Source organism: Elephas maximus, chromosome 8, assembly GCF_024166365.1.
Source record: "Elephas maximus indicus isolate mEleMax1 chromosome 8, mEleMax1 primary haplotype, whole genome shotgun sequence".
Classification (NCBI taxonomy): Eukaryota; Metazoa; Chordata; class Mammalia; order Proboscidea; family Elephantidae; genus Elephas; species Elephas maximus.
The window spans coordinates 69,384,616-69,528,794 of record NC_064826.1 but is presented as its reverse complement, the minus strand read 5'-3'; the positions used below and the strand labels follow the sequence as shown (position 1 = coordinate 69,528,794).

The window sequence follows — 144,179 nt, the reverse complement described above, 5'->3', positions numbered from 1 at the left end:
TTTAGATATTGGAAAGATTTAATTGTCAAGTAGGGGATTCTAAAGCATAGTTTTGCCTGCACTTAAAGTCCCTGTGTGATTTCTGACCCAAATTAGAATATCCTACAAAACAGAGCTTATACAAAATTTGTGGGTGGGATTTCTTTAGAAATTTCTCAGTTTTAAGTTAAAAACCCCTTTGTCTTAATTTCACCCTGAACTTAATGAAAGTTGTGTTGTGTTTCCAATTTTTGTTTATAACCTGCTTCCATAGTCCCATATATATGTTTTGTATAGCCCTTATCAAATTGTGCTATTAATGCTTGTTTACCTGCCATTTTTCCCTATAAAACTGCAAGCCCATCAGGAGAAAGGGTACTTCTATATATTCTATATCCTTGTGCTTAGTACAGCATGACCTCCATAAATACTGATTTCATTCAATGATGTTAAAACTTTAATGCAGTAATAATCTTTATCAAAATAAAATATTTTGCTAAATCAATAAATATTTCCAAATTATTTATTTATTCACAACTACTTACTGAGTATTAAAGAGTATGGGCAATTACCCTAAGAAGATGTGCTACGAAAGGTGGTTTATTTGTTGTTGCTTTTCCTTTGTCTTAAAAGTAGTGATTTTAGCACATTTAATTGTCACTGGAAAGAATCTAGTAGAGAGGGGAAAATTGGAAGCAGTAAAAAAAAGAAGAAGATAATCAATAGTATATAGTTTCTGAGAAGACAGATGAAATTACCAGCTACTTCACTGCAGGAAGAAAGAAGTCTGGGTAAAGGTACAGTTAAGTTTGGGAGTGAATTTTCTTCTGATTATTACTATCCCTTTTTTTCTCTATAACTAGAAAGTAAGATAGTATGCTGACAGCAAAGGAGTAAAATTGAAAGTGGGCAAGTAGATAGAGTCTTTAGAAGAGTGGAAAACTTTGAAATATCAATGTGGATACTGAGAAGGTTGGCCAAAGAAATGTAACACATTGTTGAACAAAACTAAGAGCCATTCTTAAGTTCAAAGTCATGGATTTATAGAAGAAGCAATCTGTTCTATTGTAATATTTTTTCCAGGACTTTTAGGACATCTGGGCATCAGCACAAATGAAGCAGATAGTTGAGTTCATCCAGGAATAGGATAATACCAGAAAAGTGTGAAAAAAAAAAAAGAAAAGAGGATAAATTATGAGACTTGTGAGAGTTTATTGGTATCACAGAACTTGGAATTTAAACCAAATATGAAGATGGTGAAGAAAGGCCAAATCAACTACAAAAGGCAAGGAAGAATATTATATAATGATTAAAAGGACAATCCACCAAGTAGACGCAACCTTAATAAATATCTATGTACCCAGTGACAGGCCTCCAAAATGCAAAAAGCAAACTCTCAAGTCAATGAAAAGAAAAAAAGACAGTTCCACAATAATAGTAGGAGACTTCAACACACCACTCTCAGTAAAGGACAGAACATCTAGAAAGAAACTCAATAAAGATATAGAAGATCTAAAGGCCAAAATCAACCAACCTGACCTCATAGACATATATAGAATACTCCACTCAACAGCAACAAAATATACATTCTTTTCCTACACACATGGAACTTTCTGCAGAATAGACCACATTTTAGGCCACAAAACAAAGCTCAATAGAGTCAAAAACATAGAAATAATACAAAGCATTTTTTCTAATCACGAAAGCTTAAAAGAAGAAATAATAGGAAGAGTAAGAAAAACTAAAACACATGGAAACTAAATAATATTGCTTAGAAACAATTGGATAATAGAAGAAATCAAAGAGGGAATAGAAATAATTCCTAGAAATAAATGCGAATGAAAAGACAACCTATGGGACACAACGAAGGCAGTGGTCAGAGGTTAATTTATGCAATAAATGCACACATCAATAAAGAACAAGCCAAAATCTAACCGTTAGCCTTACAACTAAAAGAGAAAAAGGAGGGAGGGAGGGAGGGGAGGGAGGGAGGGAGGGGAGGGAGGGAGGGAGGGGAGGGAGGGAGGGAGGGAAGGAGGGAAGGAGGGAAGGAGGGAAGGAGGGAAGGAAGGAAGGAAGGAAGGAAGGAAGGAAGGAAGGAAGGAAGGAAGGAAGGAAGGAAGGAAGGAAGGAAGGAAGGAAGGAAGGAAGGAAGGAAGGAAGGAAGGAAGGAAGGAAGGAAGGAAGGAAGGAAGGAAGGAAGGAAAACAATAAACAAAGCTGACAGACACCAAAGAAAGGAAATAATAAAGATCAGAGCAGAAATAAATGAAATAGAGAACAGAAAAACAATAGAAAGAATCAAGAAGACCAAATCTGGTTCTCTGAAAAGATCAACAAAATTGACAAACCATTGGTCAAAATGACAAAAGAAAAACAAGAAAGGAAGCAAATAACCCCAATAAGAAATGAGAAGTGGGATGCTACAATAGACCCAACTGAAATAAAAAGGATAATAACAGAATACTATGAAAAATTGTATTCTAACAAATATGAGAACCTAGAGGAAACGGACAAATTTCTAGAAACAACTGCCTACCTAAACTAACACAAGCTGAGACAGAAAATCTGGACGGACCCCCCCAAAAAACCTCCCAACAACAACTAAAAAAAAGAAAAAGACCCTAGCCCAGATGGCTTCACTGGAGAAATCTACCAAACTTTCAGAGAGTAAACCACAAAAAAAAACTACTCACTATTTCAAAGCATAGAAAAGGAAGGGACATTCCTGAATTAATTCTATGAAGCCAGCATAACACTGATACCAATACCAGGCAAAGACACCACAAAAAAAGAAAATTACATACCAATATCTCTCGTGAATATAGATGCAAAAATTTACAACAAAATTCTAGCCAGTAGAATTCAGTATCATATCAAAAAAATAATAATATGCCGCAACCAAGTGAGAGTCATACAAGGTATACAAGGATGGTTCAGCATTAGAAAACCAATCAATGTAATTCACCCCATAAATAGAACAAAAGAAAAGAATCACACGATCATCTCAATCACTGCAGAAAAGGCATTTGATAAAGTCCCACATACATTCCTGATAAAAACTCTCAATAAAATAGGAATAGAAGGGAAGTTCCTCAGCATAATAAAGGGCATCTGTATAAAACCAACAGCCAACATCACTCTCAACAAAGAGAGGCTGAAAGCATTCTCCCTGAGAAGGGGAAAAAGACAAGGATGCCCTTTATCACCATTCCTATTTAACATTGTGCTGAAAGTCCTAGCTAGAGCAATAAGGCAAGAAAAAGAAATAAAGGGCATCCACACTGGAAAGGAAGAAGTAAAACTCTCCCTATTCAGAGATGATATGATCCTATACACAGAGAGCCCTAAAGCTTCCAAAAGAAAACAAAGGAACTAACAGAAAAATTCAGCAGAGTAGCAGGATATGAGATCAACATTAAAAAAAAAAAAAAATAGTTGAATTCCTATACACCAACAAAGAGAACTCTGATAAGGAAATCAGGAAACAATATAGCAACCCATAAAAAGATAAAATACATCTAACTAGGGATGTAAGAGACTTATATAAAGAAAACTAGAAAATATTATTACAAGAAACCAAAAGAGACCTACATAAATGGAAAAACATATCATGTTCATACATAGGAAGACTCAGCATTGTGAAATGGCAATCCTACCCAAAGCTATCTACAGATATAATGCAATCCTGATCCAAATACCAACAGTATTCTTTAAACAAAAAAAAAAAAAAAAATTTTTTTTTTTTAAATGAGTTGGAAAAACTAAGCACCAAATCTATACGAAAAGGAAAGAAGCCCTAGATAAGCAAAGCAGTATTGAAGAAAAAGAACAAAGTAGGAGGACTACCTGATCTCAGAACCTGCTATACAGCCATGGTAGTCAAAACAGCCTGATACTGGTACAACAACAAACACATAGACCAATCAACAGAATCAAGAACCCAGATGTAAATCCATCCGCCTATGGTCAGCTGATCTTTGACAAAGGACCAGAGTTCATTAAATGTGGAAAAGACAGTCTTTTTAAAAAATCTTGCTGGCAAACAGGATGTCCATCCGTAAAAAATGAAACAGGACCCATACCTCACTCCCTACAGAGAAACTAACTCAAAATAGATCAAAGACCTAAATATAAAACCTAAAACAATAAAGATAATGGAAGAAAAATAGGGTCAACATTAGGGGCTCTAATATGTGGCATATAGAGAATACAAACCATAACTAACAATGCGCAAACATTAGAAGATAAACTAGATAACTGGGAGCTCCTAAAGATTAAACACTTATGCTCATCAGAAGACCTCATCAAAAGGGAAAAAGAGAACCTAAAGACTCAGAAAAAATTTTTGGCTGCAACATATCCAACAAGGTTCTAATCTTCGAAATCCATAGAATATTTCAACCACAACAAAAAACAAATAACCCAATTAAAAAATAGACAAAAGACATGAATAGACACTTCACCAAAGAAGACATTCAGGCAACTAAAAGACACATGAGACAATGCTCATGATCATTAGCCATTAAAAAACCCACTGTCATGGAGTCAATTCTGACTTATAGCAACCCTATAGGACAGAGTAGAACTGCCCCACAGCCCCACATTAGCCATTAGAGACATGCAAATCTTGCCCCAACATTACTGGCAAGAATCAAAAAAACAGAAAATGACAAATGTTGGAGAGGCTACAGGGAGATTGGAACTCTTACACACTGTTGGTGGGGATGTAAAATGTACAACCACTATGGAAAACAATATGGTGCCACATTAAAAAGCTAGAAATAAAAATACCATATGATTCAGCAATCCCACTCCTAGGAATATATCCTAAAGAAATAAGAGGCTTAGCACGAACAGACATGTGGACACCCATGTTCATTGCAGCATTATTCACAACAGCAAAAAGATGAAAACAATCTATGCAACAGATGAATGGATAAACAAATTATGGTACATACAATGAAATACTATGCAACAATAAATAACAACGATGAATCTGTGGAACACCTCACAACATGGATAAATCTGGAGGGCATAATGCTGAATGAAATAAGTAATCACAAAAGGACAAATACAGTGTTAGAACACTGTTATAAAAACCCAAGAAAAGGTTTAAACACAGAAAAGACAATCTTTGATAGTTATGAGGGAGGGGAGGAGTGAGGAGGAGAAATCACTAACTAGATAGTAGACAAGTCTTAGCTTTGGTGAAGGGAAAGATAACACACAATACAGGGGAAAGCAGCACAACTTGACCAAGGCAAAGTCATAGAAGCTTCCTAGACATATCCAAACACCTTGAGGGACAGAGTTACTGGGCTGAGGGCTGGAGACCATGGTCTTGGGGGACATCTAGGTCAATTGGCATAATAAACTCCATAAAGAAAATATTCTACACCCTACTTTGGTAAGTAGTGTCTAGGGTCTTAAAATCCTGTGAGTGATAAATCTATTGGTACCATCATATTCAGAGTAAAGGAAAATGAAGAAAACCAAAGACAGAAGGAAAATATTAGTCCAAAGGACTGATAGACCACATGAACCACAGCCTCCACCAGCCTGAGCCCAGGAGGACTAGATGGTGCCTGGCCTCCACTACCAACTACTCTGACTGGAATCACAATAGAGGGTTCCAGACAGAGTGGAAGAAAAATGTAGAACAAAATTCAAATTCACAAAGAAAGACCAAACTTACTGGTCTGACAGAGACTGGAGGAACCCCCGAGACCGTGGCCCATGGACACCCTGCTAACTCAGAACTGAAACCACTCCCAAAGTCCACCTTTCAGCCAAAGAGTAGACAGGCCTATATAAAAAAAAAAAAACAATAGTACATGTGAAGAATGTGCTTCTTAGTTCAGGCAAGTACATGAGACCAAATGGGCAACACCTGCCCAAAAGCAAAGACTAGAATGCAGGAAGGACAGGAAAACTGGAAGAATGGAAATGGAGAACTCAGGGTGGAAAGGCAAAGTGGAAGAGTGCTGACACATTGAGAGGATTGTAACTAACGTCACAAAACAATTTGTGTGTAAAATTTTTGAAAGAAAAGCTAGTTTGCGCTGTAAACTTTCACCTAAAATACGATGACATTTTTTAAAAATTAAATTATTTATGCTTATTTTTCTGCCCATGTTAAACCAGACAACTGTACAATGGAGGAAACAGTCAGGGATGGTACTTACTAAAATAAGGCCATATAAAAAAAAAGGCCATATAGCAAGCCATAAATACATAAATCCAGTGAAAACTAGTTTATATGACATCATTGTTGAGCCACTATTTCAGCATCAGAACATCAGTGCCTGCCCCAGCCCTACTGCTCCTTTACCCAAAGCTAGCAGTGCTGTAGGTAGGAAGACCATTATCCTTCACCCCCACAAGGGAAAGGATTATTTCAGTATCTATCAGTCCCTATCCTCACATATACACTAAAGGGAGGAAGGGAGTGAGAAACCCCAGAAGGCTTTTTTTCACAAAAAGGCATGGAGTTGAACTTCGCATAATTTATTTCTAAGGATTTTTATATTCTCGTTATTAAGAAAGCAGAGTAACATACTAAGGGTGCAGTTTGTGAAAAGAGAGGAATAAGACAGCACAAATGGAAACAAGACAAATATCTGCTTCTGAATTGCTGGCAGGAGGAGAGGGTGAGGAGAGGTTAACTACCAAGCAGTTTCCAGGAAAAGATTCATAGAACTAATTCAGCTTGTGCTACTTTGGGAGAGGAAAAATTCAGGTCCCTCTAACCATACCAATAGTTTGGGAAGAAGAGCCAGTTCTTTTGCCCTATAGACATCAGGTCAAGCATATGTGAGGTAAAGCTGGATTATTCGAGGGTTCATTATCTTCTTCATGAGTTTCCCCTTAGACCTTTGTTTTCTACTTTTCCTTATTCATGTCCAAGGTTTGGACATTTCACTGCTCATTAGCATCTAAATTAAAGAATCGGAACTTAGGTTGAGATTTGTAAGACACTCTGAGGAGAAAAAGTGGGAGAGCAGCAGCTGGTTCAGGTCTAAGGCTCAGATGGTGATTCAGAGGTGCCAATTATTTTATTCCTGCCCCCACATTGCTTCCTTGAAAGGCCTTTCCATTTTCTCTTCTGTGACGTCGTTCCTGTTGAGTAGGTTCTGGCCCACGTGACCTAGCCTGCTGGCCTTATCTGACTGGAAGGAGCTAATAGTTGACCCTAGAAAATCAATTAGGATTCCTTTCCTGTGATTGCTGAATTGTGTTGCAGATGTATAAGCTATTTTCTACGGGGGTATTGACTGGAGAGGACGCATACAGTTATGACTGGTACCTGGAGTTCACACCTAAATGGAGTCAGACTGTAGAGAGAGGCAAATGGAAATAAGTGTACGCAGAGGAGCAAGGCTAAGAGGTCATGCAGGCCTAGAGGAAGAAATAATGCAGCCCTTACTCCTGACTTTACAATTCCTGGTTCTTGTAGCTCCAGCTGCCTGGCCATGAATCCTGCCCCTGAGTCTGATGATTGACTCCTACATCCTTCCAAAACTCTCCCACCCCATTTTCCTTAATTTTAAGTTAATAGATTGAGTTCTATAACTGTGATCATGTGTCAGGATAATGACATTGTTGCAAATAGGAAATGAAGGGTCACTAAAGAGTTTATTCTTGTGTGTGGAAGTGCTTTCAGATAAAGGAATCTGCCAGCATTAAGAAGAATGAGTAGAAGTGAAGTGTCTGTACATTTGATGAATAAAGCCAATCTACTCTCAGCACAACACAGCTTTAGTTTCAATTTCATAATTGTCTGCAGCTTTGACTTGGGAAATATTTAAATTACATTATGGAAAGAAATAAAATTCTAAAGACATAAAAGAGATGAGACATTAAAGAAGTAAAGGTAAATCTATCAGGAAAAGCAGACTGACATGAGCAAGAAGGGAGGTATCCTTACCACCCAGACCAGGACATAGATCCTAGAGGCAAACAGGAAAACATTCACCTTTGACTCCATCCAAATGGTGAATTATTTCCAGTGACAGAAAGGAAATGTCATCTGCATCTACTGGTATTGTAGTGTCACACTCTAATTGTTGCTCTCCACAGCCACTGCTAAGCCCACAAATCCTCTACTCCTGTGTCCTATAATCTCTCAATACCCACCCCCCCCGCCCACGCACTTACCACCACCACTGCCACTACCACCACCCCATCCTTAACAGAAATCTTAGCAAATTTCTGGAGTCTTGGCTTCCACTCGCCCTAACTATATACTATGAGCCTGACAGGTCTTGACATATGAATAATATCTATCGATGACTCCCATTGCCTTTAGGATAAAATCTCAACTCGTCAGCATGGCAGAAGAGGCCCCCTGTGATCTGACTCTTGGCCTTCTCTCCAGCCTTATTCCACGTGAATCCTTTACACTCTGGCCTTGTTCTAACTAATCTCAGTTCTCATAACTCAACATATCCTCATTTTCCCCAGTGAACATGCTGTATATTCTACCTGCAGTATCCTATTCCTTTAGTTCATTTACCAGACCCGACTATTAAAACCAGTTGGTGTTGAATCATTCTGACAAGTGGAAACCTCACGTGTGTCAGAGTAGAACTGTGTTCATAGGATTTTCAAAGGCTGATTTTTCAGTAGATCACCAGGTCTTTCTTCCAAGGCAACCCTGGGGGGACTCGAGCCTCCTACTTTTCTGTTAGCAGCTAAGTGAGTTAATTTTTTTGCACTCTACAGCGATTCCACTTAACTGTTAGTCATCTTAAAAAACTCAGTTCAGATTCGCTTCCTCTGGAACGGTTCATGACTTCCCTCTTTTCTCTCTAACCCTAACCAAGGCATAATTGTCTTTTTACTGGGTTTTCTCCTCTACTTGTTTGTAATTTCTTTAGGAAAGGAACAATAACTTTGCTCCCCGTCTCTCCAGCAATGCCTGCCTTGTAATTTAAGGTTAATACAATTAGGTTTGATAGATAAATTTATTAATTTAATCAATATCTCTTTGGCTTTAATAGCTAATACTTCTAACTGGTTCATTTGGGGCCTTCTATTTTTTTTTTTATTTAATAGGATTAAAATTTGACTGAAAGCTGGTCTAGTCTTTAAATCTGACTTCTTTTATTGGATTATTTTTAAAGATAACAAAGCATATTATTAATATTAATTTCCTTCAAAATCTGCCCATTCATCTGAACTTTAGAACAAGTGGTCTCCCTGCACAAATGAAATATAAATAGTTTTCAAATGTGAATGATATTTTAATAAGGAAAGGTAGCATTTCTATACAAGACAAGAAATCTACTCATTAGCTTGATAATTATAACATTTTAATTAGCAGCAAAAGTAAAAAGCCATGGTATGATTTTATTTTGCCCATAGGATGCCGTTACTCTTTCAGAGAGGCAGTTTCGATTGTATTAGCATATCCTGTCAGGTGTCTAAAACTCAAGCCATTACAAAGTTTTGCTAACCTTAGGAAATGCTGCTGCTCATCTCTAATAGCAAATTCTCTCACAGGAAAAGACTCCCAGGTGGAGAAATCCAGCCTTAGATGCAAAGCAGTGTAATTCTGTTCAAGCTGGCCTTGAAATGGAGCCCATTCGTGGATTTTAGTATCCATGAAATTGGAGAAATAAGCATACCTTGAAAATGGTTTTATTTTCTTTTAGGAAGCAGGATAGTACTTTCTTGCTTTGCTGCTTCTTGAAAGTTTTTGGACCTTCAAACGGCATTAAAAGCTAGAGAATGGAAAACCAAAACTGCAAGCAATTGCCCAGCTAATGTGTGTCTCAGATGCAAACTTGGGAAAAAGTGCAACATCTTCAAAGAGTGTAATCAAGTTGAAATGAGTAATAAAAATTGGATTATCTAGCAGTGCAAATTTGTGCAACAAGTTGCCATCACCCATGTGTGGCCTAGGAACCTATTTGCTATTTTCCAATCATTTTGACTTCCAATAGAAAAAAATAATCACAAAGATCCCAAAAATATTTCTTCAAGTTTGACAATGTTTTCCAAATATGATTATATGCACCATTCATGAACTTCAAATAAATGCTCTTCTTAACATAATTATCCTATGAGTATAAAATTTAAATCATTTTAGAGTAACATTTCCAAAGGATATTTGTGTGATGACAATCGATGTTGTTCAAAAAAAAAAGGAAATACCAAAATAAATTTAAAAACAGACAAGATTTCAGGGTCAAAACCTTTAGAAAACCCTGAGTATGCAAAGATTTCTTCACCGTTGGATGTCTTAGAGACTTCATTAGACCAATATGCATTATGAATCTCAATGAAGGAAATGGCTTTCCAAACTCATTTGACCATTGAACCTTTTTTCCAGAAGTACCACAAGGGACTACTGTTCTACAACATATCCCTAATCAAAGCTGCATTTATGTGACCAAGAAGTAATAAAAAACACACAATCTTTATTGCTCATCGTTGGATTTTTCTCCTGTATTTCAGTGGTGTTTTGTTTCACTTCACTTGCAGTTGGATATACTGCAACAATTCAGGGACAGTCAACCTCAGCATTATGTCAAGAGACTTCTAACCATATGGTCCCACCACTTAACTTGGGAATAAATAAAATCAGTGAATGTTGGAGGAAAAGCCCAAATTTTCATGAGATTCATTCTAACCAGGACTTCCAATGCTTAGCTTCACAACTTGTCTTTTACTCACATCTACTTCCATTTTCTCAAGCCATAGAGTAAAGTAAGTTCTTTCTAGACAATTCTAAATAATTAACCCAGCCACTCTGCAGATTACCTGAGCTACAAAAATTGATCAGGATCCATTTTGACCTTTAAACTCTGGAACTCCCTATCTTAAGTCATTCAGTTTGTAGCAACAGCCCAACAGAATTCTAAGCTGAATGAAGATAATGTTTTGATCTTTCCAGAACTGGTAAACTCCTTATGATATCACTGCCAAGTGACTATCAGTCTTGTAGAATGTGGCTACAAGGGGTCTTACACCCGATGAGATTTGTTGTTTGTATTTGACCAGTTATTATTATTGATTTTTTTCCTGTGAAGTTTTAATTTTAGAATAAATGTAAGCTCCATGAAGGCAAGACTTTTTGTATGTTGTGGTAATTGTGTAATAATCTCCAGTGCCTAGAACAGTGCCCGATATTTATTAGACAGTGTCTTATGCTGGGTTCTCTAGGGAAGCGAATATATAGACAGAGAAAAATCTATATCAAGGAAATGGCTCACATGATTGTTGAGGCTGGAATGTCCCAAGTCCTTGGATCAGGATAGGGCTTCTCCTGATTCAAGTAGCCGCAGGGGCTGGCGTAGCCACAGGGGCTGGCGAATACAAGATGGGCAAGTCAGAGAGCAGGGCTCTTGTTCACAGGCTGTGAAGATTGACAAATCCCAAGACTGGCAGATAAACTGCTAGCACAAGTCCCGAGAACCGGAGTTCAGATGAACAGAATCAGTTCAGACGAACTGCTGCTGCAGGATCCAGAGCAGGCAATAGCCAGAAAGTCCACTTACATTTGAATGGAGGCCATTCGCCCAAGGAAACTTCCTTACAACTTTCTGGCTACTTAAAGCAGATCTCATCATGGGGTGATCACATATAAACACTGAGAATCATGGCCCAGCCAAGGTGACACACAGTCTTAGGCATCACAGACAGTATAAGATATTGGTTGATGAATACATTAATTTTAGAAAATAAGTTTCCTTATCTCTAAGATGTTAGAACCCTCTTCTGTCTATTAGAGGGAAAACAAAATTGGCAGAGGCAAAGGAGATTGGTCATTCTAATTTTACTCAGTATGAGTGGGGTCGCTATAGAATTGGCAGGTTACATAATAAATTCTGCCCCTTTTACAACTATAAATAATAAGCCAGATGGTATCACTTTGTCATTTGAAATACAAATAAAAATGGCATGTAAAAGGTATCCCTCTCAACTTTTCTTGGAATTCTTGGAGCCTTATATCCCTCTTTATATCTCTGGCTTCAATTCGTTCCACTAAATCAGTTCAGTTTGTCTCTTTGTCCCCCATTGTTCCTTTCTATCACTGCATCTGTCCATACTGGAAAGCATCCTGATTCCTTCATTCCCCAAAACAGCCTTGATGCAAGGCTATGTCTGCAATTGACTTTTATTAGTGATTGGAGTCAATAGATGAGCTTTATATCACAGAAAAGTAAACAAACAAAATTGTAATACTCTATCTCAGCTTTTAAAATCCTTTTTTGGCCACCCCACTATAAAAAAAAAATTAGGGAATGAAAATTGGCCATTCTCTTCACTAACTCCTGTGTTTCCATCGGGTCACTCTAATTATTTCCTCATAGGTGTCTGTGAGAATTTAAGTAAAAAATTCTCAGCCAAACTCATTTTCAAACAACTGTTTGTTATTGTTGAAGGGTTTCTGATTCCAAACCCACTTCACAGCACTTCCCATACCACCCACGACAAATAGTGATTCAGGGCTCTGAGGTAAGATTTGGCTGTGGACTCTTGGGGGTCTAAGCCTCATTTGGAGATGGGTTTTTATTTGCCTTGGGAGGGAGGGAGGTAGAGCCAATGGAAGTATTGGGTCAAAGTCAACATGGCATGGAACATTTAAAAGCATTATTTAAACTTTTCATTTCTTTGGGGAGTAATTCATTCTAAAACGATACAAACAAAACCTTTTTAAAAGCCATCTCTTTTTTGGTCATGTTTATATTTTCTTATAAAAAGATGCTCAGAAAAGAAAGTTTGAGATAGGCCAAAAAAAAAAAAAAAATCTCCCATTGACCTACTAACAAAGAGAACCAAATTTAATCAGGCAGTTCAAATCCACCAGGTGCTCCTTGGAAACTCTACGGGGCAGTTCTACTCTGTCCTATAGGGTCACTATGAGTTGAAATCAACTTGACAACAACGGGTTTGGTTTTTTTTGGGTTTTTCTAAACATATTTATACATAAAATTTGTTCAATACTTAAGGTTGTTTCCTAAAGGTTCATTCTCGAATTCAAAATTAGTAAGTCCAAAAATACAAACATTTTAAGACAATATCTATTCCCAATTTCTTCCCAAAAAAGTTATTTATTAAAGTATGGTGTTTAAAATTTACTCCATCTTTGTTTTTTAATTGTTTCATCTGAAACAAATATTTGCTGTTACCAAAGCTGTTGAACTTCAGAATGACAGCTGACACAAAACCTTTGAGTTTGACATGAAGTCACTGGAGACTTCTAAATATCTTTTGTCTTCTGTTTGAGATGATCTGTTCCCTTGTTTATGGAGCAAACACCTTGCAGGGTGTGTTTCCCCAGTTGGTAGCAAAAATTGCACTTTTAAATAATGATCTTCTGGGGTCTGTTGTTCAAGTATTCTTGCTGAGCTATACAATGGTTCCATTTTGTATTTTGTAACATTTTTCTGATAACAAAATTATACATATTTACTATAAAAAGAATGGAAAAAATATAGAGAAGTATAAAAAAGAAACTGTTAATGACTTGTAGTGTCATCAACCAGCAATAATCTCTTTTTACATTTTGGTATATTTGCTTCTATGTATTGAAACACACAACTCTACACTCAGTGCTATTACCAGCACATCACAACAACCAGGACCATGTTATGCAATCAGCCGGCAATCCTGAGTTTTCAGGTAACAATACAACAAGAGGCTTTTTTTCATGCCATTAAATACACTCTGAAAATAGGAATTTAAAAGCCATATGATATTCTACATTATGGATATACCATGATTTATTTAACAGTTCTGTTATTAGACATTAACCTTTTTTCTTTTTCACTTTACATGGTCTTGCTTATTAAAAGATATAATAAAGGTCCTCATAGATTAATTTTTGTACAGAATTTTGATTATCTCCTAAGGATAAATTCTTAGATGAAGAATTTCTAAGCCAAAATGTATGAGCATTTTTAAAAGCTTGCAGTACAGACTTTCAAAGTTTATACCAATTCACTGTCCCTGATCTGTTGATATAGGGCCAACCAATGGCAAAGATGTCAAGAGAGAGGAGAAGATTATAGCAATTTAACTAGTATTTATTAATACCCCGCCATGAGCATTTTGGGAAATAAATAATTTGGACTAAAGAAATAAGCAAAAATACTGAGATTGAATCTGCCAAATTTTCACTGACTGCTCATAAAGTAATTTGCAACACTGATTTTTTTTTTAAGCAATGAAAATTTTTTAATCTTTAAAAACAAAGCTAGACCAAGAGTTGCTCCCTTATACACATACTTTGTTTTGTTTTTATTTTGGATATAATGAATGACAGGAAAAAAGTTACAGCGTACACTACTTTTCTTCCATTTTAGAAAATATTTTTCAAAAAATTATTTTTTTAAAAGTCCGTATAATAATACTAAGCTGTCTTGATCTTCACGAACAAAATTGTACTGCTTAATACAATTCAACACAGTAGTGCATTGAGCATACTTTCAAAATGTATGAAATATTTTTAACATCACTAGGTTGAAATTATATATGAGAATATATAGCTCAACAAGAAAACAATTTTACTTTTTAAAGAAATTAGTAACAAGGAGACTACTATTTACCTAGAGCAACACTGAATGGCATAATTTGATTCAATTCCACTTTATTGGGCATGTAAAATCTAAATTCTCAATGTCCCAGTAGATTCTATTGGGTTACAGTAAGAAATCTGAGAAGTATGCAGGAGACAAGCTTGCACAAGCAATAAAAGGTCCAACTATATAAAACAACTTGCAAAAAGTTGTCCTGTCAAATACAAAGCAACAAGGGAGAAACTGAGTGACTTGCATATTTTTTAATTCAGGGTAGATTGTCAGTTCAAATAATTTAAGATGGAAGAGCTTTTAATTTTAATACTGTGTTTCATAGTTTTGAAAAATATTTTCATTTGCATGTTTACCACTCTTTGTACAGTATTCCATGTACCGACTATCTCAGATGATCCTACCTCTTTCCTTTGCACTAATACCTTCATTTCTCACTTGACCAAATATAATGGATTAAAACAGTTGTTGAACAGAGCCCAGCAAAGCAAATAGTTGCAGTTTCTTTAGTAAAGTCATAGATAATACTTCTTATTAATATTATGACCAATGTTTAGTATTTGGGGAGGGAATAGGAAGGTGCAAAGATATACAATAACTATATATTCATGCTTTTTAGAAATAAAAAGGTCCATACTATCTATATACGCCATATACATGTCTCTGTGTATACATTTACTATAATGCGTATGTATATACAAGCAGAAATCTGATCTTCTGGTCATCAAGGATATACCGCTTTTATACAAAATTATAGCTACTTAGACCATGTGGGAATAAAAAACCATTTATCAATATTGCAGTTAGTGTTGCAAGAGTCCTATGAATGTCTACATTTATAACCCCAACATGGACATAAAGATAGATGCCTTAAATGAACGCCACTACTGCCAACTGCCTTGGGAATATTAATATGATCTAGGATCACAAACAGTGATTAAACCCAGGGCTTCATAGTCAAAGTAAACTTTGACTGAATCATTCAAGTTAGGAAACTAGTCAATTCCAAAGTGATCTAATAATGGAACACACCTTATCCTCTTCCCACTCTATCTGATTAGACCAAACCTCAACCCAGTCACCAGAAAAGTTGCTTAGAAAAAAAAGCAACTACAAAAGACTCAGGATTTTTTCATTCTCACTTGTTAAGATTTTCTGAGTTCAGATCTAGTTAAGAAATGCTCATGATTTTTTTTTCTTTTTTAAATAATGGTAAAATGGAGGACTTCTCAGTAATCAATAGCCTACATTTTCCAGTGTTTCTCCAACTGAAAATGTCCTTGTCTTCTTACACCTCTTGTACTTGCTAATAGTCTCTTAAACAGATTCTCCTAAACTTGACTTCATGGCAAGTTTCTCATCTTGCTCATAACCCAGATAGTAAAAGGTTTAAAGAGCATGATCAGGCATTATAGCCTAAAAGGCCACTCCCATCCTTAACCTAAATGGATTGTGCCTCTTGTTGTAGACGATCTATGTAAATGATGTATCTAGCAGTCTAGGTGCTCAAATGATGCTAGGGCAAAGGTTCTCATTTAAGACTGCACCTCGCTTGACAAGCTTTTTAAAAAATGGTGATGTAAGGGCTCCACCCTAGAGATTCTGATTTAAGGGGTATGAGGTGGGCATCTGAGTACCCATAGTTTTTTAAAGCATTTTAACTTCCTTATTGATTCTAATGATTCAGGTGGCTGGGAACTACTGGTTTAAACTAAAGGTGCATTTATGTTCATAAAAACACAGGTGGTGAAAAGAATTCAGTAATTGATGAATAGTTTTATCTCATGGACCTTCAGAAACCTGTTTTGCTTCTTTCTGTGGTAATCTCAAAATAGACACTGATGATCTTTCTTTTTTTTAAGCATTCTCCTGTATTCCCAGGTTAAAAGATATCCAGTGCTAAAATCAATAACAGTACTAGTATTCATGAGTGTTCACTATGTGTAAAGCACTCTGTTAGGTTACTTTAAAAACTTTATCTTATTTAATCCTTATAACCCTTGGAGGTAAGTATTATTACATCTGTTTAGCAGTTTAGGAATCTGAGAATCAAGAGGGATGAAATGCTTTGTACTAGGCCAAAGCAAAACAGCTTAAAATAAATCCATACAGAGTGTCTCTCTCCCAATCCGCCATCTTATTTCCAGTTCTATCTCCAGTTTCTCAAATAAAAACTGATCTGTCTTTCTATCTACTTATACTGGAGCCAAGCCAACACATTAAAGAATGTGGGAGCTGTCCTCCTCATCTAGCTAATATAAATAACTAAATGTTGACACTATGTCTGTATTTTGGCTTTGAAAATATTTAAATAATGAGAAGAACTTTCAAAGAACATCTTCCTAACTCATATTAACTACTTTCTCTCCCTCCCTGGAGGACTTGAATCCAAAATGAGATGTTTCCTACCTCAAATAGACCAGTGGAAACAGAGAGATATTTGAAGACATAAATATGCTTTGGGGTGACAGTTTACAGGATTTACTGGCAAATAAATCATCCCAGAAACAGACTTAAATCCCATGCATTTCTACATGATTTTCAGCTGCTAGCAAAAGGTAACTCTGAGCAAACCATTCAAAAAAAAAAAAGTGAAAGGACCCAAAACTGTAGAATACCATTAGCTGATACAAAAAGATCTTTCAAAAAAAAAAAAAATTTCCTATAGGTTGAATGTTCCGCTAGCCTAGCTTTAGTTCAGGGGAATATTTGACCCATAAAATGTCATGCAAATGAGCAGAGATGAAGCTCTTATGAGTAAAGCCTTTAGCTTTAGAGAGGTTGAATTACCAAATTATCCCATTCCTGTTTTACAAGAAATAGCTTTCAGAAAGCAGAATCAATTTCATGTTTGTTTTCTTCATAATGTTTAACAATCTCTGATGTAGTAGTTTTAATCAAATGAGAAGTTGAAAAACAAATCAATGAACACTTCATCTCTAAATACCCAGTAAAACAGAAAATTTTCTAAGATTTATGAGAGAGGGAAATTCTGCTAGGCGTATACATTTCCAGAAAAATTTATGCCATCTGAGCATCTGATCTCAAAGTCAGAGAACTAAACTGGATTCAGGTTCAGGAAAACCATTGTTCAATCATTTTTACATGACTTCAAACTAATTCATCTATTTAGCAAGAGAAAATGTCTAAAACATTTATTTTAAATAACATAAATTTGTTCATTATTACCGTTGTTGTTGCTGCAGTCCCTGGGTGGTACGAATGAATAATACACTTGGCTGCTAACTAGAAATTGGAGATTCGAGTTTACTCAGACATGCCTTGGAAGAAAAGCTTGTCTATCTCAAAAAAACAGCCATGAAAAACCCTAAGGAACACAGTTCTGCTCTTCACACATGGGGTCACCATGAGTTGGCATCAACTCAAAACAACTGGTTGTTTTCATACTATTATTTAATTGCTTGAGTTAGTTTTGTCTTTTCACTTTTTAATTGACTGCATTGACCCATGTACATGGATTTCACATTGTACTTCATAAGCAATACTACTGCAGTGGAAAACCTGACAGAGTGAGAGTCAGAAGACTTTAGTCTATTGGGGTCTCTCTAGTCCTGTGTCCTTGAGCCAATGTTTGCTTCATCTCAATTACCTCATCGTTCGTATTCTGATTTTATGAACAACCTGACAAGACGGCTTTAAGAACAAAATAACATAACACTTAGGAAAGAATTTTTTCATTAAAGAACAGTATTTCTTAAAACCATGATCCCAAGAAAACTGAAGTAGTGTTTGAAAGAAAGGATCAGAGCCAAGTACGTTTTCTAAATACTAGGAGATTCACAATTTGTATTCAAATTTTTAAAGTTTTGAGAAACCCCATAGTTATATGTCATAGTGAGAAGACCAGTAAAACTTTAGTTCACGCACTATCTCCCAAACTAATTTGACCAGGCCATTTTTTGACTGCGAGCGTCTTGCTGCTTAGATATTCTGTAGAGCCCTGGTGGAGCAGGAGTTAAAAGCTCAGGGGCTAACCAAAAGGTCCGCAGTGTGAATCTACGAGTCGCTCCTTGGAAACTCAATGGGACGGTTCTACTCTGTCCTATAGGGTCACGGTGAGTTGGAATCCACTCGAAGGTAATGAGGTTTACTTATTTATTTATTTGGTATAATTTGAAAGATGTCATGAAGTACATTAAATTAAAAAGTATTGTGATACTATTAAATTAGGCTTAATTTGGAGCAAAGGTAAATTTCTGTTAAATCTATTATTAAATTATGTTTTAAATTTACTGATTACAACAAATGTGATCCCCCAAATGTAATGATCAAGTTTTAAACAAATAGAAAATTCCTAACTTAATGGATGCTTTGACACTGTAATTCTCCTTATATTCATTATTATCAATAGGTATAAACTGAAGAATTTTCTTAATTTTGTTCTAAATAAGAACAACTCCCGAATATTTCTTCCAACGGAAAAAAAATTACATATATTCTCCTCAAATCTTTCCAATCTCTTCTCTCATCTTTCTTACATAACCCCTATAAAAAAGAAGCCATTCCTTCTCTGCCATTTCTCCAATCCAAATCCTGATTTCTATAAAGGAAGGATCTGTCGTAAGGCACTCCTGGCCTCTCTCCATTCCTTTATGAACTCCGCCTCTGAAGGACCAGTGATAAATCTGACTGGTAAATGTGGGAAGAATAACAAGGCATGTTCAACGCAGTTCCTCCCTTCTTCCATTCGGGAGCAGCCAGCTGTCAAAGAGTATGAATTCTCCCTGTCTTGCTCAAAATCTTTCCTAGACAGTCTACCCACAGGGAGAGGGACACTGCCCCCCAGACACCTGGGGTAAGTCAGTCTGATTCTGGTGTGTAGGTAACACACCTATTTGGCTCTCACAATAAATCACATTGTTAAACAGAATCTCTATCAATAAAAGTGATATTTTGACCTCCACATTTATTCTTTATTTTATTTCTCTTATTGTAGAGAATCTGGGTAGGAAAGAATGTTGCCATTATTGGCAGCCCTTTTAGCAATTCCAACAATCTGCGTCACAAGTTCTTAACAAATTCTAAGCAAAATAAGCATAATTAAAGTTATCTACTTGTTTCACAGAACATGCCCACGGGTGAGATATCCTTAGGCGAGAACTTTAGCTTCACACTTGTTTGATATTTTCAAGCTGAGCATTCAAGTTGCTTTAGACTAATTAGAAAAATTCTGAAAAAAACATATATTGAGACAGAGCTCACTAAGATGACTTTTCTCTGTAGAAATGTCTTTAGAGTAACCCAAAAGAAATTGCTTGTTCTTTATCTTACAATCAATCTTAGATGCTTTATTTAGTGTTCCTATTTAGTATTGTTGTTTTGTTTTTAGTTAGTATTTTTTTAGTTAGTATTATGGCTTTCAGAGAGTGGTCAGCTTTATTTTTATCCTGTTTCCAATCCCATGTGTAAATCTCACTTCTGTTTATCTACAAACCACTTTATTGGCCGTCCTTCCTTCGCAGTCTCACCTCCCCACTTCCACAACCAATTACTTGCACTCAAATCATGTGATTCAGGGTCTGATCCTGGGGGAACCAGGTTTAGGCAGAATGTACTATTTCTTCATCTGATATGTTATCAGATGTTATCTGTTATTAAGAGTTTTACATATTATATCATGTAGTTATTATATACTAGATTGTATCATATCATATCATATCATATTATATTAACCATGTGATATAAGTTACTTTTAACCCACTGCACTATACTAAGTCTTATAAAACATTCACCTTGGTATTCTTAATGTATTGCTAGTATAGTACCTCTAATATTACAGGTGCTCACTAATTACATGTTAAATAAAATTTTATAAATACAACTGCAACAAAGAGCCCAGTATTTGAAATCAGATAGTTCTAATAAAAGGAGAGCTCAATAATATATATTAAGAGCCAAATCTATTCTGGGTAGGGCAAAGCCAAATAGTGGTTGAGAAACAGAACATTAAGCAGAAATCATAAGCATACGTTAACCTTGCCAGTTAAATCTGTGGTATATCACAAACTAAGGGTTTATATATAAAAACCTATATGCCTTTTAAATGTCTTTCCATGTGATTTATTCACTTGAAACAAAAAAATACTAAAAATAATAGACTATCTGGTTTTCTCAGCATTAAACACTACTGTGTTTAATTAAGGAAACACTGGTGGCATAGTGGTTAAGTGTTATGGCTACTAACCAAAGGGTCGGCAGTTCGAACCCACCAGGTGCTCCTTGGAAACTCAATGGGGCAGTTCTACTCTGTCCTATAGCGTCGCTATGAGTCAGAATCGACTCGATGGCACTGGGTTCTGGGTGGTGGTTAAATAAAAATTTAAATAAATTAAAGTTCGAACACTATGCCCTACTAACATCAAAATATGCTATATACAATCCTATCCTGATGTATACACAAAGACTAGCATAAATATTTGCCTGTAGGGAGAAAAAAACCTGCAGTCACAACTTCAGTTGTATTAACCCTTCGCTAGCACTATTGGATAATTTGTATAAATGTTATATCATGGTCTCTTAAATCAAAGTAATGGTACAGCTAAAACATGAGTGAATTTTTAAATGAAAGCAGTTCAAATACCACCATACAACATTAATGTATCTAGGTCATGAAAGTCAAATACTTCATATACATTGTAAAAAATAAGCAGTTTGTATCACCTTCTTCAGATATAAACTCAATGGTTCTCTATTTATAAATTTCTTTACCCAACAAAATATAAAATAAATTACATAGTCAGAGGTATTTTTGTTAGGTTCCTAGAAAATTAGTACCCAAAGTGTGTTTTTTATCCAACATGGATTTAATTATGTCCAAAAGTTAAAAACAAAATGGAAGAGTAAGAGAACCACCCTGTTTGAAGTCAGACTCAACCTCTACTGGCTTCCCTGAAGTTTAGTTTCAATATCAGTACAACATGAATGATTACATCTATAGATTCCAAGCAATTATTGTTAGAATTAAAAGAGATATCATAGGTAAAGCACCTAGCACAATGACTGGGGCCCAATATGCATTCAATAAATGTTTCTTTCCTTTTCCAGTCAGGTAACAAATTGGAAATTGACTACCTATGAAAATTAATAATTCATATTAGCTATATAAATACTCTTGTAGGACACTTCCAGAGGGTCAAGGAATAAATTCAATTTGAGTCTGTTGTTGAGGCCGCTGATGAGAATCTACCAACAGATTTTGCCTTACAGTCCTAAAAATTTATCTTTATTCTGTTTTATGCCAATCAATCTCTTAAAAAAGTTAGGTGTTACTCATCCATTAAGAGAAATGAAGTGCTGATGCATGCCACTACACCAATGAACTTTGAAACATTATGCTGAGTAAAATAAGGCAGTCGCAAAAGGATAAACATTATATGACCTCACTTATATGAAATAAGCCAATACACAGAAACTAAAGATTATTAGTGGTTACAGGAGTGAGAGGGAGGGGAAAAAGGGAAGTCTTTGCTTAGGGTACACTCAGTTTATGTTAATGGTGGCAGAAGGATTTGGAAAAGGATTGCTAGAATGGTTGCAGTACTTGGAGAATGTAGTCTATGTCATTAAAATGTACACGTAGAAATCGTTGAGGTGGCATATGTTTTGTTACGCATATTTTAAAAAATCCAAAAACCCAGCAGCCGTCGAGTCGATTCCGACTCATAGCGACCCCGTAGGACAGAGTAGAACTGCCTCGTAGAGTTTCGAATGAGCGCCTGGCGGATTCGAATTGCTGATCTTTTTGTTAGCAGCCGTAGCACTTCGCCACCACGCCACCAGGGTTTCCACGCATATTTGTCCCACAATAAAATAAAGAAGGTAGAATAGACGCATTTTGCAGACTAAGTGACCCTTCCTAGATAAACCCATATACGTACCCAGCTCCAAACAACATGGGACTCCTATAAAGGCTACATTTCACAGATAGTTTAGAAGGGAACATTTAGTATGAGGATGGCTCTTAAAATCCTTAAATATTTGACAAACAATTGTTTGTTTTCCCATGGAATTGTTAATTGAAGCACCATAGCAAAGGTGGAGTGTAAAGGTGATTGAGTAGAAAGGATATTCTACAAAAAATTTGAATACCCAAACTAACCCTATCTTCTTCTCACATGTCAAGGGGAGTCAGAAACGTAAAGTCTAAAAGATTGTTCTAAATATCACAAGAAGTGTCATGAATGAGAGTACTCTATAGACTGTAAAATTTCACAGACAAATTTCTACTTCCACCTATAAAAAAGAAACTCATATGCAACCTGTCTTCTTGAGATAAACAATGGGAAAATTAAGCGAAATATATAAAAATAACTCGTGTATTTGACAACAGGCAGCTCAGGGTTATGATCCCTGAAAGAAGGAAAATGAACAAGGTGAGTCATAAGATCTCCCTGACTTTTTGCCTGGAGGCTATTTCCAGACTGCAGCCCAGAGAGGGAGAACCCATCCAGAGAGGGAGAACCCATCCAGAGAGGGAGAACCCATCCAGAGAGGGAGAACCCATCCAGAGAGGGAGAACCCATCCAGAGAGGGAGAACCCATCCAGAGAGGGAGAACCCATCCAGAGAGGGAGAACCCATCCAGAGAGGGAGAACCCATCCAGAGAGGGAGAACCCATCCAGAGAGGGAGAACCCATCCAGAGAGGGAGAACCCATCCAGAGAGGGAGAACCCATCCAGAGAGGGAGAACCTATCCAGAGAGGGAGAACCCATCCAGAGAGGGAGAACCTATCCAGAGTTCAGCAGTTGCACTGAATTGAGGAGACTGAGAGAGGAGCTCAGGGAAGTTGAAGCAGTAAGTCAAATATTAAAGATAAAGTATTGAGTCAAACCTTATAGAGAAGGGTGCAACTCAGAAAAAAGAGCTACAGAAATTTTCATAGGTATCGCCTTGGGTCTTTGGATGAATTCAAAGCTTCTAATGCAAACAGTGATACTTCATGAGGTCAAGCAAAGAACAACAGCTGTAGGTCATAGGCTGAGCAGTCCTCAGAGCTCATGCGAGGCTGGGAAATGTTCAAATTCCTACAGCCAAATATTTACCAGAAACTCCAAAAAGTTCACATTCCAGTAGTAGAGCTAAATTAGTCTTGAAGTACAGGGTACTTCAGGCCCACCTTAACAAAGTCTAAAAATAACCCTTGAAAAGATATTTCTTGCCCTAAAATAATATCGATGTATTTTTCAATTTATAACATATGTAGAAATATGACTTAAAAAAAAAAAGAGAGAGGAGCAGAGAAACTAAACCGTTTCTAAAGAAACCACAGGTCAAAAAAAAAAAAAAAAGATGACAAGGAAAGTTACAAAATACACTGAACTGAAGAAATCACAACATACCAAAATGTATAGATAGATCAATGTAACAGAATAAGTGACCAAAAATAAACCCCATATAGATGTTCATCAATTTATTACAAAGTTGTCAAGATAACTCAAAGGGGAAAGGATAATCTTTTCAACACACACTGCGGAAAAACAATTTCCTCACACTGCACGAAAAAGCTAACTCTAAACATGTCATAGACCTAAATAAAAAAGTTAAAACTCTAAAAGCTCTGGAGCAAAACAAAGCATGGGCAAAGATTTCTTAGACAGGACTCACACACACACACACACACACGTACACGCACACAAAATAACTAACCACAAAAGGAAAAAGAAAAATTAATTGGACTCTGCTCTTTTAAAGACACAATTTAGAAAATGAAAAGGCAAGTTAAGATTGAGGGAAATTATTTGCAGTACATATATGTGACAAAGTTCTGGTATCCAGAATATATAAAGAATTCCTACCACTCAATAATTTTAAAATGGGCAAACATTTTAACAAACACTTCACAAAAGAAGATAGACAATAAGCATCTGAAAAGACACACAATCATGAGATAAATGCAAATTAAAATCACAGTGAGATACCATAACATATCCACTAGAACGGCCAAATTAAAAAGACTGACAATACCTGATGTTGGGGAAGACACAGGGCAGCTGCAACTCTCATTTAATGCTGATGGGAATTTAAAATGATTAAAGTCAATTTGTAAACCAGTTTGTCTATTTCTTAAAGGTAAACATACCCTTAACATACAGCTCAGAATTTCTACTCTTAGACACTTACCCTAAAGAAATGAAAACATCCCCTAAAGAAATGAAACACAAAGACTTGTTAACAAATGTTTACAGAAGCTTTATTTACATAGCCAAAAACTTGAAGCAAGCCAAATGTCCTCAACAAGTGAATGGGTAAACAAATTGTAGTATTTCCGTTCAATGGCATACTACTGAGCAATAAAAAGAAGAAGTTATTGATTCATACAACACACAGAATGTATCTCAAAAACATTAAGCTGAGCAAAAGAAGCCAGACAAAAAGAGTACATACTGTATGGTTCCTTTTATATGGAATTTTAGAATAAGAAAAACTAATTAGTAAGAGAGGGCAGATTGGGTGTGGTGGGGTATTGACTACAGGGAGACATGAGAGAACTTATTTAGGGTGATGGAGATGTTCTAAACCTCGATTGTGGTGCTGGTATTTAAACAGTTGTATTCAAAACTCATTAAACTGTACACTTAACATGATTGCACTTTATTCTATGCAAATTATACCTCAACAAAGGTGAATTAAAATATATATGTTTACATGAGATATTATTTTGCATTTATGATTGATGGCAAATATGAGCAATTAATTAAAGAGTTTTGCAATCTACATTTGTTTTAGCATGAATTCCCCGGAAGCTCTTCCTGAGATAAGGATTTGACTGAAAGTTATCTATACTGGAGATGATTATAGGAGACCCCAGGACTGGAGTGGAGAGATGACACAGGGAAGGAAAGGAAGTCTATAAAATGTGTGCCTTCAAGCAAGTTACAGCTGTGGGATTTAGTGAACCCATGTGAAACACACATCAAAGTTATCCTACTTGAGGATCATTCGTTGAGAGCTGCTCTGGTCATCATTGGTCCTGTTCCTCAGCTTCTGGGAAGCATTACTTATTGGGCACTTTGGCCTGCTGCACCGGTACCAAAGCAGGCTCCAGCGTCAGAGAAACCCTTGAGGGAAAGAAGTGCAGGGGCTGGAAGTTGGAAGTTGAGCTAACGTGGACTGAAGGGGTAAGGGGTGCTGGAACTTAGGTGGACCACTGTCAGTATCTGCAAAAACACGACTGGAGAAGAACACCCAACAATCCGGAGGGCACTGTGGTTCAGATATCAGAGGGAAAGGCAATTTGAATCCTTTATAGTTTTATTTCCACTTCGTTATCAAGAGTAACACGTCTTTAATAATTACAAAGATGTAAGCCCCAGAAACTGACCACAATTTTGAAAGTCAGGTTTATGCTATTGGAATATGCTGGGAAATATAAATATTCATCGAATTTAGCCATCATCAGATTAAATGCATCATCAAATAAAAACACAACTTAGAAATGTTCTAATCATTCTTCCTGCAATGGTCTTTATTTGGCGTAGAAATACATCCTTCCCAGGATCACACATCAGCAGTAATATGTTTAGAGATAAATACAGTGTTTAAAACACTTAACTGTTAGAACCATCCAACTATTATTCTGCAACAGAAGAACACTAAATGTTATCCCAGAGGCCTGGGAGAATTAATATAAATTCCCACCTGTGAAGGGAAACAATTAAACTTGTTATCATTTTGTTTGTTTTTTTAACAATGACGTGAGAAAAGTCAACATCAACCTGTAGCTATAACTGTTTATTCAACTACCACATATATTTAAATTTCTAAACGAACATAAATTCTATATATTTAATCTCTAGGCACAATACTTCTCAATCAATTGTCCCACTACACTATGGATTAAATGTATTATCCAGGGCACAAAGACATACCCAATTATGCAATGGATTCATTTCTTCTAGCTGTATGGTTATTATAGCCTTTCTATTTTGTGATTTGTAGGTTCTTTGCTGGTCTTCAGAGTTTTGATTGCACATTTCAGATGAACCTTAGTTCAGGTGTAATGTTAGCACTCAGGGATTTTGAAAGATTTTTTTTTTTTTTTTAATTAACAGATAATTCAGGTGCCAACCCCTGACTTTAAAGTCTACCCCCAAATATATTTCCAGATATTTTAGGACACAGTAATACTTTAAAGCTTAAATTATTTTTTTTGCTGTTGAACTTTTAATCAGAGCTTAAAAAATGATAACTTCCTTTTCTAGCTACATAATATATAATTTTTTTAATTTAAATGTTTAAGTATAGATTTCTAAAGTGTAGCATTTATACTTGAAAAAAAAAATTGATATGCATTTAAAGTAATACTCCCTAGCATCTTTCACAATTTCCCTTTGTTGGCATCTCTGGCCTTACCTAAAAAAATCAGTTCATAATTCTTTATCACTGAATTTCATGACTCTTAAGCTTTTTTTACTTTTAAAATCACTTTTGTAAATGTGATGGAAAATAAAACCTCTCTCCCAACAAAAAGGAATATACAAAAAATCTTGCACAAATTTGGGGAGTCTCTTGACTTCCATAAAACCAACCTTTAGAACCTCTGCTCTCTTTGCAGATTACATGCGGGTCTGCTTCAACAGGAAGTGAATATCGTGAGCTTAAAACTGAACATGGAGAGGTTTATGTTACATTTTTCTATTTATTCCTTCCAATTTATATGAAAGTTATTTTTCTCTCTAATTTTCAACTACAGATCAATACTAAGTAAGACCTACACTATATGGAAGAGTTTTATATATATACATATATATATATATGTATATATATGTGTGTGTGTGTTTATGTGTATGTGTGTATATACATATTTACATCTAAAAGAAGAAACCATGCAAATTTCATAATGCTTGTAAGAGCAATAAAGTGACTGTCCGAATGGATCCAAAGAAGACATAGGAACCCTTCAAAACATAAAATAAATTCCTTCTCCTCCATGGGTTCCTAAGATATGTACCAAGCTTGGTAATTAATAGAGATAAGAAAGTGTATATGTGTCTGTTACCTTCAGCTAATTTCTGAGCAGGTTTTAAAAACATCTAACTTTATATGCGGAGTCCCTGGGTGATGCAAATGGCTAAGCACTTGGTTACTAACCCAAAGGTTGGTGGTTAGAGTCCACCCAGACGCTCCTCCAAAGAAAGGCATAGTGATCTACTACTGAAAAACCAGCCATTGAAAACCCTGTGGAACACATTTCTACTCTGACACACATGGGGTCATCATGAGTTGGAATAGACTTAACAGCACCTGGTTTGGGTTTTTTTTTTAATCTTTATATGAAAGCTGAATATAGAAAATAGATAAGGCAGTCTTGATTCCTCCTTTTCTTATACACCACAGCCGGTCCGTCAGTAAATTCTAGATACCCAGTATCTAACCGTTTCTCGCTGCCAACACTGCTACAACTGTGGTCTAAATCTGAACCACCATTATCTCTCATGTGCATCATTACCGTAGCTTCATATCTGACCCCTCACTTCCACCCCTACTCCCTTACAATCCATTCTCCACAACGAACCCAGAGTGGTCCTTCTAAGACTTAAGTCACATCGCATCGTTCTTTTGCTCAAAACCCTCCAAAGGTTTTCTTTCTTACTCACAGGTGAAGTCAAAACCTGGCTTCCTTTCTAGCTCATCGAAGGTTCTCCCCAGTGCTTATACTGCTCTAGTCTCTTAGGCTTTCTTTGACTTTCCTCAAACCACAACAAGCAAGTTCCTACCTCAAGCATTTAAATTGATATTCCCTATGTGAGGAATACTCTTCCCCTTCTAATACCCGTATGAGTAGCTCCTTCATTTTCTTCAAATGTCACCATTAGAAGAGTCACTTTTCCTAACTACCGATTAAAAAAAAAAAAAAAATACAGCAACAACAACTAATAAACCTTCAGCCCCTCCCTCTTCATTTGTCTTCATATCGTCTATATCCACAACACATTCAATGCATTTATTTGGTTAGTGCTGTCTTTCCCAGCTAGATTTAAGCTCCATGAAGGCAGGGACTTTGCCTATATTGTTCACTACTATATTTTAAGACCTATACCAACGCATGACGCATAGTAAGCATCAGTAAATACATCCTGAATGATTAAACAAATACTCTGGAAGTAGGTTGTCCTGATGGTTCAATATCACCCCCTCTAGGTCTCCCCCTGAGTCGGAATTGACACAATGGCACTGGGGCTGGGTAGGTCTCCTCCATACACCTCTCCAGAGGTCCAGAAGGCCCTCTGTGAAAACAGGTGTTCTTGGAACACACAAATCATGACTCTTGTCTAGGCTTGTTATTTTACAAATAAACAAGTAGGGCCTCTCAGGGAGAGTGAGGCAGGTGTAATTAGCGTGTAATGGAAAGAGTGCTACACACTTGCAGCCTGATGAGTTAGGTTGAGTCCTGTTCCCACTGCAGTGCATTTCCCTTGGCAGGGGTCAAAAAGACTTTTTAAACATTCTGTTTCTTTCAGTGTGCCAGTCTTTGGCACTAAGTTTTGCATTTATCCACAAACTGTAAAAATATGACTGAAAAGGGGGGAAAAATACAAGAATGATTGAAGCCATGAGTTGAAAACATTATTTCCCCTCTATCCATTTCTTTCATACCTCTATAATTTTCCCTTTAATCCAAAACCATTGCTTATAAAGGTTGTTTAAGCCAATATAAAATTAAGACTTTATACTGAACAGAAGGTATCATAAAAGCGACAAAATACACTCTACATTTTAATAAGTGACTTTGTCCTTCAATATGTGTATCTCTAAATCAAAACATCTGTTTTAGAATGTACTAGCACTGTACCTTCCACAAATAGAAATCAACAAATTCTATGAAATGAATAAAATAATATCTTCCAGATGTTAATTTCAAGCCACATAATCAATTGTGGAAGAAATGTAATTTTACTTTTCTTAAAAAAAAAAAAAAAAAAATTTTTTTTTTTATAACTTAATGTTTATCTTAAACCCAAATTCTACTATATGGAGAACATTAAAATCTCAGCCAGTTGAGGCCAATTTCATTCCATTCAGGGTTTCTCCCAATCTATCCTAAGTTTGGAGCCCTGGCAGCACAGTGGTTAAGAGCTCTGCTGCTAATCAAAAAGTCAGCAGTTCGAATCCACCACCAGCTCCTTGGAAACTGCATGGGGCAGTTCTGCTCTGTCCTATAGGGGCACTATGAGTCGAAATCGACTCGATGTCATATATATATATATATATATATATTTTAATCCCTAAATTGCACAAAACATTTATAGGGCATATATAATGTGCTGATGTTAGAAGAAGTGGCACCTGATTCTCATTCATCATTGGTCCACACCTGTCTCACCAGAGATCCACATCCCATCTGGTTTTCAGCAGTCAGGTCTTGTGGATTGGTCCTGCATATACCTCGTGCCAGCGTCAAGGCGTTATGGATCTGCTGGGCTCTGTCAAGTTTGCGCCACTCATGGTCCAACAGTGCTCTCTTGGCACTTTTTACACCCCTGACCCAGTGTCCTGGATACTCCATACAGTCATCTTAACTCTACTGCAAAGCTTGCTGCTTCCTCAAATTTCAATTAGGAGCAAGAACCTTTTGTTCTCAGATGCTCAAAACCTGAGAGCACAAAGCTCTTTCCCAGGGACACACTAGCATTTGTAATCTTGTTTCCACTGGGAAATTCCTTTTCTTCCTAGCGTGAAGAGCAAGTTCCAGTTCTGAGTGCGTATAATGAGTGAGGAGTAACTAGATCCACCTGATCCTAACTTTTTCCAACAAACTGCGTTATATATTAGGTAAAATTTGCTTCCTAATGCTTCAGGACTACTGCTTTTAATATGCACAATTCAAGCTAAAAGGAAACAAAACAATAAAAAAAAAATTGAGGTTAAAACCATTAGCTCTGCAAATTTTTATGATTTTTTAAATTTATATCTGATCTGTCAACAGAACTGTCACCGTGCTTTTAACAATTTTGGTCTTGTTTTTCTGCTGCTCTTTTATTTTAAATATTGAGACAATGTTGATTGATGCATACTGGTGGAAATTTATAACTTTACTAATAATTTTTCTCTTTGTCATTATAAACTGATAATTATAAAATAAAGATTCCTTTTTAATATTTTCTTTGAATTCAGCTTTGTCTAGTTTTAATATGCCAATCCTAGCTTTCTGTTTATATGTGTTTGCTTAAAATATATTTTGCCAAAAATCCCTTCTCTGTTCTTTGGTTCTGTGGTCATAGATACCTGGTATGGAAGGCTGTAGTTACCTAAGCCAGGGGAGACCTACCTGGTACAAAGTGAATGTGGGTATAAAGCAGTGAGGGGTGGGAGAAATGTGCCTCAAACCAAAAAGGACTTCATAAGAAACACATGGCATAATAACTTGTGGGCTAGAGAAAATGAAGAGCAACATTTTAAACTCAACTAATCCCTTGGTGTTTTAGAATTCACGCAGAGTAGAATATTGTATATATTTTAGATTTAAACACAAATGTGATTTTAATGTTAAATTCAGTTTTCCCTAAAATTTGGAGGAAATAAAACTGTGGACATCAGGTAAAGTTAAGAATGAAAAGAGAGTTCATAAATTGTTTATAAAATGGTAGAACGTGAGCATCATTTTAGTTAAATCACTGGAGTATAGTTTGTCTTCACACAGGGTTTCTCTTCAAGAGTGTTTATTTTGAACATGAGCAAAACATGAGTAAGTCATGAGTATTAGTTTCTCTGTCATAATCAGAGGGCTAGGGTAAAAGTCAAAAGCAGTGAGGATACTGCCATGCCCGTTTGTGTATAAAACTGGGTCTCTAAGAAATTTGAGAAAATAAAGCAAGAAAACAGTTATTAATTTTTTAGTGATTTGTTTTAAGAATAAGATGTGGCAAGCAAGAAAAATGAAACATATCAGAAGATTCAGCAATTCTTCTAAATCTCCTCAACTTAAGCTTTATGGAAACACCTTCCTGTGTTTTTTGTTTGTTTGTTTATATTTTGTTTTTGCCTCAATGGGAAAACCCAACTCAAAGCTTATAGCAGAGGGAAGAAAGATATATTATGAAATGACACAAAAAGAGTTGACTGAAGACCACATTAAATTTACTTGAATCATTTTTGAGGGTAAACAAGGTCACATTGCCGAAAGTTTCCTAAACATACAGCAGTATTTCCTTGAAAAGATCCCTGTGCAAGGACTGGTGAATTCAGAATTATATTATAGCTCTATTCATCCTTGACTTACGACTTTCATACTTATCAAGCTCAAAGACACCTCTGGGCCAGGATTTTAAAAACTGATTTCCCAAAATGTGGCCTGGGGAAGAATACTGCCTTCTACAATACCAGACTGGCAGGGGCACGTACACTGCAGAGCTGGTTTTGGCCTGAGCAAGGGCCGGAACTGAAATTCGCCATAGGATTCTGAAGGGACCTGAACAAATTTTTAAAAAATGAGCTACAGAAAAATAATTGAATCAAATGACTAATTCATCTCTCTTGCACTTAATGAAACTATGCTATGGTCATATTGAATGTGTTAATTTTATGTACAATTTTTTTCACTGAAAATTAATTTAACGAGAGAAACTGAAGGAACAGTTAAACCATCAGGCTCTGAAGCCATAGACAGAGAATCTGAGTCCTAGCTCTATGACTACAGAGCTGTGCTATTTCAGGCAAGTTACTTAATGTCTCTGAGCATCGGTCTCCTCGTTACAATATGGGCATAATACTAGGACCTAACGCATAGACTTGTGATGCTGAAATATGGGAACACATGTAAAGTGTGCAGTAAATGGCATATCTTTAAATCTTTAAGAAATATTAGCCATCATTATGAACTTTTACCCCTTACTTTTTTGGGTGAGGGATAACAAGAGAGAAAAACATTTTGCTTAGCTCGCTTAAAACGTTTGTGAGATCTTTTCAACCTACTTAAGAGATGCCACTTGATCATGCTTTCAACTTTTATAAAATGCAAAAACAGAAATTCATTTTGATAAACCAAACCCGTTGCCATTGAGTCGACTCTGACTCATAGCGACCCTATAGGACAGAGTAAAACTAGCAAAACTAAATTTCAGAAAATTGACAAGATGAAGCTTGACGGTAACAGAAACAATAGTAGATGTTTTATTTTGGAAAAAAAAAAAAAACAACTTATTTGACAATAGCTGCATCCTAACTACTTTCTGGTGTTATTTCTCTAAATAATCATGATCACAGTAGCTAAGGTTACCTCTGTTGTTGATTCAAGGAATCTGGTGATCAGAGAGCAGCAACGTTTTAGTTGTCCCTTTGGAGTCTTCACATAAAATTAGGAAATAAAAAGCCAGTGCCTGTCAGGTGGGGATGCCAACAGAGCTGTATGTCTAATTCACTGGTTAGACACTGGAGGAAACAATGCCTGGCCTCCAGTGGCAACAGCAAGCCACGGCAGACATTCGTGGAGGGTCTCAGCCTTTTGCAGCTGTCACATCTTGGAACTTTAGAGTCATTTACTAATCCATCGGTGATAAAAGACATATTCCTACAAATGCAGAATAACAAACACTAAAGTGCTCTTGGAGGGCAGTGGTGGTTCAGTGTAGATGTCTCACCTTCCCTGTGAAACCCGGGGTTCAGTCCTGGCCAATGCACCCCAAGCACAGCAACTACCTGTATGTCAGTGGAGGCTTGCAGGTTTCTGTGATGCTGAACAGGTTTCAGCAGAGCTTCCTAAGACAGACTAGGAAGAAAGGCCTGGTGATTTACATCCCAAAATCAGCCAGTGAAAACCCTATGGGTCACAACAGTCTGATCCTGCTGTGTACGGGGTCACCATGCGTCAGCGAGGCCCACTCAAGGGCAGCTAGTGACACCAACATGGTGTTATTCGTCAGACATGGGACACTTGGCCAGCTGCATGGCACTAAGTAGTCTCCTAACTCTAGACTGTCTAGGCCTTGCTCACAGTACGAATGGAAACTCAAACTCTCTCCTTATGGGATTTCTGTTCTTTGCATTTTAGTAAAATAAAAACTAATAGTAAATTTACATAAAAATATTTCTAATATTATTGGATATAAAACATTGGTACACCTCAATTTTGAATTAAGAAAGATTGTTTTCCTTATATACCCAAATGAGCAATAACAGTTCTTTGATAATGTCTGGGAAAAAGCAGAAAAAAGATATGTCCTGAGAAAAGCAGAAATTTGAAATTCATTTTTCACAATTTGATTCAGGCTATTAATTTATTCAATTTTTGTCATCTATGAACCAGCTAACTAGCAATCACTTTTAGGCAAATTATTGTTTTTAGATATCTAATTTTTGAAGGCATCTACTGATTTACATTTTATTTAACTATAAAGATAAATAATAAATATAAAATAGATAAATAGGTTGATAGGTGGATAACTAGATAAATAAAGATAAATAAACGTCTGAAACTGGTATATCAGTTCAGTCTTTCATGGATTTATAAACACAGCTATCTGAATTTGCTTCAGGCTAAAACTTGGCCTTCAAAGTTGGTGGCGGAGACGCAAACTGCTTTTCCAAAGAGCTGTTTATACCGGTTAAGTTGCTCCTTAGATGTAAAGCAATGGGAAAAGGGAAAAAGAAAAACACTTTTTCAGGTTTCTCATGATTTTTTTTTTTAATCTCTTCTGTATAAAAATATGGCTTATAGTTTATTGCTGAAATGTAGGAATCTGAATAATCCTAGCGTCCACAGTTTCAAATCTAACAAGTTTATCTCAATTGCTTGCAGAATAACCACTTCCAGAACTTTCACACCTGTACCTTTAACAGTTCCTTTTCTTCCACTTATGAGAAAAATTTCTCACAAGGGCCATGGACCCAAAAATGCCCAACTGAAACAATAGATGACAATTCATTGTTTTTCTCATAAATATCATAAATGGGTAGCATTTTTCCTCCATCAGTCAAGAAGCTTAAATAATTTCTTCTTTATAAAATTTTCATTTTACTAAAACATTTCAGAAAAGAACAAAAGGTGACACCAAGCTCACGTTTTCGTCTGGTGCTATCTATTTCCACTTGGAAGGTTTTTTTCATATCTCAGCAAACGTGTGAAATATTTAAGATTCAGGAGAAGATTGTTTCCTTAGTGCTGTTTTAAGTTTATTTTTCCCAAATAACATAAGCATTTTCTAGCATAGTTAAAATTTAATTAACCTGTTTGCTGAAGTAACAGATTGGTCTAATAAAAATTTTAATTTGAACTTTTGAAACTTCCTATTAATAATCTTCTTTCATCTACTTCCTTGTCTAACACAGGAAGCATATATTGATTGCTTTTTTTTTTTTTTTGGTGGATCCAAGTTCTACATCATAATTTTTCTATATTACAAATGGAGGTGTTGATCATGGAGAAGTTTGGGATAAGTGTGTAAGATAAACAGTCCTGAAAGTTTGGATTTTTTAAAATTGAAATCATTGTTGGACATCTGTGACGTTTTCTTCTAAAGAAAAACTAGTGAAAAAACCAGTTCATTGAATGTTGGTTGTTTAGCTATGTCATATATTAAAAAAAAAAAACATAAAAGCAACATTTCCTGGAAGAGTAGAGAGCAGGGGACTGGGAGGTGGTGGAGATTGAAGGATATTTCCTTCTTATTCTAAAAGTTGGATTACAAACAGACAGATCAGATCACATAATGAAAATCACAGTCCACTAATCAAATGATCCTAAAGATATAATTGATTTTTCACTTCTCACTTACTCTCCTGTTTGCCAAGAACCAACTCTGAAGTGATCACTTTGATAAATAAACCCCAGATGGCACAATTTCCCTGTGGCAAGTATGTCCAGCAGCTGGAATTCATGAAGTTCTTATAGCCTGATGAGCCACAGAGAGTCTGTTCTAGCACTGGTTTCCAAAGTCCATGGAAAATTAATTAATATATTGATCTAAGTGGTGGTCTAGATATATTGGAGGATTTTGAAAGATGGACATTTAACAGAAAGATGTGTCTCTGATTTGCAGTTGAAGAAACTCTTTAGTCATATTAGTCACTGAGTTCTCACTCTGGAAGTTTGTGTTTTTGCTTTCCCTGTAGTACTTCCATTATTTTTATATGAAAACTTTATATATTATTTTCTCCATATCTTATCCCTAAGCAGCATGAGGGGAATATGAGAATAGGGTGGTGTTCTTAATTTGGCTTCTTTGGTTTATCATTGAGGGTCTTCATATTCCAGCACCAAATTTGTTACATATCTTTTATGTTTATTTTGCTGGGATTGTGTACAGCAATTAAAAAGAAACTTTAATGTCCACAAATAATGTTATATTGATAAGTTGACCCCATCTGGTAAAGGTAAAATTCGGTGTTGAAGCCCTCCACTGCTATCCCAATTTCCTCAGTTCGGTCATTACAGCAGAATCAGAGAAATCCAGCCACAATTTTCAGATATTTTAACTTTCTTTTAAAGAAAAAAAAAAAATTAGCTTCCTCTCAGCCCCCCTGCTAAATAAAAACTCTATACAGGAAAAATTAAATTAGTTATTAAGTTAGGCAATCTCAATTGCCATTCATTGATTTTTTTTAGGATTCTTGAGTAACTACTATGACAGTAAACCAAATATGTGTGCAATGTCGTATGTCACAACTGTTTTCCATGCTTGAGATTGAAACTCTTAAGTTGTTTTGACTGGGCCACTAATAGCAATTTAGGTAGCTCTGTAGAAACTTACAGACATGAGATGCTAAGCCATGATGGTATTCCAGCACATTCTTCTTGTTAGGACCATTTAAATCACCATCTTACACAAGTACATATCGAAACTCAACTTTAAGTGTTTTATTTTTATGTACATTTCATTTTTGTCCAGAAATAAAATATCTAAATACAGACAGACTGTAATGTATTATATGTATAGCCTTCAACAATACTTGAGCTGGATAAATGCTTTGTACATTAAGTTTGTCTTTTTAATGGAGTTCACATCTACATTGATAAAACGGATTCCTCATATCCTTTTTTTTTCTTTTTTAACCAATAACAAGCAGAGAGACAAGTACAAGTTAATATTAATAAGCAGCTCAAATAACACTTGGTTAAACTATGTACAATACAAACCATTCATACAAATGAAGACTAGGATATTGAATTTGTTACAATATGTGTAGTAAAGATAAGACAGACACTTATAACTTACATGGTGTCTGCCAGGCATTTCCCTTCTTATATAACGATCAGAACTTGTTTTAAGTGGCCTCAGCTGGTCTTGACTTCAGAAAAGTCCAATGATGGGTGATAAAAGCTGTAATCCCAATGTCTGCCCACATGTAAATTCCAAATGTTTGCTTATCTTTACTGAGAATGGGCTCCCTCTATAGAAAAAAAGAGCCATCTTGTATCACCTTGAATGTGACTACTGTATGCTGGAAAGAAGTTACTACACTTTGTTGTGTTCATAAAATGAAGAATACAGAGCTCTAAAGACACATTTTTCCATTTTAACAAGCATATACTCCTACAGTAGTATTTACCAGGACAGCTACTCCAAGCAGTAGGAATGCATGAGTGGGGATTATTGATTGGCATGTACTCAAGACTTTAAAAGAGATTTCCATAACAGTGAGTGTTAGAAAGCATTCTCTGTTAATCCTTTTGCTTGAGGATAGTTTATCCTGAACCATTATGAGTCAGACAATAAAAGCCCTCTCAACAGGAATCATGATAAGATGCAAGCTGAAATGTCTATGGATGTGTGTTTTTGTGTATCTGTGTGTAAGAGCATGTCTTCAAGTGTGGCTTTAAAATCTGTGGTGATTTACAACTATACTGGGAGATGAAGCTAACTGGGCAGAAACGACATCAGATTGTTTTCCACTAGCGTATTTGCAGCCAGTTGACGAGAGCAGCAGTGTAGACACATTCCAGGCAACAGTTGTGACCTTCTTCTGTGAGGTAACAGCCCTGTCATATGACCTTTGATTCCTCAGGCTTCAGTCTCACCCCCATGTCCATCCTCATCCCGAGGGAAAGTAAGGTGTGTCGCTGTGGTAGTTGTAGTCAGGGCACACTTTCTGTACTAGTTTATAATCGGTACTATAAAAGGAAATGTAAATACAGATCACCTTAAAGGGCTTGGAGCAAAGCCAGGACACATGACTTTGGGTCTGCTCCTGGTAACAGGTTTTTGAAGGGTCATAGTTGCAGAGTGTGTTCTTGGTAGCCTTGTCAACCTTTTCATATTCAATGCGACAGTTAAAGGATTTGGAATCTTTGGCATCAATCACGGTTTGTTGTGCCAAGTCGAATTCCACTATTTTCGTCGGGGGCACCAAGCTGACAGATACATTCCCCTGACCAGTGGAATTATGCCTGAAATAGACACTAAATGTCCCATTGCCATGATCTACAATCTTCCCAGTTATCAACAGATTTAGCTTCACTGTTTTGATGTTGGAATGAAAATCACCCCATCCAAACATTTTCTTAAACTTGCCCGTCTTAACGATGGGCCTTCTCTTGGCCCTGGGCCGAGGCTCTTGAATGTCTGTGGAGTTCCTCAGCCAGTCCCAGAGGTCTTGCTCAGAATAAGGTTCTGGGGTGTCATACCGCAGGTCCAAATCTGTATCATTTTCTTTGCCACGAAAAGTCTGTGACAGGAGTCGGCTGATAGACAAATCTTTGCTGCTTTCTGTCCATATGTGCTTTAGTGTGGATTTGCTGCTTCCCGATTTTAGAAGTTCTGACTTTCCTCCATTTGTTAAATTGGCACACGTGACCTGAAAACAGAACAGAAAAATGGCATTTACATCTCTGCATCTGAAAAGAGAAAAAAAATTGTCATAAGCCCTTTCTCAAAGGCTTGGAACTAAATAATGATAATTTTTTAAGTGTCTTCAGCACTCTGCAAGTAATTATGAAAAAATAATAAAATACCACTTCTATTTTTAAGTAACAATGAGGGAGGGGAGGTGTGGGTAGATAAAGCCCACTAAACATGACCCAAAGATCTATATAAAAACTGACTTTGGTGGGGGAAAGACCGTAATACACAAATAAAGAAAATTAAATTCCAAACAAAGGTAATTATTCCTTGGCACAAAATGCAAACACTTTGGAGGTCAAATTTTACAAATCATTATGTTCCTTTTCCCATCAAAATTACCATAAGTTTTAAAATTATATGATTCTCAGAAATATTGCAGGATCCAATAGACTTTTTGGTTGTCCATGTCACAGTCATAATTAGAAAAGTTAATTTTGCAAGGAGACTCTAATGTATTTTAACTGATCAAAAAAAATAACAACAAACACCAAGCAGTAACAGCAGTAACACCATGTTTATTATCCCCTATTATAAGCAAGGAACATTTTGTATAAGATGTAATTCTTGATCTTGGCTCCTGGTCTAGGAAACAGGTACATAAATTAAATCATCTGATACACAATGTCCAGACAACATGTGCTCAGTGACAAAGAGGTCGCTTCAACTTGGACTATGAGAGTTACATTTAGGAATTGTTCTCCTGGGACTGCAGTCTTGCCTCTTTGGATAGAAGTAGATCCTGGACTAGACCAGAGATTCAGAAGAACCAGTATCCATATAGCCTCAGTGGCCTATGGTTAAGGTGGTGACTTACAAGTCCTACATGAAGGGATCAAGGACAGGAGGGAATATAGCCAAGGACCCAAGAGAACCAAACCAGCCAATACAGATAAACCCCATAAGATGTGAACTGACAGTTCTAGGGTAAGGCTGCTGAATAGAGTCCCCAGCTGCCCCATTAAAAAGCCAAGAATCACAATAAGCCTCCATTCCCAGTCCCCCCGAGAACCAGTTCTGAGTACTGTCATCTCAGAAGCAGGCCTGGTTATCACTCAGCAGTCTCACTGGACTCTCCAGTCTCCATCCAAACTGTTCCCAGAATGAAAGGTCATTCCTGGAGGGCTTTTTAATTCAGGCCCAACAGAAAATACACCTGCATTCTAGGGGCTTCTCTGCAGACTGAAAGTGGCTCATTTATTTAACATCTTAGCTATACAGGCCTCTTGCTAGAATACAACTCTGGTCTGAGAAAAGGCTTTCACTCAGCCACTTGTGCTGTGAGGACTCTAGACTGGGCTCTAGGGAGTAAGAGCATGAACTTTAGATCCATCCTAATATAAGCTGTACTCTAAATGCTGTGTCATTGACTCCCACACCTGACTTCAGATTTCGCATCTACCTTGCTCAGCCCTTGCCTTCTCCCAATGAGTTAGAAGGACCAGTCTTCTCTCTCAAGTTTTGTATTCCCCTACTCTCATTTCCTACCTTTCTAACATTCCTCCAGGATTGAATCTAACTTCCCCATGCTATTTATTGACACTCACATTTGTTTCTGACTCTACTTAGTCTAACATGATGCCTGGAGTGATGGTAACAGTAATGTCAGCTTCCTTTCACCCAGTGGTTTGCAACTGGGGTAGGAGAGGGACTTTGCCTCCAGGGGATATTTAACAATGTTTGGAGATATTTTTGATTGTCGCAACTGGGCAGTACTACTGGCATCTAGTGGATAGAGGCCAGAGACTTTGCTAAGCATCCTACAATGCACATGAGTGTGCCCCCAACAAATAATTATTTGACCCAAAAGTCAATAATACCAAGTTTGAGAAACCCTGCAAGTTTAGCCCCAAATAAGTTCACTGCATAGCAGAGAAAGTGAGGTTTTATCATAGGTTTATGTTCCATAACTGCACCCTGAAGAATCAAGACTACAGCACTGGATGGGCTAACAGAAAAGATCTGTCAACTATTTCAGGCTGTTACCCTGGGTTCGGAAACCCTGGTGGTGTAGTGGTTAAGTGATACGGCTGCTAACCAAAGGGTCGGCAGTTCAAATCTGCCAGGCGCTCCTTGGAAACTCTATGGGCAGTTCTACTCTGTCCTATAGGGTCGCTATGAGTCGGAATTGACTCGACGGCACTGGGGTGGGTTACCGTGGGTTTGGCTAAATCCACTGTGATCCCCAATGCAACAATGGTGTCTTCATGTAAAGACTCAGAGGGTTATTGTGTGCAGAAGTTAATGAAAGAAAGGTAAACACTGACAAAGGTGGAAGCAGACTTGAGGGATGGGATAAGGCTCAGAGAAAATGGACATATTATGGTAGGGGCAGAGTTATCTGTAAGGAAAGCACAGACCAGCCCCATGCACACAATCACTCTTTGAAATCTTTAACATATCACCTCCCCAAAATGAACAAATGCCTGTGTGGAGTCAAAGATGACTATCAGATGGGTCATTGCTAATCTTGGAGAAAATACTGGGAATTGAGAGAAGGTTTTGAGAGAAATTTGCTGCCACATTTCTTTTAGCTCTTCTATGTGTTTCCCTTTCACTTCTGTTCAACCCTTGCATTGTTCTCTCTGTTCTCTTCTCCTGTCCCCAGACTGTTTCCTGTTTATACATTCTCTTTGAGCCAAAACATCTTTCCAGAAATGGATCTCCCTTATACAGTATAAATGACCAATAACTGCAAAACTGGTTGCTTTAACCAAAAAAAAATTTGTCTTTTTATGAGAACTAAACCATAAGTCTCTGAGGGATGAAATCTAGAGGAAAATATTCTTCGCAAAGGAAGATCGCACTTTGAAGTGTATGGGTTTTCTCAGGGGAGAATCATTAAATCTCCCATCTATCATTTCTGCCTGATAATAAAGCCAGTTCTCAATAGGGCAGTTCTTACTCCAATATCAAAAGTGTCACCCTTAGCAGTTCCATAGCCAATATTGCTTTCATTACAAAACTAATAGAAACAATTAAAATTCCCCTCCTAATTCACTGGAGGAAATGTATTTCAAAATATACGTTTTCCTTTTACACAGAGTAACTATAACATAAAATTTAAAACAAACACTAGCTCCTAAGAGGAATCCATATATTTTGGTTTTGGAGTTTGATTTTCTTTTATTTTACTTTTTCGAATGAAATTTAACCTGTCAGTCAAACATCCAAATTTGTACTTGCCTTTTTTTTTTTTACTTTTATAAAGCATTGTCCTTATCACAGCACCTATATTTATTCTTTAGTATAAAAGAAATGCATATCCTCTTCTCTGATTTTCTGAAAATGTATAAATGGTTCCCCGTTCTTGGAGTGGCAAGAAGGAAAAATACAGTCACGCAGTTAATCGTTTCTTTGTACTTGTGTTTCAGCAGCAACATAATGATCAAGGAAAGGAGCTATAATGAGATGCAGCCATGGTGCATGGGCTAATGAGGCAGCAGTGAAGTTGTTACAAAGAAGAAGGGGAAAAGAGACATAGAGTGTAATATAGCAGTGGCATATGGGAAGCGAAAGAAAACATTGTGGGAAGTGGGAAATATGATTTCAAAAAGGAAGACTCAATACATTCAAAAGGATGCTAAGACTCTGACAAGCAGACAAGCTTCTGACTTTCAGGCTGAACAGACTTTGTTTAGTTCCAAATTATATTCTCCATAGCTGTAGTGATCACACATGTGAGTTCCGGAGTGTGAATTGGGCCAGTTCCTTAACTTATTTAAGCTTCAGTTTTTCTCATTTGGCGAATATGAGAATCATACTCACCTCTCTCACAGGGCCGTTGTGAAGACTAAATGGGGCACTTTTTTTTTAAAGTACCCAGGATAGTACCTGGAACATGGTGAGTGCTCAAAATTACCATTACTAGCTATTATCACAATCAGATATTTTTACATCTGAATCCCATTGGACAAAATTTTACTTATAATAGGATTTGAGAGCAGAAAGCCTTTTTTGTAATAAAATCTTCCATCAACATAACCAAAAACTCAAGGCAAACAATTTAAAAAGAAATCATCTTTTTGAATGTGCTGTTGTAACAATTTAAAAGAATATATTAGGTAGAAGACGTAGTAAAACTGACGTTTACAAAGGATGAGCACAAGGTCACCTATCAAACAGCTCAGCTATCAAATGTATTTATGTGCCTTCAATGCCGTGATGCAAAAAGCTTCAAGTGATGCCACCAGCCATGAAACTTCTCTGGAACATTTCAGTTTGGGCACTGAATTAAAGCAAGTTTCAGCCATAATCATCACCAACACTGTCTTTAATATTCTCTCTCTCCCCTTCCTTTTCATTTATGTTAGGAGAGAAGCAGGGCAATGTCCAAAAGAGAACATCAATCATGAAAGGCCAGGAAGGGTCATTGAGAAAGTCTCCAGATCAGTATAAACCCCAATTTATTTATTTTATTAATTCAGTAGCTATACAGTGAGTCTCTGCTAATACTGAGCTAAGCGATAAAAACACGAAGGTAAATGAAATGAAATATGGCCCTTAACTTCAAGAAGTACACAGTCAAAGGAGGGATCATGTAAGCAAACAACAGTGAGATGACCAGCACCATGTATAATATTCTGGGAGCCATGGTCAGTTGAAAAGTAGGGACTATATGACTGATGCGATAACCCTTAGATCTGGGCGACCTAAGAGTCTCAGGATTTCAACAGACAGAGAGTGGGTCAGAGGAGTTCTTCCAAGCATAAGGAAGCTACTGTGCAAAGCACAGAACTGAGAAAGGACATGTCTAGTATAAGAATGGAAAATGGCTCCTTACTGCTGATCTTAGGGTAGACTGAAAGGGAGAAGGAGAACTTGCAGGAGGTAGGTAGAACTTAGAAGAGGTAGCTTAGAGCTAAGTTGTGAAGGTCCTACTAAGACATTTAAGCTTAATTTTATAGACTATGGGGCAGGGGGAGTTACTAAAGTTTTGCTTTAGTTTGTTTTGTCTTAAAATAGGTGACTATGGCTCTAGAATAATCATTGACTGGATGCTGAAAGACAGATAGGTAGGTGGGCACATTGAAGGAAGGGACACCAGTTAAGTAACAAATTGCAACAGTCCAGTTAAGAGAGAAAATGAGCCTGAACCAAGGCCATCGCAGAGAAAAAGGGGAAAAAAGAATAATTTTAGGAGCTATTTCAGAAGTCAGATTTATTCAATCTAATAATTTATTGGCTAAGGAAGAACAGCAAAGAGTTGGGAATTATTTTGCTTTATTGCATATCTGAAAAATACAGAAGTAACAAATTAGCTGGAAAATGAAATTTAATCTCATAGGGAAATTTTGAAATTCACTAATGACCTCGTTGAGGAGCCTTGGCGGCGCAGTGGTAAAAGCACTTGGCTACTAACTGAAAGGTTGAGGTTCAAACTCACCCACCGCTCCGCAGGACAAAGATGTGGTGGTCTGCTTCAGTAAAGATTTACAGCCTTGGAAACCCTATGGGGCAGTTCTACTCTGTCCTACAGTGTTGCTATGAGTCAGAATTGAGTCAACTGCAATGGGTTTTCAGTTAATAACCTTATTGACGCCAGATTTCTGTGGTGGTAAAGAGAAAACGCAAAGTGAGAAAGAAGAGCAAATAGCTTAACAAACCTACTCCCAGAGACAATCAGGAATTACTGGTTTTCTCATTCTTTGCTGCTCAATATCTTAAGAGCTTTTACTTTTGAAACACATAAAATAGAAATGGATTTTGAGCCTTACTGAATAAAAGACAGCATTGAAAATGAAAATCTTATACCCAGAATACCCCTCTACCACGGATTTTACAAACACATTAAAACAGTTTCTTTTTCAAGGCCACGTAAAAAACCTTTTGATGTCAGCATATATGAGTGATAACAGAAGTGACAGTGAGAATTATGACATAGAGGTAAGGTTACAAAAGAAAAACTTGACAACTTCTCATGAACCCAATTTCAAAATTGTAGAGCCATTTTCTACAAACAATAATAAACCATTTTCTATATTACAATGGAAATGCCAAATACACTTCTTAATAAATATAATTTACGATGTCAGAATTGACAATATCCATACAAAGGAGCTCGCTCACTAGTCCAATTGTACCATTTCCACAAATTATTGTTTACCTTGTGGTTATAGGAACACTGAGAATGACATAGAATCCTAACATAATAAAAGGTACACATTTTTAAGTATATGTTTGTTTTAAGAACACCTAAAAACATGAGCAAAGAGAAGGGTCATTTTCTTCAACTTTAACAAAGGCAGGGCTTGAGTTTAAGATAAGGAGAGCATGTCTGGGGCAGGACCCAAGTGTGTGAAGGTAGTGGGGGGGTGGGGAGGTGAGAAAGCCACCATCAAATGGTAAGAGTGTGAGCACATGAAGAGCTGCCATGCTTTGATCTAGCTCCTTCTTCACACGTCTCAGGGCCATACTTTCACACCGCTTTCTCTAGTATCTTTTCATTACAGGCTTGCGATCACAATGTCAAAGTATTATCTTTTAAAATAGTCTGAAAAGACATAACTTTGGTAAAATAAACCATTCCTCAACTTCACTCCTACCTCAGCTATGCTTCTGGCCTAATGAGATTTTGTATAAATGTTCACTCCTTTATATGTACTATCTCCAACTAGAGGTGTCTCCAGAGGTTTGTACACCTCTTTTCATAAAAGAACAGTGAGACATCTTTTAATTTCTTCCAACTTGTACACGTTACTGTTGATCTATTACTGTTCAGATCACTTTCAAGATTGCTTTGAAAATTATGTATGTACTGCATCGAATATAAGAATACCTGAAGTCAAACAAAAAGATTTAATAAGAAAAATAAACAACTGGACACAAACTTTGAAGACAAAACTATTATCTTCACCTTACAGACGGAGATATGGAAATTCAAAACCTTGTCAAAGTAGGTGGAAGGAGCTACTTCTTAGTTACTCCACAGGGCATACACTTAATTTATTTTTAAAAACTGTTTTAATTATTGCAGCTCTAGGTTAATGCACATTTATCAACACACTTGAACACTATAGAAATCTATAGAGTAAAAAGTAAAAGCCTGCCTTCATCATCAACCCCTGCTATCTTGAAATCTCTCACCTCTCTCCAGAGGTAAAAACTGAAAAGAAAAGAAAAAAAAATGCATTGGTGTCTATAGTTTCTAAATATTTTTTTCTAGAAAAATAGTTTGCATATAAAAACGTTTTATAGAAACAGGGTCATTTTATGAATTGCATTATGTATTTTTCCAGATAACAGAATATTTTGGAGATGAATTCCTCTTAGTACATTCAGGTAGAACATCTTTCTTTTGGAATGGAATATGGAATTATACGATAAGAAAGCACCATACTTTTACTTTTTGTGTACTTTTCTATAGACCTCTAATCATGTATTTCACAGCCAGAGTCCCTACACTTATTTTTTAGCCTCGATTCCATTGGTTTCTCTGTTTATTGTTGTTTCAGATGTCCCACTCTCATCCCTCTTGCATTGGATTTTCATTTTTCTAGGTGTCTAGATGTGTGGGATTCTTTTAGAAATAGTTCATAGGGGATAAACTATCTGAGTTCTTCCAGGCCTAAAACTGTCTTTATTTGGCAAATAGACGTGAAAGTTGGCTGCTCTGGGTATAATATTCATTCATCCTTTAATTTGTCCTGTTTTATTTTTTCTTTCCGAATAGATGTATCCACGCTTTCTCTAGCCCCTTCTTAACTAGTTCAGAGAAACGCATGCAGATATTTCTAGATGTGTTGGGTTCTTTTTCAGAAAGTTCTCCCAAGCGGGCAATAAATTCTTTGAGGGAAGTTGTTTCTATATGCCATTTTGTAACTTGGTAGGGAGGGGATACCTAGCATAGAGTAAGCACTCGATAAATTACCTATATAGTATACACTCTTACCTACAGCTATTTCAATAGTGCAGGTTCATTGATTCTTTAGTCAGAACCAAGATTTCAGGGAACATATGGCCTTCAGATATTTCTTTCTTGTGAGTTTAGAGCTTGCACTTCATTGACAATACCTAGAATGCCTGTATTATATATGATAAGCCAGAGGAAATAGGTTAGTGTTCTAATACATCAAAAATATATCATTTCCTTCTGCTACAAAGCAATACTTCAGGAGCAGCAGTGCTGCATTAACAATGGAAAAGGCAGAAACGGAACTCTATGCCTCTCTCTTACTTAACCCAGTATGTGCTGTGAAGCTTTATAGCATAGGAGCTAAGAAAACAGGCTTTGCCATCAAAGATCACAGGTCTGAAACTACATTCTGCTACTTCCTCACTAATGACCCCTTATAGCCACAGTTTCTCCAATTAAAAACAGAGATGATACCTAACTCATCAGGTTGTTGCAAGGATAAAATAGAAGATTTGATATGTAGCACATATCACAGGGTCTGGCACATAGCATGAATTCAACATATGAGAGCTATTGTCCTTAGTTAGGTTACATAACCATGAAAAAAGGAAAACAAGGTCTTTGGAATGCACACTACTATTCTATTCCTGTACTCTGATCCAAACACACAAACAAACACACATACACACAAAATCTGAGAAGAAAATTAGCATAAATTTAACAACTCTGCAGTTGTCTTCAGGGCAGACAGTGGTGGAAAAGCATTCTCTTCATGGTATGATTTAGTATTGGCAAAAGTGAACAATAATTTATCTTTGACACAACAACTTTATGAGATTACATTCTTATCAGCCTGGACATTCCATGCCATCCTCAAGAACTAGAAACATAGTATGACTTCTCAAATGGCTAAGAATTTTACTTACTTTCTTAGCTCTTGCGATCCCATGGAACATGGCTTACATAGGGTACAATATTCCACTAGAATACTGCATTAATGACCAGTTCTAATTCTTGGGTAATTTAGTTCCTCTCAAGTTTGTATAATCATAATAACTAGTTTTCCCTTTGATTCCTTCTCCAGAAGGTACTTTTATGAAAATACTTTGAAAATATTCTTGGTTCTTTAACCTTGGGGGAAAACATGCTTTGTTAAGAGTGTGGAGATAATGCTTCTGCCATTAAGAAATAGAATTTTTCATCCTATGAAAATATTATCCCCTTCCTCTTGCTCACCTTATAACAGATACACATACATTTTTACATATAGATACATTAATATTGATGAGAGATTAATATTATTCCACATGGTCCCTATCTAGTGCATTCTATTAAAATATAATTACAGGTTACTCAGGTTTGCATTGAAAAGTTTGCTCCTTTTGTTAACAAATGGATGATAGTCGATTAACAGAAAAAAGAACCCAGCAAAAAAACAGTTAATATTTTATATTACTTTCTTTTAAAAGTTACGAGGAATTTCATATGAGGTTCCAGGTACATGGTTATAATAATGAACAAAACACTTAGAATAACACTTTGAAAGACTATTTTTTGACTAAAACAAAGCCACTTCAGCATCGTTTTTTGCATTACCCATAAAGAGGTTTGAATTAGTAAATCCTGATAACATCGTCAAGGAAAAGAGAACGGCTACATATGTAGAAAAGGCTGTGTAGAATCTAGTGTCTTTCTATCTGAATTAGAGGTCAATATGAGTGATTTTTCCCTAACAAGGCTTGTTATGGGGATACTAATAGATTCCCTAACAAGGCTTGTTATGGGGATACTAATAGATGACTTTATAGCTTCTTAAAGTCAAACAAGGTCCATATATGTCTAGAATGGACCAAATGAGAAAGGAATTACTCTTTGCAAGTCAATATTCAGCAGCCTACATGTATCTGTGTTCTCATATACAACAGTGGTATATGAGAACATACTGAGCAGAAGTAATAGTGCAGCTTATCCAATAGGAGCACAGTTCCTTAGGAAATCAAGAGGTTTTTTTTTTTTTTTTTTGAGGCAATATGCCTTCTTAACAGTCTCTGGTTATCCAGAGCTTGACCTGGAAACATTCCAATAGGAAGAATAAGAAATAATTATTTAAATGACAGAAGAGTTGTAGGGGAACATCAGCCCTGTGTCATTCTGATCCTTGACTGGTTCAAAAATTCTGCTGGAGCCTCTTTCCTATCAGACTATAGGGTGTATGCACTGCTCAGAGATTCCCAGGTTAAGAGTGGTATGTCCCTAACTTCAGGCAACTGACTCAATAGTACAAACAACTGCAAAGGTGCTGGAAATACAGTCCCTCCACACTCTTGTAAAATCCCCATGGACTGGGCACCTCCACTCTTCTGATATGAAGCAAATCCAGTGTCAGAGAAGAGCTAAAGACTAGTAGAGAGACTAGACTGCTCATCCTCTCAGCAGAGGTTGGTGATACTAAACTGTGTCAAAACTGGTGATATTATAAATAAAGCTTTTGAGTAAATAAATTTTTGGACCATTCCTTGGCCAGAGCAACAAGTGGTAAAAGAATGTCCAGCCTAGAGTTCCAGGTCCCACAACAGGTTCATAAGCATAGCTCAGGGAAGACACAACTCACATGATGAGGGAACTTCATACACTGCTATGTCCGTGGGGAAGTAATTTACTTCAAAACTCTTAAACCAATCTGTTTTTTTTTTTAAGATCTCCCCATAGATAATTAGCATCCATTACTTGACCTTCTGCTTCTTCCTTGCTAGTTGGCTAGCACTGGGTAACCACGCTCTTTTTAGTCACTACCAGATTTGGAACCATGCCAGATACAACTATTTTCCGTGAATCTGGCTAGATTTCACTTTGGTTTTGTACTGTCCATCTCACCTATTCCCAGTTTCTTAAAGCACAACATGTGGAATCTCACTTTAAAGAGCCAGATGCTGGGGAAGAAGAATACTCTCATAAACAAGCAAAAAGATAGCCTCTGGGTTTGGGTGTGGTGGCTTTAAGGAAAATTCATCAGATATTAAACTGCCTGGAGTCCAAAAAATGACTTAGCTCTTTTTAGTTACCAAGGTAATTCAGTAAACAGATTCAAGTAGATCAAAGAAGGACACTTGCCCAAAGATAATGTTATAGAAGGAGACAGGTCATAGAGAGGATGGCCAAAAAAACTCCCAAAATGACTGAGGATGCTATTTATGAGAACTCGCAATAGACAAGTTGGATGAAAATGTGTGTACTCAAAGCCCTGAGGTGCTCTTGAATTTGTCATTTTTGTTAAGTGCCTTTGAGTTAGCTCTGACTTACAGAGACCTTATGTATAATAGAATGGAATGTTGCCCAGTCATGTGCCATCCTCGCAATAGTAGGTATGTTTGAGCTCATTGTTTCAGCCACTGTGTCAATGGATCTTGTTGAGGGTCTTTCTCTTCTTGGCTGATCCTCTGCTTTACCGAACATGCTGTCCTTCTCCAGGTATTGGTCCTTCCTGATAACATGTCCAAAGTAAAGCGAGAGGAATTCTCACAATCCTCACTTCTAAGGAGCATTCTGGCTACACTTCCTCCCAGACAGATTTGTCCATTCTTCTGGATGTCCAAGGTATATTCGATATAACTTTGACTTTAATATACCTTGAAATGGCTTACTCATGGCACTAGTGATTTATACTGCAGGTAACCCTGTGGACAGAAGGTGTCAGGGGATAACTAAAGAAGGCCAAGTTGTTGGGCGAGTGTGGTGGAGATCTCCTTCCTGTATGTCCTTAAGGAGCCCTGGTGGTGCTGTGGTTAATAGCTCAGCTGCTAATCAAAAGGCCAGCAGTTTGAATCCACCAGCTTCTCCTTGGAAATATTATGGGGCAATTCTACTCTATCCTATGGAGTCACTGGAGTCAGAATCAACTTGACAGCAAGTGTGGTTTGGTTTTGGTTTGTGTTCCTAAACTCACTTGTTCCAGAACTCTGAGAGGTAGTTTTCAAAAGAACTGGGTAATACCCCAGCTGCCACTAGAGGGCACAGCTAGGACATTTGACAGCTATCTCTCAATGTGGTGCTGAAAGTCAAATGAAATTGTGTCCTAAAGGTCCCAGAACTCTTTGAAGAAAGAAGAACCAGGAGTCTTTGTGGTAACTGCTGACTGAGGCAACCCCTGGGAGCCACCTCTTCTTTGAGCTGCAGAGACCAGTAGAAAGCTGGTGCTGCCAAAGGAGCTACTATTAAACATCAACTAAAGAAGCTTTTTTGAGCCCTGGATTCCTGCTAGAGGTGTATTCAGGGATAAGATATTTCTATTTATTTATTTGGCAAATAGTCTAGGTCAATGCAACATATGTCTACAACTTCAGCCTCATCTTTACCACACTACCCACTGGTCTCAGAGTTCCAGTCACATCATGTCTTTCTTCCAACTCAGGACTTTGGCACAGGCTGACTCACCTTTTCTAGAAACCTTTCTACCCCTTCCCATTTATTTAGCTAACTCCCACTCATCCTTCTAGCTCAGATTAAACTTCTTTCCATAGGCATCGTTGATTCTCTTGTAGCATCCTATACTGTTCCTTTACAAATGTAAGTTTGGAATATTTTATATATATATATATATAATATTCCAATTGTTTTATATATATATAAATATATAAATATAAATATATATATATATATATATATATATATATATATATATCCCCACGGACTGTCATCTCCGTGGGGAGATGTTATTAACTACACGTTATACAATGCCAGGATGAATGCATGTTTAGGTGAAGTGCCTAGTTACACATAATGATATTTCTTTGCAATAGAGCTCTCCCTATAAGCAGATAAAGAGCTCACTTTTGAGCATAGATAAACGTGTTCATATTGTAACCCTTCATGGAATCTTTGTGCAACCATGCACAGTGATGCAAGTAAAATATGAATGGCTGCTACAGAGCATTATAACCAGTCAGGAATGCTACACCAAAATTTTCAAACAAAGGTAAGTATTTTTATTTAAGTTGAGGAAAAAAACTGAATAAGGACAAAAATGTCTACATGAATATAAAACTGTATTTGGACGGGTTTAACGAGTGACAGAAATGCTTAATTAAACACTAAGTGTGGTCTCCTGGGTGGCAAGAAAGTTAGTGTCATTCTCTGGATTTTCTTCTTTGAATGTCCAGAAATTTAATCTTAAAACAGCTATGAAGGAAATACTGATGAGATTCTAAAAGCCGAACTTTCTGGGTGCATATTCTTTTCACTCTACAAGTAAACATTCATATTGACAAATAATAACTGCTTTAGAACAGGCAGTTAGACAAGTGTTAGGTTATTTCTTTCCATAAATGCCAATTTTCACAGGAAACGCAGTGGGATTTTATAAATGTGAAGCCATACCACCAGTTTTATGACCATGTTTGTAAAGGCTCAAAATTGAGCTATAAACGTGTCCATTAACGGCACAAACTAAAATGTTTTTTTTTAAATACGAGTCTTGGAGGCATTTCTGGCTTTACTCTAGTGTTGATAAAGTGTAAGTAAACACACTAAGACTGTCACATTTTTGCTTTGTGGCTGTGTCATAAAAATCCATGACTGCTGAGAGTTAGAATCACAAAACATCAGAAACTAGAAGGGGCCTTTGAAATCATTTTATAACTTGAAAAGCTGAGTCCCAGACCACTGAAGTAACTCACCTAGGCTTATATAAGATGGTTAAGGGCAGAACTGAAACTGCAGTGAAGGTTTTGTGGCATCTGTCCACTGCTCTTCTGTCCGAGGGTTTCCCTTTATTGACAATCTATGCTTAATGTTTCTGAGTTTACCAGAGCTCTGGAAATCAGGGTCACTTCAAATTAAAAAAGTGGTTTGTCTTTGCAAAATAGTCTCTTAATTTTGTGAGAGGAAGAGACACTATAAAAGTTGGCATCATTTGCTAGCCAAAAACAAAGAAGCACTAACCTCGTGTATCCCAATTACAGCTCGGGCCTCCTGGGTTGACTGTGTACACAAGCCTGTGCTCAGACCTTCCCAGACTTAAGCCTGCACTCAGGGAAGAGAGAATGAAAATGAGAGAACCTGAGTCCCAGGTGTTACAAAATACAAGGAGTTATTCTTCAGGCTCTGAAAGGGAAACATTTTATATTTGTTTCAAAAAAATCGCATTAGTCCCTATTTTCAGAGAATGTGTTTCTTTTCAAAAAGAAAGTTAAGGCAAAGTTTGTCAGATACTATCTTGTACCACAACCAAAAATTAATAAATAAGCCCATGAGCAAACATTTATTAAGGGGCTATGATAAAGTAAATATCCAAAAATCACCTCAGGGAAGCCATTGGTTACCCACTTCAAAATCATCTGTAAATCTGCTCACTCCAATAACATACATCAGTACTTTTTTGCACTCTAATGGATAAACATCCTAGCATGTTGGATCCTCCCTCCTGTTATGGGCCCTGAAGTCAGTAATTCTCAACAGAGAGTATTAAAGTAAACCCAGGACAACATGAGCTGTTCTATAGCCTGAGCATCACATCAGAACGTGCAGTGGAGGTGGCGGAATGGGTCCAGTTTTCAAAGGCATGTTCCACATGTACCACTGATCTGCTTTTAGTAAAATGGTTATTTCATACTTCCAAACAATATGAAAGGAAGGTTTGAGATTTATGTGCTTTTCTCACAGTGGAAATTGGTTGGAAACAGTCAAGAAATGCGTTTATAAGCGAAACCATCCTTTGCTAAGTAATCTTCATTCTTTAGAGAGGCTGCAAAGATGAGCCATCTTAGGTCAAATATCCACATAAAATAGTATTTAAGTTTACATTTTTATAAATTTTTATTTTGATATAATTTCCAACTTATAGGAAATTATAAAAATTCATATACCCTTTTCCTAGATTCATCAAACATTTACATTTGTTTACATGATGCTTATTGTTTTCTTTCTCTCTCAGATGTGACCCATTTTGTGAGTAAGTTGGATACATCATTCTCATTTGTCTTTAAATAAATCCTGGAGTAGTTCCTAAGAAAAATTACATTCTCTTATGTAATTATTATATAAACCCAAATCTATCTCTGTCAAGTCGATTCCAACTCATAACGACCCTATAGGACAGAGTTTAACTGCTCCATAGGGTTTCCAAGGAGCAACCGGTGGATTCGAACTGCCAACCTTTTGATTAGCAGCTGAGCTCTTAACCACTGTGCCACTAGGGCTCCAAAAGCACAAAGTGGAGATTCTGGGGATTGAACCCAGGGCTTCATACATACAAAGCGTACACTCTACCGCTCAGATACATCCCCTGACAATTATTATATAGCTATCAAAATCAGGAATTTTACCTTGATGGATTATTATAATTTGATCCATAGTCTGGAAGCCCTGGTGGCATAGCTGTTAAGTGCTATGGCTGCTAACCAAAGGGTCAGCAGTTCGAATCCACCAGGAGCTCCTTGGAAACCCTATGGGGCAGTTCTACTCTGTCCTATAGGGTTGCTATGAGTGGGAATCAACTCAATAGCACTGGGTTTCTGGGATTTAATCCATAGTCTATATTCAAATATCATCTGCTCTCCCAATAATATCTTTTGTCCTTTTTATTTTTCCTGATCCAGGATCTAATCAAGGATCATTCATTGCATTAGCTATCATAACTCTTTAGCTGCCTTTCTTTCAGTTTCTTGTCTTTTACATTTTTATAGGCTAGTTAGGAGCCCTGGTGGCACAGTGGTTAAGAGCTTGGCTGTTAACCAAGCTGCTCCTTGGAAACCCTATGGGGCATTTGTACTCTGCCCTATAGGGTCACTATGAGTCACAATGGACTCGATGGCAACAGTTTTTTTTTTTTTTTTTGGTTTTATAGACTAGTTATTTGTAAAATGTCCCTCAGTTTGGGTTTGTCTGATGTGAACCGTAAATTTTTACAATAAAGTTCTAGAGCTTTAGTTTGACAAAGAGTGCTCTTGATTTGAGAATGCAGGAAGCAATGCTGGTAGTAGTTGCAAAAAGAACAAATATTATTGCACTTTGCTAAATCATGGAGCCCTGGTGGTATAGTAGTTAGGAGCTCAGGCTGAAAACCAAAAGTTCGGCAGTTCAAATTCATCAAATTTGCCTTGGAAACCCTATGTGAGCAGTTCTACTTTGTCCTATAGGGTCACTATGAGTTGGTATTGACTGAATGGCAATGGGTTATGCTAAGCTATAGCCTTGTAAGTCATTTAGACTAAGATAATATTACAAGTAATCAATCTGCATTATATATAATTGTTTTACTATTATTGATAGTAGACTCATTAAATCTTGTCATTTTGTGGCCTCTTTCACATTTTATTTAAGTGAGGCTAATGTTTTAGAAAAGCTGAATTCACTAACTACAAGTTTGAGGCTGACATTCTCTTATCAGAAGGCTTTTTAAACCATTATTTGTACAGTGTTTATAATTTTTCATACATTAGCACATTCCATGAGTGGACTGACCCCCAACAACCTTCCTGGGATGTAGACACCATTAATGCAATGACAGACTAGAGGAAAACAATATCAATACCTAAGGGACTTCTGTAGAATCCAGGAAGCCACGGTCATGTTCTGGCTCTGCTCTCCTGGCTCAAAAGCCTAGGATTATTCTGTTTTTACCATAAGAAAGGTGGTTGGGCCATCTGTTGCTACCCTGATTCAGTTCCATAAATGGCATGAGTCAAAATGGACACTTGGCCAAGTAGAGGTGTTCTCAAGCTTCAACCTTGGATGTGGAACTTCAAGTTCACATGTAACAGGAATCATCATGCCCCTAAAGAAGCTGGCCAGCAGATCATACCATTGATAATACTCCAGGTAGTCAGATACAAGACATTTAATTATACACTAGGAAGTGCTTTATGGGTGAGTAATAACTATTTTCAAAGCCATAACTTCTTCAATTTTAATTCTCTTATTCTAAATTAGGGATACTACCCTCATCTCAGCATTATTTTGAGAATTAGAGACAATGCATGTGAAACATTTTTTTCCTCAATAAATGGTAGATGTTAATAATATTTAATTTGTATTAAAGTATTACTACAAGTATATAGTTTTCACTAATACAAAGAAACCTTTTCACTTATGCAAAGGAACCTTATTCAAACCATAGATTTTTGTTGTTGCTATTTTCTTTTCTCTTTTTTTACGGTGCAGGGGAGGAAAATACCACCCAGTGTCCCTGTCAGAGTTGTACTATCCAAGCCATGACATTTTTGATCTATGCTTTACAGAGCATCCCATTAAAGTTCCAGAGAAACCCTTGCTTTCTATTATGTCAACGACACCTTCGCTGGCCTGGAGCCATCACCAGCTCTCTGAGTGCTGAACCATGAAGCAATATCTCTGTAACCAGGCCAAATAGGCCATGACCTGACAGGCTGTAAAGCAGTCATTATCTCCTATTAAGTCTACAAACTGCAGTTTGCATATTTTAAAACTATCCAGTTGCGCTATAGAGGTATATCTGCCAAATGAATAATTAGATTTTTAGGAGACTATAAAGGGGAGCAAACTGCTTTCTACTGTGCCAAAAATAAAGTCAATTTAGATTTTATTTTCTCTCCTCCCATGTTTTTATCCTTACAGTCTGGCAGTAAGACCAAAAATATTTCTATATCAGATAAATAGACTTCTGCTGTACGATTTATCGTATAAAACTAAGTCTGGATCGATGTCATGTGGGTGCCAAAGCATTTCGTGTTGTGAAAGCTGTGGGCTCCTTTCTTGTACAGCTGGGTAGACCACTGTGGATGGCCAGGACCTAATATTTGCTTTGTTTGGTTTATGTGATTACAAAGAGAGTTTTATAAAATATAAAATGACTGAATGAGCCACTTAAATGTCAAGACTCAGAAAAGGTTTGCTTTCGTGTTTTAAAATTTAAGTTTTTTTTTCCCCCTCCCTACTCCGTGGAGATGTCTAAGTAATTTATTTCCTACAGCTTCAATGGGAGAGATGCAAGTGACTTTAGAAAGATTTGGATTAGGACTGAAATGCAACTGTATAGAATATCCTATTAACTCTTGCCACCTGTTTTACATTTTCAGGAAGATTTTTAACTAAACTCTTGAAGCTCAGTACCTATGATGTCATTAAATATTTTTTCACTTCAGTGGACTGTAACTCTGGAAAATTTGCAGCTCCTCTTTTCAGAAAGGGATTAAAATTTCAGGGAATAAATTAAATTGAGTTAAAATGTCTAACAGAGTTTTCAGACGAGTGCTTTATTCAAGTACCACAGAGCCATGTTAACTTTGAAATGAAACTCTAGTTAGGTAAATAACTTTTGTCAAGAACCTCCTGCTCAGGTGCTACACTGCTCTAAGCCTACTTTATTAATGTCAGTTTGCAGTCTTCAGTAGAGGTGCAGAAAGAATTTTAAATGCAATTAAAACTCAGCTGGAAGGCCACACAACTGCATTTTAATCAAAAGCTGAATTCGAGCCTGCTTTACATATAATATGTGCAAAGACTCCTTTTCACAGTAAGTATGACTTAATAAATACTCTATTTTAAAGTGGGTAAATGCATTTCAAGGAAAAATATAAATGAAGAACAGTGACACATCATAAGGAATGTTATGAGCACCTAGAGAAATGTTGTGCCAAGAACACATTATTATACTATATATTAAGAATTAATAGTTATGACTTTTTAAACCCTGAATTTTCCAGCCTAAATGCACATATGTGTGTACATACACATCTACATGTGGGTTTGTTGTATACACACACATACATACATATATATACAAATGCATACACACATAATATATACATATATACCACATACACAATCTTTTAATTTATGTGTTAATATTATTTAGGGAAATCTAGAACCCAATTACTCTCAAAGCCATTTTAAGCTAGCACGAATGTTGCAAAAAGCAAGATGTTTGCTATTATTAAACTATGTGACATATTACATATACATCACAAGGGAGCTAGGGTCCCTTGGATAGGAGCATAAGTACAACTGCTATTCCAACAGCATTCTTCCCAATGCCTTATGGCCCAGAAAGTGAAGACATCTTCAGTCTGGATATTTAAGTGACTGATCCAAAAGTTAGAAAAAGGACTGCAATAGCAGCCCCTAACTAGTGATTCCAATTCTGATTAATTCAACAATAAAGCTTCAGAAGTCTGATCAGATACCACTAAGGCATTAAAAAAATCTCATACACTATCCATTCCAGCTGAACTCAAGAAACTTGTTGCAGAGTTTGACTTACTGAAGATCACCAGTCACTCAATTTATTGAAGAGTTTCAGCAATGCCAGAACTATTCTGGAGTAGGAAAACAAACATAATAAATTCTCCTTTTTTTGCCTATAAGCATATATAGTGCCCAACTAACCATTTCTATTACCCCTTTTTTCCCCCAAAGCAGGACAAAAAAGAGAAAATTAATGCATCTGGAGCCATCCTTAATTCAAGAGAAGGGACAAAACATCCCCAAAGTCATGATTTTATGCTCCTTTGTGAGCCTACAAAAGGAAGAAAAGGAGACACAGAAAGATGGAGAAATAGGACAACTTGAGTAAGAGAAGAAATGGCTATATTTTTAATCACATTTTACCAATAATTTTTGCGTGTTATTTCCTGGGGTGCAATTCAAAATGCTTAACAACTGTACAACATGAGGATGGGCACTGGAGCCCCAGGGCAGCGTTCTGGGGCCTCCCTGACGTGCTAGTCAACCCTTTAGATACTGGACCTGGAAGAGGTAAAGAAACGACCCTGTAGAAGGGCAAGAGATCAGGGTGCTCAGCGCAGCAGGAATGTACTCCAGTGGCTCAGGGCAGTGGATACTTAGCACTGCTATGTAAGTATTTTAATCCTGGTACATAGTAGCTAAATATCTACCCTGTTTTATTATTTACTTGCTCTCATCATTCATCAGTTGTTGTTGTTAGTTGCTGTTGAGTCTATTGAAACGCAGAAACATTTCAGTAATATCCATTAACTCCAAAAGTCAAAGAATTCAAAATGGCATAGAAGCAATAGAAAGAAATTACAGAAACATAATTTTCATACTTTCAAAAATTCTTTAATCTTTGATATTTATACTTTTGTAATGTCTGGGTCGAAATTCTCTGAATTATTGCTATCTGATACAATTAATTGGATCAAAATCTAATCTACTTAAAAATTATAAATTTAATTATAAATTTTTAAGTAAGCAGTTTTAAGCTTACCTTTTGATGAGAGTGTGAACCACTATTGGTTTGTTTTGGGGGGGGGGCAGGGGGAGTCTTGATACATTAATCCAAATATAATCCAAATTCCAGTGTCCAGGGTTTGGGAAAATTGTATTAGCTAAAATCCCTTTCCTAGCACTTTTTACCCAAAGAATTATGAATTAAAGGTACACCAAGGGCCACCTTGAAAGGGAGATGTCATGGAAGGGCTTCCTGAAGTTTTGGGTGTGTGGTATGAAAAAAAGGAAGCTAAAATTCACCTGGCACACACATGGCTTTAAACTGTGTTGTTGTTGTTAGTGGCCATGGAGACAATTCCAACTCATGGTGACCCCATGTATGCAGAGTAGATGTGGCTCCATAAGGTCTTCAAGGCTGTGACCTTTCAGAAGCAGATTGCCAGGTCCGTCTTCCATTGTGTAGCTGGGTGGGTTCAAACCGTCAACCTTTCAGTTAGTAGTTGAGCGGAGAAAGCTTTAAAGGATAAATTGAGGTGTCTTGTTGTTGTTCTGCAGTGCCTACAGATGCTAGCTCCTTCTCCCTGTCTGCTTTTCCTCTCCTTTTTCTTAGCCACATGAATACCACATCGGTGCTCAGTACCCACAAGGCACCATCTCAATATGTATATATCAATCATGTTATATATGTCCAGCACTAAGCAGGATTTCAAGTCCTACTAATGTCTCTAATTTGGGGGCACATCTTCCTTCATCCTTCACCTCAACTGGCTACTCCTGTTTACAGTCCCATGCCTACAGACATTCTAAATCCAAGTCTGCCATTTTCCTAATCTAGAAAGTTCTCCTGAATGCTCTTACCTGATTTGTACTACTTTCTTTTTCACAACACTGGTGTCCCCAAGTCATGAGTCCACTCATCCCTTCCTTACCCAAATCACTTTGTTTGGAATTAAGGAATAATCACTTTGGTATTTTTAACTGCTCATGACTGGTTATAGCAACTGAAAAGGAGACTCATGGCTCCTATCTATACGTTAAAGATAGAGAGCTGTGAGTTCAAATTCTGGTTCTGACATTTACTAGTGGTGACTGAGCAAGACACCTGAGCTTCAGATTCATCATCTGCAAAATTAGGGATGCAAATAATACAACCCATATGGATGACAAAAGAATTAAATGAGATAATGTTTGGAAAGTGTCTGGTACAGAGTAATTATTTAATTCGGAGCTTGTATTATTTCAAGTTGTTTTCTTTAGGTTTTAGAATAAATTTTAATTTGTGCCTTTCCTCTTTTCTGCATTCTGTTGCCACTGCACCAAGGGCAGAGGCTTTTCATCTAATTCTTTTTTATCTTCCCCAACCACAACAGGGAAGAGCTCTGCATTCAGTGGACACTATACCAGTATTGACTGACTTCTCAAAGGAGTTTGAACTGCTCATTTCTCTGAGCAGTTGATTTACTTTGCTGTCTTAGTGTGTCATGAAAATGTAGAAAAATGAAATCTGGTGAAATTACAATAGTTGCTGACACAAAGATTTAGTATCTAGATGAAATAGTTAACATATACTGAATTCAGGAAAACATCCTTATAAAAATACTGGGTATTTTTCTGAAAAGAGAGAGAGAGAACTGATCCTCAGATTAAGCCTGCTGAGTTCAACATTTAGAAACACACACGTAATTGTGTTCCCTGTTAACCTAAACAGAGAGATGTTTGAATCCAGCACCTAATGGACAATAACAGTGCTATGGGCATAGTATCACACATCCAGTAAATAAGGCCCTGCCTCTTATCTTTATCCAGGCAAAGGATAACCTTGACCTTTCAAAGAAGAAAAAAAGAAAATGACCAAGGAGAATTTCTGATTGTGAATCATAAGTGAAAGGCAGAAACTGTAAGCATGAATAATCACATAATTAGAAGGTATTCTAACCAGTCTCCCTTACCCCAGTTCCTCACTCTCCTAGTCCAGCTTTCATACTGCAACCATATATTCCTCCCAAAACAAGTATTCAACATGTCAATCACTCACCCTAAAAAGTTATTGGTTTCCTAATCTATAGAATATCCCTTAGCATGGCATTCAAGTTCCTTTAGGATCAGGTTCCTCTACATTTTTCTAACACAGTTTCCTAGTATCCATTAATTCACATCTTCAGCCTGTCCCAGCCTATTCTTAGCTCCTTCTTGAATTTAAATCTTTGTTCATTCTGAAATCATCTCCATCCCCCACTATGTACAAGTCAATATATATGTGCACATACATACACAGCACATATCCAAACATACACACACATACTCCCTGCCCATACATGAAGCTTTTCTTCCCATATCCTCCCCACAAAACATGCATAGTCTTCAGGCCCAGTTTCAATGTGGCCTCCTAACACAAAGCACACGTGATCACGCCTATCTTTCTCTTTCTGAACAAACGGGCCTCACTGACACCATTTCTTCTGATACTTAACCTAACACTGCTTGCAATAAGTCTTAACTGTATTTTTGTCCTACTTTCCTAACCATATTATGAGCTTTTAAAGGTAAAGACAGTGATTTACATTGCTACTTTCATTTCAACTTCCATGCCTGCCTCAGTGCTAGGCCCACAGGAAGAATACAGTAAATCTTTCACGAAAAATCATACTATTTTGCACCATAAGTAAATCTGTCTAACCTATTGCAGTGATGTTGTCATTGTGTGCTGTCAGGTCAATTCCAACTCACAGCAACCCTATAGGCCAGAGCAGAACTGTCCATAGAATTTCCTAGGCTGTAATTTTTATGGGAGCAGATTACCACGTCTTTTACCCCATGGAGCAGCTGGTGGGTTAGAACTGTTGAAATTTTGTTAGCAGCTGAGTGCTTAACCATTGCACCATCAGGGTACTAACCACACAATTGCAGTACTAGCCACACGATAATATTTGACTGATTTCAAAGTGAAAATAAAGGCAAGCAAACCAAATATACTAATATCTGAAAGGGCACTGAGACCAAGAAATAGGCACGTCAGTAAATGTCTTTGTTTTCATCTCCAGAAGTATTTGATGCAGTCATTATTTAGAAATAATTCATTCTTTAATTTTCCTTTTACTAGAAACACTCCTGGGAATGTCTTCAAAGTGATTTTTTTTTCTTTATCCAAATTTAAAACTGCTGAATATGGAGGTATAGCAGAAGGACGTGTAGGAAATAAAATCTATTTCCCAGGGAATACAGTACCCTGGCATTATCACCAAACCACAGCGTCTGACATGCTCCATTCAATAGCCACATAGGCAAACCCGAAAAGATTTATGTGTGTGGAAGTTGACCACACTTGGTCATTAATGCTATTTGATCAACAGGCTTCCCCTTGAGCCTGTGCTACCAAAAAAAGGAACTCAAGTTTTAATCCCTCAATTCTAGGACAATATACCTCTATACCTTTTTTCAATGCAAAATGAGAATTGTAGAAGAGAGGGAATGAACCTCATACCTTAGTAACCACCTCTTCCCACCCCAAACCAAACCAAAAATCCACTGCCGTCAAGTCCACTCCAACTCATAGCGACCCTATAAGACAGACCAGAACTGCCCCATAGTTTCCAAGGAGCACCTGGTAGATTTGAACTGCCGACCTTTTGGTTAGCAGACGTAGCACTTAACCACTATGCCACCAGTACCAGGGTTCCCCCACCACCACCCCGCCACACACCTCTTTAAAGGAGACTTGATTAAAAGATGAAAACCTACCTCAAGATCTGCAGATAGGCAAAGAGGCCTATTTACCTCCGCTACCTGGAGACACTTTAAACAGGAGGCGTTTTGAGCTTTTAATGAAAATCAGGTTAAGCAGTGTGGTAGCAGGAAGCTGCCCGACCTGTCTGTATGCCAGAATAAACTGCTCAACTGGCAGCACCTGTCCTCTTCCAATCAAGAGCTCAAACACCCCCAGGAAGTCTCAGAATTTTTCTGAAAACCAATACTGATGTTCAAGAAAAAGGTTTAAAAAATATCAATACAGCCACTGCCTAATTATTCAGTTCTGTTCATAGGGCAAAGGAGATTCTTTTCTGACCCCTGCAGTGATTAATTTATGCCCTGAAGCATAAGATTTGATTACTTCTCTCTTAGCATGTATAACTTGTGAACCTTATTACTGGTCATAAAATTATTCAGCCACCAGAGTTGGTTCAACGGCCTCCTAAGGAAGTAAGTTCAACGATTTGGCTGCCTGCTGGTAAAGATATATGACCTGACATGAGCTCCAAATTTACCTGCTACTTGTTTTATCAGCAAATGTTTGATGTAAGTGATTTCTAAATTCCTAGAAAAGTATCGTACCCACTTTAAAAAAAAAAAAAAAATACCCGAACACCCATTGCCGTCAAGTCAATTCCAGCGCATAGTGGCCCTATAGGACAGAGTAGAACTGCCCCACAAGGTTTCCAAGGAGTGGCTGGCGGATTCAAACTGCCAGCATTTTAGTTGGCAGCCAAGCTCTTAACCACTGCGCCACCACAGCTTCAGTTTAAAAAAAAAAAAAAAGCCTGAGAAAATAATTTGTCTTTAAAAGATTGCTATTCACCAGTGATCTCATGAAATGGGATGTTTTAATTGAAGTGAATGTTCTGATTTAGTCTGAAATCTCTTGGGTTTTCCACTCTTGTTTAAAATCTTTATGAAACGCGTTAGTCCATGTTTCTGGCTCAGTAAGTACAGTATAGTGTGCTGAGTATAATTAATACTTCTCTGATAACTGTAACCCCCAGAGGACCTCAAGATCTCCGTACTGAACATTAATTATGACGCTACTACAGAAGGTAGGTGTTAAAGATAGTCTAAGTTAGCAATGCTCAAATTATGCAACAAATCCTAGAAATATTTAAGTTGCTTATTTTGGTTCTCTTTCTTTAAACTTCACCTCATTCCACAGAAGATTTGAGGTATCTAAATAATATACATTACAGAGCATAAAAAAAAAAAAAAACCTCAGCGTTTGGGGCAAAGGAAAAATGTAGATGACACACAATGAATGAACAAAAAGATAAGAAAAGTACTTTCAAAAAGGCCTGCCATATTGTACTCATATGTAAGTGGGCCACAAAATGCAACCAAAGCAGAGAGATAAACAAGATCAACTTCCAAATTCATGGTGTACAAAAAATTAAAAACAACTACAACAGAAATAAACAAAAAATATCTGAGGGCATCACTGGTTCAGTGGTAAAATTCTTGCCTTCCATGTGAGAGACCTGGGTTCCTTCCATTCCCAGCCAATGCACTTCAGGTGGGCCCACCACCTGTCTGTCGGTGGCGGCTTGCATGTTGCTACGATGATGAACAGGTTTCTGTGAAGCTTCCAGACTTAGACGGAATAGGAAGAAAGGCCTGGAAATCTCCTTCTGAAAATCAGCCAGTGAAAATCCTACGGATCACAACGGTCCAAACCACAATCACGGGGATGGCACAAGACCTGGCAGCATTTTGTTCTGTTGTGCATGGGGTCGCCATGACTCCATGGCACCTAATAGCAGCAACAATAAAAATTACTTGTTTAAGGGAAGCACAGTTTTCTCCCCCTTGTTTATGAGTATAGAGAGAAATCTAATTAAAAGGACATAATTGGGTGAAATTGACCAGTGTTTCACACACTTTAATGTACCTATGGATCACGTGGGAATCTGGGATAAACATAGATTCTGACTCAGTAGGGATGCAGGGGGCCTGTGATTCTTAATTTCTAATAAGCTCCTAGGTAATGTTGATACTGTTAGTCCATAGGCAACATGTTGAGTACAGAATATAGAGAATATCACGATGTTCTGGCTAACAGTCCATCAATAATAGAGTTAATGTTGTTTTCTATAGCATTTTTCATGACATGCTGATGGCATAACAAAATACAGTAAATGCAGTTCTGTAAAAGTTATTCTATGAGGTGGGAGTAGAAAAACATATATTCCAGGCACATAGATCTCTTAGTGTCTACCTGGCCCAAGGATAAAATTTAAAATATCTGGACAAGCAAAAGGTGAATAACGTATTTTTAAGCAATCTCCCTACATGTCTGTGGAATGAATGAGCTAATAGACTTCAAGTCCCTCGTTTCTGGTGATTTTTGTGAGTGAAGAAAGAAGCAAAGAATTCTTTATAGACTATGATTTGGTTCTTTGTCACTATGGTGATTCAAAATGTAGGCCAAATTGTAATAGCATGTTATAAATATTTTCAGTTACAAATTAATCTAATTTTAAATTTGCATATGATATATGCATGTGTATTAAATTATTTAAAGATTTATGCTTTTTATGCAAGCTAAGTTTCAAGCATTGATCATTTTCAAAAGAAAAAAAGCTTTCATCTACAATATTGAAGCAATTACTCTAAACCATGTGAAAACAAAGAATAAGAAAGGAAAATTTTAACAGCTAATTGTTTCTATAAGATTTTTTTTTTTTTTAAGTAAGTCGTGAAACAGTAAAATTGCAAGGTTGAAAGAGGTCTCTTTTCAGAAAAGAAGAAATTAAGGTTCAGGGAGGTTAAGTGACTTTCTCAATGTCACATACTTAACGCATTTCAGAGTTAAACTTTTGACTATAAGACCAATGCTCATCCCTCATGTGTCACACTGTTTTCCTCATTTTGCCTGTAATACTATCATTAGTCAAATTAATCAATAGAACTCAACATTACTGTTAATCAACCTAGTGATAAATATAAGAAAAATGGAGAGGGGAGCCTAGTCCATTCACTTACTGAACATATATTGAGAACCAACAACGTGATAGTCATTGACTTGAGAGCAAAAGGAGAGGATGCAATAATGGATAACAGTGCCATCCTTTCATGGCACACACAGTTTAGTAAGGTTAGACATGCATTTAAGCCTTATAACACAGCCTGAGGAGTATTATGCTATAGATGCTTATGAAGTGTAGTCAGAAATTAAAGGAGGCAATGTTCGAAATGAGTCTTAAATGTTGGACATACTTTAGCTAGCTAGACTACAGGAGCTAGGTCTGCCAGAAACACAAGAGTGTAGGAAAGCACGATGTGTTGAGGAATGACAGATAAGTCCCTTGTAAATATATGGAATATGGAGAAAGAAAGGTGTGAAATGCTAGAGAGAGAGTGAGAGAGAGATGAAAATCAAGGAACATGCAGGCTTCTAACCTAAATAGTAAGAGTCTACCTAATATAGTTATTAATCATTACAACTTATTAATACTTCTTTTTAGATAATTAAAGGGGTCTAATATAGTCAACCTGCCCCCAAATGAAGCTCCCCTCTCTCCAACTTGGAATGGGGCCATATGGATGATACAGTATTGGTCTTTGCTGTTGTCAGTTTACTTATTCCGGACTGACAGCAACCAGACCATTCCTTGTAAGGGTACATCCATGTGGACAAGCCCATATACCATATTCCTGCTGCTATTGAGCAAGCATGAGAGTGGCTTTATGGTAGATGCCCTTTGTTAAACATTCACATAGAACACAAACATCTTCATATTCCAAACATTCCAAGGTAATTTTGCACATATCAGAATCAAGTTATCCTCCTCAGCACTCAACTGGTCCTAAGGAATTTCCCATGTGGCCTTAATTATGTACTGAGGGAGTGGAGATGACATAGTAGGAATAAATATAATAGAAGTATGAAACAACTGCTGTGCTTTTTGGACTTAAGCCTGGTAATGTATATATTTTTCCATTAATAATAAGTGCTGCTGCATATGCCCAACTGAAGATGTAATTCGTGATGGCAGCTAAAGTTGAATAGTTACTTGATATCTCATGTTCAAGCATTCCACCTCTACTGAGGCCTAATAGCTTTCCAAAAGTTCTTTCTGAAAAAAGAGACTAGTTATTTGCAGAATTGGAAATAGCTGTGTTCCAAAAGGCTAGAAATCAAAGCATGATCCTTCTATGGGGGTTCAAAAGAAATTCCACCCACATATCTATTTTCCATACACATCAAATCATTAGGCTCAATTACCAGAGCAGCTTGGACTGCAATATTCCTATCTGCAGGGCCTTTTCTTGATCTGTGAAGCCTTATAAGTTACTCAGTGAATGGATTGAAGCAGAAAACCAAAACATGGCATATGCTGCTCCACAAATCCAAATAAAACCCAACCACGCTTTGTGCCACCAAGATCTCTGAAGACTAAATTAAAGCAGAGAACAGGAGTGTTGACATAGCCCAAAGGCAAGTCTATGAAGATGCACTGTTGATCTTATTAGGTGAAAGCACACTGCTTCAGGTAATCCTTGCAAATTCTCATAGAGACAAAAGCACTTTCCAGATCAATAGCTGTGCATCAGGTCCAAGGAGCTGTGTTGATTTGTTTCAATAAAGACACCACATCTGGAACTACAGCTGCAATTGGAATCACCATCTGAATATGTTTAAGATAATCCACAGTCATTCTCAAAAATAAATTATCTTTTCAAAGGCTAGATAAGTGAATTAAATGCGGAAGTAACAGAAATCACCATCCTTGTATATTTCAAGTCTTTGATGGTAGCGCTAATAAGCAATTTCTCTAGGGCTGCAGTATTGCTTTGGGTTAACCATCCCCTCAAGGAATGAAAGTCTGAGAAATTTACACATGGCCCTTTTTGCCGGAATACTCCTCACTTAAGGAGTTAGGATCCAATGTGTGGAATTTGACAGTTGCCATCTAAGTGTATTCCAACTATACATACAGATCTGGGGTATCCATCACAATGTGGGTTCATGGATCCACTCAGGAGATAATCTTTGTCCAAAACTCTGTTTGTCGTCTCAGGACTGAGACTTCAGAAGAGGTCAACACTTGCATAATCCTGAGAGTGAGTGCATCCTTAAATTTTGTGCCCTAAGTGCCTGGCTTGCCTCACCCTAATCCCAGCCCTGTGTCACCTGACCACTGAATCCCCCACTCTGGCTGGTGGTTTACAGTGTCATTTGGGGTCCCCATGAATTAGCATGAATTTTGACACAATATTTAACAATCCGTCAAAAATCTGGGTATTTCTCTCTCACTAGTGCATACAAACACAAAACAAACCCTGTGCCGTTGAGTCAATTCTGACTCATAGTGACCCTATAGGACAGAGTAGAACTGCCCTATAGAGTTTCCAAGGAGTGCCTGGCGGATTCGAGCTGCCAACCCTTTGGTTAGCAGCCGTAACACTTAACCACTATGCCACTAGGGTTTCCCCCACTAGTGCATGGTCACCCAGTAAGTAGCCACAGGTTCCTCTGGGGGGTGCATAGGGGAAGATAAACAACATACTTGTGGCAGTGTGGCAGGAGGAGGATTTGACCTCCCATTCAATGAAGGGGCTCTGTGAACTGGCTTACCCTGGAAACTTGGTGAAAGGCCATGACTCTCCATTGTGGTGACTCAAGTTTATGGCTACCACCATACTTAGTGTTTTGTCTTTTTACAAATTAAGTAATGTTTTATTACACTGACCATCTCCTTTGCTCCTATGAATACCATGGTAACTACCTACAAACAAAAAATCCACTCAGATCGGTAAAGCTCTTTACCAATTTATCCCTGCTGCTCTATAGGGTTGTTATGAGTTGGAATTAACTTGATGGCAAAGTGTTTATTTGGGTTTTTTTGTTTGTTTTTTTGCCCTCTTGAGGGACCCCTGGTGGAGCGGTGGTTAAGAGCGATGGCTAACCAAGAGGTCAGCAGTTTGAATTCTCCAGCTGCTCCTTGGAAACCCTATGGGACAGTTCTAATCTGTCCTGTAGGATCACTGTGAGTTGGACTCAACTCAACTAGCAACAGGTTTGGTTTTTGGTTTTGCTCCCTACAGGCTGCTAACAGAAAGGCCAGTGGTTCAAAACCACCAGCAGCTCTCTGGTAGAAAGATGTGGCAATCTGCTTCCACAGAGCTTTACAGCCTTGAAAACCCTATGGGGTCACTATGAGTCAGAATTGACTCAATGGCAATGGGGGTTTTTTGGCTTTCTACAGGAATTGCTCTCACCTTAACTCTAAAGTTAAGCACTCCTACTTGGATCTTGCTCCCCAGGATTACAACATCCTCAGTGAATCCAGACAGCGCACCTCAATGGCAGTATCTCCCACTATTATCACTGGCCTATAAAAGACAACCATGACAATGGTGTTCTACTTGTTAATATATTTCTCGGTGATTAAATTAATGTCCTTTGGACCCTCTCTGGGAATACAGTGTGTATGTGTGGTAGTAGTGATGGGGGGATTTATCCCACAGGGTAAATCTACTCTAAAACTCCTATCATCATATACCTTTGATTCTTTCCTCAGTATTATATCACATAAGTTCTGGAATGTCAACCTTGGTGTTTATAGGCCACCATTGAGTCAAAGCATTAATCAAATAACCAAGTAAATCTTTGGAATCACTTCCAAGTGCACAAATCAAAACATTAAATCAAGAATTTCTACGAACTTCACTGTTTCAAAAATTCACCCTTATCCAGTTGTACATTTCCCTTCTTAGTCTAAAATTCTGCAGAACCATTCAATATAAATTAGTAAAATCTTACAATCATTCTAGAATGTAAGCTATCTCATCCTGGGTCATACTTTGTACTTGTTCCTTTGGAGTATTCTGAGGTCTGACCCTAGTTGTGGATCTAGAGACAATAGAAGGTATTTAAGATGGATCTTGGAGAGAATGGGCATCGCTTTACATAGCATGTGCCCAGGTGAAGTAATTACAAGAACATCAAGCAAGGGAAGACTAGTGTAATTTTATGTTTATTTTTAATGAGACTATAATTGAAGCAATAAGAAATAAGAGAATGGTAGGGATGCCACAAAAGCTCTCTGGTTTTCTGACAGTGACTTGAAATAAGAGCTTAAGTTAAATTCATGAATTTTTTCTTCCTTTATGCTCCCCAGTGCAGTCATAAAAAGCCACCCTACCCCATGGTCCTTGTAGTCATTGTCTTTATCATAAAAGGCAATGGTAGCAGCCTTTTGATTCCCCAAGACCTTGCTTCAGTAAACACTTCACCTCAATCAACCACAGGTAATAATTTGATTAATTTTGATCCTACTGCGTATCAGTAGGCAAGGAAGAAACCACTACTTTTAAGGCAAATACACGAACTGACTCAATGGCACCTAAGAACAATAATAACAACAAGGCAAATACATAGCCAAACCAATCCCAGAATACAATCTTTGAGGATGTGTTTCCTGGGCCCACTCCTGGTACCAAGTTAGCTGTTAGATAGGGTCTTTTCAGGAAAACCAAAATCAAAGTATTTGAAGAGATAGCATATAACATGGGGAATTGGTTTCATGGGTATCAGAGGACCAAAAAAGCACAAAAGGAACAGTAAGATAACACAAAGATAATTATAGAGAGAAGCTATCACCTCTAAAGCTAAATAAATGAGCAACGGGGACAGGTTGGGGTATGAGAACCTAGAAGCTCATAGGTGGGACTGGACTCAGACCTCTGAGGAGAGGCACTACCTGCTGGTGCTGGTATCTCTGAGTAGGTACAATGAGGTTAGTTCTGGGAAAGCCAAAAAAAGCTGAAGGCTGAAGCCAACTTTTGTTACCAGGATGAAAGTCTGTTGAAAGTGATATACCAACAAAACCCAGCCCAGTGCCGTCGACCACCAAGCAGAAAGACTAGGGTAAAATTTCTTCTTCTTCCCTCCTAACATCCAGTCTCCCTCAAGTGCCCCCTATCGTTAGTGCCTTCTTAACAGGAAGCCAGCAAATAAAGGAGAATGGGAGTTTGCAGTGTCCCAGCCCAGCATCACTAATCAGAGTAAGGAAGGGCGGCTTTAAAGCCAACAGACAATAAACAGCTTGATAACCAGTACATAGATGTGAAGAAAACACAATCATAGAAAAAATTATACAGGGTCAGGAATAGGTTTTAGTCTCAGCCACATCTCTAACTAGCTGTAAGAATTCAGGAGGTAATTTCACTTTTCTGAGCATCAGTTTCACTTATAAAAAATTACTGTAATAATACCACCCATGCCTTCCTCACAGGAGGCCTAATGTAGGTGAAAGCACTTTGAATAAGTATAGAGTACTGTGCAATCATAAGCTTGTTCCACTATTATTATCCATACTAAATGGAGCAAGAAAAATAATAGATGAATGAAACTCATAAACTTAAGATCTTCTTTTAGATGATTTTATATTCTTTCCTATACAAGTAGTCTCTACCAGGCACACAGAAAATATCTTAATAAGCCCAATGTGTAGCCTCCTACGAAGATGCTGTTTTTGTTAGGTGCTGTCATGTCAGTTCCAACTCATAGCGACACTATGTACAACAGAACTAAATACTGCCTGGTCCTGCGCCATCCTCACAACTGTTGCTATGCTTGAGCCTATTGTTGCAGCCACCATGTCAATCCATCTCACTGAAGGTCTTCTCTTTCACTAACCCTCCGCTTTACCAAGCATGATGTTCTTCTCCAGGGACTGGTCCCTCCTGATAATACATCCGAAGTCCCTGAGACAAAGACTTGTCGTTCTCACTTCTAAGGAGCATTCTGGTTGTACTTCTTCCAAGACAGATTTGTTCATTCTTCTGGCAGTCCATGGTATATATAATATTCTTCACCAACACCATAATTCAAAGGCATCAATTCTTCTTCAGTCTTGAGTGTATCTCACCTGAATTTAGAGATCATCTCAAGAAGATCTGACTAATGACTGAAGACCAGATCAGTGGTGGGATGACATAAAGGACATCACACATGAAGAAAGCAAAAAGGAATTAAAAGGACAGGAAAGAAAGAAAAATCCAAAACGTATGTCAGAAGAGACTCTGAAACTTGTTCTTGAACATACAGCAGCTAAAGTGAATGAGAAATGATGAAGTTAAAGAGTTGAACGGAAGATTTCAAAGGGCGGCTCGAGAAGATAAAGTAAAATATTATAATGAAATGTGCAAAAACCTGGAGTTAGAAAACAAAAAGGGAAGAACATTCTCAGCATTTCTCAAGCTGAAAGAACTGGAAAAAAAAAAAAATTCAAGCCTCGAGTTGAGATACTGAAGGATTCTAGGCAAAATCTTGAATGACACAGGAAGCATCCAAAGAATTCAACCATTTTTCAGGAGGTAGCATATGAAGATGCTAACAAGCAGTAATGTGAATCCAAGGACAGTAGTCAGGGAAAGATGGGATATCAGGAGCTTAGCTAATTTCCCAAATGAATGCCAATTTGAATAACTGAAATAAAGCCACATACTATTTACTTATGACATGTTCCTCTTGCTAGTTTAATCTCTGAGGAACCAAAAGGCAGTAGAGAAAACTGATTTAAAATATATATAAAAAAAAATGGTCAAAACTAAAGAAAATTGGTACTAGAGAGGACTGGTTTGTTTTTTTAATCAACATTATGAATATTTGTTTGGGAAGGAGATAGTTAACACAAAAATAGAGATATTTGACTCAATATCTTTGTAAGTTAGGGAACCACAAAACTAAATACTGAAGACTATTGCTCCTAGAGATGCCTATCAGAGACTTTTGGGTAATCTACCACAAAGATTCAGAGGTTCACTGCAAAACATCTAGAATGAATGGACTTATTATTATTTAGAATTTTAGCTTTGCTGAATTAAACTACACAACCTCTCTAAAAGTACGTGAGCACTCATTCATTCTGCCAGCAAATGTTTATCATCTTCTTTATGACAAAACTTAGGTTCTAAAGATAGGAAAAGGGGGAAGAGCTCAGATAACTACATAGATGATTACAACATATACAAGTGCAAAAATGCAGTGGGAGAACAACTAACTTTACCTGAAAGCTGTAGGAAAGGATTCCCAAATGTGACATTTAAGCTGATTCTCAAAAACTTAAAATCAATTTTGCTATTTAGAAAGTGGTGAAAGGGCAGTTAGAAAAAGGCAGCTGCACTGAAAAGGCAGAAAGTCATGAAAGGCACCAACATATTAGGGAGACAATAAGAAGTTCTGTGTTGCTGGAATTTAGGATGCAGTGAGTGGGAATAGAGACGAAACTGGAGAAAAAGTCAGGGCCAATGAATGAAGGGATTTGTTTCAACACTAAGGCATTTGGACTTGATTCTATGAGAAGCAGTGTCCCAATGACATCTGTAGTAGGGAAGTGAAATGATCTGATTTATTAATTTTAGCATGATAGTTCTGATAGTAATACAGAATTCAAATCTTATTAGAGAGAAACCAGAGCCGAGGAGAACTATTTCCTTGGTCCAGATAAGACATAATTAGGACCTAAGTGCTAAAGTTATGGAAGTGAGAATAAAGAAGAATCTTATATTCAGTGAATAGGATATATATACAAATACAAGGGAAGGTTGAAAGATAATTTAGGGGTTTTGAGATGGGGAGATTAAGAATTGGCAGAGGTAGAATAAGAACAAGGAAAAAAAAAGGAATTAATATAGTAGTGAGCAGGGCTCAGGAAACTTTTTCCGTAAAGGCCCACATCATATAAGCTATTTTTAGGCTTTGTGGACCATAGGGTCAACATCACAATTACTCAGCTCTGTCATCGTAGCATCAAAAAAGCCATAGACAACATGTAAACAAATAAGTGTGATGGTGTTCCAATAAAATACTATTTACAGACACTGAAATTTGAATTTCATATAACTTTCACATGTCACAAAATATTCTTGTTCTCATTTTTGTTTTTTTTCAGCCACCTAAAAACCTCAAAAGTAGGTGATAGCCAGATCTGGCCCACAGGCAGTAATTCGCCGACCTGTGCAATAGAGAAAACATGAGAAGGAACAGGGTTCAGGTTTTCTAAGGTAAGTTTAAGGCACTGTGGGACATTCAGGTGAGAATGTCCAGAAGGCAGGTATACAGGTCAGGACCTCAGTAAAGACAGCTGTCCCAAATGCTTTCAAAACGCTATTCTTCATGGTCATAAAGAACCAAAACTATGAGACAAGACAAATACAATCCAGAAATGAAAGTTGATGTTGTACCTTAATGCTGATTTTAAACTACTTTTTAATTGAAGATAAAGCAATATTTGAGGTTTTTATATTATTAAATCCAGACACTTATCTCTATAATAAGCAGTTAGAAGCCAAGGCCAAAGAGGTAAAGCATTTATGACAGAACTTATATAAGTAATGAGAGATGACAGAGCACAGGAACTGTCCAAGAAGCAAATAATGTTTCATCTTTTATGGGTGAAAGACAGAAATAAAGCCTGATTTAATTTTAGGAAAGGAATTTCATTTGTTACCTGTCAAATGCTGATGTAAAAGGTAAATAGAAGTAATAGAAACCTTATTCTTAGGCAATATGTAACACTACTCCACAACGTTACACTTGTTAAATAACGTTCAAACTACTCACATACTCATAGACGATCCTAAGTAGGAATAGTTTACAATTCAATTTGGAAGAGAAAGGATGACACTTTCTCAGGTATCTCACTGGAGAGCTTTTTGACTATGTGCTGCCTTGCCTTCCAGAGGCAGAGTAATGAAAAGCAAATTTATCTTCAGGTTTCCCCATTTATCTGGTCTAGGAACACTATCTCTGGTCCACACTGGATTTTTAACAGATGAAATATTTCCTAAACCAAGTAATTTGATTCTGTGGAGATAGTAACCACAGGCAGTGTAATTAATTTCTTTTATATCTTCAATGCAGTAAGTGGATCTTTCTTTTCTATCCATATGACAAAGTCAGACACAAATCACCATGAAGAGCAAGGTGCAACATGAAGATTAAGAAATCTCTTATGATGTTGTGGGTCCAAGCTGTTCATTGCCTTATAATCAGAGTGAAAAGCTAAAATCAATCTTTCAAAACCATGCCAATATCCAGTGCAAAGTGGTCCAAACAGAAAGAGACAGGTTTGGTACTTTGACTTCTATTTCACCGATCATCTAAAATCCTATCAAATATTGTAATAAAATATCATTGGTATATTCCCTGACAACTACTTTTCTTAACTGTTGTAAATTCTTGCAATGTTAAAAATTAAAATGCTTTGGACATAGTCACTATAACTATGGCTCACAAAACTGTCATATCTGTCCAAAATTATTTTTTCATGAGAATTACTGCCAAGTTAATTCCTTCTCCACTGTTTTTCTACAGAATAATAATATCATTGGTACTTGATACGATAAAACATTGACACTAAACAGAACATTTCACTGGTTGAATGTCTACAAAGGAAAAATCAGAGACAAAAACTGAGCAGCTTTTCTAGTAAGCAATTACTAATTTTAAAGTAAAAAATCTATGTATTTTTTTCTATTTGTAACAGTCATAAAGCATTTACCAAACTAGATATGAGGGAAGCTTATGATGGGAGAAGGATAATTAGAAACCAACAACTGGAAACACGTTTTCAAGTTTAAATTAGAAACCATGATGAAGCCTAGCCTTTTCTACAAGACATCCCAACAACTCTATTTTTTAAAACTCATAATTAGAATTTATTCTTCATATAATATTATTATGTGCTGTTGAGTCAATTTCGACTCATAGCAACCCTATAGTACACAGCAGAACTGCCCCATAGGGTTTCCTAGGCTGAAATTCTTGCAATAGCAGATCGCCAAGTCTTTTCTCTTGCAGAGCCACTGGGAGGGTTGGAACTGCCAATCTTCCGATTAGCAGCCAAGCGCTTAACCACCGTGCCACCAGGGCTCCTTTTACATATAATGGACCAAACAATGATCTGTTCTCACCCTCTAAATTTGATTATTTTTATCATTAAGTTTGTCTGGATTGATAACAATCTTTTATTACCAGTAGAGCCGCCACTTTAAAAATACTTCCACTGGGCCAAGAATTCAAGCAAGATAAAACCAAAAAAAAAAAAAAAAACCCAGTGCTGTCGTGTCGATTCCAACTCATAGTCACCCCATAGGACAGAGTAGAACTGCCCCATAGAGTTTCCAAGGAGCGCCTTGTGGATTCAAACTGCCAACCCTTTGGTTAGCAGCTGTAGCGTTTAACCACTACGCCACCAGGGTTAAATACTCTGTTAAAATGCATAAATTTCTGAAAATACATCTTTACACTGATTGACATGATGTAATGAATATGGGCTTTGGAAACAATCTGAGTTGCATTCAAAACCAACCTCTTTAACTGATTAGCCCTGCGTCCTTGGGCAAATTACTTTAAGAAACTGCCAGGTCTAATACCTTCTTGCTTGACATCAGTCATCAACAGAAACTAAACATGCTTTATTCATCACTACTTAAATCAGTGGTTCTCAATTTACCAGACTCATGGCCACCTTCATATAATAATAGTTTACTACCATGAAATAAAATTCATAGATATTGTAACCTAAACACAAATCAATATAAAAATATTGCCTCAAAATACATAAATGATGAACACTACTACTCTAGAAAACATGCTGAAATCAGATGCTTGTATCTATCAGGGTTGGATCAAGGTATGTGAGGGCCGTAAGAGGTGATAATCTGTGGTGCCCCTCCTCTGCTTACTCACCCATTCAAACAGAATATGTGAGTAATCTATGCTGATGTGAATATATGGGTATGTGTGTGTGTGTGTGTCTTAACTTCTTTTTAAATGTGGCTATAATATTTGTGATTGAACACAAAAGTGGCATATACCATTTTAGCAGAATGAGGTTAACTGGATTATAAAATTTTTAGCAGATGTGGGATACTAAGATTTTTACTATATACCACATTTTCTACAAAAAGAATATTCCACATATTCTACCACAAAGAATATGAGTCAGTGAACTTAGTTGTTTTAAAAATCAATGTAAAATTCTGTCGATCTCCCACAACAAAAAATTGACTTCCACCAATTTTGCTTTAAACAGCTCACACTTCAATTTTGACGCTTGCTTTGTGATCATTAAAACTAGGAATACATATAAAGAAATTTCAACATTGAGAAATACGCATTGTATTTTATATTCTATGATGGAATCATACAAGTCTGCATGAGTAAAATTTATCTTTCCAGAATCCGTAAACTTAGTTCTCATGTAAGAATGAAATTGCTCCACTTCTCCGTAAAGTTTTGCATTTAAGTTATCGGGATAAGCCTAAACTAACTTCTTGAATGCCTTCATGACTTCTTCATCAGGTATAGCCACATTGTCTAAGACGGAAAATCTATTTGAAAGAACTTCAAACATTTTCACCCTTCTTTTTTTCGTGCAAGATTCAACTGTATCAATGATGGTGCAATATGTGATTATGCGAAATTGATCTCTGGCACTCGATACTTCTGGAGCACCTCCGTCATTTACTTGTTTCTTGCTAATACTTCTGCAACAGTGACTGGCTTGATAATCAGTATTTGGTAGTATTTGTTCTGTGTTTTCAAAATTTTCTCTTAGATTATGTAAATATTCTGTCGATGGCTCGTAGAGGTCTGTGCAATTCTTTAAATTTACTGCTGAATCTTGGAGAGCTTGACTCAGCTGATGAATATGCTATAATATATCATTCCACATAACCAACAAAAAAATACATACTCTGTGTTTGCATTTTGTTCGTGATGTTTTCAGCTTCTCTTTCGATATCTCCTTTTTTTTGTCTGGTCTTCAGCAGTATTTTCCAAAGCATCTAGAATCTGAAGTGTATGATTTCAGGATTGCTCTCGTTGCTACAGCATGCACTTCCCAACGTGTATTAGAAAGACAATTAACACTCGATCTTCACCTAAATATGTTTTAAGAACTGCCCCTCAGCGAGTAGAGGTGGCAAAAAATGTGTAGAGTAACTAAACAGGAAAAAAGAAATCAGCTGCTTCCGGACAGCATTCTACTGCACTACTTCCTACAAGATTGACCTAATGCACGTGCACGGTATCAAGATGACATATTCATTATATCCTAAAATTTTCTGTTACATGCCTTTATAATGCCCTGGCATATTGACAGCATTGTTGTAAGATTGGCCTCTGCAAACTTCACATGAACAGTGAAGTACTTAATCTGAGATTTAGTCACTGGTAAAAAAAAAAAAAAAAAAATTTATGACTTTTTAAGCTAGTAAAGGTGATAAACTTCTCCAAAGGTTTTCCATCTGTTAGAGACCAGTATCTTAAAACAATACTCAGTTGATCTGTACGAGAAAAAAAGATCAGGAGTGGAATCTATAGACCAACTGAAATGTTCGGCTCTACTTATTTCACTTAAAATACTTGATCAAACTGAATCACTAATTAGGTTTATTTATTTATTTAGACATATATGATGGGTTTCCCTTTCTTGTTACCATACTTTGAGATGTGACCTGCTAAAAATAATCAAACTGAGCAATAAGTTCAACTAAACTCCCAAAATTTCCATTTTGTGGGGACACAAACACTTCATTTCACCCTCGAAAAGATAGTTCATGTTCAGCGATTGTTACAATCAGAGCAACAATGTGTTGCAAAATGGCTTTCTAATACTGACATTTTTCATTAATTTGTGTTTCCAGTTCATGAATTAAGCCAAAACTAGGCCTTCAGTTTAAATATGACAATATACTATCTCTGTGAATTGAACCATTTCCATGTCTATCAATTATATTCAAGTTGGGCCATCACTGTATCCACCAGCACCACATCGAGAGTTAAACGATTTAGGACTGAAGTTTGCAAACAAAACAATATACAGAGCCAACGGATACAGGATACAGTAGCCAGTCCCTCTTATAATTTTCACCATTAGCTTTGCACCATAGAAATAATATTCTGGCTACAGAACCTAGTTTGTTTACCATTCAGAAATTTTCAACACAAATTTTCAAGTGGTCCACTGTGATGTTGATAATCACTTGGCCCTCTTTGGGTCAATAATTTACATCACTAGAAGAAAAATTATTCCACAAAGCAGAATCTGAATTTCTGCTATTTATGGGGCCTGTGGATTCTAAAACAGCTTCACTTTCTACACCATTATTAACTTTTTTTTTTTTTTTTTTTTTACTATAGCAAGGGATGGTGCAGAATTTGGAACAAATTCTGTTATATTGGTATTGCTATTGGTAATTTCGGCACTAGTGGTATTGGTACAACAATTTGCACTCTTTAAACTCCAGTGTTAAAAGGAAGAAGTCTCTTCTGATTCATTACGTTTTAAAAAGGAAGTTAATTTTGGAATTGTCTTTACAGATTCACAAATCTTTTTCTTTTTATCTTCTGTGAGCTTTCATTTTTGTGTTCCGATTAGTTATTGCTGTTTCATTTTACCTGAATATAACACCACATCACTTTTTAAATTTCGTTCTACTGTAGCAAATTCACTTGAGTAATTGAAAATAAAATTTGTAAAACACGTAAAATTTATAAAATAAAATTTACGTTTGAATTTGGATGTTAACACAAAAATTTATGTTTGAAAATTAGTAAGTAAAAAAAATGATTTGGAGCATGCAATTTTGCTCTTTAGGTCTGAGACAGGCGAAAGAAATAGTACTTACAAGACAGTCAGAAATAATTTTAATCGTTAGTTGCAGGGTGTTTATTGGTCGGCCCTTTGCAGATCTCCACAAGTGTCTTTCATCTTGAAGTAATAATAACTTGCACACTCACCTTCTGTCCTTTGATGCCGAGTCTTCACAGGTCATTGGACTACTGCCAATACTCAACATGGGCAAGAGCGATTGCAAAGAGCATGACACAAATACAAGGGTATGCTCAATCTGACGATGCATTTGGTTCACTTTGCACAGGACCAGATCCATCATGAGTCATATGATTGTAGTGCACATTCTTACGTGGTCGACGAGAACTGAATGTGAGGTTATATACCAAATCGGTCAGAAGTGAAAAGGAAAACATTGGTATCGTATACGAAATTTATAAAATGACGTCAATTTCATTTAGTGTCCTGTCAGTTCCCTTCCACTATGGTGCTCGTTTTTTCTTGTGTCCTGTCTGCCCTGTTTGGTTAATGCCCTAAGCACGTGCTTACCTTGCCTATTGGGTAATCCACCCCCAGTACCTATACACAGACTGATCAACAATATGGCAACTACAAATACAGATAGATACAGATGTAAAGTATTAGCTGCTTAAATACCATGGGAGGCACTGCCATCAGTGACTTGATTTCCCAAAATGATGAACAGCTATTGGTACAGCCCTGAACAGAACAAGTACAATATTTCCTTCAATATACACAATGACTGAATTCATAGAAAATTTAGTGCACATTAAAACTATTAAAAAACAGTTTGTTTATATATAATATAAAAATTCTCAACAATATCAGGCATAGTTTCTTCTTTAAACTTTGGTCACTTGGCTTTCGTGCATTCCCCTCTTCTGATGTTCCTACTACTTGGAGAACCAATTCTTCTCAATTTTCTTTCTTTTTTGCTTCTTCTCTGCTCAACTCCTAATTGTTGGAGGGCTTCAGAGCTCAGTCCCAGGCCCTCTTCTTTTCTCTAGATCTTCCCTCAAGAGATTTCATTCTGTCCCATATTTTTAAATATCATTTACTTGCTGCTTCTTTTCTGTGTCATAACCCTCCTGGGAGCACCAGACTCATATTCAGTTGCCTACTTGATGTTTCCACTTGGAAACCTCCTAGGTATCTGAAACTAGATATATACAACAGCAAACTTTTTATTTATAATCCCAAACTTCTTATCTCCTGCCCTTTAATCTTCAATTCATGTCACTATCCTTCATTGAGCTTCTTGGGCCAAAAAATTATGATTATTCATGATTCTTCTCTTTCCGTCACAAATCCCATTTAATTCAACAGTAACGTTTGCCAGCCTACCTCCAAAGCCTATTCCAATCTACCTAATTCTCTCTATTCCCACTCCTAACACTGAATCGAGGCCACTATTATCTGTCACCTAGACTTCTCCAATAGCCTCCTACTCTTGTTCCATGCACCACACCCTCCCCATCTATTGCAATCCCCACAATGTGTCAACACTGTCCCCTGTTACCTTTCTACCCTTATTTCTCCGTGTCCATTCGTCCAGTTGTCCTGTCTTTGTCTTTACTTTCAGGCAGGTGTTGCCCACTAGTCTTGCATACTTGATTGAGCTAAGAAGCACGTTCTCCATTGAGCTAAGAAGCACGTTCTCCACATGCATTATTGTTTGTTTCATAGGCCTGTCTAATTTTTGGCTAAAAGGTGGACTTCTCAGTAGTTTCATTTCTGAGTTAGCAAGGTATCTGAGGGCCATACACTCCAGGTTCCTCCAGTCTCTGTCAGTCTTAATTTTGTTTTACATTTTTCTCCCACTCTGTCTGAGAATCTCTATCGTGATCCCTGTCAGAGTGGTCCGTGGTAGTAGCAGGGCACCATCTAGTTCTGGGCTCAGGCTCGTGAAGTCTGTGTTTTATGTGGTCCATTAGTCTTCCAGACTAATATTTTCCTTGTGTCTTTGATTTTCTTCATTCTCTTTCGCTCCAGATGGGATACAAACAATAGATGTATCTTAGATGGCCACTCACAAGCTTTTAAGACCTCATATGCTACTCACCAAAGTAGGATGTAGAACATTTTCTTTATGAACTATGTTATACCAATTGACCGAGATATCCCCCAAGACCATGGTCCCCAGCCCTCAGTTCCAGTAATTCGGTCCTTCAAGGTGTTTGGATATGTCTAGGAAGCTTCTATGACTTTGCTTTGGTCAAGTTGTGCTGCCTTCCCCTATATTGTGTGTTACCTTTCCCTTGACCAAAGTTAACATTTGCCTACTATCTAGTTGGTGATTCCTCCCCCCCTTCAAGCCCCATTTTTAATGCTCTGATTAAATATCGCTAGAGAGAGAAGCAAGACTTTTTATTTGTTGGGTAATTATCAATGTTCTGAATCTTAACATCTGTGTGTGTGTTTTTTTCTTTACAAGAAAGCTTTGAGTGTTGCTAGTTCCTGTCAGTAGCAGTAAATGTTAACTATGGCACCATACTTAGTGCATCAGATACACAAAATTCCTTAACAAGGAAAACCAAAGTGGTCTCATATCTACCCAACCATAAGGAAACTAAGAGTTAAGGGTCATAAAAGTAGCATTGCAGTTAAGTCTGATGATGGAAATCTGATAAGTGAGGGATAAAGCAGTGTTGGACAAACATTTAGGTCAGCAGTAAACTGTGACTTCTATTATAGTAATGATGACATCTAGGAGGGAAAAAATAACAACTCTGGTAAACAAACCGCACTCTGTAACATACTGTGTAATAGCAGGGCCTGGCATTGAACTCTAGCTCAATCACTAACTAACTGTGCGACTTTGATCAAGTGATTGACCTCAGTTTCACCATGAGAGATATGGAGATAATAATACCTAATGATTAAGGAGGTTGGAAGAACTATATGAGCCAGCATAAACAAAGGGCCTAGTATCCAACAGGCTGGTAAATTGCAGCTATTATGGTAACAGTATAGTGCATGTAGCATTACAAAAATAAAAGGAACCCTATTCTAATTCCAGATTTAATATAGAAGAAAGTTCAGTTTAATATTAACAATGAATATTTCATGCTTTTTCTAAAAGAAATAGTTTAATAAAAATTGATAGTCTAGTTCTGCCAGCCATCCAAAATTATACCCAATGCTTTTAAAAGTCTAAACTATAGCATACTGGATGCAGAAAGCAGTTATATATTCAGAAATTTTCTGTTTTGAATAATCCTGCACTGAAGTATTCAATTTTAACTTAATTTAGCACTTATTTTATACCATCTTGTAATTTTCCACAACTTTTTCCCCGTGTACAACTCTAAGAAGTTAGCAAGCTACCTGAAAACACGGGCTACTTCATGTGACTGCTTTCTATGAATTTCTAGCTACATTGTGTGGAAGGGATAGTATAAGGAGGGGAATGAATTATATTTTAAAGGTGCTTGACACTTGTTAATTATAGCATTATGAATTCCTCAGCTCTTTCTTACTACAACTTAAAAAAAAACTGAAAGGTGAATCATATATGAAGAAAAAGGTAAGCGTAACCTGTTTAATCAGAAATGAAATATTCAGGATTCAAAGTTTTAAGAGTTCTCCAATCTAACATGGTGCTAGGCTACACTTAGACTATATTTTTAAAAAGTTTTTTCTCTACCATGGGATAAGTTGAAACAGAAATCACCAACCTTGTCATCCCAGTGCTTTTTCCAGCCCCACCACCTATACACTCTGTTGGGACGTAGAAAGCTCATTTTGCCCAAAGGAAGCATACATATGAAAGCCTAGGGTCAATTCCAACACTTATCCACATGCATTTATCAACACAGCAATCACTGTCATGGATTGAACTGTGTTCCCCAAAAATATCTGTCAACTTCGCTAGGTCATGATTCCCAGTATTGTATGATTGTGTGCCATTTCATCATCTGATGTGATTTCCCTATGTGTTGTAAACCCTATCAAAATGATGCAATGAGATGGATTAGTGGCAGTTATACTGGAGGTCTACAAGATTAGATAGTCTCTTAAGCCAATCTCTTTTGAGATATAAAAGAGAGAAGGAAGCAGAGATACATGGGGACCTCATACCACCAAGACAGCAATCCCAGGAGCAAAGCATGTCCTTTGGACCTAAGGTTCCTGTGCTGAGATGCTCCCAGACCAAAGCAAGACTGATGACAAGGACCTTCCTCCAGAGCCGACAGAGAGAGAAAGTCTTCCCCTGTACCGCCATCCTGGGTTCGGACTTCTGGCTTACTGGACTGTGAGAGAATAAACTTCTCTTTGTTAAAGCCATCCACTTGTGGTATTTCTGTTACAGCAGCACTAGATGACTAAGACAGTCACCTAGACAACCTTGCACCTGAATCTGGAAGAGAGAGGGGCCATGAATGTTTTCCAATGATATGAGAACTTTCATGATATGCAGCTTGAGGAAATGACCTACAGAACTGTGTCCAGTTTGACGCGGCATGTTCCGATAGTGATCAGGTCATCATGAGTGTCCCCATTAACTGGAGCTTGCCAGTGGACTCATTCAGAATTTGGTAAACCAGACACTGTTTTGTTTTCACAAAACAGTTTTTGCAAATGTAATCCTGGCTTGAATGATCCTCCACAAGGCATTAAATCTTCCTTAGATATATATGTCCAATTAACAATTACATAGTAAGTGATTACAGGACTAATAGGAACCATAAGTTGGGTGACCATATAATTTGTTGTCCAAACTAGGATGCTTGTGAGAGGGAAAGGGGAATCCGTTAATAATTATGCCAGGCTGAGAGGAGAAATCATGCAGTTATCTTGGCAGAAAAAAAAAAAGTTTAGAGCAAGCATGTATTCATTTAAGTAAACTTGAAGAATAAAACCTAAACATTGTAGAGGAAAAATTTTTTTTCTATAATGGCATTGGAATGGTAACGAGATACAAGAGTTGAAGAAAAGAAAATAGCAGAAAGAAAATTATATTTATTGATTGCATGGTTCTAGCCGAGCTTTTAAACAATAATAATAGTAGTGACAATATATTAGACAACAATCTTATGACATAGACTTTAGCTTAATTATACAGAGAAAGCAATCAAGGTCCAAAATTGTTAAGTCTCTTGCCAAAGCTACTTAGATAAGGAAATGGGGCTTGGATTCAAATCCTGTACCACCTCATTTAATTTTTTTCCAAGAACTCTAAGATTTAAGCATAATATCTCCATTTTGTAAATGAGAAAGCTGAAAATCAGAGACTGTGTCCTGTCAAGGATACACATAAAAGATGGAATTCTGATTCAAACTCACACCTGTCTGAGTCTAAAAGTCAGTGTTCTTACTACCAAAATACTCAGATATTGAATGTTTGTTTTGTTTTTTCTGGGAGAGTTGAAGGAAGAAACTCTTGAGGCCCTCTTTTCCTCCTGTCTTCTTGCTTTCATTCTGCTCAGGATCCGTTTCCACCTTAAACTTTGCCCTCGTTGCCCTCTTCCTTATCTCTTTTTCTCTTTAACTCAGAGCTCCTTCTAGCTATTTGATCAAGATGTCAGACCTGGGCCCGTCAGAAACCTCAGCTTACTAGTAAGGTGCTTCAGTAATTCATCTCTTACATCATTTGTAGGCTGTGTTTGGTCTAAGGATTATTTTTTTCAAATTGCCTTCTTTCTTGTCGAATTCATTCAGCATGGGTTTCATCCCCCAAATCAACTTATCCACAGCATCCTTTCCTGCCATGACTTGTCCTTCTTTCAACGTGGCTTCAGGTTGAAAAGTTAGCATTACTTTTTTCTAAACAGCATGAAAATCTCTAAACTACATTGTGTACACAAATGATGCAGGGAGTTAGGCTAACACAAAATACTCAGTCAATATGTGCAAATTGAGAAGCAGCTATGGGGAATTTTTTCACAGTATTATATGAGAAAACTAGCACCATTCTAGATAACAGGTGAGAAAAAACTAATAAAGGAAAAGGTAGTATAGCAAGAGGACATATAAATCCCTGTTATGTTCTTACCTAGGAAATCTTGTTCTATTAATAAGAAATAATCTTAGTCATTGACTTTATGATCAATTATATTCATACTATTGACTATTATATTAATATAGGCTGTATTCTAAAGTCAAACCATCCAACAAAGCAAGATTTAACACCATTCTACCCACTTCTCTCCATACCTGTCACAGACATGCTAGGGGGCCACCACCATCTCTTGTTAGTCTCCAGGCTACTACTCTTGCTTCCCTATGTGTAATTCTGCACCCAGCAGCCAGAGTGATCTCTTAAGTATGTTCATGAGATCATGTCACTGCCTTATATAAAACCCTTCAGTTACTCTCCATAGCATTTAGAATAAAATCTAAACTCCTTTCTTGGCTTACCAACAGGATTTTGTAGGCCTTTCCTGCAGTCTTATAGTACTCTCTCCCTTGCCCACTCCAGCCTCCCTAACCTTCCTATGCCTGAATGAACCGAGCTGGTTCTGGCCCCAGAGTCTCTACATTATCTACTCTTGCTGACTAGAACAGTATCTTCCCAGATTGTTGCTTTCTGGCCCTCTTTGTTGCTTAGATTTCAACTCAAAAGTCACCTCTTCTAAAAGCTCTTCCTTAACCTAGAACGAGACCACCCTGTTACTCTCTAGCATAATAATCTCCACATAGCACTTGATACTGTGTGGTAGTTTATTTTTTACTGATTTGTTTTGTAGTTGTTGCTTGTTGACTGTCTCCCCCACTTCAAGCACAAACTCCATTCGATTAGAGAATACACACATCTTTGTCACCACTGTATGCCCTATACCTAGAAGAACATCTGGTGCATAAAAGGACCCAGAAGGTATGTGGTGAACAAATTTAAAAATTAGCCAAGCAATTTATTTATGAGTTTTTACCTTGTATGTTTTACCTTTATATGATAAAGTCATTAACATTTTTCGAGTTCCACTTTCCAATTTAAAAAATTATAAATGACAGCAAAAATCTTCCCTTTTAAATTATATATGACTTTTAAGAAGCATGTATGCCAATGTCAAATTGTTGATTCTCACTTTTGTGGGGGGACCTCAAAAAGGTCCAGGTAGAACTCACCGGGAAGTTAGTGAGCATTTTTCCCCAAAGAATTACATGTTATCTTCCAGTAGGACTAAAAAAACACTACAGCTCAGTGAGCCATAAATCACCCCAACCAATTAGAGTCACAGTCAAGTGACTCTCCCAGTTGTTAAATAAAAGGAATTCTCTGGAGGACAGGAGTTAAGTCACTCTTTGAGGAAACCTTATGCAAATGAATGAACAGCAAAGAGCAGTGCAAGAGCCTACAAAGAGTGGCTCATCAAGCTGGGCAGAGGAAATGCCTTCAAGAAAATCAGTAGGCCTGGAGCAAGGGCGCCAGAGGTGGGTTCAAGCAGCAGGTCCCTGTTGGCGAGGCTACCACAAACAGCACAACATAACCATCAATATAAAGTTGGGATATTTATAAACAGAAGACCAAGTACCAGAATTATTTATTTCCCAACCATGTGATCAAAAATTCCATCAAAGACATGTGAAGGAAGGAAATCAACCACAATTTTCACAATTAGATTTTCCTTTGTTCCACATTCATTCCCGCGCATTTGATCATGTTGACATTTCTTGGCTTAAATAAAATTATTTTTGCCTTTGAATTTATATGTACCTAAAAAAAAAAAAAAATTTTTTTTTTTTTTTTTATCAGCATATACTGAAATGTTTGTTGATCTCTTTAATTCCCTGCATTCATTAGTATTCTTCCCTTTCTTCTTCTGGGTTATATACATAATGACATTGAAAACCACTCCCGTTCAATCACCAATATTTATACAGACTAAAAATACTAATCACAGGTGTCTTTCAAAACAAAGCAACCAAGTGAAGTAATTGGTCTTAAGATATAAATAAGGCAGAAAGGCCATGGCCAGGGAAGAATAAATAGCCCACCAAACTCCCCTGTGCGTAGTACGCATATCCCATTTATTGAGTAATAGACTCTGTTTTCCTCTGCTGCCCTCGGTGTTCAAATGAGGTTTCTAAGCAGGAGGAGACTCTGAAACAAGATAATCAGGCCTTAGGTCTAAAGAATAATCTAAATCCTCAGCCCTGTTCTGGCAGATTTTAGCAAGGGACTCAGTGATAATTACCAACTTTAGAAAGCCTGCCACAGGGGGATGAGTCTAGATTGCTATATTAAAATAATCTAATCTTCTTTCTCAAAATACCCACATTACTCTATTACAAGAGGAAGGAATCTGAGAAAAATGGTACAAGAAAGGGGGAGTAAATTCACATTCAGCCATGTTTATTATGCTCTGTTAGTAAAGTGACAATAAGCCCTGATTTGACTAGGACAGTTCTTTTCTGTGTCTGCTGTCCCAGTGTAGTTATGAATAATAATGTCCCCTTTCATTCTTAATACAGGTACAATTTGCATAATAAATTATATGGTCACCCTGAGTGTCAGGAAGCAAAAACTATGCTCATGACAGATCTATGGACTGACAGATAAGTATATTCTCCTCTGCTCTGTTCCTGGGAGGCTGACCTGCATGAGCTGTATCACTGGCTTCTCTTCTGAGTGAATTCGATCCATCAGAAGCACTAGCAGGAAGTGGGTGGGTGGGTACAAAGTCAAAGCAGGGAATTTATTCCCTGGGCTCACGCCCTGCTTGGCTCAGCTTCATTCCTCTACCAAACACCACAGCTCCAGATGGCCCTTTCTTACAAGCATGGCATTTCTTCCCTTACTCTTTCAGGCCCTAGGGAGAGTAAAGGTTTCCCACTGTTGCTAGCTCCAGGGGGGTTCTTAATACCTTGTAGGTTTCTTACAACCTTGCCCATACTTTTATAAAATATTTTCTACCCTTGAATTACCATTTGAGTGTGCTCTATGTTTCCTGTGAGAAAGCCGACTGATGGAGACTATGTGATTTCACTTCATCTGCACAGAAACCCCTATCTATGTAGTAGAAAACATACTCATTTTACTAAAGAGTTGAGGGTCAGAGAACTTGCTTTCTTTTTCCAGCTAATACATGTTAAAATGAGATTCAAATATGAGCAGCAGTGACTCTGCCATCTGTATGTTATCCCCCGATATCATGTTAGTCAACCTATAGACTTTTCCTATATTAGATAATGAAGGACACAATAAACTCTTTAAAATGCCAATGACATATGAACATAAATTTACTCAACAAATATTTTTTGTGCAAGTGACCACTATGAGTTAGGTAACGTGCTAATTAGGGAAAGAACTAGGAAAGATCAAAACAAAGGCTGTAGAAAACAAAGATACCTGGAAACATTAAAGAAAATCAGTTTTAAAATGTGACAATACAGCAACCATGAACATCTTTAGAACAATGTGACTGAAACCAATAATCCAATTCTGCAACATTCATTAGCCACATTCTGACAAATTGAGATTCTGATTGTGAGCTGTGCCTTAGCAAGGGAAACCTATCTGCCATCTCAAAATAAGTTTCCCAGTAACATTGTTAGATGACAAGCTGAATAAGAGCAGGACTCATGTTTTCCCTTCTGTCACACGAGCTCCCTCCATCGTAGAGATGACTATCTTCTGATGGGTACCAAAGCCTTAACTGTTAAAATATATCCATTTATCTAATTTAAATACAACACACTAAGCTCAAACACCACTTACTTTCTGCAACATCTTTTGCCTCTTGTGCCACTGATCAATGACCTGTGACCCTTTGATTCCTTAATTGTTACTTCCCTGTTCTATTGGGAGGAAACCCTGGTGGCGCAGTAGTTAAGTGCTACTGCTGCTAACCAAGAGGTTGGCAGTTCAAATTCGCCAGCCACTCCTTGGAAACTCCATGGGGCAGTTCTAGTCTGTCCTATAGAGTTCCTATGAGTCAGAACCAACTTGACGGCAGTGGGGGGGTTCTACTGGGAAACTTTGAATTTGAGAAATCTACAGAATCGTTTAGGCTATGGAGAGGTGAACGCGCAAAATAAGAGCAGAAGCAGCAATCTGAGATGTTGCGGTAATTGAAAAACAAAAATCGGTATTTCCAAAGATACCTACAAGAGTATGTTAAGTAGCATTGTTGCAATTAGCTGCCAAAGAGTCAGTCCTTGATACATGGAGGCCCCACGCACGGCAGACAGAAACGCTGCCCAGTCCTGCACCATTCCCATGATCAGTTGCAGATAGGACATTCTGATCTAGGGTTTTCATTGGCTGATTTTCAGAAGCAGATCACTAGACCTTTCTTTTTAGTCTTAGTCTGAAAGCTCTGCTGAATGTTGTTTAGCATCATAGCAACACGAAAGCCACCACTGACAGGTGGTAGCTGCACATTTGGTGCGTTGGCTCCGAGTGAAACCCAGATTTGCTATGCAGAGGATGAGAATTCTACCACTGAACTAACGATGCCCCAATGTTAAATATTAGGAAGGCACAGGTGTGTTAAAAAGGTCGAATTAACCATAGTTTTGCAAAGGAATTTACTGTATATAACAGGTCGGTTCCACGATTTTATTAGTGTTATCAAAAATTCATATTTCGGTATACCAAGTTTCTTAGTAATGAGTTTTACCCACGTTGAGACCATCAGATAACTCAGCCTCCTCTGCACTTCCGTGACACCCTTTTATACACCGAGCTTTGCCAAAGTAAGCAAACTCCTGTCTAAGATGTAAGAGAGAAGGAGGTCGTAATGTACATCTCCTAGTCAGTACATTTATACGAGGAGCCACGTCAGCTTTCAAACAAGGAATCTTTAAATTTCTTGACATAAAAAGGTTGACCTAAGACTCACTGAACTCACTTTCTTGACATCAAATTAACTATGCATACATTTGTACTATCTAGGGGAGTAAAACAACACAGCCCAGTGGTGCTGATTCCAGAGATGTAGATAAACTAAATAACGTTTGTGTTAAGTCTGATGAAAAGGTTTATTTCCAGAAAGAAAGAATTTTCAGAATTTGTCAGCAGAGAGCTAGCTGCATCAATAATAATGATACTAGCTAATATTTATCAAACATTTACCATGTACCACCACTGGGCCAGATGATATACATATATCATGTTTCTACTCAAAAATCTCATCAAGATTATTATCTGTATTTCACAAATGAGAAAACGGATGGGCAGCGTGGTTAATTAACTTGCCCAAGATCACTTGGCTCCTAAGTGGCAATGCCAATATTGAAACCCATTTCTCTCTGATTCTCTATCCATGCACTTTGAGGGAAAGAAGTACCCAGAGACAGAAATCTGACAGAAAGAGGAACTATTTTTCAACGGTTAGAAAAAAAGAGGATAAAATGATGTTTCGATATAACATTTTTCCCAACCAAATGCCTGCACGTTGACTTTTCACAAGTGAAATACCAAATGGGGCAAAAAATAATAACACAGATCTAAACCTAGTCTTATTCAATATTAAAATGATTTAATGAAGACAAATTTGCAATCCTTTTCTCCCAGTTTTGCACTCCTCTTCCTTGGCGTCCTTTTCCTTTTTGTTTTTCTCTTGTCTACACAAATAGCTCGCTCATCTTTATTAGCTCACTGAGAAGTGCCACATCCTCTAAAATCCAGACCTAGTCTTTATGATCCTAACAGCGCACCGCTTATGCCCACATCATCATCGTTTACCTGCTTGGTATTCCATGCCCTGAGAACCTAGGCAGTGATGAACCACATACCATGAAATCCACCTCAAGGATTAGTGGGGTGAGGAATAACCATTACAAGTAGCATAGCTTTAAGTCCAAGAAGGCGGCTTTTTTTTTTTTTTTTGAGACTGAAAGACCTTTATTCAGCACTTTCCCAACTACATCATATTGACAGTGATTTATTCTGTCTTCATGAAAAACTTACCTTGCCAAACAGTGCAACATCTTGTTTGATATTTTTTCTTTAAAACAACTTCCTATAGACAGCAAAATTAGTATAATCTATAAAAAAAAAAATTTATTTACAATAATGTGTGAGTCAGTAAAAGGCAGCATTCTCTGCCACAACTACAATGACGATGTATATGTAACTTGAATTGTGATTTATTCATATTAGTTTGATTTTATGGACAATTTGAACTGTTGTCTGATATCATCATTGTCAGTTTTTTGATGTTGCTATATCCTCTTCGTTGACTTAACACAATTAACACCAAAGACAGCTAAAATAATGCTACTTGTCTCTTCGTCCTTAGCGCATTCTGGGGTTAGCCTTCTTTAGTTTTCCCCCTGACTTCTCAGAGTAGGAATATAATTCTGATATGAGCAATTGCATAAAGAAACTATAAAGTTTTCTACATTCGGATGACCTCCTATCCAGCTAGACATCTCGCTCCATTGACCCTACAAAATAGCCACTTTCCAACATTATTTTCTAAAAAGCCATATCTAAGTGTAACAAATACAACTTTTGTTTCCTCAATTATTTGCATGTAATTTGCTTATGCCTAAACAGACTGATTTTAAAGAGTACAAATCTAATTTAAATTTTCGTCAACTACCACAGCGAAATGGTAACTCTGCTTTCCGATTTTTGACAGCAGTACAGGATTTTCATTAGAATTAAGGAGAAAACATCAAACACTTGAGGAATAGAACACATTCTAAATGCAAAGGAGAAGCAGCATGCTTGTAGGTATAAAATATCAGACACATTTGCTAACGCTAAGGTCAAATCTAACAAGGAGCTCTAGAAATATCCAGTCAAATACTAATAAAATCTGGCCCTTTTTAATTAGGATGGAAGAGGGTAAAGAGCATATTTTTATTCTAAGAAGCCAGGGCTGCCTCTCTACCTCAAACATACGCATTTAGATAATAACTCCTCTGGCTTTGAGTATTATAAACTCTTAAAAGCAAACAAACATGATAAAGGAAACCCATCAAGAGCTATCAGTTTATTAAACCCTTGTGTGAATGACTCTAAGGGAGAATTACCTAAGAGCAGATTTTTAAGGGGAAAGGCAGATAACCACTCCTGAGAGAGAATCCAGGGCCACTGGTAAGGGAGGGAGGGGAAAAGAAGAGAAGGCTGAGGATCCAGAGGATAGAGCTCTGAGACTTCCATTCCTTCCAGAGTCAGCCCCAACAACAACCTAATCCAGTTAGACAAAGTAACATAGTACATCTGTGTCTCACAAAACTCACATTCTTGATTTCCTGTACTCCAAATCAAATCCACACATTTTTGTCAAAAGAAATTTAAACAACAGACATAGCAAATACATCCCCTGGAAGATGTTAAATATTACCAAAGGCACAAAATTAATAGATTTAAAGGAATAGACAAAATGGTTGCCAGAGGAATATGTTAAAAAGCATAGGAGACATTGGACACTGAAGGAAATAATCTGCAATTTTCTTCTCACCATGACAAAAGTGAGTTTTAGAATATAATTAATGATCAGCTCTAGTTTGTTCATTAAAGCAAAGCCTCTTCAAACACATACAGTCTCTTCTCACAGTTATATAGACACTAAACATTTGCTGGATCGTTATTAAGATGATAACGAAGTTCTGAACATCTAAGATCTCTAGCGTTTAGTGCCATGAGGCTTGCTTTTTTTCTCTTTCATTTCAAGCAACACACTTATCTTCCAATATGTACACCATCTTAAAACATCTGAAGGGATAAGATTAAGAATTAATAAAACCAGCGTATGGCCTGAGAGAAAACAGTCAAGAAAGTAGAAAGAACCTACCCTTCAGCATCCCAGTATCGCATATCAAAGGCCAAGTTTCAAAGCCAGGATACCAGTCAAACATCTCCCGAAAATAAGCTCTCTCGTGAGGAAACATATACACACCACCCTGGTGATCATAGCTCATGACAGAGGTGCCTGGCAGGCAGAAATCAGAAATTAACACACCCAGAAATGGTACCATCTGTAGAGTGTTTCTTCTGGAAAAGTGAAACCTGTCAGCCATTCACCTTCACTCATCCAAACCAGCTATTCAGCTTGTTTCCCAGGGTTCCCCTTCACATGTCCAATACATCAAACTAAATTGTTCTTTGTTCTCCAAACATGAACAGACATGTTCTTTCAACTCTCTGTACCTGAAATGCTGTCTTCCACCAATTTTCTACTTCCAAATCCTACCCAATCCTTAGTTTGCCGCTCAGAAGCCATCTCTATAAATCTGAATCCCGAGGAATAAACTCTCCTAGTCCGAATTCTTATGGTAGTCATAATTTTCTAACCTGCTGTTTCTAGCTTATATTTCTAGCATTATGTATTTCTTAGCATCTCTATTAGTCTCTACATTCCTTGGACATAAGACTTTTTCATAGTAAATGGCACAGCATCTTGAACATAAATACTTGTTGAATAAATAAATAAATGGCAAGTTAGGATGCTCTATAAAAGGAGATAGTTCAAGGAGCCAAAAAAAACAGGTTTTTTTTTTTTTTTTCTGTTTCATTTTCTTTTTTCTTTTTCTTTTTAATGAAAGAGCTTTAAAGATTTGGGGCTATGAATGGCAGGAAATTCTGGTAAAGTGAAAGTGTTATCTTGTAAGCATTCCAGAGACTGTTAAATACTAAATACAATAATTTAATCATTGTGTTAGTACTATGAAGAATTTTCAGCAGAGTGTTCTCCAGTCCCAGTTGTACATCAGATTTCTTTAGGATTATTTTTAAAACCTTCATTACAGGTCCCAACCCAAGACCTATGAGTTCAGAATGTACCTTCTAACCACCACCTTGGGAATCTGATCCCTAGGAGCTTCTGACGCATAAATAGGTTTAGTAACCTCTACTCCAGAGGCCCAGAACTATTTTTAGAATTGGAATTCTCTTCCTACCTGTACCTGCCCACTCAGATTCTGCTCCTATCACACTGGCTACCCTCTCTGGGAGCTCTGCATTCTCACATCCCCACCCAATCTGAACCAGGGAACTTTTAATGGCCTTACTCTGTTATATGGTGTCTCTATGAGTTGGCATCAACTTGAAGGCATCCAACAACAACAATGTTTGGTTTAGACCTTGGACTCTGATTTCTGCCTTGCCCCAGGACCTTGAATAACTACACTCCATTTTCATTGCTTTCAATGAGACAGGCTCATGCAAGCATATTTCTGAAAGTGATCAACCGCCTCTACAAGCGGGACTTACCCAGACTGCCTTTCCACTGGCCTGCTCACCCATTACTTTCTGATTCTGTATTCTCCTGTCTCCCTCCTCTGTCTCTTGATATCTGCCACAGAATCTCTTCCTGGTTTTAGATTTTACCTGGCCTTTCAACTTCCAGATTTCTAGAAAAGAGGCACAGTCTCTACCTGTCTCACTACAATGAACAGGGTACACGTCAGCTGGACTAGCTCCTACAGCCTCCCAGTATTAGAGGAGACTGGGCAAAACGGCTGTACAGGCCAAACAGATCAATGCCTCCAAATCATCTAGGATCCACCAGACTCAATAATGATGTCTACCAAGGAGAACTACTACCCGGTAGTAACAATCACAAAATTTTTGTGTAGTGCCATAGTCAAGATTACATTTTTGCACATGTTTTATATAATAAAATCAAAATCCTTAGACAAAACTGTCAACACTGAAGAGTTGGGCCACCTAATGTAGTTGCCTTCCAGGTGCACAAATCACTCTCCGAAGTCCTGTGACCTAACTATCTGGTTATGGAGACACTTGGCCCACTGACACAGCACAGGTCAGAACAGCGGCACTATCCTACCTATTGGGTTTTCCCCCTGTCAGTAGTTTGATTGTATTAAAACATATATCATACATATATATCATAATAAGTATAAGGCCCTTTTGGTCTTTGGGAAGTTGAAGAAATCCACATTACTGACAAAACGTCAAGAAAATCAAAATATCACTTAACTTTTTAAAAAAGGAACATCTAAGTCAATTTTAAGTTGAAATTTGGTATTTCTGTATCATGTGTCACCTTGAGCAGAAAATGAGCACTTATTCACAGTAAGTGGTGTGATATGGTGGAAAGATCTCAGATCCAAAAGTAAAAGGGTGGGATTATTGTTATTATTATAGCTCTGGAACTAAGTGGCTTGGAAAATTAATTCTCTCATGAATACCTATGTATTTAACTATATAAAGAACAGAACTGGGTGGGGCAGAAAAATCTATGACAAACGCTGTACTGAACATTGGTACCAGCTCTACTATTGACCAGCTTTGTGACTTTTAAAAACATACTTTACCTCTCTGAACCTCAGTTTATCTGTAAAATAAGGGATTGAACTAGATATTACCTAAAGGCTGTTCCAGTTCAAGCATCTGGAAGGTTTCTGACTGCTTCAGATCACAATGATGCTTTCCAGCCCTAACATTCTGTTAATAGAAATCTCCGTCATGGATTATGCGGGAGCTGTTTTAGCACTTCTATGCTTATGAAAGATGCTGATAGCAGGTACTTTCTACTGAAGCTGCCTCATTACCAGTGACAGCTCCAGGTGTCATCAATAACTCTTACTGTGATCCCTTGTATTATGTGAACTCCCTCCTTTGATTATTTCATGATAATTTTACAATTTTCCTCAATCACTACTAAGTCTCTTGACAAGGTACTTCACTTTTTGAAACAGACCTACACCATCTTCCTACTTCCATCAGGAACAAATCTTTGTTTTTATTTTGTTTTAAAATGCTCTCCCATCATCAAACAAGTTTCAACCAAACATCTGTGATACTACACAGCATTTGCTCTTGAATCATTTGGGAAATAATCTATGATTTGTTTTGCTTAGTGCAATCTGAAGTCTTAGATTATATGGTTTTGGAGATCAGGCTCCATATCTGTTTAACTTTAGCTGTGTCCGACCTTTCATCTGACCTCTCATAGTCCATGTGTTTTCCACACTCTAAGGTTTTCTGCATATGCTATTCCCTCCATATGAAGCAAAGTATCCCTTTCCTCTTTTCACAGCCCAGCACACCCTTATCATGTTTACTGCATTTCCATATCCCAGTACCTGTCATAGTATCTGAGGCACCACTGGGCTCAATAAATGTTTAAAATGAATTTAACTTCTTTTGTACAGTTATAAAACCCTTTGCTGTCAAGTCGATTCCGACTCAGCGACCCTGTAGGATAGAGTAGAACTGCCCCGTAGGTTTCCAAGGCTGTGATCTTTATAGAGGCAAGCTGCCACATCTTTCTCCTATGGACCAGCTAGTGGATTAAGCAACAGAGCGCTTAACCACTGTGCCATCAGGGCTTCTTGTAGTTATAAACATAAGCAAACCCACAAATCACACTGAATAAAAGGTTTTTAATGCTGGTGGTAGTATCCATACTATAAATGAATACAATCCTATGTCTGAGAAATTATAGATCTGCTGTAATTCTAGTGTCCCCTAATTCTGATTTTTCTCTATTCAATTTAACATATTAAAATAATTAAGATAAAATTCTAGCCAATACTTAAGATACACAAATAAACAGGATGCTGTTTCTGTTTTCATAAGCATCGCCGTTATCCCAGTACTTTGAGAATATGCTTATCTAGTTCATAAAAGATGCAGCTTTTACTAAATTACATTGGAATGTGTTCTTTAAACAAATATTTCTTACAGTGTTAGAAGTCACAGGGATATGGGTAAACTGAGTAAAGCAAAGGTAACAATTCCAGAAAAGTGAACCTAAATGAATGGAGGAGAGGTCTGTGAGGGTAAAACAGATGTAATACTAGGGCCCCAAGCATCTGCTGTAGGACCACTCTAAATGAACACAATGCAACAACAAAAAGAGGAAAGTGTTTCTTTGTTCAGAGAAGAGAGGTGAACACTGGAAGCCTGCCACTACAGGTGACTATTGGTAAAATGAGTGGCTCAGGTGCAGACCACAAACCTGGAGCCAGTGATAACAGCCCAGAGTTTCAAACGGCAGGAGCAGCAATCAGTACATAGTGACCCATTCTTCAGCAGCAGGCTACGTGGGACCTGCAGGAGTCTGTGATTTGGCTAAGAGCAGTGACCTTGAGAGCAATAATAAACATTGGAGATCCAAGGAAGATCAGTGTCCCTGAACACTAACAGTGCCACTGATCGGAGCAAGCAGCTTAATGCAGACTGCAATGAGCAACAACCAGAAGAAGTTAGGATGCAACTGGAGAAAAAACACGGAAGGTATAAGACTATATGTGAGATATTCTGGAATTGGGGAGGGTACCTCAAAGAGGCTACCACCTGTCTGTTGGTTTGTCATATTCTGGTGGCTCGTGTGTTGCCTTGATGCTGTAAGCTATGCCACCAGTATTTCAAATGTCAGCAGAATCACCCGTGGTGGACAGGTCTCAGTGGAGCTTGCAGACTAAAACAGACTAGGAAGAAAGGCTGGTGATCTACTTCTGAAAGTTAGCCAATGAAAACCCTATGAATTACAACAGAACATTGTCTGATTTGCTTGCTTTGGACACATCATCAGGAGGGATCAATCGCTGGTGGAGGACACCATATTTGGTGAAGTAGAAGGCCAGAAAGGGCAAGGGAAACCCTGGGTGAGATGTATTGACACAATATTTGCAACGATGGACTTGAACGTGCTGGCAAGCATGGGATGAGGCAGGACTGGCCAATATTTCTGTCTGCTTAATATAAGATGGTTATGAGTTGAAGCAATGGCAGCTATCTACCTACTTCAGAGAGGCAAAAGGGCAAAGTCCAAGATCCAAGCAGAATATAGGAAAAGGAAGAATTTCTCTACTCAGAGGAGAGATGTGAACTAGTATATGGCAATTAGACCAAGCACCTCTTGATGAGATTTATTGAGCTTCTAGCTAACAGTCAACATAACCTTCACCTGTATCTTCTGAGTCCAACAGATTCTTGGGTTACTAAACAATGTTGCTGTTGTTAGGTGCCATCGAGTCAGTTCTGACTCATAGCTACCCTATGTACCACAGAACAAAACACTGCCCAGTCCTACACCATGCTCACAATCCTTGTTATGCTTGAGCCCTTTGTTGCAGCCACTGTGTCAATCCATCTCATTGAGGGTCTTCTTCTTTTTCACTGACCCTCTAGTTTACCAAGCATGATGTCCTTCTCTAGGGACTGATCCTTCCTGACAACATGTCCAAAGTATGTACTAAACAATAGTACAAGCTATCTAAGAAACTTAGGGAAGCACCATCTTTAGAGAGTGCCTGAAACAAGAATGAATCTCTTCTTCTTATTCAACAGATTATCTCAAAAGTTTCCTCCAGCTCCATCACTCTTTAATTCATTCTAATTCTTCTTTTTTCTTTAGCACCATATAAGTATGAAATGCTCATATTTTCTGAAGCTAAGGATTATTTTCTATAACCTAATATAATCTATGTCTATGTCTAAAATGCATTAATTCTTTGGGCAACCTTTCGGTAGTATAATCTAATCACCTTGAATTGAGTAGAATACTGAATACATTGAATCCGTTGAACTAAGAGAATATTTAAAAAATTCATTTGATAGATTTAAAATTAATATTTATTAATTTATAGCCTGGAAAGTATGCTTTTATTATCAATAAATATTATCTTGTTCCTAGCTAATTTATTTTTCATTTTCTTGCTCTATATTAAATAGAGTGTTTTTTCAGTACAGGATCCTGTTTCTTTGGAAACCAAGGGTAGGGAGATAGGTTTGTCTCTTCCTTTGCCATTTCATAATTATGGGATGGACTCCATATGGCCTGGAGATTTTGCCATGCTTCACATTTTAATACCTTGATCATCTGGTTTTGTACTATCATAGTTCCTCTTTTCCTCTCTGGGGAAATTCGTGTCTGTTGCTGGCATCTGTCTCCCACTTTTGCCTGTAAATGTCTTAGCAAATAATTCATTTAATTTCTACTGTTGCTATTAACAAACTAGCACTTTCTCTTTGGTCTGTCATTTTCTCAAATGTACTTCTAAATATCTTCCCATTAAAAATCTATGCAGTTTCTGCATTCACACTCTGATAGTCTTCTTCTTAAATGGAAGCCAACCAACACATTTGCTCTCTAAAGAGTCAAGGAGCCTGGTATAAATGTACTTGAGGAAATTCTTATTTTTAATTTTTTTTCTCCCAATTCTGGCCATTATCAACCTGGCTTAAATACAGGATGAGGAATTTCTATAAAAATCGTTCTTCACAATTGTTCTCCTAGTCTCTTTAAGTCTCAACACTAGATTAGGAAGAAATAAAATACCTCCATAAACTAACTTCCCTCTCTGTTGTCAAGACAAATCTGATATATCAGACAGGACACAAAGATGGATGCATTATGCCTTTACCACTCTTTCAGTGACTACAAGTTAAATGAGGCTCTTGAAATAAACAAAATATATAGACCAAATATTTGTTAAATAACATAGGTTTGCACCAGAGTTAGCTTTTCTGCATTGACTTTTGTACTTTCAAGTGCTAAGCGAATTTATATTGGTTCAGAAATCTTTTTTCCCCCCTTACTCACTTTGATCGGCTTTTTTCAGTTCTCGATAAATCACGAGACTTGAAACAACAGAGTGTAAAACTCCAATTCCTGATTAATATACTTTCTCTCTGGCCTTTAAGTCCCACATCATGAAGAATCACTTCTTTTCTAGGAATATAGATCTATATGTCCAGAATTTTCCCTACATCTCTATGAATTTCCTTGTACTTAAACTTTGCTAAGCAAAGAGGCATTTCAAAGAATTATATTCTGATGATAGACAAGCAAAAAGACCAGCTGTCCAAAAGGTCCTTTCTAACATTTTTTCCCTGAGCTAAAATAAAAATCACAAGTGGATAGGTGAAGAATCATTAAGAAAATGACTTTTAGCCTATTGCTACCTGCTTCAACTCAAGCAAGGTACAGAGTCCAGGATTGTACCCTTTGCTTTAACAGAATATTTTACACAAACCCAAAACAATGTTCTTAAACAAGTTCCATTGTCCCACATGATGGACACTTAGAATAATAAGTGTTTTGAGAATACCTGTTGCCACTGAATCAATTCCGGTTCATAGAAACGTTATAGGACAGAGTAGAGCTGCCCCACAGGGTTTCCAAGGAGCAGCTGGTGGATTTGAACTGTCAACCTTTTGGTTATGAGCTGAACGCTTAACCTCTGAGCTACCAGGGCTCCATTTTGAGAATAGGGAGTCTTAATCCTTTTTGGGTATTCAATTTATAATATTCCTTGTCAAGGCATGTATGTAAAGTATAGAAGCAACTGCTTCGAAATATTAATACCCAATAAAACTTTGCAGATTTTTAAACTAACAAATTTGTGGCACAGACCATAGTTAAATTGTTTAGAAAAATGCCTAAGACTGTGCCTGCAATTCTAGAGGCCAGCACTACAGCTCTGAGTTTACAGAGCCAAGCATCATAAAAACGTGAGATTAGTAGGATAATTAACTGGAGTCAAGCATGAGAAGTAATGAGTGGAGAAAGAGAAGACTAGATGGAAATATGTATCTTTCACTAGAGTTGAATTTACTAATTTATCAGAAGCCATTTAATTATTTTAAGTGGCCTTTTAATACTTGAAAGCCACCATGCTTATGTATGTGAGGCAGCCATATTTTTTATATGTTACCCTTTTGGAAGAATATGCCATTACCCTCACCATAAACCAAAAACCAAACCAGTTGTTGTCGAGTCAGTTCCAACTCAAGTGTCATGGTAGAATTGTGCTCCATAGGGTTTTCGCTGGCTGTGACCTTTCAGAAGTAGATCACCAGCTCTTTCTTCACGGGCACCACTGGGTAGATTTGAACCACCAACCTTTTAATTTGTAGCCCAGAGCTTAACCATTTGTGCCACCCAGCGACTCCTGGATAACCCATTCTCATTGTTTAAAATGCACCACAGATGTTAGTCACCCCACCTGTCCCAGGTGTTCCCCTAGCATCCTGTACTCATCATATTCTATTGAAGTTGCCATTAACTCTGCTGTGGTCAGTAAGCAACTTGGAAGCCGAGACTGTGTCCTCTATTTCTATAACACCCGTGCCTGACACAGTTCCTAGCACACCGTAGGTGCTCAATAATTGATTACTGAATGAATAAATGATCCACACACTTTAGAAAAAGGAGCAAGGTTGCAAGGAAATTATAATCAGAAAAAGATACAAAGTGCACTGTATATCAATTCTTTAAATAACAGGGGGTTAATAGAATCCATATTTACTAAATACATGTTGTATGCCCGGAATTTACATGTTATTTTAGGCTTTTTGAAGTAGGCATTCTTAGTCCCAAGGAGCCTTGGTGGCACAATGGCTAAGCAGTCAGCTGCTAACCAAAAGGTAGGCAGAATGAACCCTCCAGCTGGTCTGAGGGAGAAAGATTTGGTGATCTACTCCCTTAAAGATTATGACCTAGGAAACCCTACGATACAATTCTACTCTGTCCTGTAGGGTCATTGTGAGTGGGAATCAACAGCACACAGCAAAATTCTTAGTCCTATTTTAGAGATGAAGCAACTAAGGCACAAAGAAGCTCATTAACTCACCCAATTTTACAGGAAATAAGTGGAAGAGGTGGAATTTGAACTTATGCCCCTCTGACTCCAGAGTTCCTATTCTCTCTCCAATACACACAAGATCAGGAAGATTTAGTGTACCCTAACTGTTTTCTATTTACCCATGTACACCCAGTCCAAAACATCCTGTGAGCCCTGGTAGGAAAAAGTTATGGCTGCTCTGTCACTAATTTGGCTTAGAAAAATTCCATAGGCAATATTTCATCCTGAGCTGCCTACACTGGCAGCGGCTGGGCTATAAGACACCCTGTGAAATACTGGCCTCGGTTTCTAGGTCAGTTGTTCCTGATGAGCATCCATACCTCATGTGAGTGCGGCATGGAGTCTCATTACTTGCATCCCTTCTGTGATAGGCCTCCAGAGAGCATGATTTACTCTTTGGTGCGTGCTGTTCGCTGTCAGCATGGTTCACCCAAAACTGACGAGAAACTGCTTCATTAACGTAGTTACAATCCCACCCCTCTGTCGCCATCGTCACATTTTTCCAGTTCAGCTATTGATCAGTTCCTTCTGTTCTTATCTCTGGCCTTGGCTTTTGTGAATGACCAGAGCCTCAGATTCCTTTAGAGTGAGTTTACTTCCCTTTCTGCCCCAAGACATTTGCTTGCCATGCTTCAGACCTTCCGCAGCTCTCTGTCTGAAAGTACCCTTGTTTCTTAATAGAGACTATTTAAAAGAATGAACTTTCTTTTTAAATATGATACATTTTCTGAACCTAACAAAATATAACAAGAGTACAGAGTGGCATAGTAGTCATGCTCTCAGGAAATGAAATCACTTTGATAGAGACCAAGTGACACAATAAAGAGCCAAGAAGTCATCCACCTACTCAGTGTGTGACCTAAGCAAGCCAGAGAATCTTTTTGATCTCTAGTTTCCCATATATACAATAGAAATATTAATATCTGCCTTGCAGAACTGTGGCAAAAGAGATTGAATTGTGTGTGTGTGTGTCTATGTGTACACGGTAAGTACCAGGGATAGAGATTAGAGTTGCATCTTAAACGCGTGATTCATTTTTTCACAATGGATTTATATCTCTTTGAAAAAAAAATCAATTTTTTAAATTAGGCACAATCCAAACACTGTATCGTATTTGCAAATGCAAAGAGATGATAGATTCTTACTCTGTTATAAGGAACAGCTTTCAGAAGAGTAGCTTTCTTTAACTTCTTTATTTATCAATGAATAAATAAAATACTGATGATACTCATTTTAGGTTCAAAGAATGGCCCCTTTTCTAGTCTTTGAAGATATTCAATGTTTAGTCAACGTTGACTATTAAATAATCCTAAGAGGGTAACCAAATGTAATTGCTTCCAAGGAGCGCTGTCTCCTTGTATGAGCTACTACTAATGACAATAATAATATAACCAAAAAAAAAAAAAACCCACTGCCATTGAGTTGATTCTAACTCTTAGGGACCCCATAGGACAGAGTAGAACTGCCCCATATGTTTTCCAAGGCTGCAATCTTTACAGAAGCAGACTACCACATCTTTCTCCCTTGGAGCGGCTGATGGGTTCAAACCATCGACCTTTCGGTTAGAAGCCGAGCACTTAACCACTGTGCCAACCACAGCTCCTTGATAATAATAATAATAAACCAAAACTGGATGCCTTCAGATCTCTTCCGACTCATAGCAACCGTATAGGACAGAGTAGAGCTGCCCCATAGGGTTTCCAAGGAGTAGCTGGTGAATTCGAACTGCCAACTTTTTGGTTAGCAGACAACCTCTTAACAAATATGTCACCAGGGTTCTGATAACAATAATAAGTAAATAATAACAATAATAAAAATTGAATACTTAATATTTACCAAGCACTGTTATAATCCCTTTATATGTATTAACTCAGATAATTATCACACACGTGCACACACACACAACACATATGAACTATATTATATAAACCCATTATTATCCTAAATTTATACATGAAAGCATGAAGCACAAAGCAGTCAAGTAGCTTGCTTAAGGTAACACAGCTACTCTAACTGGTAGACCTGAAATACAGACCCAGGCAGTTAGGCTCCAGAACCCATGCTCTTAACCTTCACATTATCTGTACAACCTCTTCCACTTGGAAAACATTACATGCAAAACTGTATCTGAGACTGAGCTTTCACAAACAAACATACAACCTTGACCTACACTTGCATTTTTAAGAACCTGTCCAGAATATTTCTCCATTAAGGATGATTATCAGAGGTATCCATCATCAGGAAACCCTGGTGGCGTAGTGGTTAAGTGCTACAACTGCTAACCAAAAGGTCGGCAGTTTGAATCCGCCAGGCGCTACTTGGAAACCCTGTGGGGCAGTTCTACTCTGTCCTTCAGGGTCCCTATGGGTCAGAATTGACTCGACGGCAATAGGTTTATCCATCATCAAACTGTATTTTTAAACTTAATGCTATCCTTGGTATTTATTTGGCTTAAAAGCATTTATCTCAATTGAAACTGTTAATTTTTTTTTTACTTTTAAATATCTTTTGATTTTCTTTATTATCATGTATTTGTATGTTGATCCCACATACAAATATAGAACAATAATGCCTAAAATTTATTGAGAATTCATTATGCCTCAGCTATTGTGCTAAGGTGTTTTCCAGATATCATCTCAATTTATAACTTTGTTGTTGTTGGGTGCTGCCAAGTCAATTTTGACTCATAGCGACCCCATGTGCCCCGTAGAGTTTTCTAGGCTATAATCTTTACAAGATCAGATTGCCAGATCTTTCTCCCACAGAGCCACTGGGTAGGTCCCAACCGCAAACCTTTCAGTTAGCAGCCGGGCTCATAACCATCGTGTCACTAGGGCTCCCTTAACAACTTTAAGAGATAGGAATAATTTCAATATTTGCAGATGATAAAGTATGCTACTTGACAAAGGCAATCTCAATGCTGAGGGATAAAGCAAGATTCAAACTCAGTTCTGTGTAACACAAAACCAGAGCACGCTTCACTCTACCACCCTACATAACACCACATGGGAAGAAACAGACCCCACAGCTGGGGGAAGTTATATAGAAAGAGATGGTAATAGGGCCTCTGGGACAAAAAGGACTGTCTGAAAGGAGAAAAATCCTCACATTTGGAAAGGGGCAAAAAACCTCTCTTGTAACCGACAGTAGTTAGCATGTAATATCAGTGTGAATTGAGTCACTGAGGTCACCTAACTTTGGCCTTCATTTTTTATTTCTTCAAAATACAGAAATCTTTCATTAATTGACTCAACCATCACAGGTATTCAGCAGTAAAGAGATTAAAAAACCACAGAACAAGATGATTTTGAATTTCCCTTCCAAGCTTTTTTTCTAAAGAGGAATCAGAATGTTTACAGTTATTATTTTATCTATCCTTAAACATCCTCTTCAAAAATGTTGAAAGAATTAACAAGATTCATGAAATAACTTTATGATAGAGCCTGAACCAGAATCCAATTTTTTATTAACGGGTATTTTTCTGAGCCAAACTTTATCTAAGACGTTAAAACTATTCAAAATGAGACCTCGAATGGCCTCAAAAACCATCACAGAATCGCTCCTCCTCTGTAGAAAGCACTTCATTAAGACGGCTCCAGGAACATAAATAGCCATTCTGTTTTTAAAGACCTTAATGGGAGGTAATTATACGACCTTCCACAGTACCTCTTTCCAGGGCTCTAAAATGTTTCTTTGCTGAAACTGAGTGAAAGCATGGGTATTTTCGTTCTTTCTGGCAAATATATGAGAGAGAGTCCCTGAAGCCAAACTTTATGTTGGCAATCAAAAAAGTGCTTTCAGAATGCTCAGGCACATATCTGTCCAAGAAAGCTTCAATGAGCTAAGACAGCTGGGTACTTAATATGATAAAATCTTTAATCAAACATACAGTCTTCTCCACATGATAGTACTTTCCTATAAGCTTCTCTATATTTTCTTTCTCACACAGAAATTAGACTTTTATTTAAGTACCACCAACCCACATAAATCGCATATATAATTTTTTTTAATATATTTGTATAGAAACATTCTTGCCATAACAAGGGACCTGCAAAAGTACATCCTTTATTGGAGCTAGATGACACATATCTGTGGAATGCCTGACTTAACTTTGTATGCACAGCACAATAGGGCAATTTTTACAGAATTACTCATTAAAAAGCATGATTCAGGAAGATGAGCATATCCCAAGTAAATCAGACCATGACAGAGGGCCGTCATCTTGGGCACCACCTAACACACTGTGCATTCATCTTGAGGGTTAGAAAACAGCATCTCAGAGGGTTGCACATGGTGAAAGAGCTTGTGGGCCAGAAAACTTTTAGGAAGCAGGCCACAAAGATACTCTTAAAGACCTTCTGGGCCAGAAAGCCTTTAAGACGCAGGTCACAAAGATACCCTTCTCCCTGTTGCCCACACAGAAAAAGAAAACTCTTCTGTGATGCTGTTAGCTCAAGTATCAAAAAGTTGTTCAAATTGCTTTTGAACTGTGATATGTTGTGTATCACATGCTGTTTGCCACTAGTTCATTTTAAAGAGCAGCTTTTTTTCTTTCTTTTAATGGGGACATTTGGCAGCCTAAAACTGCAGTTCATAGAAGTTACCAGGTCTAGGGATTTCCTATGTGGTGCAGTTAACTCACTCAGCTCCTAACTAAAAGACTGGAGGTTCAAGTCCACCCAGAGGTGCCTTGGAAGAAAAATCTGGTGATTTACCCCCGAAAAATCAGTCACTAAAAACTGTATATTAAAGAGCACAGTCCTACTCTGACATTCATAGGGTCACTGTGAGTAGGAATTGACTAAACAGCAACTCTGCTCATTTGTTAGTTCATTTTTGGTTTTTTTTTTTTTTTTTACCAGTTCTATTGAAGCAGTGGAAGAGGAATTTCAGTAAGATGAAATGCAAAGAAGGGTGAAAAGAAAAGAAGAAATTGGATATGTTGGGGAAAAAGCTGAATGAGTTTACATGAGAACTTTGCATCTGGTTGATGCGGACAATGCTTGGTGCCATTAAAAGAAATCTGAAGGTTAAAAAAAGTCATGATTTTGAATTAGTTAAATTCACTTTTATAAACTTGTGTAAATCCAATTTGGTTTTAAACATTGGTTTTTGGTAGAAATGTTTAGTAAGAAAAGAAGGGTTAGTCTTGTGAGAGGTTTCAAGACTGAAAATGTATATTTGGGAGAAGTGAATTTTCCAGAGCAGGGTCTACTGAGATAAGAAAGCCAAGGAAATGGCCTTGAGGAACACCCATATTTAGGGAGAGGGAGAAAGATGAAGAGTAAATGAAAAAAGAAAGAGGATCAAAGGCAGAGGGACATTCATCTCAGAAGATACAGCAGCTACTCCAAATGGCAAAAGATCTGGAAGATGTCATTGGGTTGGATCACTAAGGATTAGATCACTAAGCTGACCCTCAAGAGGGCAATTCTAGAATTTGTTTATAAAGAAAAACAGTAAGAAACCTCCTAAATACCTAACAACTGAAAATCAGTTACTGAAATTATTTTATGTGACATAACACTAAACAATCATTAAAAATCTTGTCAAATAATAAACGTGTCAAGAAATTTCCTGTGCTACAAAGATATGTGAAAAGATCATGACACCTATTTATATTAAGAGTCAATTTCACACCAAAATAGTGCACACAGGCACAGACGACTGCAGTCATACCTCTCAATAAACATTCTTTAGGATTTATTATGTTATAGGTGCTGAGCTTCTTGATAAAGATAACATGGATTGTTTTACTTATGAATGCCTTCACTCAACCTTTTTTGTTTTATCTTCAAAGCATTTAATAATCACATTTAGGTAACAGCACTGGCGCAGTGCAAGCATTACAAATTATGGCTTATAGACGTGAAACCTGAAAAGAAAAAAAACCTATTGCCCTTGAGTCAATTCCGACTCATAGGGACCCTATAGGACAGGGTAGAACTGCCCGCATAGTTTCCAAGGAGCGCCTGATGGATTCAAACTGCCGACCTTTTGGTTAGCAGCCATAGCTCTTAACCACTATACCACTAGGGTTTCCAGCTTATAGAAAGTACTGCAATATTAAATAGATTTAAAACATTCCTTGTGGTTTAGTGGGAAAAAAAAAAACAACAATCCCATTGCTGTCAAGTTGATTCCAACTCATGGCGACCCTATAGTGACCCTACAGGACAGAGGAGAACTGCCCCATACAGTTTCCAAGGAGCATCTGGTGGATTTGAACTGCCGACCTTTTGGTTGGCAGCCATATCTCTTAACCATTATGCCACAAATAGTCATGGTTTAAGCCCTGACTCTGATTCGCACTTACTGTTTGATTTTAGGCAAGTAGATTTACTCTCCAATTTTCTCGTTTATAAAGAGAAGTGCAGTAACGCCCACCTATCACCCAGAGTTGATGAAGAATTAAAAGCCCTTCCTTCAAAAATTTTGCAAATATATGTATATAAAGGTAAAAAATTAAATTCTGCACAATCTGTATTTAAGAAATGAGACCATAATTACATTGGAAGTTGCATAGTACATTTCTCATTCTTGTTAAATAAACTTGTGAATAAATTCAAGAAAATTAAGCCAAGCTTATCTCCAAAGTTAGAATCTGTTCTGATAGTTATGAATTGAATTAAATGACAGGCAACTGTCTGCCTTTGTTATTTATGGGAATCACATCAACATCATTTAATAGCAGTTACAAGTTTTTGCAACAGTGTTCAGTCTAAACACAAAAACAAATGCAAAGACTATGCATCTCCTCTTAAGTCATGTTCAAGTTCTTGAGCAAGTTTTTGGTTGAAAGATACCTGAAAAGTCTTAATGTTATAATTTACTTACTAATTTACAACTTCAAGTTGTTTATTTTTTGTGCTAGGTGTACATAAAAAACCTGTACATTTTCCTCAGATTTTAGGATGCATAATTCTTTGACCCAGTCACACTTGGTGGTTCATTACTTGAAAACATATGCAATGGATCATTTTAATTTAATAGAGGAACCAGAGCTCTTCTCATCATTTTGGAAATTAAAAACTTTGCAATATATATTTGAAGAATTATAAAATCGACTTGGTTATTTCTTGTGGTTACTACACATTTTAGCTATGATTGAACCAAAGTTATTAAGTCAATTTACAGGGTTTTTTGTTCGATTTAGAGTGTTTTTTTTTTTAATGCGCTCCCCTTCTTATCAATTAATTATTTCTCTAGGCAGTTGTTACATCCAATTAGACTGAGTTCTTTTGATAAGTATGGATTTGGTTAACCAAATTCTTATTTAAGAATCAGTGGATGGAGGAGATGATCACTTCGATACAGTATTACTCAGGATGAAAAAAGATGTCTTTTTATAATCCATCTTCAGTCCCAGATGTTCTCCATCAATTTTGTTTTAGTTCCCTCTAAGGGAACTAATTTTGCTGAAGATCATTCAAAAACGGCTGCAGCAGTATATCGACAGGGAACTGCCAGAAATTCAGGCCGGTTTCAGAAGAGGACGTGGAACCAGGAATATCATTGCTGATGTCAGATGGATCCTGGCTGAAAGCAGAGAATACCAGAAGGATGTTTACCTGTGTTTTATTGACTATGCAAAGGCATTCAACTGTATGGATCATAACAAGTCATGGATAACATTGCAAAGAATGGGGATTCCAGAACACTTAATTGTGCTCATGAGGAACCTTTACATAGATCAAGAGGCAGTTGTTCAGACAGATCAAGGGGATACTGATTGGTTTAAAGTCAGGAAAGGTGTGTGTCAGGGTTGTATCCTTTCAACACACCTATTCAATCTGTATGCTGAGCAAATAAATAATATGAGAAGCTGGATTAATGAAGAAGAACAGGGCATCAGGACTGGAGGAAGACTCATTAACAACCTGTGTTATGCAGATGACACAACCTTGCTTGCTGAAAGTGAAGACGACTTGAAGCACTTACTAATGAAGATCAAAGACGACAGCTTTCAGTATGGATTGCCCTCAACATAAAGAAAACAAAAATCCTCACAACTGGACCAATGAGCAACATCATGATAAATGGAGAAAAAACTGAAGTTGTCATGGATTTCATTTTACTTGGATCCACAATCAACAGCCATGGAAGCAGCAGTCAAGAAATCAAAAGACGCATTGCATTGGGTAAATCTGCTGCAAAGGGCCTCTTTAAAAGTGTTGCAGAGCAAAGATGTCACCTTGAAGACTAAAGTGCTCCTGACCCAAGCCATGGTATTTTCAATCGCATCGTATGCATGTGAAAGCTGGACAGGGAATAAGGAAGAATGAAGAAGACTTGCCACCTTTGAATTGTGGTATTGGTGAAGAATATTGAATATACCATGGACTGCCAAAAGAACGAACAAATCTGTCTTAGAGGAAGTACAACCAGAATGCTCCTTAGAAGCAAGAATGGTGAGACTGCAGCTTACATACTCTGGACATGTTGTCAGAAGGGATCAGTCCCTGGAGAAGGACATCGTGCTTGGCAAAGTACAGGGTCAGGGAAAAGAGAAAGACCCTCAACAAGGTGGACTGACACAGTGGCTGCAACAATGAGCTCAAGCATAACAAGGGTGGTAAGGATGGTGTAGGACTGGGCGGTGTTTCATTCTGTGGTCGCTATGAGTCAGAACCGATTCAACGACACCTAACAACAACAACAACAAGGGAACTAAAAGTTTCAAATCTTTATTTTCAGTATAAAACAATTACTAAATATTCTGAAGTTAAAAAATTAAGGCACCGCAATATTTCAAGTTATCCTTGCTTTGACTACTTATTATTCAGACAGGATTTGGAAAGGAAGTAATCAGTCTGCTCTCCCTTTCCATGCCACTGAGAGGCTTCTTAATCAAAAGAGATTACCTGAGGAAAGAGCATTCCATCTGAGGCTATATATAATGGGGTTAGCTTTTTTTTTTTTAATAGGGAATGATATAGAAATTATGTCCTCTGATTTTTGTGTATTTGGTGGGTTTTTTTTTTTCCAATTTGTAAAATTAACCATTTTCAAGCTGAATGTTTTTGAAATACAGAGGACAAATAGGGAAGCTAAAAATTAAATGTTTGACCTTCAAGACTAACCTTAAACTAGTTCTTCTATCACATTAAAAAATGTTTGCCTGCTTCCAAACCTGCTATTGGAAGGGTTGTGAATCTTTTCCTATCTGATACGGCTGCTTCGATCAAACCCAAATATTTTACAATTATTCTTGCACCAAAGAAGCCTTCAATTGTCATTATTGAAAAGGATTTCTGTTCCAGTGAGTGCTTGCGCTGCTGTCCAATTCATTTCAAATTTACATTTCCTGTACTCAGGTGCCAAAAAATGAGTTTTACATTTGAGTCTCATTGATCTAAAGAGTTCAACAAGTTTAGTGTTTAAATCTTTAAAATTCATAGCTACTTAAATGTGGGAGGGGCTGCCCTTAATTTTGAGCAATAGTTGTATTAATTACTACCGTTATATGCTTCTCCTTTCAGAAGTTTCACAAGTTTGTTGATGTGGCTAAAAAGCAGAGGTTTCATTTGAGCCCCCGTTTCTACCCCTTCCTAGTTTCGTGACCCTGGGACAGTTACTCAACCTTTTTAATTCTCACTTTCCTTATCTGTAAAACAGTAACAACAACAAAACGAATTAATGCCTAGCTGATAAAGTGGTTTTGAAGATTAAAATAAGATAATGCATACAAAACACTTTCACAGGGCTGCCACATAATAAGATGCTCAAGATATGTTCTGCCATTATCATTAGCACTACCATGAGGAATATAAATTAATTTAAAACAATACTGCAAGATAAAGAAAATTATGTAATATTTTTGAAACCAGGATTATGCCACTCCTATTTTTTTTTATGTGGAAACCTCAGCAGTTCGAATTTACCAGCACACCTTGGAAACTCTATGGGGCTGTTCTACTGTGTCCTATACGGTCACTATGAGTCGGAATCGACTCTACAGCAGTGGGTGGGTGGATGTGGAAACCTTGGTGATGTAGCGGTTAAGAGCTACGGCTGCTAACCAGAAGGTCGGCAGTTCAAATCCACCAAGTGCTTCTTCGGAAACCCTCTGGGGCAGTTCTACCTTATCCTTTAGGGTTGCTACGAGTCACAATTGACTTGATGGCAATGGGTTTGGTCGGTTTTTTATGTGTTCCCCAAAGATCCAATCCCACCCCCTTCCCTCTCAATACTTTGTGGAATGTCCCCAACTTGCATGTCTGTGCAATCACTTGCATTCCCCTAGCACTGGAAGATGAGTGCATCAGAGCTGAGACTACCTGACGTGCTGCATCCTTAGGCAACTGAACAGTAGACCGTAATTTTGGATTGGATAAGTAAATGAATCAATTTCTGATTAAATTATATTAATCTATGCAAAAGATTAAAGGACATTTCCTTTGATCACAATTAACAGAGGGTCTAAGAAATAATAACCCTAAATGCTGGGAGCATCCAAGCATTTCTAAATATTAATATTTCCTGGACTAATAAATCCTGTTTAAGGTCCTTTTTGAACTAAACTCAGTTCTTGTCAGCAGCATCTTGGTAATCTTCCTATCTAAACTTTCAGCGTTCTCCTAAAGCCCCACAAGTGGGGTTCCAACTTATAGCCACACAGGGCCACCTGTCATTTGACTCCAAGTCCATGAACCAAACACACCTGCCAGTATATCCAATTGATACTTTCCCATTTCAGCCAAAATATGTATTATTCTTGAACCAGGTTTCCCTTCAGCATTCTTCTATACATCAGTATTCAAATATTAAGGAACCAATAGAAATCTTGCCCATATAATCCACCATTTCTTGTAGACCATTAAAAACTAATCTACTCTCTCCCAAAATATTCTTACACAATTCAAACTATTCTATTTCACAAAGATTTGAAATATATATATATTAATCCATACTACTTTATTTTCTCATATGTAAGCTAAATTGTGAAAAGCCCTGGTGGTGCAGTGGTTAAGCGCTTGGCTGCTAACTGTAAGGTCAGCAGTTCAAACTCACCAGCTGTTCCGTGGGAGAAAGATGTGGAAGTCTGCTTCCAGAAAGATTTACTGCTTCGGAAACCCTATGGGGCAGTTCTACCTTGTCCTATAGGGTTACTATGAGTCATAATCAACTTGATGGCAACGGGTTTGGTTTTTGGGGTTTTTAGTTAAATTGGTTGACTTTTTTCTTAATCTACTGGACAGCAGAGGTGAGTATTGTTGTTATAAATGAGCAGAGATGTAAGACCAGAACGGATTTCAAATGACTGTTTAAATCCTACTTTTTTGCATAATGTACAAATCAACAACAAGTATAAATAAGGGGCTTATTTTTTAAATGTCTGAACGTAGCTACATTTAATCTAGATGTTTTTAAAACTCTCAGAATCAATTCATAACCAGCAATTGGCAAAAAGTAAAGTTTCCTTGGTGCCTTGTGTTGCATATCACATTAGATTTATTGTCACTGGGGTTACAACGTGTTCTGATGTGATAAACAAATTGAAACTCAAGAAAAAATTTCTTGTGGAGTACTTAACACTGCCACACATTAAATGGAAATTTGTTCATTAATCAAACACTCACTGAGCACTTACTATAGCTTAGACACTATGGTAAGCACTGAGGATAAAAACATGAAGAAAACAGCATTTTTTGTTGTTGCCATCAAGTTGGCCCAACTCTTGGCAACTTTATATATAACGGAACAAAATATTGCTCAGTCCTGTGCAATCTCCATGATCTTTGATATGTCTGAATCCATTGTTGAGGCTGTTGTTTCAATTCATGAAACACAACATTAGAAACTCAAATTTTAGGCACTTAGATAATGGACAGATATATAAGCATTAAGGCTAATTTGAAAATTTACATGGAAAGTATTCATGACATACCCATTCTAAACAATGTAGTATATCTAAAATCATCAAATACATCCAAAGTGAATGTGTAAAGTGAAATTAATTTTCCATTGTAGCATTTTACTTAATTTGTCTTCTCCTTCAAAAACACTACAGCTTTCCCAACATTCCCATTATTATTAAGCCAAGAAACTTCTGCTTTCTGAAGCTTATGATACTGAAGTTCTATTTGACTTTTCCCACTGCATTCTGCATACGCGATACCTGTTATATATACTCCAGCCTGACGTCTGCTTCTTTTTTGGCTGTCATGATCTGATCTGCTGCTGTCTTCCCCACCCCACACTCCTCCATCCTGCCCCTCTGACTGTGTGAAGAATAGGATGGCTCTCCTCACTTCTCCCTTTCTTCTGGTTCCCAAGAAAAGTGCACAGACCCTTTTTGTGTAAGGAAATGTCCTGCAAATCACTGCTGAAATGTAGACGGGGCTACCAAAAATAACCTAAGTGGGGAAGTTTCCAAGTATCTTACAAAGCTATTAAATCCAATTGTGTCTTCAAGGCACTTCAAGTCTGCCCTCCACCATGGAAGGAAGGAAGCCTTTGCTGACCATCCCCTCCCACAATGATTTTTCTCACATCTGGATTCATAGCTCATTTTATCTGACCATTTCTTTGGCACTTACACAACCTTATAGCATTCATACTTCTGTTTTTCACTCTTTAAATTTGGGATTCTATCTAAATGTTTGTGTTCTTTTATTAAAAAACACTGTTAGGTAGACACAGAAATGAATGAAACACAGTTCCTGCCCTCAAGGAGCTAAGACCCTATATATCCTACAGCAGCTAGGACCGCATCAAGTACGTAAAAGTTCGGTAGACATTTATTGAAACAAAAAGGCATGAGCTGTGAAAATTCAAGTCTTACATTGCCTAACATAATTGAAATGAAGACAAAAATAAATAATAATAATAATAAAATATTCATGAAAAACTACAGGTTCGTGGGCAAATGTACAGTGGTTTAGAGCACAGTGAGAGAGGAAGACTTCAGTTCAAATATTGACTTTACTGTTTAGAAGCTATCTGATCTTAATAAAGTTACTTAATTTTTTAAAATCTATTTCCTCATCTCTATAATGAGGACATTAATACCTCACTCACAGACTAATAAAAATAAAATGAGATCATGTAAATAGAGTGGTTTACTCAGTGACTGGCACACATTCAGGGTTTAATAAATAGTAGAGTTTATTGTTTACTTATTTATTCTACAAGTAATAAGAGCCTACTCTGTGTTTGGTGGAGCCCTGGTGGCATAGTGGTTAAGAGCTCAGCTGCCAACCAAAAGGCTGACAGTTTGAAGCCACCTGAAAGATTTATCACCTTGGAAATTCTACAGGGCAGTTATACTCTGTCCTATAGGGTTGCTATGAGTCAGAATTGATTCAATGGCAACAGGTATGTGTTTTGTCATGTAAAAGAAAACGTTACTTAGTTCTTGATCTCATTATCAATCACCCTTACTCTTTGTATTATCAAGAGTAAACCAAGCTTCTCTTCCTTTGCTATGTTTCCTACTTATATATAAACATCTGCCTTTATAAGCATCCAAAATGTAAACCTAAACTGAAACCCATGACATGATATATATCATTTAGCTGAAGCTCGTTCATTCAATAAAATTTTTCTTACATCCAATTTGTGCCAGCAAATTGCTATGCACTAAAAAAAAAAAACAAATTTTTTTTTTTTTTTTGGGGGGATACTAAATTAAATGTTTTTCCAGCCCTATATGGTTTAATGTGGCTTGGGAGAAAGGAACATGAATAACAAAATATAACATTGTAAAACACAATTTTTCACAAAGTATGCAAAAAATGCCAAGAGAGCACATCGGAGTGAAAAATTAATTCTGCTGGAGATCAAGTAACGCTTTTAGCAGAAATAATCTCAGAAAAGGGCCTTGGAGCCTGAGTTACTTTTTCCACGTACAAAAGGTGAGGAGAGAATTCTAGGCTAAGCAGAGAGTCTGAACAAAGACTTATTTTACATGGCTGCCCTGTAAACCTACTCTTTTCTCGACTGGTGTATTGTTCTCTTCTCTGGACAGTTGGCTATTTCAATATAAAGGGCAGCATTCCTTGAAGAAAAATCTTTTAATAACAACATCAGATACTAGCCTCTCCTAAATTATTTTCATATACTCAGAAATTCGTCAATTTCCAGGGGAAAAAAAACAGGTGGGGGGGGCAGGTGGAGGCAATGCAAAGTCTTGCCTTCATGGTGAAAAGCTGAATTTTTCTGAATATGCAATAATCGACCTGGATAATTATAGTTTCTTTCCTTTTGACCTTCCATACACTTACTCTAATATTCAATTCTGCCTTGGACTATTACACCCAAACCTCAAGAAGAATCTGTTAAAATCATTCAACTGATTTTGCCCCAAGCCTCTTCCTTCCATTCCTCCCACTTTGAATACCCAAATCCCCCAACTCAAAAAGACAGAAGGAACCTGCCGTGGATGTGAGTAGGAGTTGCTTGGAACAGACAGAGGCATCCCACCTGGAGCATCTTTCCCTAGACACAAAGTCTGTGGCTTTGCAAAGAGATGACTTGAATGGGAATGAAAAAGTGAGGAGATGGCTGTACTATTGCCATGGCTACTGCCACAAGCTTCCAGGAATATTTTATGGCCACATAAAGAGGGGGTCAGACAAATGCTTCCATTAACAACTGGGGATGGGTTGAATATCATGGGAGCAGAGTCTTCCCTTTCACCTGAATCCTTCAGTGTGACACTATGTACGTTAATGAATTTGTATTTGTACATTCCTTAAATACGATATGTTTTTAATGGTGTAAATTCAATAGTGTATCTAAGTTCCTTAAATAAAATATTTTTAATGGTGTTAATGAATATGAAAATAAGATAATTATTTGTGGCCTTTTTAAAAGTATATCATTTCAGAATAGTTTAGCTTGGCCTTCATCACTGTCATTAACTCCAGCTAAAAACCATTCCTGAACATCAATTAAAAATGCAAATACTTGTTGGAATCTGACCTTATGAAATCTGTAGTAAGTGGCTCACTTGAAAGGATATAATTGAGTTTGTTTTTATAAAAAGAAAAAAAAATTCTTGAACAACAATTCATTTCCCCCAGGAGAAATGGCAGAAGAAATCAAGAATGTCCAAAAGCTCCTTGAAGCATTTTCCAAGAGTTTAAAGGCTTGGGAGGTTTTTGATTGCTGCTGTCCTACTCGCAAGGAGCCCTGGTGACACAGTGGTTAAAACACTCAGCTTCTAACTGAAAGATCAGTGGTTCGAACCCACCAGCACTCCACAGGATAAAGATGTGGCAGTCTTTTTCTGTAATGATTACAACTTTGGAAACCATATGGGTCAGTTCTACTCTACCCTGTATCATTGCTGTCGAGTCAATTACAACTCCTACCAACCTTATAGGACAGAGTAGAACCGCCCTATAGAGTTTCCAAGGAGCACCTGGTAGATTCAAACTGCTGACCTTTTAGTTAGCAGCTGTAATGCTTAAACACTACGCCACCAGGGTTTCGTCTCTGTCCAGCTGAGTCTTGCTATGAATCGGAATCAACTCAATAGCAACGGGTTTGGCTTTGGGTTTGGGGTCCTACTGGCAGTCAATCCTCTACAAATAGATTTATACAGCAAAACATAAAAAAAGTGAAACTGCACACAAACCCAATTAATATTGAACTTCACTATATTGAATCCAAACAAAATTATTTAACTGTTATGTTGAAGTACCACTTCTAATCTACATTCTTTTTCTGATGATAATAGTCAAACCTTGCCGTGTAAAACTGTATATATAGGGAAATATCCAGCATCTTCTTTTATTATAAGAATTAAAAACAAGAAAATGAATGAGGTCCAATGGTACATCATCTTCTTTCTGATACAATGAAAAAGCTTCGGGTAAGTTCTATCAGCTCATGGGTTGGCTATTGACAGTTACGAGATGGGCTGCCTTTCTGCATTTGAGAGGGCAAACGTTCCCCAGGATTGACAGGAGAGAAATAAAAGTTATGTGCATAATATAGTCTGTCGGTATTTGGAAAACTCTTCAATTTTTATGATTGAGCAAGAAGGTATAACATCTTTAAGGGAAATGAGAACCTGAATCTGGGAGAATGCATGGATATATGTATGCCAAAAGCATTTCAAGTCCTTTGTGCCAGAGTCTTAAGAACTATTTTACGATAGTGCAGTGACTCTCTGTCCGGAGCTGGCAAGAACTGTAGAAATCATCTAGTTATAGTCTGTTTTATGGTTGAGGATATAGAGCAATGCCACACAAAGCCAAGATTATCTTCTCAGTGCAACACTAGAGTACAGGGTGGCTTTTAAAATTCTACCACCAAAACAACTACTAAAATATACATTGCTTACAATGGTCAGATAAAATTATACTGTAACTCATATATACTAAAATGTGTTCAGTTAGAGGTATTTATTTTTAATGAATGATATTAGAAGGTGACTCTGAAATAATAAATACTAATAATTCCAGCTATGTTTTTAGAGTTCTACAAGAGTACTAGTTATCCTGTACCATCAATGCCTCTAAACAAAGACAAAAACACAAGGGCTACTTTTATGGTTAGGAGGTAGAGGGATGGGGCGATACAATTAAATCATTTTGCCCCTCAATTGGGTAGAAAGGATCATCTATGGACAACAAACTAAGGTAACAGTGTGATAATGAGGGAGAGTTCACTGAAATAAAGAGAGACGAAAAGAGACTGCTTTCTAGAAAATAAGCTCCATATGGACAGAAACTTTCATATCTTGTTCACTGCTATCTCCCAGTGCCTGGAACTGGGCCTGGCATACAGTGGATGCTCAAAATGTTTTTAATGACTTGGATGCTCTTAGAAATCTCCTGAATTTCTAATAACTGAGGGTTAGTTGAGTAAATCTTGGCACATCCGTGTAATGGATTTTGGGCAGATATAAAATATAAGTTTTAGGAGCATACTTATTGATAGGAAAAGATGCTCATGATGTAGGTTACTCTCCTTGTTTAATATATAAAAAAAGGTCACAAAAGCAGAGGTGGAGTATGATCCCATTAATTTCTGTATATAAAATATTGGCTATGATCACATATTAATATAAATACCTTGAGGAATATACAACAAAATATAGCATTGGTTATTTCTGGATAGTGGTGTTATAGGTGATTTTTTACAGCTTTTTCTCATTTTCTATTTTCTACAACAATCATTTATTACTTGTGAATTTTTAAATTGTTTTTAAAAGGAAACATTCTTACAGAAAGGCTAATTTGATTAAGTAAAGGTTGAGACTGAAGCTGGAAGTTCAAGAAAGTGAAAAAACCCTATACATACAAGTAAAACCTAAAGAGGGTTTTGTTCCTTTCTTTAGCATAAGAGAATATTGAAGTCTAAGATAACCGACAGGTACACACAACACCTCTGGAGAGAAGTTACTTTCTAAAGACCAAAGAAATCTTGGGGGTTTCCATTCCCTTGTTCTGTCCTCTACCACTGAAGGCTGGTCTTAACATAGTTGCCCTGAACAAAAGAAGAGGGAAAAACGACAAGAACTACAAAATACTGATGTTGTTGTTGTTCTTATTAGGTGCTGTCAAGTCAGTTTCAACTCATAGCGACCCTATGTACAACAGAATGAAACACTGCCCAGTTCTGTGCCATCCTCATAATGGTTGCTATGTTTGAGCCCATTGTTGTAGCCACTATTTCAATACATCTCTTTGAAGGTCTTCCTCTTTTTCACTGACCCTCTACTTTACCAAGCATGATGTCCTTCTCCAGGGACTGGTCCCTCCTGATAACATGTCCAAAGCACTTGAGATGAAGTCTCACCATCCTCCTTCTAAGGGGCTTTCTTAGTTATCTAGCACTGCTATAACAGAAATTCCACAAGCGGATGGCTTCAACAAACAGAAGTTTATTCTCTCACAATCTAGTAGGCTACAAGTCCAAATTCAGGTGTCGGTTCCAGGGGAAGCCTTTCTCTCTCTGTCTGCTCTGGAGGAAAGTCCTTGTCATCCATCTTCCCTGGTTCTTGGAGCTTCTCCTCACAGGAACCCTGGGTCCAAAGGACGTGATCTTCTCCTGGCACTGCTTTCTTGGTGGTATGAGGTCCCCATGTCTCTCTGCTTGCTTCTGTCTTTTATATCCCAACGGAGACTGGTTTATGATACAACCTAATCTTGTAGATTGAATCCTGCCTCATTAATGTAACTGCCACTAATCCCATCTCATTAACATCATAGAGGTAGGATTTACAAAACATAAGCAAATCACATCAGATGACAAAATGATAGACAATACTCACACGATACTGGGAATCATGGACTAGCCAAGTTGACACACATATTTTTGAAGGACACAATTCAATCCATAACAGGAGCATTCTGGCTATACTTCTCCCAAGACAGATTTGTTCCTTCTTCTGGAAGTTCATGGTATATTCAAGATGCTTCATCAAAATCATAATTCAAATGCATCAATTTTTGTTTGGTCTTCCTTATTCATTTTCCATCTCTCATATACATATAAGGCAACTGAAAATATCATGGCTTGGGTCAGGAGCACCTTAGTCCTCAAAATAACATCTTTGCTTTTCAGCACTTTAAAGAGGTCTTTTGAAGCAGATTTGATCAATGTAATTTCTGACCTGTTGCTTCTATGGGTGTTGATTGTGGATCTATGTAAAATGAAATCCTTAAAAACTTCAATATTTTCTCTGTTTATCGTGATGTTGCTTATTGGTCCAGTTGTGAGGATTTTTGTTTTTTATGTTGAAGTATAATCCATACTGAAGACTGTGGTCTTTGATCTTTATCAGTAAATGCTTCAAGTTCTCTTTACTTCCAGCAAACAAGGTTGTATCATCTGCATATCGTGGGTTGTTAATCAGCTTCCTCCAATCCTGATGCCAGGTTCTTCTTCATGTAGTCCAGCTTCTCAGATTATTTGCTTAGCATACAGAATGAATAAGTATGGTGAAAGGATACAACCCTGACACATGCCTTTCCTGATTTTAAACCACGCAGTATCTTGTTGTTCTGCTGGAACAAAATCTTCTTGGTCTATGTACAGGTTCTGCACGAGCACAATTAAGTGCTCTAGAATTTGCATTCTTTGCAATGTTATCCATAATTTGTTATGATCCATACAGTCGAATGCCTTTGCATAGCCAATTAAACACAGGTAAATATCTTTCTGGTATTCTCTGCTTTCAGGCAAGATCCATCTGACATCAGCAATGATATCCCTTGTTCTATGTCCTCTTCTGAATCTGGCTTTAATTTCTGTTGGTTTCCTGTCAATGTACTGCTGCAACCATTTTTCAATTATCGTCATCAAAATTTTACTTGCATGTGATATGAATGATATTGTTTGATAATTTCTACAGTCTGTTGGATCACCTTTCTTTGGAATAAATTTAAACATGGATCTCTTCCAGTTAGTTGCCTAGGTAGCTATCTTCTAAATTTCTTGGCATAAACGAGTTAGAGCTTCCAGCATTGCATCCATTCATTGAAACATCTCAACTGGTATTCTGTCAGCCCCTGGAGCCTAGTTTTTATTAATATAATTGTTAATATATTGTATTAATATATGTAATATTAATAACATTACATATATATATATAAATATAAGTTGGCAGTTCAAATTCACCAGCCACTCCTTGGAAACCCTATGGGGCAGTTCTACTTTGTCCTATAGGGTCGCAATGCGTCAGAATGGACTTGACAGTAATGGGTTTGGGTTTGGTTTTTTGGTTTTATATATAAATAACCTGGTCTTGGCTCTGAAAGTTTTTTGCCAATTCCTTCAGTGCAGCCTAGACTTCTTCCTTCAGTACTATACAAAGGAGAGGGCTACATGAATATATTCTCACACCTCCTCTTAGACAGGTTAGGCAGGCATTGGTAGAAGGTGAAACAGACATAGACAGTAACTGACTTTCATCAGTGACCAAGGTAATATTAAAACTCAGACTGCCTACCTTCCTCATTAGTGTTCATTCAAAGAGATTGTGTCTTTAGATCACAAGACATCCTTTTAAAATTTATAAAAATCATGTATGTTAGAGGTTTATTTAATGGAACTAGAAGGTCTCTTTCTATACAGGTGAAAAATCACCTAGTAAGTCTTAATACTTCATTAAGCAATCTTGAAATATTTTAGTTTTTCATATTTTCAGCAAATAACATCAGAAAAAGAAGAATTACGGAAGTTTCTAATCCCAGAACTTACAGATCCAAAGCCCATTGCTGTCGAGTCAATTCTGACTCATAGCGACCCTATAGGACAGAGTAGAACTGCCCCATCCCATCAGGTTTCCAAGGAGTGCCTAGTGGATTTGAACTGCTGACCTTTTGGTTAGCAGCCATAGCATTTAACCACTACAGCACCAGGGTTTCCAAACTTACAGATAAAGCATTAATATTAAGAACAAAAGACACTGAATAAAAGTTCTCCTACATCGCTCAAAGATCATATTGTTCTCTTAAAAAAAAAAAAAAAAAGGTTCACAGCAGCCGCTTTGTATAGCTGGCCTAGAATATCAGAAACAGAACTCCTGCGTAATAAAGACAGCACCCCCCCCACACACACACACAAAAGATGGATGGGTTTCACCAAGCATTACTGCCCAATGTCCGGTTCACTCACAATACATCAAAACTTCTCTATCCCTTCTTAATTTAAAATAGAAAAAGGGTGGAGAGTAAAAGACATTTGAGGCTTCTGTTTCTAGCAAAATGATGGACAGATTAGATATCCCATGAACATCCCTACTAGCAAACACCAAATAATGCTGGATTTTTGAAAAATAAATATTTTTAAATATAGAGCTTATGCTGCAAAGATCCAATAAGGAAAATAATCGTAGGAGAATATCTACATAGGAATAAAATACAAAATTGTAATCAGAAATTTAGGCCTGTGGCTGTTGCAAGGGTATCTGCTGGCCCACGTAATCTACTTCTCTTGTAATAGATAATGAGGACAAGAAAGAAGGCCTTGGCCCACTTTCAAGGAGAGACTTGAAATCTAGACACCTGTATAAAGCTAGAAAGCTTCCTCCCCCAAACAGCTACAAACTCAGTGAAAAAGTAAAGTTAAAAAAATATCCATTCTCCAAAAGGAAATGGCAAGAAAACACTTTCCCCTGGTCTTGACTATGAAAGTGTGTGTGTGAGTGCACGCACATGTGTGCACACGTGTGTACAGTGGATTTCATGTACATAAAGGAAATGGATTGAGTGTAAATTCTAAAATAAAGGGGAAAAATGAAATAAGAAAACCAGTGAATACTAAAAATGGCAAGAAATATATATGTTTTAGATGTGAAAGCCAAATGACAAATAGAAAACAAAAAATATGATAGCAGAAATAAATTCAAATATATTGGTCATCCCAATGAATGTAAGTGGACTCAATTCCCCAGTTAAGGGACAAAGATTTGCAGGCAGAATTTTTTTTTTTTTTTTTTCCAAATCCAGTTTTAAGCTGTTTTAAAGAGATGTATACAAAGGTTGAAAGTAAAAGGGATTCTTGGTGGCAATGGTTAAGAGCTCGGCTGCTAACCAAAATGTTGGCAGTTTGAATCCACTAACTGCTCCTTGGAAATTCTATGAGGCAGTTCTACTCTGTCTTGTAGGGTCACTACGAGTCAGAATCAACTCCAAGGCAATGTTTGTTTATTTGTTTGTTTTTAATTCCTCACTTACTATCTTGTTATCCGACATTTTGCATTTACAATAGCAAAAAATCTACTATCCGATTATCTTGTGCATTAATGATGTAATTCTGGCAGCAACAAATACTGAGACACTAAGCAGGATCTGTAGCATCTCAGGTCACTTGCTTGGCAACCACACTCAGCAGGAGCATCTCCCAGGTGGAGACAGGTTGGCGTGGACCTTCCTGGCAGAGATGGCCATGCTGGAGAGGGAGGAGGGAGGCAGGTTTCCACTATTTCCATGTGGCCAACTGGGGGATAGAGCATGATGGGATCATGTCCAGAAGGTACTCACACTCTGTCAACGGCTAAGGATGCTTCGTGCACCACTCGGTCCGAGCTGATGAAGGTGAGGAACCCACCTGCGCTCAGCACCACTTTCCTCCAGCTGGGGGTGGCACTGCCCTTGCTGACACCCACAGCCCTCTTGGAATACTTGCCAGTCATGGTTGTGAGGGCTGCAGCTGTAATGTGCAGTTTGGGCAACTGACTGAAAGTGTGCAGGACTCTGCAAAGTGTTGCGATGCGGCCCTGGGACAGCTGGCTGGAGGCCCATAGTTCAGCCCTGTTAGTCCACTTGCAGGCCTCTCCTGAGTAGAACGATGCCTTATAAGGGTGTTTAATGACTTGCTTGAGCACTGGCTGCAGCTCGGTGGTGGGCTCTGTCTTTTAACTCTACTTTCGCTTAATGGAGATTTTCACATAACCTGGTCTTTGGAACCTAACCATGATGAAAAGTGAGGAGTAAGTGTACCAACAAAAGGAAAAAATACCATCAAAATGAAAAAAACAGAAGGCACCTATTAAAATCAGTGGAGAAATGCTGGTGCTGAGACATCCGTATGGAAAAAAAAACCCATAAAAGTACATTACCCTCTTAATTCCAAGCCGATTAAACATTCAAATATGAGAAACAAAGTTTTTAAATTTTTAAAAGAAAACATGAGAATAACTTTAAAACCTCAAAATAAAGACATCTTTAAAAAGACACAAAAAGTGCAAGTCATAGAGAAAAAGATTGATGAAGTCAAAAAACAGAAAATATATTTGCATTACATGTGATGCTCACTATGTATCGTCAAAAAAGGACTGATACCTAAAACATGTTTAGATTGATGTCTAAAACACAGATAAAGCAAATCAGTTAAAAAGACAAAAAAAATCCAATGAAAATGTGCAAACGATATAAAGAAGGCTTTCGTGGAAGAAGAAATTTAAATGCCCGTTAACATATGAAAAGATGTTCAACCTGCAAATTGAGCTTAACCAGAGAACTGCAAATTAAAATTAAAAAAAAAAAAAAATCAATGAAATACAACCTTACATAAAATTTATTTGTATAAATTTAAAAGAGTTGCTGAAGGTATACAGCCTTGGGAACTTTTACAGACTTGTGAGAATGTAATTAGTACAAACCCTTTGGAAAAAACAATTTAATAATATTAAAGATATGTGCATCCCATGATCCGCCCATTCTACTCCTAGATCAAACAACATAGTGATCAAAGTCTAAACTCTTGAGGACATAATGAAATATGGTCAAAAAGTAGAACTACAATTAAAAAAAAAACCAAACCTGTTGCCATCAAGTCGATTCCGACTCATAGCAACCATATAGGACAGAGTAGAACTGCCCTTTAGTGTTTCCAAGGAGAGGCTGGTGAATTTGAACTGCCAGCCTTTCAGTTAGCAGCACAACACTTAACCACTGTACCACCAGGGCACCACATAACTACAATGGAATACATTAATATATTTGTAAGCAAAAATAATAAAGTAATGCAGTACCCAAAACATAAATTTAGCTCATTTAAATAACAATTAATTAATAGGCTTAAAATAAGTAGATACACAGAGAAAAATTTTATAAAACAGAAACTACACATTCTTTCAAATGTCTTTTGCAAAAATTATAAAATAGGACCATGTATTAGCCTAACAAGGAAATCTCAAGTGAAATTAAAACAGACCAGCCAAATTCTCAGATTAGTACAGAAGGCTAGCCAGAAAAATTGATGCCAAAATAATTTAGCTAAACTTAACATCAATTTCTGATAACAAATCATACTAAGTTAGGAATGGAAGAAAACTTTCTTAGCTTGAAAAGGTTTATAGCCCAACACACCCATGGTAAAATTAGGAATATTCTTGTTAAATTCAGGAAGAAGAAAAGGATTTGTGCTATTAGGTGCTATTTCCATTGATCTCAACAGCCTAGCCAATGAAGTAAGACAAGAAAAAATGAGATATAAGTACAGGAATACAGAAAGCTAAGAAAAATGTCATTATTTGTAAACAGTATTGCTTATATAAAATACACCAAAAAAAATCAACAGAAAGCTTTTGAATAAAAAAAAAAAAAAAGTTCAGGCAGGTGGCCAGATAACTGGCAACATTAAAAAAAAAAAAAGGCCTTTCTACATAATTTCAGTAATGGACTAAAAATATGAATTGATCCCAGAGGGAACCGGTCATGCACTTACACACTCAAAAGCCCTACTAATGTCTAGTGCAACAAAGGAAAAAATGCCCACCTAAGGCACATCATTTTAATTTAAGAATATCAGGGATAAAAAAGAAGCTCTTACCAGCTTCCAGAGAGAGCAAAAAGACCATCTACAAAAGATTTGCCATCAGATTTTTTAATAGCAACATTGGAAGTTGAGAAATACCTTTAAATTTCTTAGAGAATTATGATTTAAGTGCTATCCATATAGCTCAGTTATCAACCAAGTATGAGATGAGAATAAAGATCTTTCAGTTCCTGCAAAGTCTCATAAACATGTACCTCCCACCCACTCTTTTTTAAGGAAACTAATGGAGAGTGGTTCAAAATAAAGGCATACCCAGGAAAAAGAAACCCCATTAACAAAAGAGACAAAAAAAAAAAACTTCCCAAATGATGATGAAGAAAACCCCAAGGAAAAGAGTTGCATTGTGGGCCTAGAGAGCTGAATGGAACAGGAAGATGGAAGACTCTAGGAGGAATGTCTCCAAGACGAAAGAAATGAAAAGGATAAAAAGAAACCAATATGTTTGTCTTTACTGAAAGAAGTTTGACATCTTTGGTTTTAAGAGAATAATTAATGATAAAAAAAATAGATGTGTAGAAAACAAAGCAGATAAAAATAAGGCAGTTATTAACTCAAGTAAAAACTAAAGGGTTGTATGAAAATGAATACAAGGTTATAGTGTATACTATGAATTGTGTGAAAAATATTTACATAGTCATAATAATGTACCTGAATAATGAATTAACTTAAAATATGATATAATTATACTGGGGGGGGTATAGAGGAATGGTATAAGGCAGCTGAATTCTCATCACCCAGGGTAGAAAGTAAATGCCACAAATAATGTCTTAAAAAAAAAAAAAAAAAAAAAAAACAGTAAAAGCATGTCATGCGTTTTGAATTGTGTTCCCCCCTAAAATATGTATCAATATGACTAGGCTATAATTCTATTTTGTGATGTGTTGTAAATCCTATCCTCTGTAATGAGACAGGATCAGTGTGGGCCTTGCAAGAGGGTATGACTCAAATCACACCTTTACTTAAGGCACGCCCTTACTTAAGTCACACGCTTACTCCAGTCACACCCTTGCTTGAATCACATCATTTATCTTACAATAGATAAAAGGAGAGAGAAACAATCAAAGAGGGAAGTGACCTCACTGCCAAGAAAGAAGAGCCAGGAGCAGAGTTCATCCTTTGGACCCAAGATCCCTGTGCTGAGAACTTCCTAGACCCAGGGGAAGACTGATGCCAAGACACCTGGAGATCTCCAAGGAATGTCAGGCCCAAAGATGTTGAAAGGAGATAGGACCTTCCTCCAGAGCCGACAGAGAAAGAAAGCCTTCCCCTAGAGCTGGCCCCCTGATTTCAGACATCTAGTCTCTTAAACTGTGAGAGAATAAACTTACATTTGTTAAAGCCATCCACTTGTATTTCTGTTACAGCAACACTAAATATCTAAGACAGAATTTGGTACCAGAATAGTGGTGTGGTGCTCTAACAGATACCTAAAATGTAGAAGCGTTTTTGGAATTGGTTAATGAGTAGGGGCTGGAACAGTTTTAAGGTAAAAGCTTAGATTGCTTTGAAGAGATTTTTGGTAGAACTTCAAAGGCAATTCTGGTGAGAGCTCAGAAGAAAGTAAGGAGAGCTATAAAGAAAGTCTCTGTTGTCTTAGAAAATACATATGGCGCCATGGACAGAATGTTGCTAGAAATGGGGATGTTAAATGTGTTTCTGGTGAGACTTTAAAAGAAAATGATGAACATGTGATTGGACAATGGAGGGAGGGCAATGCTTTTTAGGAAGTGGCAAAGAACTTGTCTGAATTACGTTCAAATCTTTGGTTTAAGGTAGAACTTGTACGTGGGGAACTTGGATATCTGCTGATGAAATTTCTAAGCAAGATCTTAAGGGCATCACATGGTTTCTCCTCGCCTTTTATAATAAAATGCAAGAGGAAAGAGATGGACTTAAAAATGACGCAAAATGAAAATAGAACTTAATGATTTGGAAAATTCTGTTGTATAAACTAAGGACACATGAGCTAGAACATTCACCAAGGACATGGCTACACAATCTTTGGTTAAAGAGGTTAATCCTGTGACTGATGGATCTAACCAACTACCACAGCAGAAAACCTATCAGTTTAGACTGAAGGGCACAGAGAAAGAAGAAAAGTAAAGAATGATGTCTGCCTATTGGTATTCTACAGGCAGGAAACAAGCCAAAGGAGCTTGTTGTCCTCCAAGAAAAGAAAAGGGCCATCCCTGGAGCAGCTCAGAGGTCAGCGTAACTGTTTGGAAGGAGCACAGGAAGCAGGGCCTTCTTGGTTTCAATGCATAGGGCCATGGTCTCATGGATCTCAAAGGATGGGGCCACAGACTCCTAGGTTTCAAAGAGTTGGATCTTTGCCAACTTGGTTCCAGAGTGTGGGGTATGCCGGAGGGATGGAGCTGCCACCCAAAGTGGAGGGGGCAGGAATGCTTTGCCCAAAGAGCAGAAGAATGGGGCCAGCCAGGGCCAAGTGGGTGGGGTCACCACTCAGATGGGCTAGGAGAATGGGGCTGCCCTAAGCTGAGGGAGCAGAATTGCCATACCAGTGGGCCTGTAAGGTGGAGCTGAAGCCCAGGGTCGAGGAGTCTCCACCCAGAATCCAGAGATCATGACTGACATCCAGAGTCTGGAGGGCAGGGCCATTGCCTAGATGGTCTCAGAGAACAGATGATTATTTTCAAGTCTTGAGAGCTAATAGAAATTGTTCTGCTGGGTTTTGAATTTGCTTGGTGCCCATCATCCCTTCTTTCTCTCCAATTTCTCAGGTTTGTAATAGAAATGTCTACCTTCTGTCTGTTCCACCATTGTGGAACTTATAGTCTCGATTTCACAGATTCACAGAGGAAAAGAAGTTTTTTTTGCCCCAGGATGGAATATACCTAAAGTCTCACCCTTATTTAATTTAGATGATTCAGAAGATTTTGGACTTGGAGTTAAGACTTTGGGGATGATATGATGAGGTGAATGTGTTTTACATGCAAGAACATGAATTTTGAGGGCCCAAAGGGTAGAATGTCATGGATTGAAATGTGTCCCCCAAAAATATGTGTCAACATGAATAGGCCATGATTCTATTTTGTGAACTGTTATAAAGCCTACCCTCTATATGTTAATGAGGCAGGATCAGCATGGGGTGTGCCTTGAATCACAGCCTTACAAGAGGGTGTGACTCAAGTCATACTCTTACTTAAGACACACCCTTACTCAAGTCACACCCTTGTTTGAGTCACGCCTTTTATCATACAAGAGATAAAAGGAGAGAGAAGTGAGCAGAGAGGGGAGCGACCTCACCACCATCAAGAAAGAAGAGCTGGGAGCAGAGTGCATTCTTTGGATCCAGTACCCCTGCACTGAGAACCTCCTAAACCCAGGGGAAAATTGATGCCAAGACACATGGAGGTCTCCAAGGAGCAGCAAGCACATAGATGTTGAAAGGGTTCAACGATCTTCCCCTAGAGCTGACAGAGAGAGAAAACTTTCCCCTAGAGCTGGCACCCTGAATTCAGACTTCTAGCCTCCTAAACTGTGAGAGAATAAATTTCTGTTTGTTAATACCATTCACTCATGGTATTTGTGTTATAGCCCCAGTAGATAACTATGACAACACAATATTTATTTGAAAATGGTTGTCTCTGAGGAGTGGACATTAGAGCGGAGTAGTGTTGATCCAGGGGTAGGGTGGTAAATGCTTAAAAAATTGGCCCTTTGAGAGAAAAAGGCCCCAAATTTTAAAATACTTTGATTTCTAGGGACCCACTGTGGTCAATTTATGGCCACCAATGTGTCTTTGTGAACACAGAGTTGGGAAAAGACTCGTATAAACTGACTGTATCACACCACTGGTATAGATCCAAGGATGGCTATTTTTTATTAGTTCATGTTAAAACTATGTACAGGTACACATTACTTTTAAAAATAATAAGTAAATAGTTAAATAAGTGTTAATGAGAACAATGATGAAATACAATGTTTTAGCACCAAACTGGCAAAACAAAAAAAGTATGTGGAGAAACAGCCATTTTCTTGAACTGCTGGTAGCAATGTAAATTGGTACAATCCCTTTGGAGAACAATACAGCAATATCTATATAAAGCAAACACTCATGCCTTTTCACTAAGCAATTTCACTTTAGGAATCTATCTAATAAAGATACATTTATTTATTCACAAAGTTGTATTAAAGATGTATTACTTTTTACATGTTTTTAAGCGTCCAACTTATTTTAAATATGGTGGGTTAGAGAATTACCAGTGGTTCAAAGTGTCTGCAGTTGAGGTGTGAAAATCTGACTATACAGAGGTCTAATTCACTAGCTAATTTCTCATATCTCCATTAGCCCACGTAGATGCAGCTATCAGACTATTACTTTTCCAAATTAAATCAATTCTGGATGGGTCTGAAGAGGTTTGTTTAATATTTTATTGTTACTTAGGAGAAAGTTTACATAGAAACTAGGTTCTTGTTTAACAATTTCTATGCATATTACACCCACTCCTCACTTATCAACATGGTTAGGTTTCAAAGGCTAGGTTGTTATACGAAAATCGGTGTTTTCCCAAAATGGAAGCTAAGCACATCAGGCTACAAAATGGAGGATGAACACATCATTATGTAACTGTGAAATTACATTATTACATAACTGCCAAACCACTGAGAATCATGGCCCAGCCAAGTTGACACATAACCTTAACCATCACAGCCAGAGTTACTTTCACTTCCCATCTCAGTGTTCATTACTGTCAGGTGTGCAATTTTAATGCACAAACCAGTCCAATAATAGACTTTTTATTATTGTTGCAAATACAAAATGTCAGATAACAAGACAGTCAATAAGTGAGAAGTGGGTATATTCAGTGACATTTGTTACACTTTTCCCCATGTGTCAGCATTCTCATTATTTCCATTCCAGTTGATCTGTTTCCATTAATCTAGCTTCCTTGTCCCCCCCTTACCCTCTCAATTTTGGTCTAGGGTAAATGTTGACCACTGTGTCTCATTTAGAGGAGCACAGTACTCACAGGTGATATTATTTACTTTATGAGCCACTCTGATTTTGGCTGATCACTGGGAGTGGTTTGTGTTTCAATTAAAGGGTATCCCAGAACAATAGTCTCACAGTTCCTCTAGTCTCTACTAGTCCAGTAAACCTGGCCTTTTTTGGAATTTGAGTTTTGTTCTACATTTTTCTCTCATTCTATCCAGGACCATCTATTGTATCCCAGGTTGGAGAGGTTGGTAGTGGTAGCCAGGCACCATCTAGTTCTTCTGGCCTCAAGGTAGGTGAGACTATGGTTCATGTAGACTATTAGTCTACTACACTAGTTTCTTCTCTGAGTGTTTGGTTTCTTTCTTTGTCTTTTGCTCCAGTCATGTAGAGATGAATAGTTGTACCTTAGATGGCCACTTGCAAGCTTTTAAGACTCCAGACATTACTTATCAAACTAGAATGCAGAACATTATTTTTATGAGCCATGTTATGCCAATTGACCAAATTGCCCCCCGAGCTATGGCCTTCAACCCTCAAACCCAGTAACCCAGTCCCATGAGGTGTTTGGTCATGTCTAGGAAGTATACATAACTGTGCCCCTATGTGTTTCATTTTATATATGAATATATATTCAGCACACACAACCATGTATATACATTTGCCTACAGAAATACCTATACATGTGCACCCATATATTCGTATGTGCTTACCTATACATATATAAGCATACCTCTTTCATGAACAGTGGGACATACAATTGCCCACCAACATTTTCTGCTTCTCACATTTCTTGGGAAGCTGCTTTCCCTTTTTGAGTTCCTGTTTCTGCAAGGTGCATCCTGCTTAAAAGCGTGAAATTGAAGAAACAGGAGTTGGTGCTTCATTACCGTGCTGATGGGGTATTATATTAGATGTTGCATCCTGGAGGTATGATTTTGCAAAACTTTTGTCTCTTTTGCCTTTTTACTTGGAGATAAGCCTTGTAAGTATATTTTCTGGTTCCTGTGTGCTCGTGAGAATATAATTCTCATGAGAATAAATTATCTTAGGCCTCGTTCATTCTAAGTTGCCATTCGTTCTCAGGGGCCATTCATTGCATGCAGGTGTTGTGGCATTCCTGCTCAGCTGTGAGTTGTTGTCCTGCAGTCCCCTAGGACTGCTATTCTTGTTTCTTAGCTGTAAGTACCACTTTTGCAATAAAGAAGAATGCATTGTAGCGGTAATTTTCCTGAGACAAAAATTCCTTTGGTTTTATTTATTTAAGGAGGAGGCTTGAATTAGGCAATTTGCTCCACTTGTGTATTCTTCTGTTTGGGAGGTGTGGACTGTTTTGAATAGAGCTGTGAAAGGTATGTAAGTGGAAGGCACTCTTTCAAATGGTGGCATTGATTGCCATATTTTATTGACCTTGCCATTGTAAACATTTTTACAATGTGGAGCTGTAACCACAGGGGCAGAAATGACAAATTATCCTTCAGGCTTCAGGCTTGCTCTCAGTAGGCAGCATTCTGTGACCTGGGAAAGGAAGACAAGAGGGAGACCCTCATTTCTGGTGATGTTCAAGCCAGGAGTAAGGGTGGTGCCAGATGAGGTACAGCTCCAAAAGAATGGAAAGACTTTTCCTGTCAATGAATCTAGAAGGCAATGCAGAGAATGCAGCACTAAGAAGAAGACTAGAACAAAATTTACTTGCAGGCATTGCCAGGTGACTTTGTATATTACCCCAAGTTTTGAAAATTTTCACAAAATAAAATAAAAAAGCTAAAATGATTTTATCCTTGTCTCATATAGTCATTATTTCCTACCTCCAGTGTCCACGGGGGCATATGTGTCCCACATATGTATCAAAATCCATAACTCATAATAACAATTCAGAAAGGGTCCTTGAATAAATATACCTTCCATTAGTGAAAACACATAGTATCAACCAAAAATTAAAATGAAAAAATAATCCAGTCTTGAGAAGGGTAAATATCTACCTATGTAACTACATACTTTTTTAGTTGTTATTACTGTTGTTGCAAAATTGTGTATGTTGTTGTTTTTACCAAAATCATCCCTTATTCATATGTACTTCTTAGTGTCACCTTTTAAAGTCAAGTTGTGTTGACTTCACCCTCATTCGGTATTGCCTTAGCCATCATCAAAACTATCCTTTCCTTCTTCTTCTCATCTCTGGTAAGCACAAAAGAGTGTTGCTTTCTGTATGTATACCTATTCTTATCTTTTTATAATGGTGAGATGGTACAGTATTTGCCCTTTTGTGATTGACTTATTTCACTCAGCATAATGTCCTCCAAATTTGCCCACTTTGTAGTATATTTTCAGAACCCATAGTTATTCTTTATCGCTGCATAGTATTCCATTGTGTATATGTACCACAGTTTGTTTATTCATTCATTTGTTAATGGAAAGTTAGGTTGCTTCCATCTTTTTACTATTGTGAATAATGCTGCAGTGAACACAGGTGTGCATATATCTGTTCACGTCAGTAGTTTTAGTTCTCTAGGTTTTTTTAGGGTATATTCCTAGGAATGGGATTGCTGGATCACAGCATATTTCTACTTCTAGCTTTTTGAGGAAGCGCCATACCGTTCTCCACAGTGGTTGAAACAATTTACAATCCCACCAGCAGTGGAGAAGGGTGCCAATCTCCCAGCAAGGTCACCAGTTGTTCTCTGCTTTTTTGATCAGTGCCATTTTTGCAGGGGTGAGATGGTATCTCATTGTAGTTTGATTTACATCTCTCTGATGGCTAATGATCATGAGCATCTTTTCATGTTTTTGTCAGCTGCTTGAATGTCCTCTTTTGTAAAATGTTTGTTCATGTCCTTTGCCCATTTTTTAATTGGGTTGTTTGTTGAGTTGCTGAAGTTTTCTATATATTTTAGACATTAGACTCTTATCAGACATATCGTTCCCAAGGGTATAAAGATTTTAATACGATATTAGGAAGATTAGAATCCCAAGATGTTAATTCCATTACTAATTGGTTACTAAGATTATGTCATTAATTTTATGTATATGTAACACTGACAAAAGAAAATGCTAATAACTATCAGTTATTGACTGCTTGCTCTATGCCAGAAACTATACTAAGCATTTTATATACAGTTTGTTTCATAGCTTAATATATTTGTAAGGTATGAAATATATTGAGGCATTAAATATATATACTCAGTTTAGCTGTGAGGAAACTGAGGCTTAAAGAGGTTATGTAACTTGTCCAAGGTCACAAAACAAGTTTTCAGGTAATTCCAAGCCAGATCTGCCTGTCTCCAAAGATTTCAACCACTATGCTATGATTATAAAATATGAGCAGTAAATACAAATTGAAAAGAGTAAAGAATTAGTCAAGAATTATTATATTATGAAATTTTATTAAATAGAATTAACTATAGGAATCATTGTTAAACTCATACTATTGAAGCATTAAATGCATCAATCATTCACTGAATTAATACAATTAGCACTGTACAGGCACAGAAAAATATTTTTTTAATGTGCTCTAGCTTTCTTAAGAACCCCTCAAATGTTTATTATCTAGCCAAAAAACATAACTATTTATGTTATTGTTTCATATAGATAGGAAACAACAACCAATCCCTAAATAAGGTATTCATTCTCTCCTTCTTCAAAGCCTTCCATTGTAGATTACAACTTCTTAATATAATATCTTACAGAAGTCCTTGGTTCACTGACACATTTAAATAAGAATACCAACAGCAGTAGCTAATATGCAAACCTCAAGAGCTTTCCTGGCACCAGGAGGGTTCCAATTCTCTCCAATGATTACTGGTCCATAGTGAACAGGAGCATCTACAGACTGGTGGTCCCTCTGCTTTTTCTGATATGCCCAAGACAATGAGCTGGGCAGTGCCAATTCAGGTTTCTAACTGTCAGACACGGTTGCCAAGGTGTTTGTTGGCTTTTATTAGTCCATTGTAGATGTTGGCTCTCCTCCCAGATTTTCTGCTTTGTTTTCCTAGCTCGTGTTTGTTTGTACCATCTGCTTCACTAGATCAGCACTCTCCTCTCCAGGTTCTTCATCTCTGTCGCTACAAGTTGGAGTTTTGCTTTTTTTTCTCTTTATTGAAGTAATGGACGCCTGCACCTTATTCATTTTTATATTCAATCCTCCAATTTTCTGCAGCAGACTTTTCACTTTTGTGGGGAGTTTGTCCTAATTAATGTGATAGTCTGGATGGGGACTTCTTTTCTAGGTATGGGCTAAGTTTGTTCAATGCATTTTTAAACCCAATATCGCATTTAAAATAAATTCTTTTGATTTGTCTTATGTCACTGGAATCCCTTCTAATAATATATTTTCCCAGTTGGATAACTTGTTTATTTTCTGTCTTAAACCACATATCTAATAGAAATACCAGCTTCTATGTAAGCAACAAATTCAATGAAGCTGAAGAACACGTGTAGTATTGTGAGGTCACTCCATAATTTAATAAACGCCAAAGTAGCTCAAAGCCTGAAAGATAACGGACACCATACCTAAAGCAAAAGTAATGGTTAGAGCCACGAATCAGTCTATAGTGAAGACAGACTAGCCAGGGACCATCCACCCTCAGTGGACCAGACAAGAAAACAAAGTCAGCTCTAGTAGTAAGTAAGATGAGGGAGCTTAAAAAGGTATGAAGGAATGGTTTCAAGAGAATGTAGCTGCACAAAAGGCAAAAAACAAACAAAAAGCAGTTTGCCATCAAGTCGATTCTAACTCATGGTCACCCCAAGTGTTTCAGAGTAGAATTTCCCTCCATAGGGTTTTACGACTGTGACCTTTGGGAAGGAGATTGTCAAACCTTTCTTCTAAGGCACCTCTGGTTGGGTTTGAACCGCCAACTTTTCAGTTAATAGTGAGCACTTAGTCATTTGTGGCGCACCCAGGAAGTCCAGGAACAAAAGACAAAGGTCCTGGAAATTCCTTGGTTTATGTGTAAGATCTGACCTCAGAAATCCAGATACAATAACTATATTCAATGCTAAGGCTCCACTCCCCAGAAGAAGAGGGTAGGTCAAAGCAGTACACCAAATTAGGATTGTGGTACCCAAGCAGGATTCCAAGTGAGAGAAGGCAGGGAGTTTAACTGCAACTGCAGCACAAAGTGAGGTATGGCCATAAAAATCAAAGTAATAGCCTCAGTTCCGGAGCTTGAGGACCAAGTTAGCAAAGTGACCTTCAATTATTGCTCACATCCTAACATTTCACTTACTGAAAGGGTCTAACAGCCTTGAAGCCCCGGTGACACAGTGGTTAAGAGCTATGGCTGCTAACCAAAAGGTTAGCAGCTTGAATGCACCAGCCACTCCTTGGAACCCTATGTGGCAGTTCCACTCTGTTCTAAAGGGTCGCTATGAGTCACAATGGACTCTACAGCAATAGGTTTTTAATGGCCTTGGATTCTAAGTGAATCGAGTCTTCAGTCCAAACTAAGAGAAGATGAATGATGTAGGTCACAAAACCAGGCAGGTCACTGTAACTGTAGACTTATACAAACCTGATGTTCAATGTTTAAGCTATTGGTGGAATATATGTAGAACATAAGTCATCGCTTGCTAGCCCACGCCCGTGGAAGACATCAAGGCTCATTCAGAGAATGCTTTCCCACCGAGAGCAGATAGATTCTCTTCAAGCCTCTTAAGCCTGCACTTGAAGCAATGATTACTAATTGACTGAAATGGACATTCCATTAGAATTCAAATCAATTTGCTCTCCTTGATTTACCCTTTCCTTTTTAATCCTTTGCTGTTAGATTTTCATGGAAAATTTTAAAGGAATGGCATTATCTGCTGTAGGCAGATGCTTATAGTTCCTTCACCTATTAATATGGGGAGAAGGTGGCTTGAAAACACAGAGGTGCTTTTGGAAATTCTGCTGACCGATGAACACTTTTGCAGGCCAAAAAGTAATTTTCGGATCTTATCTGGAAGGCAGTTCTGCAGATAAATTTCTTTAAATATTCCTATAGTGTCCTGAGTTAAACTTTTGTTTAAAGGGAACACAGAGACAAACACAAGGAGCTTTTCACTTACATTTACTCAAATGTCCCAGGGGGCTGTTGCTGCAGCTTGGCTATTGAGTAAGTTTCCTGTGTCTGTTAGCTCAAACACAATCCTTTTCAGGGTGTAAATGAAGCTGAGCACAATTAGGCAGAAAATGATATCTTTAAAGGAAAAAGAAAGTCTATGCAGGCTGCAGTCCAACTTCAATAAAAAATAAAAGAAACAAAGAAAAGCCTTATCCTTGGATAAGAGTGACCTTCAGTTGGGGTAGTAGGAAGAAGCATCACTTTTAAGCATTATATTCCCTGGATTCTCTCTCTCAAAGAATACCACCTCTCTTCCATAAAGAGAAGGTAAAACTAATCTAATACATATTTAAAAACTATCAGCATATATATTCTAAATTCTGTTGGACCAAGGTTTTTTTAATTGTTAAAAGAAAAAAAAATTCATTCTATCTTTCCATTGATGAAAGACTTAAGACAAATGCTTCTACAAATAATCCAGTAGAATAAAACATGATTTCCATAGGATGTTAATTTTTATAATCTTTTATTTATTTAAATACTACAAATATGATTAGATCCAATGTTGTGCCGTCTCTCTCCAACATGCCGGTAGATAATTGAGGGATGGTGTCTTCATCCACGCTACCTATCTTAACATGTCCTTACTTTATTTTTTCTATGACCACGGCATTGCCTGTAAATAACAGTGGTCTTGATAATGAAGGAAATCCCAAAAATCAATTACTAACACTTTGTAGAATTTAATAGAATAATTCAAATGGTGCCCCCAAGAGATTAAAGATATTTATAACATCAAAAAGAGAAAGGTAGAAAAAGAAACTTGAAAGAATTTCTGAAGTTCTTTTGAGTTCAATAGCTGTCTAACCAAATAAAATGTGATGTGAGATTTTAGGGCAAAAGGCAGCAAAGACTATTGTGTATTAGTTCTTAAAGAATTGTACCTTCAGGCTGAAACGCCTGCCAATGGCTGTCCTTCCTATAACCTTTGAAGAAGTACACAGAGCACTTGGGCTCCAAGTCACCTCTACCTCAGTGGCATAGTATTTCTTCTATTTGCAAGTCTTATTCAGCTCTTCAGGTAGCCTCTTGAAAAACTGCTTACTAGTTGACTGCTTCAGGTAGATAAGACCTCTAGACTGCTCTTGACAAAAATAATTACAGATTGCTATTTTAACAAATTCCAAAAAATTTGTAGCTTCATCTTCAAAATATTGTTTGTGCTTGCAGTAATATGTTGATGGTGGGAAGCGGAACAGTCATTTCTACATACAGTGGAAAGTTATATAGAAATCATTTAGGTATTCAAGTACTTGAAAACTGCTGAAGGAATGGAACTTTTTCAGAGATTGGGACCAGAGATGAACCCTTTGTGTCTGCATGAATTCCTATTAGGAAAGCAGACAGATATAATAATCCCTATCGTTTTCTGGGCTATTTCCATCTCAAAGCAAATCACATAGTGAAGTGAAGCTGCTCTCTTTGGAAAGAAATCTTCTGGACAATCTCTATAATGCAGATAACCACAGAAGAAAGATTTCACTCCAAAGAATTTCATTCCTATTACTTTGTAAATTAATGCAGCTGCGGCCATATCATGGGCATGAAGCACTCAGACATGTGTGATAACAAAACAAAACAAACTTTACTATCATCCGGGAAATGGAAAAATAAACACAAGTTACCGTGAGATAGATTTCAGCCTAAAGTCACACTCAACTTTCAAATAATCAGAATTGTCCTATCACTGAAGAGATGGCCCCGTGATAGGGAGTGCTTCCTATTCACAGATGCTCTTAACCGAAGGCTTTTTAGTAAATAAAGAAACTCAGCCTAGGAGTCCAGACTCTTAAGCTAATACTTTGCAAACAAAACAAAAAACAAAGCCAAAAAAAAAGGCTTTAGTACAAGCTGGCAAGTGTCTTCCTTGTTTAGAACTCAGTGTTTCCATCTGATAAGAGAATAACTGAAACAGTGACTGTGAAGTATGTGCATTGTTGGCAGCTTCCACAAAGTTCAGCTTGATGAGCCAGGGACTGTATAAAATTCCTCAATTCTTATGGGCAATTGGCTGGCAATTTATTTTGACAAATGACTGAAAGCTACTGAATATCCTATTGAATGGCTTATTAAGTGTTACTAAAGTTTGGGATTCATAAATTAATGTTAGCACATTACTAGAGTTTACTGAGACTAAAATTCAGTACTCTACTGAGAAGTTTGACTGACACACAACAGTAGCATATAATATGTGTGTGCTTACACATTCCCATCATTTTAGGGAAGGAATCTTTGCTGTCAGATCATCAACAGGAATATACTGAGTTGACTGAAACTTTCACTTGCTGTCATTCTTAATTTTAATAATACATGATGGTTAGATTATCTTCACGATTGTGAATTGAGTCCATGTGAGTTGTTTGGTTCCATGTGCCTTTATTTTTTCTATGACCACGGCATTGTCCTTAAGATTTAATAGTGGTAGAAGTGCATGAATGCATCATTGATAACTTTGGCCTGTACAATTCCAGGAAGTCGACTTTCACATACTAGACACATGAATGCATGGCAAGTGAAAAAGAATAATCCATACTTCTCTGGCCAAAGTGGTACAGTACTTTCACAGAGCAATAAAGAATGCACATAATCGTCCCAAAAATATGCCTGCTATGTGACATTTTCTCATCATCACTAGGTACTTGATCTATTAAAAATGATCATTTAAGTAGATTGTCTCAAAAAATTCCAGAAAAGTACATTTAAAATCCTTTAATGAACTGGAAGAGTTCTAAGAGCCTTCATAGCCCGAATTTATGATTCCAACGGCTTACCATGGAAATCCTTCCCATGTTGGGAGGGGAGATTAGAAAGTAAGTTGAGATGATGGTGTATTAATTTACAAGAAGAAAGTTAGTCACACAGCTGCCATCTTTAGGGAGAGTGTGTGTTGGTTCAGAACAGTCATGAAGAGTCAAGATCAGAGAGCTTCCATGTTCCAATAGCTATTCCAGCATTTACATTTGAGACACAGAGAATCTGGCCACCAAGCTTATTGGTGAGAATAATTAAAGTCTAGCACGTAAAGTGACTACTTTTCCACTCACCTCTTACAAGTAAGCCTAAAAGGAGCTAGAAATTAGGCCACTGGAGAAAAAGACCCAGAGATAGAGAATTTCACAAAGACTTGTGTATAAACAAGTGAACAAGTATACCAACACAGAAATAAATAGCAACCTTAACAGACAATGAGAGAAGGCTACTAGAAAAGATGTGACATGTTTTATATTTTAAATCTGGCTTCAAACTAAGATTGTTGTTGTTGTTAGGTGACAACTCATAGTGACCCTATGCACAACAGAACGAAACATTGCCCCGTCCTGAGCCATCCTTACAATCGTTGTTATGCTTGAGCTCATTGTTGCAGCCACTGGGTCAATCCACCTCGTTGAGGGTCTTCCCCTTTTCTGCTGACCCTATACTCTGCCAAGCATGATGTCCTTCTCCAGGGACTGATCCCTCCTGACAACATGTCCAAAGTATGTAAGACACAGTCTTGCCGGCCTTGCCTCTAAGGAGCATTCTGGCTGTACTTCTAAGACAGATTTGTTTGTTCTTTTGGCAGTCTATGGTATATTCAATATTCTTCACCAACACCACAATTCAAAGGCGTCAATTCTTCTTTGGTCTTCCTTATTCATTGTCCAGCTTTCACATGCATATGATGTAATTGAAAATACCATGGCTTGGGTCAGGCACACCTTAGTCTCCAAGGTGACATCTTTGCTCTTCAACACTTTAAAGAGGTCCTTTGCAGCAGATTTACCCAATGCAATGCATCTTTTGATTTCTTGACTGCTGCTTCCACGGCTGTTGATTGTGGATCCAAGTAAAATGAAATCCTTGACAGCTTCAATCTTTTCTCCGTTTATCATGATGTTGCTCATTGGCCCAGTTGTGAGGATTTTTGTTTTCTTTATGTTGAGGTGCAGTCCATGCTGAAGGCTGTGGTCTTTGATCTTCATTAGTAAGTGCTTCAAGTCCTCTTCACTTTCAGCAAGCAAGGTTGTCTCATCTGCATAACACAGGTTGTTAATGAGTCTTCCTCCAATCCTGATGCCCTGTTCTTCTTCATATAGTCCAGCTTCTCATATTATTTGCTCAGCATACAGATTGAATAGGTATGGTGAAATAATACAACTCTGACTCACACCTTTCCTGACTTTAAACCAATCAGTATGCCCTTGTTCTGTCCAAACAACTGCTTCTTTTTCTATGTAAAGGCTCCTCATGAGCACAATTAAGTGTTCTGGAATTCCCATTCTTCTCAGTGTTATCCATAGTTTGCTATGATCCATACAGTCGAATGCCTTTGCATAGTCAATAAAACACAGGTAAACATCCTTCTGGTTTTCTCTGCTTTCAGCCAGGATCCATCTGACATCAGCAATGATATTCCTGGTTCCACGTCCTCTTCTGAAAACGGCCTGAATTTCTGGCAGTTCCCTGTCGATATATTGCTGCAGCCATTTTTGAATGATCTTTAGCAAAATTTTGCTTGTGTGTGATATTAATGATATTGTTCTATAATTTCCACATTCAGTTGGATCACCTTTCTTGGGAATAGGCATAAATATGGATCTCTTCCAGTCAGTTGGCCAGGGAGCTGTCTTCCATATTTCTTGGCATAGACCGCTGTATCTGTTTGTTGAAACATCTCAATTGATATTCCATCAATTCCTGGAGTCTTGTTTTTCGCCAATTCCTTCAGAGCAGCTTGGACTTCTTCCTTCAGTACCATCGGTTCCTGATCATATGCCACCTCTTGAAATGGTTGGACATCGACAAATTCTTTTTGGTATAATGACTCTGTGAAACTAAGATTAGTCATCATAAAAAGATTTTCTTAATTCAGTATATTTTGGAAACCCTGGTGGCCCAGTGGTTAAGAGCTATGGCTGCTAGCCAAAAGTATATTTTAAATAAAGAGCTCAATTAGAAGACAAAAAATATTCAATTATGAGTAAATCTCTAATTTATTCTGTCTCTAGAGAAAAAAGAAGTACAAGGCAATTTTCAAGTTGCCACAGTCAGCTGATGTCAAATCCCTGAGTGGCAGACATAAGGTGTCAGAGCTTAAAACAAAGCTCTAGCTCTTATCAGTATTGTAGATATCTCCTACTGTGGTACAGATTGTCCTGTAACCTACAAACGAATAACAGTGTCCTCTGTCAGACCAGGATATCAAGGAAATATGCATTATGAAAAATGCAATAACCATTTTAGTCAAATGCATTTGAAATAAAGTAAAGGCACATTAAAATTATACTTAAGGTTCTCAGTTTCAAGTCCTAACTCCAGTTGCAGGACCCCTGCTAGCACAGTGGCTAAGCACTCAGCTGCTACCAAAAGGTGGGTGGTTTGAACCTACCAGCCTCTCCGTGGGAGAAAGATGTGTCAGTCTGCTTCTGTAGAGATTACAGCCTTGGAAATCCTATGGGGGCAGCTCTACTCTGTCCTGCAGAGTCACTACGAGTCAGAATGGACTCAAGGGACAATGAGTTTGGTTTTGGTTTTAACAGTTGCAAAGTGGAACTTGTTTCTAATAAGAATGCTGAAAATTAAAGAATGCAATGAAATTAAGATCAATCAAACCTGGAATATCCAATAATTCCATGATGCTGCTAAACTACCATCAGAAGGCCTTACAACACGAGTTGCTCTGAAAAAGTTAATAGTAATTTTTTTTTTCTAAGACCTAGGAGTAAAATATGAGGAAGGGCAATATTCTCCAGCCCACTCATCTTGGCTTCTTTATCACAGTACAACCAAATCAGGCAAAAAGATATATAAATTTAAAGACATCGTATAGGATATTCAGGCCCAAAATATCTAATTCTTGGAGAAGGGAAGTGTTGTAGGATCTAAATTATCCCACAGTGACTGCCTGAGCTGATAAATGCACCAGATAATTTCTAAACTCTTTACTTCACTTTGTCTGTGTAGCCACTACTATGTTTAGAAAGTCCCACACAAGGCTTTAAATTGACTCATTTGTAATATACTGCAGATGGTGCTTCCATTTATTACTGGGTGTTGCTCTGCACTGTATCATAACTTCAGCTTTTGGACAGCAATCTGAACATTTTTCACCCAGTGGCCTCTACTTTATAGGCAATACTATGTAGTTATTACCTACCAATATAAAAGAACAATTTCAGTAATTGTAATGAATAATCCACATAACAGCTTTTAATATTATTTTAACACACCAAAGTTCAAATGAGTTTGTATTATTTTTAACTCGCTATGGAAACTTTGCTGAAGATTTTAAATAAAAAGATATCTCCTCCAACTATACATTATGTCATTATATGCTTCATATCAGTAAGTATTCATATGGCTCCTACCAATTCAACTTCTTTAGCAGTTATAAATTGGATATAATTTCCAAAGTTGGTCTCAGTCCAATGAATAAACTTTCTAGAACTAAACTAACCCTTTTAAATGTCCACGAACTATAATTTTCAAAAATCTTAACTTTAAGAACTAAAAATTTTTTGTGTATAAAAGGAATGCATAAGAAACAAATATTGCATAATGTTTTCTGTTTCCATTTTGGACTCTCATAATTATCTGATTAAAATTATTCCTGTGAACATAGAATTTCTGAAACAGCTTAAGTGATAATCTTTCTTAAAATTATTTTGACCATGCAACAGTATTTCTGAAATAAAACCTCGTGTGGTGGTGAATTTTTACTAGGATTATTATTATTGGGATTTTATAAGGATTTGTTTTTATTACTTATTTCTTTTACTCCTTTCTAAAAGCTGCACCACGCTATTAGAATGGTTTACTAGATTTATCTTAAATTTGCCAGGAATTAGAATGCACGTGGCCTTGACCAATCTCATTAGCCTAATGATACTGAGATATATGAGGCTTTTGTCATCCCAACCCACATGGGGTCTGGCTTCAAGGGAAAATGCAGCCATCATTAAATGACCTCAGCAGATAACGACTGCACCACAGTCTGTTCAAATGCAAGGCATCAAATCTCTGCTAAATTTACCAATTCTAGTTCCAAATTTAGGTCTTTTGTTTATCCAGAAATAATTCATTTACATTTCTTTTTTTTTTCATATACATCAGTTTGTTCATACACCACTCAAGAGCATACTTGACTCTTCCTGAAGATGATCTATGCATTGTCTTTGGTATATGAATAGAATCTTTCACACCCCACAGTGCCCTTTCTTTACACACACACAAAAGCCTTGTTAAATTCAGAGGAAATGAAAGTTCTAGCTTAACTAATTTTTTTAAATCCTGTTACCAGAAATTACATTTTGCCACTTTCCTCTTTAAAAAAAAAAAATTATTTTTGTTGTTGTGCTTTTCTGTTTTTGTTTTTTTGATGACTCTTCTAATATCACATTGCCAATGAGCTATGTCAAAACACCCCAACGTACCCTAACTGATTCAGTCATTAAGAACCAGGTACTGTGTAGAATTTCACTGAAACATTGTCTGAAGATGGATGACATCTACCTCTATAACACATTAGCGATATTTTTATTTACACCTTTTCGCCTCACTTCACTGTGAAAACCTTGAGGAAACATTATCAAGCTACCAAGTCGTCTGCATATTATTTCTTTACTTTTCCCTTGCTTTCATTCAAGAAACAAAAAAAGGATTCATTATGACAAAAAAAATAACAATTTCTGAATACTCCAATGATTCCAGTTGTCATGATCT

General features: G+C 37.3%; 1 protein-coding gene across 1 annotated transcript; it reads right to left on the bottom strand.

Moving 5' to 3' along the window:
• Window positions 1–37,403: 37,403 nt before the first annotated feature.
• Window positions 37,404–101,658, bottom strand: NXPH1 (neurexophilin 1). The gene is made up of 2 exons (XM_049893550.1): window positions 101,489–101,658; window positions 37,404–38,311 (listed from the first exon to the last, which is right to left on the bottom strand). Exons 1-2 carry the CDS (start codon window positions 101,656–101,658, stop codon window positions 37,510–37,512), a joined length of 972 nt encoding a protein of 323 aa, XP_049749507.1. The 3' UTR covers window positions 37,404–37,509.
• Window positions 101,659–144,179: the final 42,521 nt, after the last annotated feature.

What these genes read in the sequence shown, in the direction of transcription:
- NXPH1 (XM_049893550.1), bottom strand. Translation starts at nt 101,658, where the DNA reads ATGGCGACAGAGGGGTGGGATTGTAACTACGTTAATGAAGCAGTTTCT. An exon ending in CCATGCCGCACTCACATGAG is followed by an intron (nt 38,312 to 101,488) that starts GTATGGATGCTC and finishes TTCTCTTTTCAG; the next exon opens with ATGCAGAGATGTAAATGCCA.